Source organism: Perca flavescens, chromosome 4, assembly GCF_004354835.1.
Source record: "Perca flavescens isolate YP-PL-M2 chromosome 4, PFLA_1.0, whole genome shotgun sequence".
NCBI lineage: Eukaryota > Metazoa > Chordata > Actinopteri > Perciformes > Percidae > Perca > Perca flavescens.
In genome coordinates, this window is record NC_041334.1 from 2,629,897 (window position 1) to 2,774,075 (window position 144,179).

Genomic DNA, 144,179 nt, shown 5'->3' on the forward strand with positions numbered 1-144,179 from the left:
GAACTCACATAGCCCTCCATTCACAACGTATTCTCTGAATGTAAAACTGTTTAATATTTAAAAGTGGATATTGTTTTTTGTGCTAACTAGTACAACCGATAAATATTAAATCTGTTAACTAACTTTTTCAACATTTAGCTAACTGTTTTAACCGTTAGCTAAGTATTTCAACAGTTAGCACACTATATTAACCGTTAGCAAAGTATTTCAACAGTTAGCTAAATATTTTAACTGTTTTTCAATAGTTAGCTAACTTTTTCAATAGCTAACTATTTTAACTGTTAGCTAAATATTCTAACTGTTAGCTAACTATTTTAACCAATAGCTAAATATTCTAACTGTTAGCTAACTATTTTAACTGTTAGCTAAATACTTTAACTGGTAGCTAACTATTTAAGCGTTAGCTAACTATTTTACTGTTAACTATTTAAGCCTTAGGTAACTATTTCAACCTCAAAGCAAATTTTAACAGTTTCTCCATTAATTTAGATAATAATTCAAACTGTTTAGCCATTACTTTTGAGTAGTTATTTCTACCATTTATTCGTTACTTTTAGCTAAACTTCTGTGCTCGCTTGCTAACTAGTTTTCACTCACTCTTACAACTGCAACAACTCCTAGATAACTGCAACACGGAATATTCAGGTGTTACAGTTGACTTCATGTTAATCTGGATATATTCTTCCAATTTCTGCGTATCTTGAGTTTTTGAGGAAGGAGAGGCTTGGTCCAATGAAGATTTAACAAAAAGATTCAATAATGAAATGGCGTGGAACAGGATTTTACGCTGCAGCGGACTGAAAAGATGCTTCTCCCTTGTGGATTCACATTTTACAGTCCCTAACAACCCTCCGCTTGTTCCCTATATTCTCCTGGACATGTGGGTGTCAATTATTTTCAAGCTACAGGAATAAAAAAATGTTGTTTTAATCTAGTCTGCACGCCATCAGGGGTTGGCTGCAAGACAGATAGACAAAAGGTTTCTTCCTGCCGTGTGACAAAGAGATTCCGCCTACATGCTAAGTGACAGACATGATCTAATTAGTACTATAAACTGCAGAGTACATTGTGAATACATCAAAACATTAAAGTACATTGATATCAAAGATCAGCATTGTTTTAACTGTTTTAAACTCAACACAATCAAATCAGGACAGTCTCCTGGCAACACAGATGAGCTAACGTTTGTGACCACATTGTTTTAAAACCAAGGATGAGGGGAAACAGAAGAGAGACAAAGACATTAAGAAATGCGTGAAAAGTCTTGCAACCGCTTTATTGAGCTGGCAGATGACGATGAATGCAAAGTGGTAATGAAGTGTTGCGGAGGTGGACAGCAAGAGAAGGAGGAGGTGGAGAGTGCAGGGAAGGAGAGCTGAGCATCAGAGCGGAGAGGATTTATGATTAGTAAGAGCAAGAGATAGATCTGTGGGACTATTGGCTGCCTGCTCTTCTCAGATGGTGTTTATTCACACATTGTGAGTGAGAGTGAGCAGGTAGGATTGTGGGTAAAGACTATGGTTGGCGCAGAGACAGTTTGGAACCGAGACGCCCTAACTTAAGCCCAGTCCATAGCAAAGATCCGTGACGAGACAAACAGTTTTTGAACGTCGCAGGGAAAAGTTGCAGCGGTCTGAACCAGTCCGTCTCAGCTCGACTCAAACCAGCTCATGGTGTCTCAGCTGATCGAGTCTCCAGGGGCTGGTTTTAGAATGTGTTGAATATTAACAATTCAAGTTACAATGTGCTCATTGCATGAGAGCTGTGTGCAGTCTCTGGGCCTTATTTTGGACATTCCCAACAAACGTAAGCGACGTCTCCTGTTTCAGCAGCCAATAGAGAAGTCAGCTGGTGGAGTCTCCAGAGGCTGGTTTTACAACATAAGAGATGTCTCCTGTTTCAACAGCAAAATAAAATTATCCATAATCCACTTTATTTCTACGTTAAAAACTGTCGGTGGAAATGGCATGAAAAATGTATTTTGCTGCTAGAAAAACCAACGTCTGGGAGCATTTTTTTGGGGAGGACAGTCTCCTGGCAACATGGATAAGCAAAGATTTGTGACCGCAGTAAAAAAAAAAAAATATTAGTCTAAATATGTCTTTAAGCTGTTTAAATATCTAAAGTTAGCAAAACTAAATATTCTTATTTTCACTCCTCTGCTCCTCTCCATCTCCTGTCTTATACTCCTCTTTTCTGCTGCATTCATTTTCCTTTTCTACTCTTATCTGCTTCTTTTTGTATCTATCAACATAAGAAATACTATAATGTAAGAGCCTGTCACCAGGTGGAAAGAAAACTGCCTTGGAATGACGCAAACAGCGACTGCTAACTCCTCTGAGACATTTCTGCTTCTACAGTGCTGAAACTCTTGGAAAAAAAGATTTGATTACATTGGTTGAGACTGTCAGAGCGCTAGTCAACAGGCTCTCATTGAATTGATTTCCTGCTTCAGCAGCTATTTTAAAGTAAAAGTGCATGTGGTACATGAATTATGAATTTCTTCTCCCTATATGCCTATTTTTCTCACTTTTTAGGAAGTCTGGATCAGTGTTTCTCAAATGGGGGTATGTGTACCCCTAGGGGTACTTTGGAGGACTGCAGGGGGTACGTGACATTTTTTGCAAAATGTTTTTCAGTTCCAAGGCTGTAGTTACTTAAGTTACTTAAGTTAAGTTTGTTGCTCTTTTGAAGCTTTTGACGCTGTTTTTGTCGTTTGTCTTCTTGCCTTTCTTCCTTACTTTTTTCTACTGTCTTTTTTACTTCAAAGTTTTTGTCACTTTTTTCGAAGTTTGTCGCTTTTTGAAAAAAAATTTCAAAGTTTTTGTTACTATTTTCGATCTATTCTTGCCTTACTTCCTTCTTTCTACTGTCTTTTTCCAAGATTTTGTCTCCTTTTTCCATCAGCATTTAAATGTTTTCCAGGCCCAAGGCTGTTGTTTAGTAAATCTATCGCTGACATCGCTGTATTCTTCCTCTTTATATAGAATTTTTTTTGACCAAAAGTTAGTTGCGCTGGTCAGGGGGTACATGGCTTAAAAAAAAGTGCTCAAAGGGGGAACATTATTCAAAAAGGTTGAGAACCACTGGTCTAGATGGACGGAATTTAATTTTCAAGATAATCGCCGGCACATGTATGTATCTTTATTACTTAAATAAACTATTTGGAATGATTTCTTCTGCCTGAATGAGTTGTGCTTCGAGAAAGGAAACTTTTTTTGTAGCAGATTTTATTTGCTAAGCTCGGGAGAGAAGATAAAATACTTCCATTCCATTTTTTTTCCATTCCATTTTTGTTCTTTCAATTCACTTTGGGAAGGAACGTGTTGAATCTGCCAGTTGGAAACAGGAGGATACTTTTGCCACCTGCCACCTGACCACGCCCACTTCACCTTGTGTTTTTAGGCCTTGTCATGATTTGCTGTCACTTTGCTAACCTGTGCACTGCTGACTGGATTCCTTTGTTTGTGCCATGAGCCATGTGCAAAGATTGTTTGTTCAGATTATCTATTAAAGCCTGTGCAGTTCTCCTTTGTTCATTTGTACAATTTGTTTCATTTATGTGTTGATTGACCACTGTCTAATTGTAATATGTCTTTGTTATCCCTTTATGCAGCACACAAACATGAATGCAATGAATCAAAATCACCTTGAAGGATGAGAACATAACATACCACTGGTGTTGCATCAAACCCTGCCTTCTCCCTAATCTTATTCATCACTCCATATCCCTATAACCCTCACTCCACCCGAACCATTTCACATCACCCTACAGTTCCTTCAACTCGAGTCTTATGAAATTTTGGCATTAGAATCAATACATGTATTATTTTCTTTTCTTTGACTTTTGTAAAAGAAAAATACCACATTGTCCAACATGAATGCAAAAATCTTTATGAAATAAAATAATAATAACAAACTTTAAGGTCAATGATAAATCGGCTCAAGTTTTGCCAGAATTTGTGTGTGTAGACAATGCCAAAAGAGATGGTGTCACTGAAAGTACAGTTTAAAGTCAGAATTCTGAGAAAAAAAAATTTTTTTCCTTCATTTTTTGTTGTTGATTATTTGCACTTAAAAAAAGGTCAGAATTCTGAGAAAAAAAAATTTTTTTCCTTCATTTTTTGTTGTTGATTATTTGCACTTAAAAAAAGGTCAGAATTCTGACTTTTTTTTCAGAATTCTGACTTTAAAGGGGTGATAGAATGCAAAACTGATTTTACTCTGTCATAGTTGAATAACGCCGTGGGTCAATAGGACATACATAGAAGCTCAAAATCCCACGGACTCCCCTTTACTATGAAAATCTCATATTTTGAAACTGCTGCTGAAAACGGGCAAATAATTTTTTTTCTCTTTTTCATCAAATTTTTTGCAAGTTCCCGCAATTTCATTGCATACAATTGCATGAATATCCCGCATATTCCATCGCATTTTTTAAGAAAACGTGCTGCATAATCATGGATTTTTGCCCGCAACAATCACAAAAAAACTCGGCATTTTTCTGGAAGGACTGAGTAGCAGTCCACAACTCCTGATGCTATAGATCAGTGTTTCTCAAATGGAGGTAGGCCTACTCTGGAGTAGTGATGGTCAAATGAAGCTTCGCGAAGCAGTGTCTTTACTTTCTGAGCTCACTAGATGGCGATCTCGGTTCAAAAAAGGGTTTGAAAACCCATTCATTTCACCTTTTTTTTTAAACGAGAGCACCATCTAGTGAGCTCAGAAAGTAAGGACACTGGTTCGCGAAGCTTCATTTGACCATCACTAGCTACTCTGGAGTACTGCAGGGAGTACGTAAGATTTACAAAATGTTAATTTTGTAAATGTAAGTGTTTTTCAGTAACTAGGTTGTTGTTCAGTACATCAGACGCTGATAACAGGCTACCTGTGTATCGGACCCCTTGTAATAGTGATTCTTGTTTCATTCATGTTGCTCACCTGCTTAAAGAAGAAATGCATTGAGACAGATGTCTAACTGCATCTGTAGCGCTCCTGGTGTTGACAAAGCGCTACTGCAACAACATCCATCACATCACATCACTCTCTCTCTCTCTCTCTCTCTCTCTCTCTCTCTCGTAGCCAGGCTTCCCCAGCTGTTCCACTGCACCTTAATGAGCATGCGCAATGGCCACTCGTCAAGTGTAGGAAACCAATAGCGCGTCTGCACAGAGAGAGAGAGAGAGACAGAGAGAAGAGAGGAGACAACACATCTCGGCAGTCACCGAGCAGACGGGATGAAGCGCGAGCGCACGGACCGTTTCCTCCGGTAAACAAAGCGAAGCAGGAGCCTGGAAAACACCGGAGGGAAGCCGAGGAGGAGGGGGGGGATTTCGGGGACACAGCCATGGCGACTAGAGGAGGCGGCGGCAGCGGAGGAGCGAGGCGGAGGAGGAAAGCGGGGCTCCCGGGATTCTGCTGGAAAACCTGCTACTTTCCCATTTTGTTCTGGGTCGTTTCCGTGTGCGGAGAGGAGCAGACGCTGATTGTAAAGGTAGGTCTACCCAACATCTCCCCCCCCCCAAAAAAAACCACTGTTTAGAAGAAAGTGCGGGATGTCAGGGATGAATGTGTGCGTCTATATGTCCAAGCCTCTGTGCTCGCTGGATGTAAAGGAATGGATCTATGAGCATCCATCCCTCCTTCCTTTACGTGCCGTCATGCGCTCCTCTGAATGTTTTCATGCTCGTTATGATGTTTTTTTCTCTCACCTTGCCTCACCGCTCTCCCCTTCCCCTCCCCTCGATATGAAAGTAATACCCATCCTTCCTGTACCCTGTAAGGAGGGACCGGGGAATAAAAGATTCACGAGTTAGTTAGTGAACTGGATCGGCTTAATTGACAATCCTCCCTCGCTGTATACCTGGTTCTTTTGGTTTTCAGACGGACCCAAACTGAATTTGAACGCGTCCAGTTGCCGTCCCCACACACTGTGCATACATGTCCTAATTACCAACTAAAGTGGCGTAATTGTTCCATCAGGTTTAATTGTTTCCGTTTTTTTGTTTTTTTGGTTGAGATAGATAGAGGCTTCTTTGCGTCAGCAGAGCTCCGCTGCGAGGGGCTGAGTTGTGTGTTCCTCCGCTGGTGGGCTCTTTAGGCGGAGGAACGAGTCCGTCCAGGAGGCGGACTAGGGTGTCGGGTCCAACGTCCTCATTAAAAGCGACATTAATGGATGATTTATTGGCTGGTAATTATCAGGGCTGGGACGATATGCTTTTGTCCCGATCCGATTCTTTCACGATATGCGGCTGCCGATTCGATTTGTGTTGCGATTTTTGATTTATTCGATTTAGATAGTAATGAGTATTGGGATTTCCTTTTCCTTCTTTAACAAAAACAAAAGTTGAATAATATATCATGAGACATCATGAGCTTGTTTTCTAAGAAGAATGCATGTCACAAGTCAGTCAGTCAGTCAGTCTGACATTTATTTCATTTTATAAAGAACATGGACATGGATCTTCTGCTTTCGCCGGAAACTGATTAGCTGTAGCTGTGCTTTTCCTTTTTACTTCCTGCCTTGGGATCGTCTGCCCTGCCCTGATGTGTTCCACCTGTTCTTCAGCCCTCGCATCGCCGGTCCCTCGTTTCCCCTGTCGTTACCTCGTGTAATCAGTCTTTACAACTGAGGAAGGGGGGGAGAGGGGCGGGTTATTGTTCAGATAGACGTGCCCCCACTGCTAAAAAAAATCCTAAAGTAAACACTGTAGTTTCTGAGGAGGAATTCTAAGTAATGACAACAACGCTGTCGGTGCGTCCACATGATACAAGCCTTCGGTGAGCGCTTCCCTGTGATTCGGGTATTGCACTAGTCCATATTGAGATTTCAATAACATTGCGATTAATTGTGCAGCCTGCCTTCCTCAGGACGCCTTAAGTCATTTGTTTAATAAATCCTCTACTCTGCATTTTTTGGTCCTAGCTTGGCTTTCCTGACATGGGTATCATTTAAAAATATTTGATACTAACACCGTGACTTCAACACCGGTTTCTAAACGCTACTTTTTTCAATACTAATCTTATAAAACCAGAAGAAATTACAACATTTCATGTAGCAGTCCTTGGATCCAAAAAGCGAGCATCTCGACTGATGCGTAAGATGTCTTTTATTTAGTTTTGCCAGACCAGCATGATGTTCAACATTCGTTTAATCCGTCATTTAGGGTGACAAACATTAATTACACAGCAAAATAGACCATACATACAACATTTTTTGGAATAACTATGAATGAAAACACATCGTACCTTGCTGCGCTCACCAAGGAATGCAAAACGATATACGATAGTCCTATCTTCCATCATGAAAAGGGCGTCAATTTCTCAAAGTTCATAAATGAAACCCAAAATCTCTGATAAAATCTTGTAGGACCAAACACAGCTGCGTACCATTCACACTAGCCAGCTACCTTCTTTTAAAAAAAAGTCATCTTCCCTTGTGGAAAACTACGGTGCCACCAAAGGGACACATTTTAACATTACAGGTGCACAGAATTTCATCACATACAAATAACATGAAAGCACATAAAAATATTTGACCAATAACCCAACTCATTAGCCTGGTTGACACCAGACCCTTCTCAGTTGTACCTGGGTCTGGGAATGGTTTGTTCACAGCCCATTTCCAAAGGGGCGTCACCAACGCCTCAACGGTTGTGATTGATGCCTCGATTTGGAAAAAAATTGGAAATAGTTTGAATGGGCGCTTGGTCAGACGGACTTGCAGAGCAAATCTCAAGTTTGCCGGAAGTTGGTCAGGGTTTTCCCGGGCTACCAACCCATACTTATTTCATTAAATCAGCAGCGTACATTAAAACTCCAAAGTGGTCCTTTACATTCCTTATGTACAGTCTCAGTTATGTACTTACATTAGGGCACGACTCTTTGTATTTCTGTTCCAGCCCCTGCTACATGAGCTCTGTCTCTGCGTAACGTGTACCGTTGGACAGCCAATCACAAACTTACTAGATCTTGGTAGAAGCATGCTGCATGCTGATTGGCTGCCTGATGCTGATTAGATTTACTCCTTTAGGTATTGACAGTTGGGTATTGAATGACGAGGCGTTATTCGATACTCAATACTTTAGAGGCAATTAGGTCAGAGCCTAAAAAGTATGGACTTGGGTGCCCGGCCCTGGCTGTGTGCGTGTTATCTTTTGGCTGGTTAACAAGTCTCTGTAGTGAGCTCTCAACCCCGTGTTGTCAATAAATAGCCACTAGCGTGCACAGAACGTTGAAGTGAACCTGAGTGAGTGTGCTGCTTTCATGTGCGCTGAACAAAGCCTCTCCAGATTCTCCCCCCCTACCCCCCTGCTCTCTTTCTCCCTTCACGGAGTCCAAATATAGCCTTCCCTCCATAATTTATGGAAGTGGCAGGGAGTCGGAGGAGAGAAGAAACGATGGGACGGAGGCAGTCGGATGTTTTTAACAATCGGTTTTTGCACGTGGCTGCTGTCGCACAAAGGCAGACGTCGAGAGCGAGTTCTCCGTCGATACGAGTAGGGCTGCGACCAAACGATTCTATTCATCGTTGATTAATGTGTGGATTATTTTCTGGATCAATGGATGAGTTGTTTGTGCTCTAAAATATTGGAAAATAGTGAAATATGTGGATCAGTGTTTCCCAAAGTCCCAAGATGACAACCTCAAATGTCTCGTTTTGTCCCCAACTCAAAGATATTCAGTTTTCTGTCACAGAGAGAAGAAACTAGAACATATTCACATTTAACAAGCTGACATCACACAAGTTTCACTGTTTTTTTCATAAAAAATGACTCAAAACGATTCATCAAAATTATTGGTTAGTATGTAAGGAGGTAAGGAAAGAAAATAGGAAGTACGTAGGGAAGAAAAGTAGGATGAAAGAAAGGAGGCAAAGATGGAAAGAAAAGGGTAGCAAGGAATATTGGAAGGTGTGTGTGTGTGTGTGTATGTGTGTGTGCATGCGTACTGTGTGTGTGTTTGTGTGTGTGTGTGTGTGTGTGTGTGTGTGTGTGGTTTCTGTATTTATTGTTTGTTTATTTTAGGGCTGTACAATATATGCTTTTTTATCATCATCGCAGTACGTCAAAGAATGTTTGAAACTGATTTCCTTTCATTTGTTTTAAATCCAACAAGCAGTTTGTCGGATTTTAAGCAAAATACTGAAAGCAGCAGAAATGCAGATCTTAGTTCACTCTTAATATCCATTTGTTTATCGCAAGTAATATCGTTATCACGATATTCAGCAACGTTGTCGCACATTTTCCTCATATCGTGCCGCCTTAGTTTATTTCATCTTGTTGTTTTTATGAATGCAGCGTCAGCCAAAGCACATTCTTATTAAGTGCTACTCACCTAGCACTACATCTCTCTGATTGTGATGTTGAGCTCCAGCAGAGTTAAAGCAGAGCCCTTTGTTTGGAATGCTCGATGCATTGTTTGCTGAGCGTGCATCATACCTCGTTCTGAAAATGTGGGTCATGTCTTTTTTGAGGAATCGAACGCTCGCAGAAGTCTCCCTAGCTCCGGGAGACGACGCGATGATTGGCGCTGTTATTTGGTGATGGTTGTGTCGCCCGTGCCACTTTGATTCAGACAAAGGGAGCGCCCGGAGGCTGCTGAGCGGCACCTGCTATCAGCCGCCGCGTGTCACGCTGCTGTACAGAGGAGGAGATGTTTTCACCGAGCCCCGTCTGCTGTTCCCTGAGAAACCATAATCCTCTCAAAGCTATTGTTGTTACACGTCATGCTAATGTGGCCTCACACACATGCACTGTGCAGGATTTTTTCTTTTACAGGATTTATTACAAAATGTTCCAGAAGATCTACTGGGGGGAAAATATGTTATTTATATAGCACTTTACAGCAACCAGCAGGTATCCAAAGTGCTTTACATGAAGTCCCAACAGTAAAATATAACATGCAGTCAAATCAGAGGCAATAAAACATACAGTCAAATCAGAAAATAGAATACATAAAAGCAGAAAAAAACGGAACGCTATGTATTAACTACGGTGGCCCTGAAGTGCAAATCACAACAGCAAATAGATAAACGCAACAGCAAATCATAAAACACAACGGCAAATAGGAAAACAGAACAGCAAATGGGAAAACACGGACTGTTTGTCTTTTAACAGGAAGGAGAGGTGAAAAAACACAGAAAAACGCCTACTTTTAACAGACTGTCTGTTAAAAGACAGACAGTCCTTCTGTCCAATCAGGAGGGTCAGGAGGAGACTTCTTCTAAACGAGGCCGCACTAACTACTTTGCGTGGAATACCTGCAGAACAGGGACATGGAATTAGTTCTATACAATTTATTTTGTAGATGAGGGTGAATTTGTGTGTGTTCTAGCAGTGTTTTAGCGCTAGCATGCTAACGCTTAGCCCCCTAGGCCCCTCGTTTTGGCTAGTGCCGTAGAAAGCCGTGCAGATTTTGACCAGCTCACCAGGAGACTGACGGCAGCACACACTCAGAACACCATGGATGGTAATTTTTCCAAGTTTGTATGTGTGTGGAAGCACCAGAGACACAAAGTAACACCCCAAATCCCAGAATAAGGGATTTTTTATTTTTATTTTTTTTCATAATATGGGCATTTTTAAGTTTCATCCATTAAGGTCTTAAAAAGGTCTTACGTTTGAGTTGGAGGAACCTGCAGAAACCCTATGAAAAGCTCAAACACACTGGCTGTTCCACAGGGAGGGGACACGGCTGTTTTCAGAGATCAGGGATGTTGTAAACATGACTGTGAAGTTGTATTTGATGGTCGACACGCTGTGAGTCTCTGTGTGTCTCTGTGTGTGTCTGTGTGTCTCTGTGTGTGTGTGTTGTAACTCTTGGCTGAAGGGATTGTTAGGCGCCAACGCGCCAAGATGTTTTGTACGACAGCTCTGCGGTTTTCCGACGGCAGGTCGCAGAGGTCTCAATGTTTTTCCGTGAAAACGGCACGGGGAAAAACATGTTTTTGATCATGTCTCGAACCGCCGGATCATTTATTCACCGACTGATTGGCCCCGCTTTGCGGCGCACGTCACGCTAAGGCTTGAAAGGAGCTTTGATGCTGGGATGTAATGAGGCGTGCGCTTTCCGGGAGGGAACTTGTTTTGAAGTTCTTGCGCTGCCTGCAGAGCTGCACACACTGTACCGTGATGTGTGTTACAAACACTTTGTCTGTGTTCTCACATGTAGCGCGTGGCCGGTTAGCTCGGTTGGTAGAGCGGGCGCACGCATGCAGAGGTTTATTCCTCGATGCAGAAGGTCCAGGGTTCGAGTCCAACCTGTGACTGTTTCCTGCATGTCTCCCCCTTTGCAGAAGCACCGTGGCTCCGTCCGGAACTTAGCACCGCCCAAGGTGATTGTGATTGGTTTAAAGAAATGCCAATAAACCAGAGCACATTTATGTGTGTGTGTGTGTGGACTAGCCAGACCTTCCTCCACTCCGCAGCGCTGTGGAAATAGAGTTGGTAATGCCAAAGTATTATTGTTCAGGTTTTTTTTTTACACTCTGTGGTATCGACTTTGGTATCGAGTATGGTGTACTTTTGGAGGTATTGGTAGCGACTACTAGATTTTTGGTACCATGACATCCCTAATGCTAACACGCGTCTTGCTTCCATTGAGGACATGAGCTCAGTAGTGTGTGTCTGTCAGCAGCACCACACTGGACCGGTACATGGTGGACCGACTGCTGCACCTTCAGCTTGTTCCAGAGAGAGGGAGAGAGAGAGAGAGAGAGAGAGAGAGGGAGGGAGAGAGAGAGAGAGAGAGAGAGAGAGAGAGAGAGAGAGAGAGAACAACACCTGTTTTTTTTGCTTTTTTCTTTGTTTTCTTTCTTACATTTGACACTAGCGGTTTTGCTGTGTATTGATATACTGTTGTTGCTTTCCTGTTTTTATTTTTAAATGTATATATTTAAGGTTACTCAATGAATTGTATGTATTTCTTCTCACATTATCCTTGATGCTTTGGCAATATTGTTATTTCTGACATTCATGCCAATAAAGCAATTTGAATTGAAAATTGAATTGACAGAGAGAGAGAGAGAGAGACAAGAGAGAGCGAGGAGAGAGAAATACACAGAGACAGACAAAGAGGAGAGAGAGAGAGACAGGAGAGAGACAAAGAGAGAGACAGGAGAGAGGAGAGAGGAGAGAGAGAGATGGAGAGAGATAGAGACACACACACACACACACAAAGAGAGAGAGACAGACAGAGAGAGAGAGAGGAGAGAGACAGGGAGACAGAGAGAGACAGGAGAGAGAGAGAGGGAAGCGAGAGAGAGACAAAGAGAGGAGAGCGAGACAGAGAGAGAGAGAGAGAGAGAGAGAGGAGTGAGAGAGACAGAGTGAGAGGGGAGGGGGAGACAGAGAGAGAGAGAGAGAGGAGTGAGAGAGCGAGTGAGAGAGACAGAGAGAGACAGGAGAGAGAGAGCGAGAGAGAGAAGGAGGCGTTCAGTTCTTTGTCTGACTCACTGCTCCGTGCTCCTTTGTCTGTTTGCCTGTTTACACAATAGGTCAAATTTGGTGTGTTTTTTGGACCGAGTATTTTTGGCTGGCAGCAGCTATAGACAACTGTAGTGTGGGCTGTAGCTGTCGTAGTGTTGTTGAAAGGCCTTGTTTTTAATATGCAGAACGGTACATCAACCCAATGTTATTGATCGTCCTAATGCTGTTAAACGATCGATTGGGGAATCAATCGATTGATTGCTATCGATCACAGAGAGGTGTTGATGACGTCTGAGGGATCATTAACAACGTTTGTTAAAGACGTTAATGAGAAGATGTATGAACGTCCGGATGCTGTTCTCTGCTTTGTTCTCTGCTTTCTGAGCAGCAGGGCTGGGTAACGTGGCCATCAAAAGGGTTTTATTCCATTATTCCAATTATTTATTGCTTGGGGTGATGAACTATTTTAATAGTTTTTACTGTCGGGTCACACCTGCTGCCTGCTGCTGGTCGCAGGGTTGATGAGAGCGCTGAGCTTTGAACCATATAGTGAATATGTGGGCTCTAAAACAACCAATTAGATAAAGGGCACAAAAACAAGCTCCATTAGGGCTGCAAGATATTGAAAAAAAATTGACATTGCGAAAAAAAAAAAATAATCCTGTGATATATATATATATATATTGCAATATGAAGAAAGACTAATCTAAAATATAAATCCTTCTCGATTACTGGGGTGATTTTGTAGGACGGACACACACACTCACAGATACACACACTCGCATGCACGCACGCACAAACTCACAGACACACACACACGCACACACTCATGCACACACATGCACACACACGCACGCACGTTCACACACTTACACACACTGACACACTCACACACACACACACTCACACACACACACACACGCACACACACTCGCACACACACTGACACACACACTTGCGCATGCATGCACGCACGCTCACACATTCACACACACACAGACACACACAGAAAATAAAAAAGAAAAAGGAAATATTCTTATGTGAACCATTCTTTGTTGAACTCTAATACTTTTCAAACACTCCGGTGTTTGAAAAGTATTATTGAAAATTGTGAAAATGGGCGGGAGACGTCGGGATAACGTTGCATATCAGGTGATTAATTATGTCTTTGCAGCGAACATGAAACACGGCCTGCTGTAGGTTCACTACCCACGGAAAAGCACGCACATCACTGTGTCTTACCGTACCTCTCTACAAACGGGAGCGCCTCACGTCCCATACACACAATGGCCACCTGTCTTAAAGGGGAAGGGTCGGCCGAAGACCAGAAGAAGTCTTCTGAGGATTATGTCTATATTTGATATGATGGGAAATTGAGCTACAGGAGAGAAGGCTGGATTTGGTTAGGATTTGACACAACGTCAGAGTTTAATTTGTTCCACCACACTTTCTCTGTTCTGTTCTGGTTTTTTTGTTGGACACTTTCCTAGTTGACAAGAGACTTTTCCTTAAAATGGCTGCCCGCCCCTGTCAGCAGGCTGACTTTGATTGTAGCGCCGGTACAGATAATATCAGGCAGCGATGTGAGACTTGATACCAGTCCGAACGGAAGTCATCGTGGTGATGAAAATGAATAACGCTGGTGATTAAGAAGCCGTCCAAATTGTGGATTACAGTGATGACTAGTGAGAAGAGGACAGTGCAGGCGGCGCGATTGATGGTTTTTATAAGATGAAAGTGTGTCTCCAAACCTCTCTGGGGTCTGCTTTTTCCTCCTCTCCTCTCGTCCCTGGAGTGTTGTAAACACTACATTACACCCGAGAAATGGGCTAAATGAGCCTGCAACGCTGCACTTGTGTGTGTGTGTGTGTGTGTGTGTGTGTGTGTGTGTGTGTGTGTGTGTGTGTGTGTGTGTGTGTGTGTGTGTGTGTGTGTGTGTGTGTGTGTGTGGGCGGGTGTGACTCCACACGACTGTTACTAGCAGTCTTTGTCCTGCTTTGCCGTCCTCTGTGAGAAGCGCACGCACACACGCAACCATTGACTTCACATTCACGTCTATTTTGGCGATCGGCGCACATTCAGAACTAGAGCTGCAAAGATTAGAGTGTAGAGCAGAAGAGCTGTCAACTATTAAATTAATCGACAACTATTTTTGATAAGCGATTAATTGACAGGTTGGGTGGGGGGGGTGTGGATGGGTCAAACAACACAGCGCAGCGCAAAGCCCGACGCAAGTGTCAGTTTCCCGTCCAGCACCCACGTTGTTTAAATAGCAAACGCACCTGCGCCCATCTGTGCGCTCATGGGCGTGCTGGTCTTACAGGGAGGTGTGTTCAGGTGCATTCTGGGTGTATTGTTATCTTGAGGCAGTGGGAAGTGACCATTGACCAATCAAAACCTGGTCTAAAGTCAGTAATGCAGCATTTCAATGTTATTTTAACAGAGCATTAGTAAAATGCAGCTAGGCTCGTGCACAGCGCACACACTCTGCTTGTTACACACACAGGGACACGCAGCAGCACACACACATGAAAAATATTACGGGGCAAATTGTCCATTATAATAGCAACACGTCAAGGTCCAAACGCGCCTGGCTTTTAAAGGGAATGGGAGATGATCTCTGATTGGTTTATTGCATGTTACGCCCAAAACACACCTCTGATTAATGAAGACAATAAGTACAACCTTGGACCGTGGATTCGGACACACACTAAACAGCGCTTCACGCATTGTTAAAATAAGGCCCTTAGTGCGTAACTTTTTGGTGCGAGATCACAAAAGGCTTGTATCATGTGGACGCGCCAACAGTTTTGTTGTCATTACTTATAATTCCTCATGGGGGCGACAGAAACTACGCACTATAGCTTTAACTTAAACCACAATCTTTTTCTAAACTTAACTAAGGACGTTTGGTGCCTAAATGTAACCAAACTGGGACAGTTTCACATCATTAACGTGTTTTAAAACCATAACCGTTAACGTTCTCTGGTTTAGATATGAGGACATATTTCCTGCCATAACTATAATAATAATTATGATAATACTCTGCGGGTCGTACAAAGGGGAGGAACAAACGTCCGATATAGAGCTGCAAAGATTCATCGATTAGTTGTGAACTACTACATTAATCGTCATTCATTTTGTATAATAAAACCGTCAAACTTGTCTGATGTCAGCGTGTTAAATGTGAATATGTTGTAGTTTCTTCTCTCCTCTGAGACAGTAAACTGAAGATCTTTGAGTTGGGGACAACAACAAGACATGTGAGGACATCATCTTGGGCTTTTTTTGGGAAAACACTGATCCACTTTTTTCACCAAACGACTAATCCATTCATCCCAAAATTAATCCCCGGATTGCCAAACAATGAAAATTATCGTTGGTTGTAGCCCACACACACGTGAAACCTTGACTCCATATTCACGTCTATTTGTTTTTGCGCCCGCCACCCCGCTGCGTGTTCGGAACATTTTGGCTTTTTGATCGCCAGCTTCATTGTTTTACAGTTCTTCCTCCCTCCCCCCTTTTTATTCATCTGCCTCCCACTGTCTCAAGTTCATTTCACGTCCCTGCTCTCCAGCCATTGTCTTTGTCGCCCACACACACACACACACACACACACACACACACACACACACACACACACACACACACACTCACACTCACACACTCTTTACCGCACACTCTGCAAGCCACTGCTGTGAATAGGAGTTGTCATTGTGCATTTGATGAGGGTATTGTTCTGTTTGTATGCAGCGAGCCAGGGACAGACTATGTTTAAAGAACAGTTTGAAGTGCGTAGAAGCACTGATGTGGTTTAGGGCTGCACAGTATTTAGTTTCATCGGCTACACCGCGATGTGCTCATGTGCGATGGTCACATTGCAGGACGTGGGATGTTAACGCCACACCTTTTTTGCTGCTTGATAGAACATGATAGATACATGACTGTTAGCGGCTGACCCTTCCCCTTTAAGACAGGTGGCCATGTGGCGTTGTGTGTATGTGACCTAACGTTGGGCTCTCCCGTTTGTAGAAAAGTACCGTAAGACACAGTGATGTGTGCATGCTTTTCCATCGGTAGTGAACCTACAGTAGTCTGTTTTTTACGTTCGCTGCTCGCCACCTGCTAGGTGCTAAAGCTAATAGCGTTAGACTAAAGAAACAATGGTTATGTCCCAACTAACGTTCCGTTTTGGAGCCGCGAAGCTGTAAACGTAACAATAATCTACAACAGAACGTCTCGCCATATATCTTGTAGGCAGAAAAAAGTATCGCAATGTCAGTTGTTTCCAATATCGTGCAGCCCTAACGTGGTGGATGGTTGGCTCGGCTGAAGTCAATCAACCAACCCTTTTTTTTTTAAATCATTGACATGCTTTCACGTTCAAGTTCTGTCACGCGGCTGTCGCTACTGGAAGTAAACAGACAACGAAGGCAACAAAGGCGACGAAGACGACCGCACGGAGACTCTACGTAAATCTTAAACTGTAGAGACAATGTGAAAATATCGTCTGACAAATCCATGGAACAGCGAGAGACTCGGTTGTTTATCACCAGATTACCAACGGCTCCGTGACGGGGGTGTAATTTGAGTCATGTCCCGTCTCCTGCACGCACCAGAGAGAGAGAGGACTAACATTACACAAATAGTTATGTCTCCTTTCTGTTGGTTTGTAAATTGGACAAAAAAAAAGTGTACTTAGTGCTGTACGTTAATTTATAGGTGTGTTTTGGGCGTAACACGCAATAACCCAATCAGAGGGTCATCTCCCATTCCCTTTAAAAGCCAGGAGCGTTTGGACCTTGGAGCATTGCTGTCATAATGGAGGATTTGCACCTGTAATCTTCTGCATGTGTGTGTGCTGCTGCGCATCCCTGTGTGTATAACAAGCATAGTGTGCGCGCTGTGCATGAGCCTAGGTGCATTTTACTAATTTGCTGTTATAATAACAATGAAATGCTGCGTTATTGACTTTAGACCAGGTTTTTGTTGGTTAGTGGCAGGATCACTTCCCACTGCCTCAAGATAGCAATACGCCCAGAATGCACCTGAACACCCCTCCCTGTAAGACCAGCACGCCCATGGGCGCACAGATGGGCGCAGGTGCGTTTGCTATTTAAACGACGTGGGCAACTGACAACTGCGTTGGTCTTAAACTAGCAAAGACACTTGCGTCAGCTTTGCGCCTCTCTGAGCCGGCTGCAAGATAGGGCCCTCCACGTGTTCCAAAAACAAATCAACAGCATAGAGCATTCTTGCAGCACATCTAGCAGCGAGTTGCAGCTCCGGACGGGAGCCCAGCGGCGCAGCGGAGCCTCATAAAACGAGATAGTGAGCAGGGCGGAAATGCGAGTGCAGTTCTAATTAAAAATAAATATCAGGCAGGGCTCTGTCTGGGAGGAGAAGGAGCATCTCTTTCACTCTGGGTGCAGCGCAGAAGAACGTGGATTACGACGTTGAATCGCTGTGGACGCAGAGGATGAGGAAACAATTTCACACCGAGATGGGAATTTAATTACACTCTGTGCCTGCAGCTCACCCTGCTGGAGCTCCATAACGTCCATTACTGATCATACAGTAATTGAGTTGTTTGTCAGTATTATTTTAGGGATATTTTTGCCTTCAGGACATCACTAATTAAAACATAAAAACGTACAAAAGGGCAGCTCAGTGGTTAGCATGTTGCCTCCCATCAGAAAGGGTTTAGAAATCTATGGGCACATTCAGCCTAGACAAAACAACGTTGATTTTGAGTCATGTTTTTCCCCATCTAGTTACTTTTAAAGGTGACCTATTATGCTTTCCCATATTTTCTGTCATATCTTTAATGTTACAATGTTGGATTTTCATGTTAAACGTGGCCAAAGCTTCAAATAATGAGCTCAACGTATTTCAGAGAAATCACCGTAAGCTAAATATTTAGATTCCCCATTGTTGTGAACGCTCTGCTTTAAATAATTTTTTCTACTCTTGGCTCCATGTGACGGAGCCGGCCTTCTATGATTGGTCATCTGCTCAAGGCAGGCCCTACTCGAGTGTTAACATTGTCGCATGAAGCTACATGCTATCAGCAGGGAAAGATGTAAATTTGGCTGCCAATGTTGTTCATTTCTCCCCATTTCCGGGTCATGTTACTGCTGAAACATTTCTGGTTGTGTAATTTTTGGTTTAAAAGCCTTGATCTGTGAATTTTGACGGTAGAAAGTGCTGCTATATTCCATTAACGTTAAAGTCATTGCTAACCATAGTAGCTGCGTGGTAACAACAGGGAACGATGTAACCTTGGCTGCCAATATTGTTAACTTCTTGCAATTCGCAAATATTCTATTACTGTCCACTGCTAACAATAATAATGTTAGCTCAATGTAGCCTAGAGCTAACTTTACTACAGAAGGAGCAGCCATGGGCAGTATGATTAAAAATAAACATTGAAGCATCTAAACATGTTCTAGTAGAAACAAAATCCAAGTAAGAACCTTAAAACGGTATATATTAGGTCTCCTTTAAGTCCAATATTCTCTTTTTTTCAGCTCCGTCACATGGAGCCAAGAGTAGAAAACATTATTTAAAGCAGAGCGTTCACAACAATGGGGAATCTAAATATTTAGCTTACGGTGATTTCTCTGAAATACGTTGAGCTCATTATTTAACCAAGTTCTGTGGGAAATATTTATTTCTTTAGCTGCCAAATGTTTTTCTTTGTTCACCAGCTAGTCGCTAACTTTAAAGCTGAAGTGCGTAGTTTCTGTCTCCCCCATGAGGAATTCACATGATACAAGCCTTCCGTGATCCCACACCATGTAGCTTGCTGCTTGACAGAGCAAGATGCACTAAACAAACTGAGCCGTATTGGGTTAGGGTTAGCTAACGAGGTACTGCATATGCTTTTTTATGTTGTGATCTTAAATTTCATTCATAATAGATGATGATAGACCTGCAGAAACACTGTTAATATATAATGTATATTTATCAAATTGTCAGAAATAACAGGAAAATGCGTAGATTTCTATCAAATAAGCTCTTTACTGTATGCTTACCGATCATGCTTACTGACGTGCGTAGTCCTTTTTTTATCTTTCTGGTGATAAGGTCTTCAGATCAGTAAATATACAGTACAACAAGTAGATCCGACTAGGTGATCTGATCGGTCAGCTAGACATTTAGAGTGTGCTCACATCAGCATTTGTATTCGTGAAAATAAATCAGGAACCACAGTGGAACACACAGGAACTCTCCGGCATAGTTATATACACTATGTAGGTTGAAACAGTGGTACCCCTCATCCAAGTCAGTGCCCAATATAACCTCATAACCTGTCTCAGGCAGACGAGTAGCCTTTTCTGCATCAAGTTATGGTGCAAATGTCTTTATTTATGTACAGGAAATTATAATAGGTTTTTGGGGGGATTGTACTGGCCATCTAGCCTAGAAATCTAGACGCACCCTAGCGTCTAGAGGGTCAGTCTAGCAACTCTCTGTTTGCTTGCGAGCTGGAAAAACCAAATTCTGGTCAGGCCAATCACATCGTGTATAGAGTTGGTGGGCGGGGCTTAACATAATGATGGCAGAGTTGCGACGGTTCCGCGTGAATTCCCCTGCTACTTGAAAACAAAGAAGATGGCTGCTGCTGCTGGCGAACAGTGGCCTTTGGAATCAGCTTTGGCCGCGACTCTGGAAGACTTTGTGTTCAGTTTTTCTTTGAGAAAAGAACAAAGAACGGCACTGAAGTCATTCTTAAAAAAGGAAGACGTGTTCGAAGTTTTGCCGACCGGATACGGCAAAAGTTTAATCTATCAACTAGCGTTGCTCTGGTGGGCTTTGAGCGCAGAGAGAATTTGTAAGACAACCGTTTATCCCGCCCCTCGGCTTGAGCCCTCCCAATGGTGAGTTCCCAGACCCAACATCTGGATGTGGGTCTGGCTTGTCAGGCTACTGGCCATCCCCTCTGTAAACTACGCCTATGATAACATGTCATGTCTTGTGCTTTAAGTTAGGGCTGCACAATTAATCAAATTTTAATCATGATCACGATTTTGGCTTCCAACGATCAAATTTGCGTGATCAAGCGATATTTAAAATGCGTCATAGAACGCTCCTTATCAAAGTTTTTGCAAAGCCACTCTAGCGCTCCATAAACCACTGTGTGATCACGTGCCTCTCTGAGCCAATCAGAGTTGTTCCCTGCACCGCGCAGTTTAGTTTCTAGATGTAGACAGTCACAGAGGACAGAGTAACGTGAGGAAAATTCCACAACAGGTAGCAGTCGGTCATCGTAAGCCGGTCACAATGTTTACCAGTTCACCATGTATTAACAGGAATGTAACATAATATGGATGTAAAAGCAGTTATAAGTCACATACAATGTTATTGGCCTTTCTCACCAGTCTGTCTTTGTAAATGTGTTCAATGCTCGGTAGTGTTATCCCCAAGTAACTGTTTTTCCGATTGTCTTTTTCTGTGACTCCGTGGCATTTCCGAACCAGCAGATAATACAGCAAGTTAAAACACTTTTAATAAAAGCAGTATAAAAACATTTGGAGCATTTTGTTATTGACATTAAAAAACAAGCAGTTTCTTTAAAAAGTACATTCTTCGCCGGTTCTTAGTGTGCATTTAAGCTTGTTGCCCAGTACAATGCCAAATTATTTGTAGTTTGTAACAAGCTGAATAGGGTGCCATGCCATTTCTCCGACCTCTCAATAACCCGAAAAATTCCCTTTTGGTCCTACAGCCCACTAGTCCGACGTCCACCAGCGATATTACGAATCCCAGTATGGCCACGCCAAGACCCGCCCTTCAGTAGCATTTATTGGCCAGTAGTCCATGCTTACACGAGGTAACGTAACCCCATTTGTTCAGGTTCTATCCCCTGGCCAATCAGCTATCCTAACCTTAACCACTCAAGGTCAAATGCCTAACCCCAACCAATGGAGCTGCTTGATAAGGCTGGTCTTGGCGTGGCCATAGTGGGATTCGTAATTTCGCGACGTCGGACTAGTGGGCTGTAGGACCAAAGGGTATTTTTCGGGTTATTGAGAGGTCGGAACAATGGAGTGTCGGAGAAATGGGCAGTCCCTCCTGAATACCCCCCCCCCGTATTGATAATAAGTGTCAGTGGATTGCTGTGACTTTCTAAAATCTATGGATATTTCTGTGGTCTTGTTGGTTTTTTAAATTTGAGTTACTGTTGTTGCTTGTACCTTCAGATTCTTGACGGAAAAAAAACTCATTTTTGTCTTAAATATGTGTTTGTATCATCATTTCTTTAGCTGCACAGGAGGGAAAACCCCGAGTTCATACCAGCTGTTGAATTTGATCACGTCGGGGATCGTCTCTCTACATCGTCTTTTCCCTGCCGAGTGCAGAAGTTGTGGGTTCAAAATTTCATTACCAAACGTCTACAAATCTGCCTCTTCATTCCCCGTCTTCAGCCGACAAGGGAATCCTCACGGACAAAACCGTGCTGACTCCTTTTCATTTTCCCGTACAAATAATAACCCTGCATCAGCAGACAGCCGCTCCGTGATTTCATTCATTAATCAGTTTCGCCCGCGGACTGTGTTGACTTTTGATTTCTTCAGTGGGTTCTTATTATTGGACGTGATGTTTGCGAGAACATGGAGGCTGTCCGGAGCGATTCACTTCCCTTTTCTGTTGCCTCTTCACAAAACATGCTCCAAGGTTGTGAACAAATAAGACTCTTTTTTTATTTATTTATTTTTTATCCTGCTCAGACAGAAAAGCTGCCGATTAAACCTCAGTACTTTTTCACTGTGGTGGAATACAACTAAGTACAAACTTGAGGCACTTTTTAAAAGAGATTTGCCTCAAATGGCAGATTAAAAGAAGCAAAACAAAAAGTTTTGTTGTTCAAACTAGGGCTGGGCAATATATCGATATTATATCGATATCATGATATGAGACTAGATATCGTCTTAGATTTTGGATATCGTCATATCGTGATATGACATAAGTGTTGTCTTTTCCTGGTTTTAAAGGCTGCATTGCAGTAAAGTGATGTACTTTTCTGAACTTACCAGACTGTTCTAGCTCTTCTATTATTTGCCTTTTCCCCACATTACTGATGGTTATTTATCAAAAATCTAAATGTGAAGATATATAAAGCCTCAATTCTCAACCCTAGAATATCGCCGCAATATCGATATCGAGGTGTTTGGTCAAAAATATCGTGATATCTGATTTTCTCACTATCGCCTATAGGAGTAGGGTTTTTTCCTCGATACCGGTGCCAAAACAATACTTTTTAAAAGTCGGTGAACCAAATTATAAACGCAACACTTTTGTTTTTGCCCCCATTTTTCATGAGCTGAAACTTTTTCTACGTACACAAAAGCCCTATTTCTCTCAAATATTGTTCACAAATGTGTCTAAATCTGCGTTAGTGAGCACTTCTCCTTTGCCGAGAAAATCCATCCACCTCACAGGTGTGGCATATCAAGATGCTGATTAGACAGCAGGATTATTGCACAGGTGTGCCTTAGGCTGGCCACAATAGGGTTTTGGGTTCATCTCTCTCTCTCTCTCTCTCTCTCTCTCTCTCTCTCTCTCTCTCTCTCTCTCTCTCTCTTTCTCGACCTGACTGCAGTTCGTAACCGACTTGAGTGCCATAATGCTCACACAGACTCGTGAAATGGCGAATGTATGACACACCAATTCGTATGCCATTATTGGCGTGTTATCAAGTCGCTTTTTGGGCAGTTTATCAACACCGTTTGGCCTCCGTTGACTTACATTACCTTGCGATTGCGCATAGACACACACGCGGATAGCTCAAAGTGCGTACAGATAACACACCACTTGGCTTAAGAAAGTGGCCGTGTATGTTTACGCAAAGTCATGATGCCATGTTGCACATACGATGGCGTCTGGCACCTTGGAGAGGTGTTCTCTTCACGCATGAACCCTAACCCCACCCCCAACCCTAACACCAGATACTGACTACTCTGACCACCCCCCCCAATACAGTAAAATACAGTCTTTTATTGTGGCCAGCCTAAGGCACACCTGTGCAATAATCATGCTGTCTAATCAACATCTTAATATGCCACACCTGTGAGGTGGGTGGATTATCTCAGCAAAGGAGAAGTGCTCACTAAGAACAGATTTGTGAACAATCTTTGAGAGCCCACAGAGTGAGTGGCCAGTGCCGTAGGGGTATGGTTCCTTGCTCAAGAGCACCTTGGCAGTGCCCAGGAGGTGAACTGGCATCTCTCCATCTACCAGTCCACACTCCGTACTTTGGTCCGTACGAGGACTGAGCTACTGCCCCCCCAAACACTGTTTAACGTTAGCTGTCAGCATTTGAACCGTGTATCATCCAGCTGCTAGCTAACGGTAGGCTAACGTTACCCACTGCCAAGTCTAGTGAGCGCCACGTGCAGCGATGTTTCTGTTGCCCTTAACGTCCGTTTGGGAGCATCAGAGAATTGCATTAAGAGGCACCAGAAAACCGCGTTGCTTATACCGGTCGTTTAGGCACCGGTGCTGTATTAGCGGGTACACTTTTCAGGGTGTCTTTTTTGAAGTTGAAAAAAAATTTCGGAAAGAAATTGCCCTACGCCAAGTGCATCAGTCATTTTTTTTCTTGGAAAATAAAAAGACGCCAAGTGTGAACATAGCCTTAGTGCGTACAGAAAAAGGAGCCGGCAGTCACACCTGAAGCTAGAAAGGCAATAAATCTAAAAATAAAAAGGCATGATGGTGATTACTTGTTGTTGAAGGACGAGGGGCAGAACATTACTCATCACTCAGGAAGCTTTTAGGAGTCCGCTCGCTCCCTCCCTCCCTCGCTCCCCTCCAGGTGCTGCTGTGTTTCTCTGAAGTTGACGTCATGCGGATGCAGAGGAAAGTTGAAACATTGAGTTTGGGAACCCGGGGAGTTTGTGATTGGGTGCACTGTGACCGCGATGCAGGAACACCGTTTGGTACCAACAGACCAAAAATAAAACGCCGACTCACACACAGACACACAGTGGTTCATTCCTTCCTTCTTTCTTCCTTTCCTTCCTTTTCCTTCATCCTTCCTTCCTTTTTTGTCCATTGGTTCTTTCATTCCTTCCTTTTTTCCTTCCTTCCTTCCTTTCTTCCTTCCTTCCAGGCGGGATTAAAAACTCTTAATTTTAAGGGGAGTTTATGATTTCTGGTAGCCTCAGTATACTCAGATTCTAGTCAGAATCTGAGTCTGATACTGCTCCACTGGACTGTGATTATGGGGCGTGTTTCAACCGAACCAGGAAATAAAATGCCTCTGCACTCGATTGGATAGACCTCCAACCAATCAGAGCGACGGAGACAGACGTCACAGAAGCTGCGAGACAAAGGCAGGCTTTACATTACTGTCGGTCATCCGTCCATCATCGTATAAAGCCCGCCATGACAATTTTTGATTGGTCCAAACAGCTCTGGTTGGAGCATAGTTGCTCCACAACGGATCAAAGTCCAGACCTAACTTCCCGACCTCAAATGTTGTGGGCGGGGCTAAGTTCGGCCGACACGCAGGCTATATTTCTGGTGCTGCCCTCAACTTAAGAAATTAGGGGCAGCCCTTGTAATTTTCTTGCATAGTCCTACTCTACTTTGGGGTATTTTGTTGATTATCTACTCCATGAAGCCTAGAAACTAATACAACACCTTGAGGTGGTTTCACAATCTAATATTCAGGACGAGAGCCAGCCCAGTTATCAGGCGGCACACGCGGTTTGGACGGGGGAAGTGCCGGCGGGTTGCACCCGCTGCACCCAGGCTGAGAGGCGGTAAATAGTTTAGCAGGGGGAGATAAGGTCTATTTTTATCAGCAGCAGACGGAGGAGACACACTGGCTTACTGACGCACAGGTTGGAGCATCAGAGAGAGACAGAAAGAGACAGACAGAGACACACACTCACAGACAAACAGAGAGACAGACAGAGACACAGAGACAGACTCACAGAGACAGACAGACTCACAGACAAACAGAGAGACAGACAGAGACAGACAGACAGAGACAGACAGACTCACAAAGACACAGAGACAGACAGAGACACAGTGACAGACAAACTCACAGAGACAGACAGACAGACTCAGAGACACAGAGTCACGGACAGACAGAGACACAGAGACAGAGACACAGACTCACAGAGACACAGACTCACAGACAGACAGCGACACAGAGACAGACAGACTCAGAGACACAGACTCACAGAGACACAGAGAAAGACAGACAGACTCAGAGACACAGACTCACAGAGACACAGAGAAAGACAGACAGACTCAGAGACACAGACTCACAGAGACACAGACTCACAGAGACAGACAGACTCACAGAGACAAAGAATCACAGACAAAGAGAGACACAGAGACAGAGAAACAGACTCACGGAGACACAGACTCACAGACAGACAGACAGAGACGCAGCCAATCAGGTGGACGTAGATGTACAGACCTCTGGGTGGAAAGTTTTCACTGCACGAGAAGAATATCAGTGTTTAGCCCACTAATATATATATTCACAAATAATTTTGGCCCACCTACTTTTTGACGCTTTTTCTGAAGTTGTTGTCCTTTTACTGACGTTTTTGGCATTTTTCTGACATTTTTGACACCTGTTTAGGCGCTTTTTTCCAAATGCTTTAGGCACATTATTTTGTTTGTGATGCTTTTTCCAATGTTTTCGTCACTTTTTCCGACATTAATGATGTGATATGATTTCTATCTTTGTTGTTCGGCCTGGCTCCTTTTGGGAAACATGAACAAATACTACTAGTACTCGCCGATTCCGATACCAGCATTTTAGGCAGCATCGGAGGCTTTCCCAATACTGGTATCACTATCGGCACATCTCTAAGCATAACAGCGACGTCTCTGATTGGTGGAACAGCCAGCGAGCTTACCCCATTGAAGTTTCTGTTCACAGTCTGGTACCTTTTGGCTTTTTGCCATTTAAATTTTTTTCTTTTGAATCAAATGTTTTATGGTCACGATTCATCTGGTATCTGCTTGGCTTGTTTCCAGGCTTAAGACTCTTTATATAAGCAGTAAATGAACTCAAACTAAGACATGAATACAGCTTTCTTTTGAGACATTGGAAACCAGAAGAAGATGAGACCTGTTTCTAAAGCTTTTGTGTGGTTTCCAGTAGCAACAGATACAAAATGCTGCAGCGAGAAGGTTCTGGTTTATAGAAAACAATTTAGACTCAAGGGTGGCGATTGTGTTGGTCGCCGAAGTTTTTATGTAACTGAATAGATGAGTAGTCTAGAGAGAGAGTTTTGAGTTTTTTGTGTATTGTCTGTTTTTGTTAAATGAAATTAAAGCAACCCATCTTTAAAGATGTCTAGAGCTATGTCCCAATTCAGGGGCTGCAGCCTTCGGAGGCTGCGTTCGTAGACCAATTTCGTCACACCGGCACAACGAAAGGCTGTCACATTTAATTTTATTTCCAAGGCTCCTTCAAATGCGGTCCACAAATGTGGCCTCCTTTTACAGAATTCAGAAGACCCAACTGTTGTATCCTCCGCAGCCCCAGGATTCCCAGCATTCATTTTGGCATTCGATCAGAAGCACAGGCAAACACAAACACAACCAATATTTCTTTTCTTTTTTTTGTTGTACAATTTCCGTCTATTTCATCATTAAATTCACTTTGGAGAATGTTTTAGGCAAGAAACTAACTGTGTAGATGTTGAATATAGGCAGTGTTATGAAAATGTATGGCGAATTGAAAATTTGCTCCAAATTTGCTTCGGAATGTAGAAGCCCCTATAAACTGCCGGACGCCAACTAGCTCTGCGGGAGTAGCTAGATATCTGCAGGGCTAACGTTTGTCAGCTCTGTGGGAGTAGCTAGATATCTGCAGGGCTAACGTTTGTCAGCTCTGTGGGAGTAGCTAGATATCTGCAGGGCTAACGTTTGTCAGCTCTGTGGGAGTAGCTAGATATCTGCAGGGCTAACGTTTGTCAGCTCTGTGGGAGTAGCTAGATATCTGCAGGGCTAACGTTTGTCAGCTCTGCAGGAGTAGCTAGATATCTGCAGGGCTAACGTTTGTCAGCTCTGTGGGAGTAGCTAGATATCTGCAGGGCTAACGTTTGTCAGCTTTGCGGGGGTAGCTAGATATCTGCAGGCTAACGTTAGTCAGCTCTGCAGGAGTAGCTAGTTAGCTGCGGGGCTAACGTTTGTCAGCTCTCTGGGAGTAGCTAGATATCTGCAGGGCTAACGTTGGTCAGCTCTGCGGGAGTATCTAGATATCTGGCGGCCAGTCCTGCTCAAAGACCCCGCTGTGAGCTGACTGGAGCTCTGGGTCTCAGAGACAAGAGATGTTCACATGTAGGCTACATGAGGGTTTATTATTTTTTTTCCTCGCTTTGAGACACTTGACCAAACGGTCAAATAAAAAGAACAACTTCTGGCTCTATTTTGGTGCCGTAGTTAACGTTTTGATCACTTATCAGCTACAGCTGTCAAGGTTGCTAAGCGACAGGAGCGGCGCTTCGCTCAAAAAGGAAATGCTCTGCAGACCAGACCATCTCAAGCATTTGTGGGCTTCAAAGGTTGCGGCCCGAGGTAGACTTTGAAGGCTATGGCCTCTGAAGGCTGCAGCACCTGAATTGGGACATAGCTTAGAACTTTTAAAGACAAAATAATGCCTTCACAGTCCCACACATTCTTAAAAGCATCCACCCTCCATCTTTGCATTGTATTTGTATTCAAAACATAGGGGGGCTCTAACCAGACTCTTGAATATTGACAGACAGTCACATGTCTGGCCGCCATCCATCCTTTCCCTCCTGTTTAAATAAATGGCCATCTTGGTTTGACCAAAACCGGAAGTTCTTATTCTTTCTATAATAAAAACCAAATATAAACATCTGCTGAGAGCGGTGCTAACGTTGGATAAAACAAAGTGGTGGAGCGAGCTAAAGAAGGAACAGAGAAAGAGAGCGGTGATAAGTTAGATAAAACAAAGCGGTGGAGCGAGCTAGAGAAATAATAGAGAGAGAGAGCAGTGCTAACGTTAGATAAAATGAAGTGTGATTACCTCTTCTGTCATCAATCTGCACCTGCTTCATATTTTTTTGGCGAGCCAGCCAGGAAGGACTAAAGGAACAGCAGAGCAGCGGTGGAAGAAGTATTCACATCCTTTACTTCTACTACCACTTCTACCACTACTAAAAGCACTCACTGTAAAAATATTCTGTTACAAGGAAAATTCCTGCATGGAAAATGTTACTTCAGTAAAAGTATGTAAATATCATCAGGAAAATATAGTTCAAGTATTAAAAGTAAAGAACAATCCTCCAATTTTAGAAAGTGTAAAGGATCCAACCAGTTGTGTGTTTAACGGTCTAATCATTTCAGCTGGACCTGTAGGCAGTTATATTGTTGGCTAGTTTCATTTATAATAAAACATCAGATTTTATAAACTACATGTGTTTTGTGTGTAGGAATCTTAATGTGTAAAGTAACTAGTAACTAAAGCTGTAACAGATGAATGTAGTGGATTAAAAAGAACAATATTTCTCTCTGAAATGTAGCGGAGTAGAAGTAGAAAGTGGCATGAAAAGAAACGACTCCAGTAAAGTACAAGTACCTCAACATCTGGACTGAAGTACATTACTGGAGTAAATGTACTTAGTTACATTGCACCACTGCAGCAGAGTCTCCCAGTCCGTAGTTATCTTACATTTTGATTGTTGAATCTGTGGACCAGTGTAAGCACGTTAGACTGGAGAGAGCTTCACTCCGCCCACAGTTTGTTCCCAGCAAGGCCAACGTTTCAAAGCAAGCCTTCATCTCTTGTCTTCCTCCCTTCTTTTCTCCGTTTACTGCTCTATAAGCATTTCATTTTGCGGGGTCAGCAAAAGCGAACACAAAGAGCACAAGGTATTTATTGTGCAACGAGATGTTTTCTTGAACAGCGATTCAGAAGCTGAGGTTTTTAAAGTCGCTGTTCAACAAATGCTGCACCCTTGAAGCAGAAATATATAGGGTGGTTGAAGCCAGAAGCATCCAGATTCCCTGCACACTGTGAAGCCTTCATGCAAGTAAAATGTGATTTAGAGTTACAATATTTAAATGAAAATACTTTTGTTATTGTGTTGCACCGCTCTGTGTTTTTTATTTGCTGTGATATTTATGGCTTCGTCATCGGTATTTTATGTGTGTGATTTCAAACTCCATCTCAACTTCGCTATTTGTTTTTCCTTTTTATTTGTACATGTATTCTGTCAGAAGTTTATGCAGAACAGTTGTGGTTCGGATGACTTTTTGGGAAAACCGCAGCGGGAATGTCTCGATGTTCCACTTTTCAGGACGGAAACTGAGCTTTGAAAGCCATAAGTCTCCGCACCTGGCGAAGTAATTATTAATTGGTTTTGGTCATCATTTAGGTCGACGCGCTGAAGACGTAATTTGGTTATTTGTTCCTATAGGGCTGTAAGACTCATCCTTTGAGTGAAGTGTTAGTTGCATTGTAGTCTTGCATGTCCAGCTCTGTCTCCACAGCGCTGTGGAGTAAGGTCCGGCTCCAACACAGATGCATTCTGGGAGAGGAGAAAAACCATTCTGGGTTGTTTGCATTTTTCTAAACCAATCACAATCGTTTGGGCGGCTCTAAGCTCTGGACGGAGTGACGGTGGCTCTGCTAAATAGTCTCAGGGGAAGCGTGCCTCCCACAGCCCTGTGTTGCCACATTTTTCCAAAATTAGGCCCTATGTTCCTACATTTACTTTTTCATAAATTTGTATCAGATTTTATCCCCTTTCTCCCAATTTAGTAGCCAGTTACACCCAACATATTATCCAGTAGCCATGGACTACAGATGGAATGTAGCTTTTAGCTAAATCTGGTAACTAAGCCCAACCCCTAACCCTTACCCTAACCCTGGGAACATAGGGCTGTGGGAACCTAGGGTCTAATTTTAACAAAAATCGTACAAATGTGGGAACATAGGGATGACCTTGTCTCAGGAAGGAACTTGTTTTGGTGGAACATTTGCACCCTGCAAAAGAAAACTCTGCATACAATATTAAATGAAGGTAACTGTTGACACAATACAGTAACGTGAGCTATTTAAATTAGCTGGATACATGGTTAAACCTCATTGGCTCTCACCAGAGTATCTCCGTGTGTACTTTATCCACAGCAATCCCACCAATCGGTCCCAAAACGTCCCAGTTAGAGAGGAAATGCCCTAAACATATTCTTTGTAAATCTTTACAATCATTCCCCGCAACAATCAAGCATACCTGCCGTGTTGCACGATGCAAACTTTTCTCCAAACTTGACATTTTCAGCGTGTAGCTCGCTAGCTTGAAGGTCGTTTCCGATGCAACAGAGTTTTGAGAACACGCACAGAGAGAGCGGAAGGTGATTATCCTGGAAGTGTTCTTCCGTTGATCCAGACTAGTTGCATTGAGGCTGTAATTTTGCAGCAGCTTCTCGATGGGAGCGACCTCGAAAAGCTGCTCTTCTTCTCTTCTCTGGGTAATTGGGTTTTCTGAGGGCTTTTGTTCACGAGGCAGTTCCTGAACTTTGGGGTCTTTGTGTTTCTGAAACTCCCACAACATCCAACGACTCACAGAGAAACCGTTTTATCCAAGTGAGATAAGAATATTAATTAAACATGTTCACATATGGAGGTGTGTGTGTGTTCAGAGCTTTGCTGGCAGTGTAGTAATTGTTGTATAATAGCAGCTGGTGAATTATTTAATTCAAACTGCTTCCTCTGAGCGCACACACACACACACACACACACACACTATGACTAATCGAAGTTCTTGGAGACTTCATTGCAGTGTGTGTGTGTGTGTGTGTGTGTGTGTGTGTGTGTGTGTGTGTGTGTGTCATGCAGGGCACAATAACAATACTGTAAATAGATCTTCAGGCTCCATTTTTCTGTCAAAACCTTTTAGGCAACTTCTCTGTTGCCTGTATCAGTCAGCTGTTGTTTACCCAAATTTGCAAAGAAACTCCAGCACACTGCCCAACAAACAAACAAAGATATATAATAGCTGGCAACCTTTTCAGCACTAGACCTTCACTAGAAAGTTTGCCCTCTCACAAACGGTTGCGTATGATATCGCATGAAAATGAAGGCACACCAATTTGCATGATATGTAAGGGATAATGTAGAGCGAGGCGGTCGCTATAGCGAACACAACCCTGACACGGTGATCAGGGCATTTGAAGTGAGACATTTGAAGTGAGACAAGGTGAATGGGACTTCTTCAGGAATATTTGTGTTGAGGTTTCCGTCCTCAAAAAAAAGAAACTGACTCAACTTGCGGAGAACCGCGACCCTTTGTCATGCTGCGGTGGCCAGTCGTGTAACTAGAGTACTGACTTTTCGGTGTGTTTTGAGGTGGTGTGAGAGTCCGTACAGGAAACAGGAAACCTCACTGCCTCTATCTCTGCCACAAGAGAGAGTTTAAAACCCAAAACACAAGCTCTGAACTGCATGGGAGTTTGTGTAACAGCTGACTGTTTCCCGCACTCGCCATGTCTCGCTCCTCTCTTTTCTTTCTTTCTCTCTCTCTCCTGTGAAATGAAGCTGCCTTCAAGTGCGGTAGGAAACGTTGAGATCTATAAACGATATGACAAATAGGGCTTTTCACACGGGGAGCTTTTCACACGCTCCTCATGTGAAGGAAAACGCTCCCCTAGTAATCGCCAGGCAATCAATTTGTGGTAACCATGGAGATGCTGTGTGCTACTGTATCCCTGCCATACAACTGAATGAGATAAGCAGACTGTGGTACCATATATGCATAATTCCAGGTCGATTCATAACAGAAAGTCTTTTCTAACTACGGACTGTTATTGTTGATAGCTTATGTCATAATTACGGACGTTACCCGATAAATCCAGTCTCGTGCCGATGCAGAAGCCGCGCTGTCTACGTTCTGATAACTGTTTAGAAAACTGTTTTATATTTTATTGAACTACCAAACGGCAACAATCCGTCTCTCCCCCCCCCTGCCCGCTCACTAGGGCTGCACAATTAATCGCAATTTTAGCCGGAGAAACGTCCTGGGCCTACAAATCCTGTCCTACAGACTACAGAAATAAATCTTTGTGGGGCGACCTCTATTTCGCCCAGTGGGGCACGCGCCCCATGTAGGCTGAGTTCTTTGCAGCGGCCCAGGTTCGAATCTGACCTGTGGCCCATTGCTGCGTGTCATCCCATCTCTCTCTCTCCCACCTTTCCTGTCTATCCACTGTCACTATCGAATAAATGGAAAAGCCCCGAAAATATTATCCTAAAAAACAAATCTTAGTTTGGTACAGATTCTCGCAAAAATCACACTATAATCGTTTTCATTTGAATATTTTTCAATGAAAATGAGAACAATGAGACAAAACCGATCGTGCCCTCCCATATCGTGAATCAAATCTCAATCACAGTATCAGTTAAAATAATTGCAATTACATATTTTCCTCATATCGTGCAGCCCTACTGTTTGCCTCTTATTGAAAATGAATTACGAGGCGTGACAGCTGCTCCCCGTGTGATAAGCCCTTGATAACTAAAACCATTGCTTGACAGCAACGCATGTCCAAGACTTCCATTTTGTTCGTATAGATTAAACGGCGTTATCATTCTGATTGTCTTACTCCAAATGGAGATCTTTTTATCCATCCTGGCAGTCGACAGTGAAACAGTTCTGTTGATTCTGGCCCGCAGCTCCGTTTCTGTTCTTCATCACGGTCTGGTTTCCGCAGAATTCAATTTACAGGATCCAGACGGAGATGTTTTGTGAGAGAACAGTAGTTGCGTTGTCATCACCGCAGGTTTTTAATTGGATCGTAAGCAGTTTCCGTTTCCTCTCGGCTCACGGGCCATGTGTGTTCACGTTTGCTCTTGGATTAAAGGCCGATTAGGATCACAGTCTGAATAAACTGGCTAAACTATGAATGAAGTTCCCGCCCCTCAATGATTTATCAAGTTTAAATAAAGGCATGGTTTCTGCATGGACAAATTTTTGCCCCCACTCTCCCCACCCCAAAGAGGTTTTGTCCAGCCCCGAAAGAAAATCACCAGCGCCAAAATGATAAGAATTGAGAATAAAAATAGCAATTCAAATCCTCCCTAAATGTGTTTTTAAGACCAATTTACCAAAACAACGTTGAACAAGCAGAACATAAACATGAATATGAGCGCTAATCTTAGATTAATTTCCAGAGTCCAGTGGTGTAGTCTACGTGATATGCAGCATACCCACTAAGAAATGTCCATATATCCACCTAAAAATGCCCAATGACACGCAACAACATACTTTCCATTATAATTTTGACATATTTAGAATTGTCATCTGTGTTTTTCTTCTTTGCATAGGCTAAATAAAGGTTTTTCCACCGCAAATTGGTGCATAAAAGTGTATCAGAATGCAGGAAATGAAGTCGTTGCTCAAAACTTCCCTCGGGAGGACAGGCAGACCACCCCACTATGATATGGTCCCCCCTCCCCCAAAGGCAGATTCTGGCTAATATATACTGTATATTCAGTACAGTATACCCACTACAATACATTAGACTACACCACTGCCAGAGTCTGTATAATCTCTCCCGTGATTGATTTAAATATTAATATTTTTTTTAACCAGTTTTGTTAATTTGGGTTTCATTTACTCAAAGCATAATATAATTTTTTTGTTTTTCAAATTGTCAGAAATAACAGAAAAATGCATATAGATTTCTGTCAAATAAGGCAACACAGACTTATTGCCTTTACTGTACGTGGACCGATTATCCAACAACGTTATCGCATACCGTTTCCTCATACCGTGCAGCACCGTGTGAAAGTGTGAATAATGTTGTGCGTGTGTCGGCTGTGAAGGGACGGGGGGACAGACTGATTCCCTCAGCGCTGATGACCTCGCTGCGTCCGTCATGGCAGTTAGGCAGGCGCTGATGGTTGCTGCCGGGCCCGGGCCGGCTGGGAGCGGCTGGCACACTCTGTGAAATATTAATGACCTACTGTAGAGAAGGGCTCAACCTCCGCCTTCGTTATCTCCCCCACCCACCCTCCTTTCCCTTCTCTCATCTTTCTCCCTGCTGCTCTTTCTCCCTTTCAACTCCCCCCCTTTTTCAGTTTCTCTATCCTTCTTTCCTCCCTCCCCAGATGGGAAAATGGAGCTGCAGTCAGGAGCGCAAGATAAAAAACACATATAAAGACATAAAGTCAGGGCTGTAGACGAGTCCATCTTTGAACCTGACATTACATCATGCAGTGGAAAAGGGTGAGCAATACTAAAGTTTATACCACGGTCTGGGTGAATACTTGATTCTGATTGGCTGCAGGGTGTCCATAAAAACGTGTTATAGGACATCCACTAGGAGTTCGGGTGAAACTGACTGAACAGAACGGAAATGTGAATCTGTTATTTCCAACACTTTTTTTAGAGGAATTACTTTAGAAAAAGTATACATATCGCTGGACTCGGCCGAGACAAACTAGAATATTTGGCGAGGCCGAGACAAATCCGAGTCCAAGACAAGTCCGAGACGATAGAAAAACATTTCTAAAGTACTCAAGTACTACAGCCCTGTATAAAGTACTAAAATGTTTCCTCTACATACACTATACACAACACAAAAATACCGGCGCAAACTCTAACAATGTCTACACTACATGTGCAAATTAAGCCGAGTTATTGCGAATAGAAGAAAGGAATTTTACTCCTATTGCACTCAGCCGGGGTATGTTTACCTCTCTCTTCCCCCTTCCCTTCTCTCTCAGGAGGCTTGTGCAGATCTTGTTATGTCATATTAAAGAGACAGACACGCTAAGTGAAAAATACGACGTAATAAGAATCGGCCGAGGAAACTTGTGGATTCGGCATAGATTTTTGGATCGTTGTGAATCAAATTCTCTGCAAAGGGGGAAAAGCTCTTTCCTCATCCTTCTTGATCTCTTTCTCTCCAGTTTCTCTCTGACGTATTCCATCAATCTCTCAGTGTCTTCTCTCTTTTCCACAGCCTGATTGAGTGTTTGGTTATCCTCTTTCAGTTTGTCAGCCCACCCTTTTGTTCACCTCCGTTCTCTTGTTCCGCTCGGCCACATCGGAGGACAACTTTAATGGGAAGAGCTCCATCCGTTGAAGTGTGAAGACTTACTTTCACTGCTTTTGAATTTTTACATTTTTCACATCAGCCAACATGGTTTTCAAAGTTACCAGCCAATCAGGCTGGTAACTTGCGATATGTTTTTTTTTTTTTTTCCCTAACTTTACTTTAATTTCTAATGTCTTCTGCGTTTTCATTGTAGCTTGTGATCGATACCGCACATGCTACACACATAGCCAACGGTTGTACGACATGTCACGACACAGTGTTTATGGGAAATGTAGGATGAGGCAAGGTTTATGGTAGCTGCGGTGCGTGCGTCATAAAATTATGTCCCCACAGCTGGGAAGAGCAGGTTTCGCCTCTACAAACATCTGTTTCTCCATGTACAGACTACAGGGACTCAAACAGCCTTAAAGGCACACTATGCAAGATTTATACCTTAATATAACCGCTTCAAAGTTGCCACTTGCCTCCCTTCCTCATCGGAGGAGAGAGGCAGCGAGCAAATGTGTTTTAGAGGGATGAGACGTCCTTTCCTCTGAAGCGTCGCGTGAATCTGTCAGCTGTTTGGGCGGAGTTAGCAACTCCTTTAGCTGCACGGCTTCCAGGAAGGCTGCTCTCTGGATCCTCGCCTATAGCTCCTCCACGATCTCTCCTTGCAACATGACATCATGACTTCGCTTAAACATACCCACCCATTTTCTTAGGCCAAGTGGCGTGTTATCTGTACGCATTTTGAGCTATCCGCGTGTATGTCTACGCCATATACAACGTAAACATACACTCCACTATCTAAAGCCAAGTGGCGTTCTTAAAAGAAGAACCGGTTGGGTTTAGTAAAAGAAAAACGCGGCGGTTGAGTTTAGGAAACGTGACATGTGGGACATGATCCCCGGTCTCCTGGGTGAGAGTCCTGTGTTGTTTGACCCATCCACCCCCCAACCAACCTCCCTACGTAGATTTTGCCCTTTCCTTCTACTCGCTACGGCATCAATTCACACGCAATCGCAAGGTAATGTAAGTCAATGGAGGCCAAACAGCGTTGATAAACACGCTAAAAAGCGAGTATGTGTCTTGATGACACGCCAATTATGGCATACCAATTGGCATGTCATAAATACTCATGAGATCAGTCTGCTCCTTGATGCTCCCTCCTCGCTCCTCTGGGCAGAAATAAGAGAGAGACTTGTCTTCGCCGAGGAGAGACTGAACAAGATGGACCGAGGAGTCGAGGAGCTATCAGATGAGGGGCATGAGCTGCAGCAAACGAGTCAAACCGCCGATTCAAGCAGACGCAGAGTTTTTTGATTGATGACTATGTTACCTGTTAATTTTCACCCGCATTTGGCAAGTTGGGAGTGTGTCAATTTTATTGCCCTGCTTACTTTGCATTTCACGTTGCTGTTGATGGACCGGTGTGTTTGTATGATCATAACTAACCTGTATTCCTGTTGTTTTCACCTCTTCCCTCCCTCTCTGTCTCTCAGACGTGGCTGAAGAACTACGGCTACCTGCTGCCTCACGACGTGCGCACGTCGGACCTGCGGCAGGAGAAAGCCATGCAGTCGGCCGTGGCCGCCATGCAGCGCTTCTACGGCATTCCTGTGACGGGAATACTGGACGAGACGACTATAGAGTGAGTCACCGGCCCATTTTGACATTATGTCATGGTTGTTATGCAGGGTTCATACGTATTGAAAAAACCTGGAAAAGTTATGGAATTTGAAAAATGCAAATTCCAGGCCTGGAAAGGGTTTGGAAACAAAGACCCAGAATGTTTTGGAAAAGTCATGGAATTGTTTTTTAACACAGTATAATAATATGTGATTATTAAATGTATTTTCACGTTGTCCTAACGTCAACATTCTATTCGGGTGTGATATTACGAATCCCACTACCACATAAATTGACATTCATTTTATTGTTAAACCTCTGAGGGTAAACTTTAACACAGATTTTTATTCTTATTGTATAATGTTGACTGACATTTTCAGGAATACATAGTCATGGAAATTTGCCAAAAAGTCATGGAAAAGTATTGGTTAAAATGCATATGAACCCTGGTTATGGAACCTTTTCGAGACCACAGTTCAGATTAAAGGCCACACAGATTAATTATTACTGATATAAATGGACTCTAATTGGCCTGACATTTTTAGCCTCAGTGTGCGGCCGCTCCCTGGCTGATCTTGCTGAACTCCAGTTAGTGTTGCCGATGCTGAGACACTAGTGTGTTTGTGTTTGTAATATACAAACCAAAGATTGGCCTTTAACTTATTTTAGGCCTTATTATTTTTAGTACATATAGCTACGAAAAGAAATGCACTGTAACTCGTATGTTTTCCACGTATTTATTACTGTCAGCAGCACATTGACTGCTGCTGTATAAGAGCGTGAAGATCCTCGTAGGGAGGAGGTTGGGGGGGATGTTTGACTCCTAAAACACAGGGCTTTCAAGCCGGGGAGCAGAGTTCATGTCCCGGAAGAAGTAAAGGAGAAAACACAAGATTTTCACCCAGGAAACAGGTGTTCATGTCCTGAAGAAGTTAAGGAGAAAACACAAGACTTTCACCCAGGAAACAGGTGTCCATGTCCTGAAGAAGTTAAGGAGAAAACACAAGACTTTCACCTAGGAAAGAGGTGTTCATGTCCTGAAGAAGTTAAGGACAAAACAGCTGATGGCCGAGCACCCAGCCAATGGCCGAGCACACAGCCGATGCCAATTCTCCCACCTCCCTCGTCAAAGCCAGGCGACAAAAGCACATAGCAAGCCAATCCACTTTCCCATGTTGATAAGAGCATTAAAATGAGGAAAAAATAATGGGATAAAAAGAAATCAAGGGACATTAAGATTAGATAAAAATTAGAAAAAAGATTAATTGCGAGTTAACTATGACATTAATGCGATTAATCGCGATTAAATATTTTAATCGTTTGACAGCACTAATTCTTTCATTTAAATGCCCCGAAGAGCTCCGTCATTCAAATTCACAAAATCGTATTTAGTTTCTTTTTTGAGTTAATATAAATGTAACTGTGATAAATTGGCATATAATATCGTATCGATAGCGGGTTCCTTGAATCGAAATCGTGCCGTTAATAATATGGTATCGTTGTCCAAAGAATCGATATAGTATCGTACCGTGATAAAACTTGTGGTTTACACCCCTTCCTGTGTACCAAACAGTGAGTTGTTGTTGTTGTTGTTGTTGTCCAGGTGGATGAGGAGACCTCGCTGTGGCGTCCCAGATCATCCTCACACCAGCCGCCGGCAGAGGAACAAACGCTACGCCCTGACGGGACAGAAATGGAGAGACAAAAAGATCTCCTACAGGTATGTATCTATCTATCTATCTATCTATCTATCTATCTATCTATCTATCTATCTATCTATCTATCATTCATCCCTTTGCTGCGTGCGTGCGTCAATAATTCATTTGTTTTAGGGTCAATAAAGAAACAACAGCATATTAATATACTGTATATCGTTAAGTGTCAAATGTAAGATAGAAAAAATACTTCTTATGCAACCTCTAGAGTGTGTGTGTGTGTGTGTGTGTGTGTGTGTGTGTGTGTCAGTCATTCACTGTCCCTCAGGTTGTGGCAAGTTTGTACATATTGGGCAGCAAGATAAGCTCGGTCTCCTTCCCCAGGAGAATGTTTAAAGCCGCCTACACATGATAGGCGTTCCACTGCATCATCCGTTCCGTCCAACAACGCGCTGCGCTACCCCTGGCGTTGGCACAATTCTCAGATTTGCTGCTTTGCGCTGCACTCAAAGCTCAAATTACTTCAACTTTGACCCAGTTGCCGCTGACCTTTCAAAAGCGCAACCGATGAAGTAATGTCGTTACCTAGATAAGGAAAATGGCTTTGTTGCCACCCTTGATGACGTTTACCTGCGCTACGCTACGACCTTGCGGCGGGCAGAGAGTTATCTACTCGCTTATCACGTGTAGGTAGCTTTACTTTGACAGGATAGTCAGCTCTTTGAAATCTGGGATTACAGAGTTACGTTTGTTGTAATAAATGTTCCTTGTGTCATTGAATGCTTTACATTGTATGAGAAAGTGCATCTCTGTCTCAACCTCACCTGTCCAACAGCGACCACGTCTCTGTTTTTCTGGTTGCCAGACTCTCTCTCTCTCTCTCTCTCTCTCTCTTTCTCTCCCTCTCTCTCTCTCAGTCTGAACTCGGGTAGGCCTAATGTAAATTTGCTCCGTCCCGCGAGGCCTTGAATGCATCTCTTATCCTTGCATTACATCCACCCACTCATCTCTCCGTCCTCTCTTTCCACGTCTTTATTCTCTTGTCTTCTACTGTCTGTCTCCATACCGAACAGTAAAACATTTCCCTGTAGGATGTGACCATCCAACCGGCGGCTCAGCCATGTAATAAAGCTCTAATGCAGGTTAAAGCCGTCCCGCGAGATACTGAACACCTCCCAGCTCCCGTTGTTGCTTCTGTCTTTTATCCTCTGTGGCTCTCTCTCTCTCTCTCTCTCTCTCTCACTCTCTTCCTCTTTTATCTTCCACTTCTCAAATTCAGAAGTTTCAAAGCTTTTGTGTCAAACAAACAATACAACGTACGTATTTGGACAATTCCTCCATAAAAGTAACTACAATCTCTAAAAAAGCATAGTGCCGCCCTCGTTTCTATCTTTTCTATCTCTCTGCCATCAGTTATTAATCCAGCTGCAGTTTCAAATACCGGTGCTAAAACTATACTTTTTAACCACCAAACAGTGCCTAAACCAAAATAAAAGGAGCACAAAAGTAAAGTTGGCGACATTAAAGGTGCCGTAGCTAGGATTGTGAAGATCCAGGACTTAGCTAAAAAATGTGAACATCGACAACTTCTCAGTCACTCCCCCCCTCTTTCCGCTAAAACCCAAAACAGTCTCCTAAGCCCCTCCCCCCACAAGGGAGAATGAGCAGTGCATGAGCAGTTATTGACACGCAGTAAGACACCGCCCCCCTGGTCCTGATTGGTGCATCTGAACAGGGAGCGTTGGATTTTTTCCAAATCACACTACAGGCTGTAGGTGGAGCCAGAGGAGCTGGATTTTTTTTTTTTTATTACCTGCTTCATGTATTTCTACTGGAACATAGGGTCAGTTTCAGCAAATATGACAAACCTACTGCACCTTTAAATAATGGCTTGTTTATTGCTAAGGCCATATGGTCAAAATTAAGTGATTTGTTTAAATGTAATAACAACTTATTTCACCAGTCAAATGCTGTTAAACAACAAAAAGAACCACTAGATGGCAGAGGTGAACTTTACAACAACCTTGAATGCACCATGAGTTTACGAGGTGCACTTGAATGCGCCATTGAGTCCCGTCTGTGTTATTTCTCCGGCAGTGTCCACGATGCCTCCTCTGTGTCTTTAGCTGCAGACTGTTGGAATCCTTTCCAGTGAAATACAGCAACACGTTAGACCTTTTTACCTGTCAGCATCCTAACCGTGTTTAATCTAGCTACTAGCTAACGGTCGGCTAACGTTACCTGTTGCCAAATGTAGTGTTAGCCATAGCGTCACACGCAACAATGTTTCTGTTGCCTGTTGCATCGTTTCTGAGCATCAAAGAGCAGGCATTTAAGTGGAATCGTATTGAGGCACTGAACGCTGCATTGCCATAAGCTCTGGAAGTGGAAGAAGCACTCTGATTCTTTACTTCATTATTTCCTTCCCCAAAATCTCTAAGAAAAAGAGACGATAAATGAGAACATCTCGCCTAGAATCCAAGCAAGGTATTGTGGAGGTAGGAATAGTGTGGATAAAAGATGAATGCAGGAAAAAAAAGAACCGAGTGAGAGGAGAAGGAATGACCAAATATTTCTCTCGTCGGACTTGGCCACGACGGAAATTTAAAGATCTAATTAAATTCATTATAGTATCAAATCTTACCGAGAGTTATCTCGAGACACTTTACAGACAGAGTAGGCCTAGACCACACTCTATAATTTACAAAGACCCAACAATTCCAGTAATTCCTACAAGAGCAAGCAAGAGCATTTCATCTGTAACTGAAGAGTACTTCCAGGTACTCTCAGGAGGAAAAGAATTTCAAAAAGCTAATTTGCAACGCGGCAAACACAACTATAAATTAATCTGGGTTTTCCAACTTCCTCTCTCTTCCTCTCACTTCTCCTTTCATGCCTCTCACTTCTCCTTTTTTTCCTCCACACTACCCTGCTCACAGCTTTACAGGCCTGATGTGAATTACAGCGCTCCCACGAGACACTGAAGGCATCCCAGCCCACTCTACAGCGTTACATAAAACCCACACTTTGAGATCTGGTTACCTCTTCCTGTATCTGAGTCTCCTCGGCCCTCCTCTTTGTGTTTCACCCTGCTATCGCCTGTCCCATTCCCGCCGCACGGCTCCGTGTCGTCTTCAGTTCCCTGCCACCGTTAAAGCTGCATAACTGTAATCGTTTTTAACTTAATTGTTCCTCTTCCAAGGCGCCAAAACTATCTCCAGAGCCAGCCCCGTCTCCTGTGAATTATACACCTGTGTGTATCTCATTTACATTACTGCCTGGATTACATTATTTCTGATTCAAATTTATGTTGGTTATTTATACTCGCAACGTTTTGTTCCAGTGGAGGAAGTAGGAACCCATATTTTATAAAACTGTCGCTTATTTTGACATTTTTCTTTCTTTTCTTCTTTTTTTTACGTTTCAACTTAAAATCGTGAATCGTGAGTTGAGTATATTGTTACACATCCGTTTCCACAAGATTAGATAATTATTTTGAGCTTCGACGAGTAAAAAAACAATTGAAGTAATTTTTCATGCCAAAATAACGGAAAATGCTGTATTCAGCCTCTCAAATATGAAGATGTTCTCCTCTTTTCTGTTTTTATATCATACTAAACTGAGTATCTTTTCACATTTAAGAAGCTGGAATCAGAAGTTTTAAACTAAAACCGATTATTCGATTATCAATATAGTTGGCGATGGATTTAATAGTTGACAACTAATCGATTCAGCTTTGCAGCTCTACTAATTAGCACTAAAAAACAAAACCTGGCTGAGGCTGATGGAAATGTCTTGCTCTGAATACTGGTTTTTGGATCATCTGGAGCAATGCAGAGACATACATTTAGAGGAATTTCAGGGCTGCTGGCAACTGTAAATGATCACCCGCTGCGTTGCGGTTGAGCTGCAGGATTATGTAACTGTGTATCTCTCTACTGATGCCTCAGGACAAGGAGGTGAATCTTTTAAAAACCAGTCCAGGAAGAGATGAGGGAGGAAACGAAGTGGAGGTGAATAAAGAAGAATCAGAAAGACAGAAACAGAATCGCAAAATTACAAATTGGGATGCAACCATAATGTGTATTGTTATAACATAAGAGTGTATCAACAAGCTGTATAACCGGTCTGGAAGTAGTAGTACCGAGAATCTCCCCCTTGCCGAAATTGTTCCATCGCTTCTGTTCAGCAGTCGTAGCCGACAGACAGTGACTGTGTCCTGGGTAGAGACGACTGTGAGGTTGCGGTCTTTTTGGCGGCTGTTGCAGTGACGTTAAGCCCAGAAAAGGTGGCTATCAGTCGGGCACAAAGCTCTGCTAGGTTGCGGTCTTTCTAGTGTCTGTTGCAGTGACGTTAAGCCCAGAAAAGGTGGCTGTCAGTCTGGCACAAAGCTCCGCAAGGTTTCGGTCTTTCTAGCGGCTGTTGCAGTGACCTTAAGGCCAGAAAAGGCGGCCGTCAGTCGGGCACAAAGCTCTGCAAGGTCGTGGTCTTTTTGGCGGCTGTTGCAGTGACGTTAAGCTCAGAAAAGGTGGTTGTCAGTCGGGCACAAAGCTCCGTAAGGTAGTGTTCTTTTTAGCGGCGGTTGCAGTGACGTTAAGCCCAGAAAAGGTGGCTGTCAGTCGGCACAAAGCTCTGCAAGGTTGCGGTCTTTTTGGCGGTTGTTGCAGCGACATTTAGCCCAGAAAAGGTGGCTCTCAGTCGGGCACAAAGCTCTGCATGTTCTCTGTCTTTTCAGGGGCTGTTGCAGTGACGTTAAACCCAGAAAAGGTGGCTGTCAGTCAGGCACAGAGCTCCGAAAGGTTGCGGGCTATTTGGCGGTTGTTGCAGTGACATTAAGCCCAGAAAAGGTGGCTGTCAATCGGGCACAAAGTTCCGCAAGGTAGTGTTCTTTTTAGCGGCTGTTGCAGTGACGTTAAGTCCAGAAAAGGTGGCTATCAGTCGGGCACAAAGCTCTGCAAGGTCGCGGTCTTTCTAGTGGCTGTTGCAGTGACGTTAAGCCCAGAAAAGGTGGCTGTCAGTTGGGCAAAGAGCTCCGCAAGGTTTCGGTCTTTCTAGCGGCTGTTGCAGTGACCTTAAGCCCAGAAAAGGTGGCTGTCAGTTGGGCACAAAGCTCTGCAAGGTTGCGGTCTTTTTGGCGGTTGTTGCAGCGACGTTAAGCCCAGAAAAGGTGGCTATCAGTCGGGCACAAAGCTCTGCAAGGTCGCGGTCTTTCTAGTGGCTGTTGCAGTGACGTTAAGCCCAGAAAAGGTGGCTGTCAGTTGGGCAAAAAGCTCCGCAAGGTTTCGGTCTTTCTAGCGGCTGTTGCAGTGACCTTAAGCCCAGAAAAGGTGGCTGTCAGTTGGGCACAAAGCTCTGCAAGGTTGCGGTCTTTTTGGCGGTTGTTGCAGCGACGTTAAGCCCAGAAAAGGTGGCTGTCAGTCGGGCACAAAGCTCTGCATGGTCTCTGTCTTTTTAGTGGCTGTTGCAGTGAAGTTAAACCCAGAAAAGGTGGCTGTCAGTCGGGCACAGAGCTCCAAAAGGTTACGGGCTATTTGGCGGTTGTTGCAGCAATGTTAAACCCAGAAAATGTGGCTGTCAGTCGGGCACAAAGCTCCGAAAGGTTGTGGTCTTTTTAGTGTTCATTGTTGTTGCGGTTAGTCAATAAAAGGGGACTGTCAGCCACTTATATAACCGTCAACATAGCAGCATGTAGCAACACCGCCGCGCTGTGCAGTAATGTCTGGCAACGCGAGACTAGCATCAAGCTAACATTGACATGTATGATGTTGGGTAAGCGTTCTCAACCTGGCAACTCCCGTGAACTTCAAGTCTGGGGAGGAGGGGGCGGGGGAGATGACTCTCTCCAGTATTTTGAATTTGGACTGCAGTAACCAACATGTAATACTGACACTATCTGTCAATATTACATATTGGACCGTTAATTTTTCCTGCCAACAAAGCACATTCGATTGAAACCGAGTTGAAAGAAAGCTGGGAAGAAGAAACGGAGAGAGAGAAAACATATGCATCTTGAAGCTGCTCGGCCTGTTCTCTCTGCAGGTAGTCTGTAAATGATGTTTGTGTGTTTTTGAACTGATGTAAATTAAAGAATGTCTAAGATTCGTTTCATCTATTTTAAGCCACACTAGCGGCACGCTGCCTGCCTGCCTGTCTGTCTGTCTGTCTGTCTGCCATTTAACCATTAAAGGTCCCATGGCATGAAAATTTCACTTTATGAGGTTTTTTAAAATGAATATGTGTTCCCCCAGCCTGCCTATGGTCCCCCAGTGGCTAGAAATGGTGATAGGTGTAAACCGAGCCCTGGGTATCCTGCTCTGCCTTTGAGAAAATTAAAGCTAGATGGGCCAATCTGGAGTCTTCCCTTTATGACGTCATAAGGGGAAAGGTTACCTTCCCTTTCTCTGCTTTGCCCGCCCAGAGAATTTAGCCCACACATGAGAGAGACATCATGGCTTTCAAACGAGCAAAGTGGCAGTTGGTCAAGGCCACACCCCCTCCCTCCGCCTTAGAGCCAGCTCTAGTGGCTGTAATTCTGCACCAAGGCTGAATTTCGGGAAAGAGACTTCAGATACAGTATTAGGGGACCACTAAGGCCTATATAAAAGAGACTTCAGATACAGTATTAGGGGACCACTAAGGTCTATATAAAAGAGACTTTAGATACAGTATTAGGGGACCACTAAGGTCTATATAAAAGAGACTTCAGATACAGTATTAGGGGACCACTAAGGTCTATATAAAAGAGACTTCAGATACAGTATTAGGGGACCACTAAGGTCTATATAAAAGAGACTTCAGATACAGTATTAGGGGACCACACTAAGGTCTATATAAAAGAGACTTCAGATACAGTATTAGGGGACCACTAAGGTCTATATAAAAGAGACTTCAGATACAGTATTAGGGGACCACTAAGGTCTATATAAAAGAGACTTCAGATACAGTATTAGGGGACCACACTAAGGTCTATATAAAAGAGACTTCAGATACAGTATTAGGGGACCACTAAGGTCTATATAAAAGCATCCAAAGAGCACCATGTCATGGGACCTTTTAACCAAATCATTTTCCTCTCCTAGACATAAAAGGGACATAACACAATTAAAAACAATATTATTCAAACAAAACAAAATCATTTTTGCATGATAAAAGAAAATTTGGCTGCACAATTTATTTATTAACGGGTGAACTAGGACTCCGTCGCCTGCCTGACGGGTAATGATCGGCTAACGGCGGTCGGCTATTGGTCCGAAATTTACATCCCTATTTGGATGGATTGCCACAAAGTTTCATACATCCTGTTCCCCCGAGGATGAACCCCTCTGTCTTTGGAGATACTCTTGTCGACATTTTTTGGCTTTGACTGAAATATATTCACAACTATCGGATGGGTTGCCATCATGTTAGTTTCAGACGTTCATGTTCCCTTTCGGGATGAACTGTAACAACTTCAGGGCTCCTCTGACTTTAATCTGTGTCCCAAACTAAAGACATTCCCATCAGCCTCAGCTGTGTTTTGTTTTTTAGTGCCAATTAGTAGAGCTGCAGAGATTAATTAGTTGTCGCCTATTAAATAAATTGATAATTGGTTTGAATAATTTGTATGGGAAAAAAAGTAAATCTTCTTTGATGTCAGCTTGTTAAATGTGAAAATTGTTCTAGTGTCTTCTCTACTCTGTGACAGGAAACTGAATATCTTTGAGTTGGGGACAACACAAGACATCTGAGAACGTCATCTTGGGACTTTGGAAAACACGTTTTCACATTTTTGGAAAGCTTTGATGAAGCGTAATTTAAATTTTAAGACAGACTCATTCACATGTAGTTGCTTGTTACCTTCGTCGTACATTTTGTGCGTGTGTGTCTGTGCGTGTGTGTGCGTCTGTGCGTCTGTGCGTCTGTGCGTGTGTGTGTGTGTGTGTGTGTGTGTGTGTGTGTGTGTGTGTGTGTGTGTGTGTGTGTGTGGTGCTAGGTAGCAGTTGTCTGATATGAGTAAATGGTGTGGAACATTACGGCAGTAAAGCCAAAAATGACCTGTGGCCAAAACACACAGATGGTGTACCGCCACACACACACACACACACATGCGCACACATGCACACACACGCACTCACTAGTATTCTGGGTGGAAAGTTGGATTTATAAATACACTTTATAAAGGGATTTGCATGCAGGCGGTTCTGAAATGAAGTAAAAAAAAATCTTGAACTTGTGTCCGCTGTCAGCAAACAGACACATGCACAGACAAGACAGGGTGTGAAATATGATTGAACATCCATAAAAAAAAAAAATGCAAAAACAGACACTTTCTTTCATTCCCAGTTGGCTACAGAAGATTTCTTAATTATCTTCCACGAAGAAGAATACAATAAAGAATGTCAAAACAAGACTGAATTCATTTATTTCTCACAGTTGAGGCGTTTTATGAGACTGACAAAGAGTTGTTTTCGGAGCCATTCACACTGCACGATGTTGCAGCAAACATCCTGTCAGAAAAGTTGAATAAAAAGGGCTTAAACTCGCTGAACTCAGATTAGCTGAGACGGCACAGTTTTTTTTCCCAAAACGCACAGCTGCGGTCCTTTAAAGTATATTCCCTCTGACTCTACAACAAGTCAAGTCCATTTATTTATAGAGCACTTTTAAAACCAACATAAGCTGAACCAAGTTATATTATGTTATAAAATCACAAGGAAGACAGTATAAATATAGACACAATGAACATCATACAAACAGCACACTACACAAATGTCCCTAGACTCAGTCATACGCCAAAGAATGAAAATGTGTTTTAAGACGAGACTTGAAGAGCTCGGCAGCAGAGGAGGACCTAATACGAATAGGAAGTCTGTTCCAGAGTCTCGGGGGCCGCAACGGAGACAGTGTCTTTTATATTTCTATTTCAAGTCACGTTTTATTATTCACACGGCCTTTTCAAAGCAATCTTCAAACAACAATCTACCCATGAAGGGAAAAAAAAGGTGCAATCTAAAGGTCCAGATGCACTTAAAGGGATAATTGACGCGTCTCATTTGACATGGCTCATTTGATGCTCCTGTGGAGCTCTGCAGGCGTCACATTTGAAGAGTCAAAACACCACAGACGCGGCAGTATTTTAGAAAAGGCCACTATTTAGGCAAATGTTCTGTGTATTATAGATCCTCTAGTCCAGGGTTCGGCAACCTTAGGCACGCGTGCCCTTAACCAATGGCACGCTGGCAATATGTGTGCAAGAGAGTTATTGATGTGTTGAAATCATGGTTGAAATGCTGAAGCACTCTCTCATCCGCATGCTAAATTACAACGTTCACAGTTGCCGACCTCATAGGTGCCGATACCGTGGGTGCTCCGGAGTTTGAGCACCCACGAAAAATACTGAGCACCCACATGTGCCAGACTGCCAGTTCATTTTTATATTAATTTCATATTAAACATAGCAGGTGGTGCTAAGTGGAGCGTCTGTCATAGTGTGATTGGTCATGTCGGTGGCATTGATTTATAATTTCCCCCGAAGCTGATTAAACTTCTCATCTCCAGTCCTATCTGTGAGAAGTGGCGCTGTCCTGAGTTGAAAGCTAGCTTACTTTACGGCGTGTGTGTTCGTGTCGGCCGCTGTCCATTTCCTAAGATTCTGAAATGCAAACATTTTTGACTACTTTTTTTTTTTAAACTGTGTGCGCGTGTGAGCACCCACGGAGGAAAACATAAATCGGCGCCTGTGCGCGACCGGTTATTTACGGTAGTTTGATTGACTCATATCTCTGACTGGGAACAATACAAAGAGGATTACCAATGGCCGCTGGGGCAGATGAACTAACGCTGGTCTCGTTACTGTAAGGAGGCTACATTAAACCTTCGGGAGTTAAAAGTCAATACTTATCAGTGCACTCAGCTGTGTAGACCGGCATCAACATGTAGAAAGCGATATTTCAATCTGCTCTGTCTGCTCAGTCCACTCTAGTCCACCGCGCTGTTTTACGCAAACACAGCTCTACTCTGCAAATAGCTAATTTTTACAAAACAAGCTAAAAGAAAAGCTGTCGGTTTGTAGTCTGTTTATCTTAGTTTGCAGGGAATCTTGAAATTTGGACAAATTCTTATAAACTTAAGCTGTCTGAAGAAACCATCCTCTCCGCTGGAGCGGTAAATATGGATGCATTATTAGACCAAAACAAATACATGTGCCTACTTAATATGCACGTGAATGACACAATTGTTATGTTCGTGTTCTTCATTCTTGATAATGATGCTGGTTGTGTTATTATTATTTTGCCACAGCATCATTTCATTGAAAATGAGGCATACAGGACCTTCTTATCAGTCCATTCATCATTAAAGCTGGGCTTTTCCACAACTTTTCGCTTCAGGCTCTTTGACAGTGATATTTTTGTCAGCCCATTTTCCACCAATCAGGACTGCATACTAAAACCATGTTTCCATAATAATAATATACAATAATAATAATAATTACAAGGTCCTGATTATTACAGATTCCCTGGATATTACATTTTGATGTGATGTCATAAAAAAAATTAACATGGCACACTAATAAACAAGAAATTTTGAAAAGGGCACTTCATATCAAAAAGGTTGCCGACCCCTGCTCTAGTCTATATCCACGACGTTCTACTTCCAGAATTGCTCCGGTGCCACCGGATATTCTGCCGGATTTCCCTCTTTTCCTTCCTCTGTCTCTGTGTTGGCGTTCTAACCTCCGGTGGATTTGTGAGGACTATGGTTAACTGGTCCTCAGATCTCTGCAGGGTAAATCCAGACAGCTAGCTAAGACTACAGGCACACACATACACACAGATACACACACATACACACACACACACACACACACACACACACACACACACACACACACACACACACACATACACACACACATCCATACACATACACACACACACACACACACACACACACACACACACACACACACACACACACACACACACACACACACACACACACACACACACACACACATACACACACACAGACACACATACACACAGACAGACACATACACATAGACACACACAGAGACACAGACATACACACACACACACACACAGACACAGACAGACACACACACAATCTGACAGCTTTAGTTACTAGTTACTTTGCACATTAAGGTTTCTGCACACAAAACTCATGTAGTTTATAAAATCAGATTCTTTTATAAACTACAGTTTCCATGCAGGACTTTTACTGTTTTACTGAGTATTTTTACAGTGTGATATTAGTACTTTTACTAAAGTAAAGGATCGGAATACTTCTTCCACAACCAGAGTATATCTGTTTCTCTCTGTCTCTCTCTCTCTCTCTCTGTCTCTCTCTCCCCCCCCTCTCTATCTCTGTCTCTCTGTCTCTCTCTCCCCCCTCTCTCTATCCCTGCCTCTCTCTGTCTCTCTCTCTCTCTGTCTCTCTCTCTCTGTCTCTCTCTCCCCCCCCTCTCTATCCCTGCCTCTCTCTGTCTCTCTCTCCCCCCTCTCTCTGTCTCTCTCTCTGTCTCTCTCTCTGTCTCTCTCTCCCCCCCCCTCTCTATCTCTGTCTCTCTGTCTCTCTCTCCCCCCTCTCTCTATCCCTGCCTCTCTCTGTCTCTCTCTCTCTCTGTCTCTCTCTCCCCCCCCTCTCTATCCCTGCCTCTCTCTGTCTCTCTCTCCCCCCTCTCTCTGTCCCTGCCTCTCTCTGTCTCTCTCTCTCTCTCTCTCTCTGTCTCTCTCTCCCCCCCTCTCTATCCCTGCCTCTCTCTGTCTCTCTCTCCCCCCTCTCTCTGTCCCTGCCTCTCTCTGTATCTCTCTCTGTCTCTCTCTCTCTCTCTCTCTCTCTCTCTCTCTCCCCCCCCTCTCTATCCCTGCCTCTCTCTCTCTCTCTCCCCCCTCTCTGTCCCTGCCTCTCTCTGTCTGTCTCTCTCTCTGTCTCTCTCTCCCCCCTCTCTCTATCCCTGTCTCTGTTAGCTCTGTTATATCTGCCAAAGAGGGCTACTTTGATGAGTCAAAAATGTTCTTTTTCTTTTTGGTTTATAAATTGATTCCATGATTTCTTTTTTAACTTAAATTGTTCATTTGTTCTATTCTTTCATTTTAGAGTACAATAAGACATTGAACTGCATGAATTTCAATTAAAAACCTGGAAAAATTGGGGTGTTCTAAAACTTTTGACCAGTAGTGTGTGTGTGTATGTATGTGTGTATATATATATATATATATATATATATATATATATATATATATATATATATATATATATATATGAAACTTTCCTCATATCATGCAGCCCTGTAACTAATCCTTAATGCTCTGTTTTTGGTCTCCCCCGCAGCATATCGAACTTCACCCCCAAAGTGGGCGAGAAGGACACGCAGAGAGCGATCCGACAAGCCTTCAACGTGTGGCAGACGGTCACTCCGCTCTCCTTCCAGGTCAGACACGTTTCAGCTTTACACATCTGCCCCGACGTCTCTGACGTGTCGCCATCGGGTGTTGGTATGACTGTTCAGGATCAAATTAGTCTCGCATTGGCCAGACCGTCCTCCACAGCGCTGCGGAGGAAGGTCTTGCTAGTCCACACAGCATTCCGGGATGGGAGGAAAACGTGCTCTAGGGTTGTTTGCATTTCTTCAAACCAATCACAAGCCAAGCCTGCCTTGTTGCACCATCCACATCTTCTTCTAAACATCTTCTTCTCTTGAGAACGGCAACAGACGTAGAGCGGAAGGCGCGTCCGGCCCCGTGAGCCACACCAATTATCCTAGAAATGTACTTTTGTTGATCCAGACTAATAGAAGGATGGATCAAGCAGGCCTGCCTTGTTGATCCATCCAAATTCTCCTCAAAACGTGATATTTTCAGCAGTAGCTTGCTAGCTCGAAGGTTGTTTTAGAACGGCTAACACTTAGAGAGCAGAAGGTGAAGATGTTGGAAATGTTCTTCCGTTGATCCAGATTAAAACCAAAGTGATATTAAACAGTCCTTCAAGAAAAATGCAGAGTTTTTTTGTGATTGTTGCGGGCAAAAATCCTTGATTATGCGGCACGTTTTCTTAAAAAATGTGATGGAATATGCGGGATATTTATGCAATTTTATGCAATGAAATCGCGCAAACTTGCAAAAACTGCGGTTTGATGAAAAAGAAAAAAAAATGTGATTCCCCCCCAACAACCTGCTTTTCAATGATATACACGTCGCGTAATTACGTCACTTCATAACATTCCCATGGCAACAGGGGAAAATGGCTGCTCTTGTGTGAAGTAAACACAACATTTTTCAACTTTCTGCTAAGATATATGTGACTTTTTTGCAACGAAAGTGCGGGGATTATGAAATCATGCAAGCCCCGCATATTTTGTATAAGTGCGCCGTATTTGAAAAAATGCGGCCCCCCTCATAAATATGCGGACTTTGGCTGATTATGCATTGAATTATGCGATCGCATAATTGCGTTTTTCTGGAGGGACTGATTAAAGACGGTTACTTTCGTTCCTCGCTGTAGATAGTAATTAATATGAAACCTCCTGCTATGATTCACAGTATGATCCTGTGTTTCCGTATACATCGTTTCTCTCTTTCGTCACTCCACTCCGCGCCTCTCGTTTCCTGTTCAGGAGGTGCCGTACTCGGAGATCAAGAACGAGGGCAAGGAGGCCGACATCATGATCTTCTTTGCCTCCGGTTTCCACGGCGACAGCTCTCCGTTCGACGGAGAGGGGGGTTTCCTGGCCCACGCCTACTTCCCCGGCGCCGGCATCGGAGGAGACACGCACTTTGACTCTGACGAGCCCTGGACGCTGGGCAACGCCAACCACGACGGTGAGACACTCGTTCCTTTACAGGGCTGGGTATCGCCAATTAGTTTATTTTTATTTTTTATTTATTCACACGTCATCATAAGATAAGATATACTTTATTGTCCCCGTAGGGAAATTTGTTTTGGACTCTGTCCATTCCGCAGCTTTACAAAGACAACACAAAAAACAGAAAATAAGCATCTCTCAGAACATACTCTCATGCAACACAAACCATACTCTCATATACATTAGATACATCAGATATACATACCTATGGAGTAAGCACATTAACTCCTCCTTTCAGTGGCACTTTTTAATCGAACAACCCCGTACATATTGCCCAAATAGCCTACGTACTGCACCACTAACATATTGCATAACCCCAATAACCTACTTATTGCACAATGACATAGTACACAACCCAGCCAGCCTACATGTTAGTGTTGATAAGCTTAATGGACATAGGCACAAATGAGTGTTTATATCGGTTTAGCCTTTATCATTAATACACAGTTTCAGAAGGTACTATGATTATATGTAGGCCGTGTGACACGGGGAACCCCAAATAAGCTACTTTAAGCTTTTCGGAGGGGGTCCAATAACAATAAACATACAACAGAGAATATACAGACACTTAAAACTCAATTTACAATGAGTAATGCAGACAAATGCCACAGTATACAGACAATCCCAGTACAAATATATACTTGAAGAATATTCAACAATCATATATTGGAAGCAATATTTCCTTCAGACGTTTCCTGAAGATGGAGACAGAATGCGACAATTTCAAGGTCCCGATTCTAGAATGCACCCGCGCCCATCTGAGCGCCCATGGGCGTGCTGGTCCTACAGGGAGGTGTGTTCAGGTGCATTCTGGGCGTATTGCTATCTTGAGGCAGTGGGAAGTGATCGCGCCATTGACCAACGCTTTGACTATGACCTTGAGAAAGTTGCTATTTACAAGGATATTTCTTGCATTTTGACTCGAGCTCATGTTGAAATATTGCAGCCAGCGTGAACATAGTGAATGACAGCAGTGAAATACCAACTGATTAAATTGTTTGTCATTTCAATATGTTCCAATATATAGCATTAGTAAATGAGATGCTGGATGTGGAGATGTCCTTCTCCCCTATCTTTGAGCACCACACCATTCAGTCATTAGATGGAAAATAGACGGGAAAAAAACACTTCACTTTGTAGTTTTTTTTCCCCCCTTCCTCTTCTATCTCCGTTTGACAAATGACTCATGCCAGATTGCCTCCGCTTCAGTAACCAACGTGTTGATGGAGAGAGCGAGGGAGACGCAGAGAGAGGGAGGCGACGGAGGGGAGGAGAGGAATCTGGTCTGAGAGATTAGCAGAAAAGAGAATTAGCTTTGACAGGGAAGCTCTAAATGTGTGTGTGTGTGTGTGTGTGTGTGTGTGTGTGTGTGTGTGTGTGTGTGTGTGTGTGTGTGTGTGTGTGTGTGTGTGTGTGTGTGTGTGTGTGTGTGCGTGTGTGCGTGTGTGCGCGCGCGTCTTGTGTCGGTACCAACCGTCCCGGGGAACATTCCCTCCGGATGCATCCAGGCAGTTTGACTTTAATGTAACAGAGTTTAGAGCAGTGGTTTCCAAACGTTTTCACGTCCAGGACCCCCTAAACCGACACGAAAGATTTTGTCCATATCTAATAGGATTTTTGCTTTTTAGATAAGTGTAAGAAACCCATGAACACAACAGTTGTAGAGCTGTGAAGATTAACCGATTACTTGTCAACAATTCAATTTGTTACGAAAAAAAAGGTCAAACTTCTCTGATGTCAGTGTTTTAAATGTGAATATTGTTCTAGTGTCTTCTCTCCTCTGGGACAGGAAACTGAATATCTTTGAGTTGGGGACAAAATGAAACATTTGAGGACGTCATCTTGGGCGTTTTTTGGAAACACTGATCCACATTTTCTGACATTTTATCAATCAAACAACTTATCCATTAATTGAAAAAAATAATCCACGATGAAATGTCATTGTGTTCGGTTTCCCCTTTTTAATAAAGTGCTGATTTTGTCAATACACTGTACATTAATAATATTGTGTGTGTGTGTGTGTGTGTGTGTGTGTGTGTGTGTGTCTGTGTGTGTGTGTGTGTGTGTGTGTGTGTGTGTGTGTGTGTGTGTGTGTGTGTGTGTGTGTGTGTGTGTGTGTGTGTGTGTGTGTGTGTGTGTGTGTGTGTGTGTGTGTGTGTGTGTGTGTGTGTGTGTGTGTGTGTGTGTTTGCGGTCACCCAGGTGCTGTCGTACACACACCCTCACACACGCCTCTTTATCTTTAAAATCTCTCCGCACACACACACAGACACGCACGCACGCACACACACACACACACACACACACACACACACACACACACACACACACACACGCACAGAGTGAGTAATTGAAAGATTAGAAGGTAGATAGTGAGACAGCAAAGTTCTCAGACGCTCCGAAAACTAATTCACGCTATCAGCTTCAGAAGGACGTCGCGAGGACGAACCACCTTCATCTTCACCTCGGCTCCCAGCCCGTTGTTGTTGTTTTCTTCCCGCCGCCGCTGAGGGACGGCGCCTGTGATGAACCTGTTAACCCCGGGAGGGGCGAGCTGATAAACCCATCACAGACACGACCACGTGTCTCCATTCCATATCGGACGAATCTGCAGCTCGGATTTTCCGTCCATCGCAACGCAGGAAGTCGTGTCTTTTACGTCGTGAAGCAAAAAGTACGTGTGGTCTGGGAGGTTGTCTCCTCCTCACCCTAACCGAAATATTTCAGTGGTTTAATTTTAACAATACCTTAAAGTGCTCATATTATGCTCATTTTAAGGTTCATAATTGTATTTAGAGGTTGTACCAGAATAGGTTTACATGGTTTAATTTTCAGAAAACACCATATGTTTGTTGTACTGCACATTGCTGCAGCTCCTCTTTTCACCCTGTGTGTTGAGCTCTCTGTTTTAGCTACAGAGTGAGACATCTCACTGCTGTAACATCTTTTGTTGGGAGTCGCACATGCTCAGTACCTAGGTAAGGACTACTAGCCAGTCAGAAGCAGAGTATGAGGGCGTGCCCTGACAGTACCTAGGTAAGGACTACTAGCCAGTCAGAAGCAGAGTATGAGGGCGTGCCCTGACAGTACCTAGGTAAGGACTACTAGCCAGTCAGAAGCAGAGTATGAGGGCGTGCCCTGACAGTACCTAGGTAAGGACTACTAGCCAGTCAGAAGCAGAATATGAGGGCGTGCCCTGACAGTACCTAGGTAAGGACTACTAGCCAGTCAGAAGCACATGGCGTGCCACGCTAGCAGCTAGGCGAGCATTATATCGTGTGTTCCAAAGTGACCACGTTTGTCTCTGAAGTAAAGGCTGGACTGAGCTAGAGCTGTTTGGAGCAGTTTGTGAACAGTGTTTTCTGTTGGAGATGGTAAGTCTCTTTGGGGAGGACTTTGGGCTTTTTCAATTTGTAAACCTGTTACATGCTCAAAAAAGATATATAACACAATACAGGCATTGGCATTGGATGCAATGCATATTTGCAGGATGTTCCAATACCATTTTTCTTTTCTGGTGATAGGGTTGTGCTTTCACTACAGTTGTAGTGCCTCCGCAGAAGCATAAACCCCGCTTTATTGGCACCAAACACAAAGTACAGCTGAAGTGGATGGGAATGTCATTTGGCTGGAGAGGGAAACACATTCTTGGCAGGTAATTTGTTTTGTGCTTTACCAGAACTTGGCAATTGAGCCAAAAAGTTAATTTCAGACGCCGCTTGTACGAAATTATCTCTGGTATGCAACGTCCAAAAGAAATTAAATGAACATTTAGGCGGGGGGAACTGCTGGAGCCAAACAAAGCAAACAAAGACTCTGTGGACACGTCAAACTGGGATTACTTGAGAGACAGTCTTCATCACAGCGATATCAAACGTCATCTTTATCGCAGGCGGGCAGGCGACTGGCGGGGGCAGACATGATAGAAGGAGCCGTTATCATCAGTGCACGGCGTCGAAGCAGACTATAGACTGACAACGAGAGAGGGAGGGAGAGGGAGGGAGAGGGAGAGGGAGAGAGAGACCGCCCAGTGGGAATTTCCTCAAGCCGGGGAACATGGAGTTTACGTCTTGTGCTGTAAAATCATCTTTATCTTTGCCTGCGACGTGGAAGAAAGAGAGTTGTAGGGAGCGAAGATATAAAGGCTAGAGGAGGAAGAGAAAAAAGGGATGTGTAGGAACAGAAGTGTGTGTTTGGGTGTGAACTGGTGGGAGAAAGGGAAGAATTTAATAAAAAAAAAAAAAAAAAAAAAAAACCATTTCAGGCTGTTCTCATGTCACATGAGTTCATGTCCTGAAGAAGTTAAGGAGAAAACACAAGACTTTCACCCAGGAAACAGGTGTTCATGTCCTGGAAGAAGTTAAGGAGAAAACACAAGACTTTCACCCAGGAAACAGGTGTTCATGTCCTGGAAGAAGTTAAGGAGAAAACACAAGACTTTCACCCAGGAAACAGGTGTTCATGTCCTGGAAGAAATTAAGGAGAAAACACAATACTTTCACCCAGGAAACAGGTGTTCATGTCCTGAAGAAATTAAGGAGAAAACAATACAAGGAAACAGGTGTTCATGTCCTGAAGAAGTTAAGGAGAAAACACAAGACTTTCACCCAGGAAACAGGTGTTCATGTCCTGGAAGAAGTTAAGGAGAAAACACAAGACTTTCACCCAGGAAACAGGTGTTCATGTCCTGGAAGAAATTAAGGAGAAAACACAATACTTTCACCCAGGAAACAGGTGTTCATGTCCTGAAGAAGTTAAGGAGAAAACACAAGACTTTCACCCAGGAAACAGGTGTTCATGTCCTGGAAGAAATTAAGGAGAAAACACAAGACTTTCACCCAGGAAACAGGTGTTCATGTCCTGAAGAAGTTAAGGAGAAAACACAAGACTTTCACCCAGGAAACAGGTGTTCATGTCCTGGAAGAAATTAAGGAGAAAACACAAGACTTTCACCCAGGAAACAGGTGTTCATGTCCTGAAGAAGTTAAGGAGAAAACACAAGACTTTCACCCAGGAAACAGGTGTTTGTGTCCCTGGAAGTCTAGTTGAGAGGACCGCTGTTTTAACTAAAACCACAATCTTTTTTTCTAATCTTAAACCTACATTGTGTAATGTCTTGAGTTGATTCTTAGCAAAAACCTCTTTGTTCTTTCACAAATATGTGGGCATTCATGTGTAATTACTTCCACCAACTAATCAAGGTATTCTCGTAGAATCTGCCATTCAGAATTATTCAGAATACATAAGAGCGAGTCACTCGAATGACGGCCGCCATGTTGCGCCTCCATCTTTAAAATGCATTAGCCAAAGAGGGACAGGCTGAAGTATTTCAGCATCTCCTGAAAGCATAGAAAACAGACAGAAAGAATTGGCCGTACATTTGCAAGAGAAACAAAACATCAGCGTCTGAGCATCTGTGTAGTTTCACAGAGTCTGTGCGTGGAATGCTGGCTGTAATCTTGGAACAGACCTGCTGGAGTAAAGAGAAAAAGATAATTAGGTTCTGAAATTAGGTTCAAACAGAGTCAAACCAATTACCGAGCCAATGTATTACTTTGAGCTCTGTGTACGGAGCGTAAGAAGTCATTGAGCGTCTGACAGCAGCTCTTAAGATTATGACAGAGAGCCTGATGCTTTTAATAAACCTCACAGGAATACATGACTTTCGGGATAACGGCCTTCTATCCTCTTTCTTGCTGTTTTGATCAGTTGTAATAACAAGTGTGAATGGTTGGAGTAGTTGCAGTTTTTCCCCTACCATTAATTTGATTGAAGATGATCAATCACCCCAAAAACTGATCATTAGCATACCCAAAACAGAATATGTAGATTTTTTTTTTAAATTGTTATTATTATTATTTTTTTACAATTTTCAGCAATGTTTCAGAATGAACATCTGCAGTCTTAGCAGACTGTTTTTCTGCTTGAAGAAGAGTGAACATTCTGAGTTTTCAGAAATAGTTGGGGATAATTCTGCGTCTTAAAAAATGAATATCTTCTGCTACGTTTCCCCCTCTCATTCCCCTTGCTCTGGTGTTTCCCCCTTTCATTCCCCCTTCTCTGGTGTTTCCCCCTCTCATTCCCCCTACTCTGGAATTTCCGAGCCCCTAAAATGGAGATATTTGGAAACACTTCTGACCCGTTTTGGTTTGGAATCTGCAGGGTTGATTAGGTCCTATCGGTCACAACGTCTCATTCTCTGAGACTAAAGCTACTAACGTTACAATGGCAACTACCAGCAGTGGGCGGAGTCCCCACGCTGTCTCCTGTTTATGCCCAGTATACCAGAATGTTGATGAGATATTTTGGTTTGGGCGTGTTAGTTTAAGCGGAGATTAGTTGTTCAACTGGAGCTAAAAACACTTGGTGTATCAAGATCACTTTTGGCTCAAAACTCCGCTTAGAAACCAAAACATAGGAATGTAAATGTAGCCTGACAAAAAGTAATTTAGTTAGTTCAATGCTCAAATTTATTTTACATTTATTTGGCGTAGGTGGTGCCCAAAAACGGCTACCCTAAGCCTCCAAACGTTTGGGAAAAACCCTGTGCTTGTTCACTGGCATGTTTTAAAACCTTCAAGCAGCAGCACATTACTTATGCATTCACAGATTATATACTTTAAAATCTCATTTTGTGTAAGTGTGAACTTGACGTGGCACTAAACAGTTTGCCGCACTCTGAAGTAATCCCCGTCGGAGAAGCTCAGAGCTCAGGCCGGACTCTAAAAAGTGACAGGAGCTTCAGATCCAAAAGCTGACAGTCGGTTCCACTTCCCACAAACTCTCCTTTTGATGTGAGATTCGTATTAACGCTGCTCACGAGTCAACAGCATCACAGACTAACTTTTTCTCACTTTTCCCACTGCGTTTGATGCTGCATCTTTGGTCTTTTCCATTGTGTCCTCACTGGGGAGCCTTTCTTCCACTTCAGATGTTGAGGTTTTTTTTTTGTTTTTTTTCAACAAAAAAATAGTGGAAAGGCCTGTCAGCAGAACAACGCAGCACTTGTTTTCTGTTTCCTGCCTGATTTCTGCTGTGAACATTTTTTTTTTAAATATTTTTTTAAAGACTGTCAGTGATGTTAAAAGTGATGTTTCTCTTCCTGTCTTTCTTGTACCTCCTCCTTTTTGTCCTGGTTTGCATTTAGCTCACACCTTTACAGTACATTCCCAGAATGTTCCTGAGGAACTTAATTATATTTCATCCTCTACATTCAACCAACATTCAACCTGTGGAACATGATACTTAATTATATTTGAACTTAAGTTTAACCTGTTAAACATAAAACATAGTTGTTGCATCAGCCTGCTGCACGCTATCAGTCGACATGTCAGCAATGAATCGGACCTCTGGAAGGAAAGGCACTTTTGTATACATGTGGAGCAACAACACTTAGCAGAGGAGGCGTGACAGAGCTCCCCCTCTCCACCCCCATCTGACTCACCCAAGGCAAGCCAGGAAGTTTGTCCTTCCTCACTACAGAGAGACACACAGACAGTAAAACAGAGGATCAGATTCAGCTTCAGACCAAACTAACAATTACCTCTGAGTGAGTTCAGCTACAGGAGAGAAAAGTGGAAAACTTCAACCCTGCTGCTCCAACCTGCTGACACTCCACACACTGACGGCGAGTTGGACTATAAACACAACTCAAAGTGAAAATAAATTTCAGTGGAGTTAGTAGAGGAGGGAGGGGAGCCATGACTGACTGTACTTTCTGTCTGCTGTGTTTTCAGCTTTCCCCAGAGATAAAATGTCTTCCAGATGAGAGGAGGATCTCTGCTGATCTGACTTTGTTTTTTTGATGTCGTGACATAGGTCTTCATTTCTTGTACCTGTTCCTTTTGTCTTGGTTTTACAATACGGGATTCGGGAGTCTTTCTCTCGGGATTTTACAGGACAGGATTTGGGGGGGCAGTCACGAGATCGGGATGTGACGGGAATATTTTCGTGGGCTCCGGATGGGATGGAAGAGACGATTGATTCCCGTGTCACCCTCTTACTATCAGTCAATATATCCAGCAATGAATCAGAACTAAGGAATGAGACACACCCCGTGTTTCATGTGAAGCAACAACACTTAGCAGAGGAGGCGTGACAGAGCTCCACCCTTCACCTGAGGCAAACCTGGAAACAGTTTGTTTTTGGTCCTCGCTACAGAGAGACATAGACGGAAAATTAGAGGATCAGATTTACCTTCAGACCAAACTAACAACTTCCTCTGAGTGAGTTCAGCTACAGGAGAGAAAAGTGGAAAACTACAACACTGCTGAAGGTGAGTTTGACTAAAAAAACAAAGTGAAAAGAAATTTTAGTGGAGTTAGTAGAGGAGGGAGGGGAGCCATGACTGACTGTACTTTCTGTCTGCTGTGTTTTCAGATTCACTCCAGAGACCAAATGGCTTCCAGATCAGAGGAGGATCTCTGCTGTCCGGTCTGTCATGAAGTCTTTAGAAATCCTGTTGTTCTGACATGTAGCCACAGCTTCTGTAAAGGCTGTCTGCAGAGATGGTGGAGACAGAAACAAGCTCGAGAGTGTCCAGTCTGTAAGACAACATCCTCAAATGCAAAACCACCTTGTAACCTGGTGTTGAAGAACCTGTGTGAGGCCTTCTTACTGGAGAGAGATCAGAGAGCTTCAGAGGCTCTCTGCATTCTGCACTCTGAGAAACTCAAACTCTTCTGTCTGGACCATCAGCAGCCAGTGTGTCTCGTCTGCAGAGATTCAGAAAAACACTCCAACCACACAATCAGACCCATTGATGAAGCTGCACGACAACACAAGGAGGAGCTTCAGGAAACTCTGGAGCCCTTAAAGGAGAAGTTAAAGAGTTTTAAACAAGTTAAAAAGGAGTTTGATCAAACAGCAAAACACATGAAAGTCCAGGCCCGACGCACAGAGACTCAGATTAAGGATCAGTTTAAGAAGCTTCACCAGTTTCTAGAAGAGGAAGAGGAGGCCAGGTTGGCTGCACTGAGGGAAGAAGAGGAGCAGAAGAGTCGGAGGATGAAGGAGAAGATGGAGGCTATGAACAGAGAGATAGCAGCTCTTTCAGACACAGTCAGAGCCACAGAGGAGCAGCTGAGAGCTGAAGACGTCTCATTCCTGATCAACTACAAGGCTGCAGTGGAAAGAGTCCAGCAGCGCCCCCTGCTGGATGATCCACAGCTGCTCTCAGGAGCTCTGATAGACGAGGCCAAACACCTGGGCAACCTGAGCTTCAACATCTGGAACAAGATGAAGGACATGGTCTCCTACACTCCTGTGATTCTGGATCCAAACATTGCTGGTCCATATCTCATCCTGTCTGAAGATCTGACCAGTATGAGAGTAGGAGAGGAACAGCAGCTTCCTGATAATCCAGAGAGGTTTAATTATCACCACTCTGTCCTGGGCTCTGAGGGCTTTAACTCAGGGACTCACAGCTGGGATGTCGAGGTTGGAGACAGTACACACTGGTCACTCGGCGTGTTAGCAGAGTCTGCCCAGAGGAAGGGAACCATAGAGTCTGGAATATGGAGAATAAAGTTCGATGAAGGTATATACTTTGCAGAGTCAACATCAAGTCCATTCCCCTATATCTTAAAGCAGAAGCAGCTCCAGAGGATCAGAGTGACTCTGGACTGGAACAGAGGAGAGCTGTCGTTCTCTGATGTTGATACTGACACACACATACACACCTTCACACACACTTTCACTGAGAAGATGTTTCCATTCATTAACACTTGGAGTAAATTGAATATATTACCAGTGAAGGTGTGTGTGACAGTGGAGCAGAGCAGGTAGAGTTAAAGAGGATGATTATATTCATGATGTTTATTTATTGAAGGGCCTTTTAATCTGAACCTGTCATCCTAATGTCTCATTAATACAAAATATGCTTAGTTTTTGTTTCACTTATTGTTTGATGATTAGTTTGACAATCTGCATGAACATTATCTGCATCAACTATGTTACAGTGCTTCATGTGTTGCAGTCTAAAGCAAGTTTAGTTTTTTTTCATATGTAAAATGATTTTTCGTTTTTCTTTTTATCGGTACTCTTTCATTTTAAATTGTTGTCCAAGTTTTATTAGTTTGACTTGTGTGTGTGTGGAGCCATGAAGACAGAAAACACTTTGTAGAAGTTTATTTGATCCCAAAAAAAGTACAAGGAAGCAATATAACAATAACTGCATGTTTGAGCAGCCAACCATTGTTCAGATCCAACAAACTTTATTTTTAATGATAGTCCAGATTATAATTACAATAAATTTATGTTTTATTACTTTAAATGTATACATGAAAAAGTTTCTATCTGATTTAATAAAGAAAAGATGACCCTGTCTGTAAAAGTGTTTCATTAAGTGTCATTTAATCAGAGGAGGAGTCCTATTTAAGGTGGACATGTCAGTTTTAAAGGTACAATATGTAACATTTCTGCTTTAAAATGTCTAAACACAACCATACCCATCTTATATATTTTTATGAGTTGTGTTCTTACACTATCCCAAATGTTTTCACCAAATGTCAAACCCAAAGAAATCTGTTATTTTATTTTCAGACACAGCACGTTTCCTTTAGTCGCCCGTCAATGGCGTCATATAACCTTTCACCCTCCAGTTACTCTAACTTCCGTCAGAACACTGGTACCAAGATGAAACCTTCAGGAGTAATTGTAAATCATACAATGTCACAGAAAAAAAATACTTGTAACTGTAATACTGCTTTTTTTTTTGCCATACAGCATCATTTTGTGATTAATTACATCCCACTTTTTATCACAGTAATACAACAGAAACCTTATCTATTTTGAAAGTTCAATATCGATACTAGCTTAACGTTACTACAATGTGCTAACGTTGATGCTAATGCTTTGTGGGTAACATTATGAGGTTACAACATCGTTCAACACACTAATAAAGTTATTTTTAGTATGACTGTTTCGACCACAGCTAACAGGACTGAGCTAACCTACGAATAACTTCACTAGTAACGTTAACGTTAGCTGTATAGATAGACGATTAATCTAATGCTAATTTAGCCAAAGTAGCACACCCCGGTCTGTCTGCCTCACTCCTCCGGCGCAGAAAGACTCAGTCGGGATGACAGCTGACAACAGCCCCGGGACATATAGCTAGCTAGTAACCGTTAGCCCCCAGTCAGCTGTCAGCCAGCTACTTTCATTACAGCAACCCCCGGCCAGAACTTATCTCCAGTGCCTGGCACTTACGACGCTAACGGCAGTTTAATTAAACGTTGGGAAACAGACTATATCAGACCCAGCACCGAGTCACAACAGCGGCCATCCATAGCGGTAGCTACATCTCCGTAGTGCTACCGGTGTATGTACCGAAAATCTCCTCCCTGCCAAATTTCTCCCCCCTTCGCGTTTAGCTGTCTTTACGGTTAGCTAAATTAACCCGACAAAAGGTGGGTTAAGCATCAAAACGAAAAGTTAAGATTACTGAAAAGTGAAGGGGAGATAATTCCGGGCAGCTGGGAGATGTTCGGCTGCTGCACAACAGACATCGAACGTCCTGGCTCGCTGTCGCGGAGATTTCCCCGACAATCCCCACCCACACCCGTCTCTCAGCCTCGTTTAGTAGCTAGCTAGCGTTACAACAAACCCCGTCCGCCCCGGTGTTGAAACCATCCAAAAGGTGACATTGATATGTGAAATATTTTGTGTTTTAGCTGCTGGCTACTGTTAGCTTGCTGGCAAAATAGCTAACTGGTCAGCTACAAATAAAAATCTAATCAAGAAAAACATAATTATGTTGGGGAAACTGCAGCTATTTTATTACAATAACATGAATAAACGTAACGTGAATAAACATGAATGGGTAAACTCGTCCGTGAACTGATGCATTCTAACCGGCAGCAAAGGTGTTTAACACTAAAAACTCACATAATTCCATGCAACTTCCCAACGTCATCAAAAGTCCAGTTTTACCGTCCATTGTTTTGGTTGAGAGACCCCTAGCGGCAGAAAGTTACATATTGTACGTTTAAGGTGGACATCTAAGTTTTGGTCCAGACTTGAGTTATTGTTGGTCTTTTATGAACTTGAATAACATTATTGCTGATTGTACATCAAGGGCGTAACTTTGGGTTCAACTTTGGAGGGGTATGTATGTTTCTCCACTTTTAAGCAAAATTGATATTTTGAATGTCAACACTTAATTTCCTGCATTCTGGTGAATGTTTCTGCAAGAATTTGTCCCTTTTCTGCATCAAGTTATGGTGCAAATGTCTTTATTTATGTAAAGCAGGGGTTTTCAATAGGTGAGGCACGCCTCCCCTGGGGGGCGCCAAAGAGCCACAGGGGAAGCGACACTCCAAGAAAAAATAACTCTGTATGCAGCTCTATTGATATCGGTAATTGTTCGTGCGTGTATTAGCTTTAAAATTTATCGTTTCCTTGTCCCAAGTCAACAGAAGTCAGCATTAAGGTTGGAGACAGGACACAGCAAAAAACGTAGGAAATATGATCATGAGTTAAAGTTAGGTTTCACCTGGTCGTGGTCTGAGGCTGCACAAAAACAAATGCAGATCAAGGCTGCGGGTGGAGGACGACTTGCGTTTATTTCTCTCTGCAGTGCATCCCCGCATTAACACCTCTGCGCATCAAAGCGCGGCCTCACTGTTCCCACTGACAGACGCGGTGTCAGCTGATTTTGCCGGGGCTTCAGCCCTGAATGTATTTTGAAAAGTTGACTGACAAATATAAAACCGGACAATGTTTAGTGTCCACTCTCGCTGTAAAAAGCTGTGCAGCTTCAGGTTTATAAAGGACACGGTCTGCTGTCGACATGCTGTGGCAGATGTGTTGCGTTTGAGATCCGTGTATTCTGTAGTTTCAGTTTTCCATCTCTGATGTAGAGCAGTGTACAGCCACTTCCCTAAACTTTGTCTCATTCAGAGACCACCGAACGGGGCTCTGAGTCTGTCAGAAGGTCTGAGATCTACCGTATCAGCAGAGCAATCACGTAATGCACAGCAGACTATGGTGCAGGTAGATTATTTTATTAAATATAGTGACTTTATTCTTGTAATAGCCTATTATAACTTTATTTTTCACAAAATATCCCGACTCCTCCAAATCTCAGAGAACACAGATGGAATGAGTTATATTTTGAATGTGCACAAAGTTTTGGACACAGAAATCTTGCTCAAACATCTGAAGTATTACAGTCCAGGGGTTTATTAATAAATTAAAATGAATAATGTATAATTGAGGTTACTTCCTCAACAAAAGATGCAAAAGAGAAGGTAAGAGTAAATTATGCCTAAGCTACATGTGTGCTGACTCAGATATAATTAGAGAAGCAGATCTAAAGGAGAATAACACAATATAGAAGGCCGGAGAGCCTTACTGCAATATTCCATTATGTTTTTATATTTGGATTGTAATATATGTTTCACTTCCGATAAAGATATTTCCAGCATATTGATTCAGAAAAAGGAAGAAATAAGTGCATACAAATAGAAAGCATGAAATGAAGTGTTTTAATGGTCAACATTTTCAGGTGGTGGACCCCCAGACCCCCGACATCATAACACATGTTAAGCATGTTTTGTTGACTTGTGGATAGGCCTACTGATTTTGTGATGAATGATTTTAATAGTACCAATTAGGCCTGCATGAAGTTGGAAATGATTTGCTGTTGCAAAGAATCGTTTATGAATGCACTTTTAAAAAAGTTGTGGAAATAAAATGTCTTCAAATACAATATAAAAAATATTTACATGTTAGCAGTTATTGAAACTCAAACACACAAAAGATGGTATTTACTGCAGAGGCGTGTGTGGGTAAGGGCAGACGGACGGGATACTTATGTTTAACTTGTTAAATATAAAACATAGCTGTTGCATCAGCCTGCTGCACACTATCAGTCTACATATCGGCAATAAACCTGACCTTTGGAAGGAAACACACCTTTGTGTACATGTGAAACAACAACACTTAGCAGAGGAGGTGTGACAGAGCTCCACCCTTCATCTGACTCACCCAAGGCAAGCCAGGAAACAGTTTGTCCTTTGAGGCAGAGTAGGGCGGGTCATGCATTCACTGTCCTAGGAAACCTGAGACAAGCCAGGAAACAGTTTTGGTTTTGGTCCTCACTACAGAGAGACACAGACGGACAAACCGACGATCAGATTCAGCTTCAGAACTAACAACTTCCTCTGAGTTCAGCTACAGGAGAGAAAAGTGGAAAACTACAACACTGCTGCTTCAACCTGCTGACACGCCACACACTGAAGGTGAGTTTGACTTGAAAACACGACTCAAAGTGAAAATAAATTTCAGTAAAGTTAGTAGAGAAGGGAGGGGAGCCATGACTGACTGTACTTTCTGTCTGTTGTGTTTTCAGCCTCGCTCAGAGACCAAATGGCTTTCAGATCACAGGAGGACCTCTGCTGTCCGGTCTGTCATGATGTCTTTAGAAATCCTGATCTTCTATCATGTAGCCACAGCTTCTGTAAAGACTGTCTGCAGAGCTGGTGGACAGAGAAACCAACACAGGAGTGTCCAATTTGTAACCGAAGATCTTCAAGGGATGAACCACCTTGTAACCTGGTGTTGAAGAACCTGTGTGAGGCCTTCTTACTGGAGAGAGATCAGAGAGCTTCAGAGGCTCTCTGCAGTCTGCACTCTGAGAAACTCAAACTCTTCTGTCTGGACCATCAGCAGCCAGTGTGTCTCGTCTGCAGAGATTCAGAAAAACACTCCAACCACAGAATCAGACCCATTGATGAAGCTGCACGACAACACAAGGAGGAGCTTCAGGAAACTCTGGAGCCCTTAAAGGAGAAGTTAAATGTTTTTGAACAAGTAAAAGTGAAGTTTAATCAGACAGCAGAACACATGAAGGTCCAGGCCCGACGCACAGAGACGCAGATTAAGGATCAGTTTAAGAAGCTTCACCAGTTTCTAGAAGAGGAAGAGGAGGCCAGGATGGCTGCACTGAGGGAGGAAGAGGAGCAGAAGAGTCAGAGGATGAAGGAGAAGATGGAGGCTCTGAGCAGAGAGATAGCAGCTATTTCAGACACAGTCAGAGCCACAGAGGAGCAGCTGAGAGCTGAAGACGTCTCATTCCTGATCAACTACAAGGCTGCAGTGGAAAGAGTCCAGCAGAGCCCCCTGCTGGATGATCCACAGCTGCTCTCAGGAGCTCTGATAGATGAGGCCAAACACCTGGGCAACCTGAGCTTCAACATCTGGAACAAGATGAAGGACATGGTCTCCTACACTCCTGTGATTCTGGACCCAAACACTGCTAAACCCAACCTCATCATGTCTGAAGATCTGACCAGTGTGAGACGAGTAAAGAGACAGCAGCTTCCTGATAATCCAGAGAGGTTTGATAGATACCGCTCTCTCCTGGGCTCTGAGGGCTTTAACTCAGGAACTCAATGCTGGGATGTCGAGGTTGGAGACAGTTCATTCTGGTCACTGGGTGTGTTAGCAGAGTCTGTCCAGAGGAAGGGAGAAATAGAGTCTGGATTATGGAGAATAAGGTTGTTTCAAGGTAAATACTCAGCACAGTCACCACCAGCTCCAGAAACCGATCTCATAGTGCAGAAGCAGCTCCAGAGGATCAGAGTGACTCTGGACTGGAACAGAGGAAAGCTGTCGTTCTCTGATGTTGATACTAACACACACATACACACCTTCACACACACTTTCACTGAGAAGATGTTTCCATTCATTAACACTTGGACTAAACTGAAGATATTACCAGTGAAAGTGTGTGTGACAGTGGAGCAGAGCAGTTAGAGATAAAGAGGATGATTATATTCATGTTGTTTATTTCTTGAAGGGCCTTTTAATCTGAACCTGTCATCCTAATGTCTCATTAATACAACAATATGCTTTAGTTTTTGTTTCACTTCTTGTTTGATGATTAGTTTGACAATCTGCATCAAATACGTTACACTGCTTCATGTGCTGCATCTAAAAGCAAGATTAGTTTTTTTCACATGTAAAATGATTTTGTTAAGTTTCTATCGTTTTGGTTCATTTAGCCCTTTTCTTTTTTATCGGTACTGTTTCATTTAAAATTGTTGTTCAAGTTTTATTAGTTTGACTAGTGTGTGTGTCAGTGGAGCCATGAAGACAGAAAACACTTTGTAGAAGCTGATTTGATCCCAAAAAAGAACAATGAAGCAATGTATCAATAACTGCATGTTTGAGCAGCCAACCATTGTTCAGATCCAACAAACTTTATTTTTAATTCTAGTCCAGATAATAGATACATTAGATTAATGTTTTATTACTTTAAATGTATACATGAACAAGTTTCTATCTGATGTAATAAAGAAAAGATGACCGTGTCTGTAAAAGTGTTTTATTAAGTGTTTATGAGGTTGAATTCTGCTGTTAATCATTTAATCAGAGGAGGAGTCCTTCTATTTAAGGTGGACATGACAGTATTAAGGTGGACGTCTCAGTTAGGGTCGAGACTTTAGTTATTGTTGGTCTTTTATGAACAACAATTTGTGCCTTTTCTGCATCAAGTAATGGTGCACAAGTCTTTATTTATGTAAAGGAAATTATAATAAAATAAAATCAAAATTTAGGCCTTAAAACGTCAAATTTGCTGAAGTATTGTGTTCTAGGTCTTAAATCATTTTCAACAGGTCTTAATTTTTCCACGTCCATGTAACGCTACCTGTAATTCTCGTTGAAATGTTCCCGCAGCACTGGAATTTTTTATTTTTTTATTCTGTGGTGTTGTAGTTCTTTCTTTCACTAGTCCAAATATAATTGGCTGTATTAAAACTACAAATGAGACCAACATGCTACCAATTTTCGCAGCCAATCTAGACATCAGTCCTATAATGCTAATGAGGAAATCGGGGAATTGTTTCAGACAATGTTTCCGGACTCTGACATCTGATTTGTTTTTGTTGATGTCGTGATATAGATCTTAATTCATTCATAATGGTCTAAAAAAGGTCTTAAAAAGTTTTAAAATTGACTTGATGAAACCTGCAGAAACCCTGCTCTTCCTGGCTTTCTTGTACCTCTTCCTTTTGTCTTGCTTTTAGAATACATACCCATATACCCATAATATTCCTGAGATACTAAATTATATTTGAACTAAACCGCTATATTAAACCTACGTTTAACCTGTTAAAGATGAAACATAGCTGTTGCATCAGGCTACTGCACACTATCAGTCAACATATCAGCAATGAATCGGAAAGGAAGGAATGAGACATACCCTGTGTACAGGTGAAACAACTACACTAGCAGATGAGGCGTGACAGAGCTCCACCCTTCAACTGACTCACCTGAGTCAAACCAGGAAACGGTTTCTTTTTTGTCCTCGCTACAGAGAGACACAGACGGAAAAACAGAGGATCAGATTCAGCTTCAGATCAAACTAACAACTTCCTCTGAGTGAGTTGAGCTACAGGAGAGAAAAGTGGAAAACTACAACACTGCTGCTTCAACCTGCTGACACTCCACACACTGAAGGTGAGTTTGACTATAAACAGTAAAGATAGTAGAGAAAGGAGGGGAGCCATGACTGACTGTTCTTTCTGTCTGCTGTGTTTTCAGCTTCACTCAGAGACAAAATGGCTTCCAGATCAGAGGAGGATCTCTGCTGTCCGGTCTGTCATGAGGTCTTTAGAAATCCTGTTCTTTTGTCATGTAGCCACAGCTTCTGTAAAGACTGTCTGCAGAGATGGTGGATGGAGAAACCAACACTGGAGTGTCCACTTTGTAACAGAAGATCTTCAAGGGATGAACCACCTTGTAACCTGGTGTTAAAGAACCTTTGTGATCCATTCTTACTGGAGAGAGATCAGAGGGCTTCAGAGGCTCTCTGCAGTCTGCACTCTGAGAAACTCAAACTATTCTGTCTGGATCATCAGCAGCCAGTGTGTGTTGTCTGTCTACATTCAGAAACACACTCCAACCACAGAATCAGACCCATCGATGAAGCTGCACGACAACACAAGAAGGAACTTCAGGAAACTCTGGAGCCCTTAAAGGAGAAGTTAAAGGGTTTTGATCAAGTTAAAGTGAAGTTTGATCAGACAGCAGAACACATGAAGCTCCAGGCCCAACACACAGAGACGGAGATTAAGGAGCAGTTTAAGAAGCTTCACCAGTTTCTAGAAGAGGAAGAGGTGGCCAGGTTGGCTGCACTGTGGGATGAAGAGGAGCAGAAGAGTCAGAGGATGAAGGAGAAGATGGAGGCTCTGAGCAGAGAGATAGCAGCTCTTTCAGACGCAGTCAGAGCCACAGAGGAGCAGCTGAGAGCTGAAGACGTCTCATTCCTGATCAACTACAAGGCTGCAGTGGAAAGAGTCCAGCAGCGCCCCCTGCTGGATGATCCACAGCTGCTCTCAGGAGCTCTGATAGACGAGGCCAAACACCTGGGCAACCTGAGCTTCAACATCTGGAACAAGATGAAGGACATGGTCTCCTACACTCCTGTGATTCTGGACCCAAACACTGCTAAACCCAACCTCATCCTGTCTGAAGATCTGACCAGTGTGAGACGAGTAAAGAGACAGCAACTTCCTGATAATCCAGAGAGGTTTGATAAATACTGCTCTGTCCTGGGCTCTGAGGGCTTTAACTCAGGAACTCAATGCTGGGATGTTGAGGTTGGAGACAATGCAGCCTGGGTACTGGGTGTGTTAGCAGAGTCTTTCCAGAGGAAGGGAGAAATAGAGTCTGGATTATGGAGAATAATGTTGCATCAAGGTAAATACTCAGCATGGTCAGCACCAGCTCCAGCCACTGATCTCGTAGTGCAGAAGAAGCTCCAGAGGATCAGAGTGACTCTGGACTGGAACAGAGGAAAGCTGTCGTTCTCTGATGCTGATACTAACACACACATACACACCTTCACACACACTTTCACTGAGAAGATGTTTCCATACATAAACACTGGGGATGAAGTCCCACTGAAGATATTACCAGTGAAGGTGTGTGTGACAGTGGAGCAGAGCAGTTAGAGATAAAGAGGATGATTATATTCATGATGATTTTTATTTCGTAAAGGGAAAGGTTTTCTGAATTTAACCTCTTAATCTGAACCAGTCCTTCTAATGTCTCATTAATACAAAAATGCGCTTACATTTTGTTTCACTTATTGTTTGATGTTTAGTTTGACAATCTGCTTTTTGTTTTAGCTTACCTTTTTGTTTCCTTTACAGTCGTCTAGCTGACACTTTCATCCAAGCGATTTACAATACAATCCAAAAAATTGCAAGAAGTGCTGCAGTTGAAAGCATGTTTTGTTTTTTTCACGTGTAAAATTATTTTGTTTAGTTTCTGATCTTTTGGTTCATTTAGCCTTTTTCTTTTTGTTATCGAGACTGTTTTTATTTTAAATTGTTGTTCATGTTTTATTATTTTGACCTGTGTCAAACCATGAAGACATAAAACCATGAAGACAGAAAACACTTTGTAGAAGCTCATTTGATCCCCAAAAAACAATGAAGCAATCACTGAATGTTAGAATTTGTACGTGAGTGGAAACCGTAGACCAACCCTAGACCAAGCCGTAGCCAATCTCCTCCAACCTCAGGTACTAGCACCTCTCTATATGTGAAAGGTTCTCTACTGTGCGCAAAGTGCATGAACCAAGAAGACAAGGGTGGATTTGAAAATACAGGCAGGGACAGATTAAGGGCCCTATTTTAACGAACTAAGCGCACAGCGTGTGCTGCGCCAGGTGCAAGATAGGACCCTAAAGGCATGTCTCTACCCTAGTTGTGGTAGTGTATCCTATTTTAAGGGGACCAGATTTCTGAGACAAAATCCGGGGACATTTTCAGCTCACAAGCGTAAATACCTCCAAAAAAGGTAATTTTTAATCTTTGTAAAACTTAAAAGACACTGCCCCAGGGGCGTCACTAGACCTAGAACTGCACTGGGGCACGAGCCCCCCTAGGGGGATCCATGGGCATTCTCCCCTGTAAGAAAATATTGTCTATTTTAACATTTCAATGCATTAATCTGGTGCACTTTGAAAAGAAATTCAGAGGTTAGACTTGATTATTCTTATCTATGGATGGAAATATTTGTGCTGTAGCCTGAACTATTTTGCACTTCAGAATTTTAACCATGCATACACAGGTAGAATAGTTTTTTTCTTTTTTTGTATTAATGTCACTAGGAAGCATACCAGTAGAAACATATATTCATATTTGTAAGTGAGATATATATATATATATATATATATATATATAATGTTAACTCGCTACATTAAACTGCTACTAAACCGCTACTGACAGCTTTTGCTTTATTGCTTCACGCTGGGCTTGTTTCTGCACCAGCGCATTGAGTATCGGATACAATTAAAACTATTGAGGAAATATTTTCCTTTGACGTTGGTCCAGTTTTGAACAAAATTGCTGCAGTCGGCAACGGTGAAACAAGCTACAATGTAAGTTAATTGGACGTCAATTGCCCAGCTTATTTACATTCATAAAAGTGCTTGTTTTTCCACTGACAGGCTCAGATTAATATTAGTGTCTCACAACATTATGGAAAGGATTTCTAAGGAGGTCGACCTTTCTGTTAAAGAGTAAGATCCTTTTTTAAAACATAAAAAGTCAGTGATATTGCATTCACTAAACCCACCAGGCTCCATGTAAATAAACAGTAATTGTAGCATCGTAAAATATGGGCATTCTAGAACATCTCTGAGCTTTGTGGCTTGCTCTGGCTGTCTTCAGCCTGTGCGTGTAGGGTGCACGACTATTTCATTCCAATTTCGGGTCTGTCACAGTGAAAACTGTGGACATTTCTGGGGACAGGTCACCGAAACCGGGGACTGTCCCCGGAACCCGGGGACGTCTATCCTATTTCCTTCTTAACCCTTGTGTTGTCCTTCGGGTCACCGGGACCCAAAGGACAACACAAGGGTTATGTACTTCCGTTTATTTTGTTGAGAATTGCTCTCTAAACCCTGTCTCTTGTAAAGTAAGTAAGAAAGTTTGTTTCTAGAGCACATTTAAACACAGTTTAAGCTGACCATAATGTTGTACAAACAAGCACTAAGGTGCTGTATTAACCCTTGTTTTGTCCTTTGGGTCACAAGGACCCGAAGGACCACACAATTAAGTGGGTGACAAGAGTCACCCAAGGGGGTAAATGTGGTAGGAAAAAGTACACTCTTATTTTAAATAATTTATTAGATATAGTTTTGTATTGTAATGTCTGTCATATAATCAATTATAATCAAACACATGTACTCTCAATATGTAATTATACTTTGGGATCCAGATATTTTACAGGTCCTTAATATATATTTACTTTTCTTTCTAAGTAACATAAGTATAGAAATGTTCACTATCTATCAATCATGTATCAGTATGGGTGTTTATTCAATACACATTGGGTTCATGTTTTAATCCTCATGTTGTCCTTGGTTCAAATTTGACCCGTTTTCAAAAAAAAAATTATATTAGAAAATATGGGATTCGAAATAAGCACAGAAAATGTAAAAAAAAACAAAAAATAGTTGGGAAAAGCAACAAAAAAGCCTGTGGTCAGTTGATTTATCCGATTTGTTAAAATGTAACAAATAAATGTGCATGGAGTGATTATCAACAGTCTCGGGTGTCTTCATGGAGTCCTCGTGTGACAATTTGTTCTCTACTGAGAGCGCTGTGGGGCTCACACAGTCAGCAAGTCAAGAACTGACTTCTAATTTCATAGATAGGCCCTAGTAGTTTAAATAACTAGTAAAGTAAAAAAAAACACCACACAGCCAATCATTGTTCAGAACCAATTAACTTTATTTTTAATTCTGGGAACAGATTGAAAATGGTTCATTACTTTAAATGTATATATGAACCCTCTGACTGCTTTTCTTCATCCCACTCTCTAATCTATTTTATTCTTGTCTCATCTCTCTCTCCCTCTCTCTTTCCTCCTCCCTCTTTCTCTCTCTCCCTCTCTCTCCCTCTCTTTCCCCCTCCCTCTTTCTCTCTCTGTCCCCCCTCTCTCTCCCCCTCCCCTCTCCCTCTCTCTCCCTCCCCCCTTTCTTCTCTCGCTTCCCTCCCCCCTCTCTCTCTCTTGTTGATAGACATTTGGTTTTTACTGGATGACGTATTTTTTAAACAAAAACTAAGATTTCTATGCATTAGCACTACAAATTATAAATATGTAAATAAAAATGGTGTTGTAAAAGTCTTTCTCCCTCTACACCTCCCTCCCTCTCTCTCTCCAGGTAATGATCTGTTCCTGGTGGCGGTCCACGAGTTGGGCCACGCGTTGGGTTTGGAGCACTCCAACGACCCCAGCGCCATCATGGCTCCGTTCTATCAGTACATGGACACGCACAACTTCAAACTGCCTCTGGACGACCTGCAGGGCATCCAGAAAATCTACGGTAAGACGTTATTTATTTCATTGTTCCGTCATGTTGATGACCTATTCCACAGCTGTGTTTCCAGCATGTTGAAGATAAGCCTTTAAGAGGACAATGTGTTGTTCTTTTGTTGGTTTATTAGACCGGTATATTAGACCGGTACAGACAACATCAGTGCATAAGTGCATGCATAAATAAAAGAACTAGAACCATCAGTAAAGCTGTTTGAATGTGTAGAGGGGGGCTTAAAGAGTACTCTGAGCATCCAAAAAGGGCCAAGTCTCTGTCAGGAGAGAGACTCTTAAGATACTTAAGGCTCTTTCAATTTGTGCATTTTAATGAGTGGAAATGCCAGAAAAGAAGAAAATGCTTTTTTCCACTTTGAATGAAGTGTGTTTTACAATGCTAAAACGGTTACACTTTACTTGAAGGTATCTACGTAAGAGTGACATGACACTGTCATGAACGTGTCATAAACATTATAAACAAGGCATAAACGTTTATGACATAACGCTTCTGTCATTCGGTTTTTGTCATGACAAGTTAGGGTTAGGGTTAGGGTTCATGTGTCATGACAGTGTCATGTGTTCATGACAGTGTCATGTCACTCTTATGTAGAAACTTTCAAGTAAAGTGTTACAGATAAAAGCACTGATTATTTACATGGAGTCTGGTGATGGTGATTTCGGGGCAGTTTCATGTTAAACAAAAAGGATCTTACTCCTTACAAAAAGGTCTATCTCTGTAGGGATCCTTTCCATAATGTTGTCAGACACTTAGAATAATAATCTGAGTCTGTCAGCAGCAAAAACAGAACTTTAAGTGGACGGTAGTTGAAGCTTAATTGCCCGTTAACGTTACATTGTAGCTTGATTCGCCGCTTTAAAAACAGTCAATGTGGTCATGTACTGTTTAGTTTTTTTTGTCAATGTTCTACTGTCTGTTTTATATGTTTTCATGTTTTGTGTGTTGCATGTTATGTGGTGGTCTACAAAGTTTTAAGGATGTCCGGCCTCTTAGACTGTAAACCTAGTTTACCTACAGGTACCAATAAAGTGACCTGAACCTGAACCTTATACAGGGCCAATGTTAAAGATAGCTGTTTCCATCGCTCACTTACACACAAACACATGGGAAAATAGGGTCCAGGTTGAACACAAAAACAAAGTTAGCCTTTAGAGTGAAGGAACACTTGACTTCACTTGGAAGACCTGAAAGCAAAAACTTGCACAGGCAAAAAGCAGCACACCTTGAATATGAATTATTAATCTTAAAACCCAGTGTGCGGCTGAGTTATGAAGACGTGTTGTCCGGCAGAGCGCTGTGCTGGCTGAAATATGTATGAATGTAAAGCAGCATCAGGCTGAAAACAACACATTCTCATGATCCACTAGTCTCTAAATCTCTAATATATAGACTTTTATTCTCTTATTTATAGACTTTTTAGTCTCTTTATAGACGTTTTAGTGTCTAATATATAGACTTTTTATTCTCTTATTTATAGATGATTTAGTGTCTAATATATAGACTTTTATTCTCTTATTTATAGACTTTTTATTCTCTTATTTATAGACGTTTTAGTGTCCAAGATATAGACTTTTATTCTATTATTAATAGACTTTTTAGTCACTAATCTATAAACTTTTTAGGTCACAAGAACAGGTGACTGGGAGCGGGCTGCACAGGACAGTCAGCTGACGGTCCTTTCAGCGGCCGACAAAAGCTGACAAAAAGTGGGCGTCCTGCTGCACCGACAGTTCAAGTTTAGGCACAGTAACAACTAATTAAGATTAGAAAAAAACTGCAACGGTGCCTCTGCAAAATATACCTCGGGAAGGAACTTGTTTTGGTGGAAAAGTTGTTTTAGGGTGCCCGGATGGCTCAGTTGGTAGAGCGTGCGCCCATATAAAGAGGTTTACTCCTTGACGCAGCGCGCCCGGGTTTGACTCCGACCTGCAGCCCTTTGCTGCATGTCATTCCCCCCCTTCTCTCCCATTTCGGGCCCTATCTTGCACCAGGCGGAGCGCAAAGCCCAACACAAGTGTCTTTGCTAGTTTAAGACCGACCCAGTTGTCAGTTTCCCGTCCAGTGCACGCGTTGTTTAAACAGCAAATGCCCCTGCGCCCATCTTTGGGAGGTGTGTTCAGGTGCATTCAGGTGCATTCTGGGTGTATTCCTATCTTGAGGCAGCGGGAAGTGATCACACCATTGACCAACAAAAACCTGGTCTAAAGTCAATAACGCAGCATTTCATTGTTATTTTAACAGCAAATTAGTAAAATGCTCCTAGGCTTATGCACAGCACGCACACTATGCTTGTTACACACACAGGGATGCACAGCAGCACACACACATGCAAACGATTATATATAATAAAAATATCAATGTCAATATTACGGTGCAAATCCTTCATCATAACAGCAATGCTCCAAGGTCCAAACGCGCCTGGCTTTTAAAGGGAATGGGAGATGATTTCTGATTGGTTTATTGTATGTTACACCCAAAACACACCTCTGATTAATGAAGACACTAAGTACAACCCTTTAGGACCATGCACCCGGCGCACAGACCTGTTTTACTGCCGTCAAACTAGCAAAAGTAGATTTGGACACGCCCTAAACACACCTGCGCCAGGCGCTTCACGCTGTGTGCTTAGATCGTTTAAATAGGGCCCGAAATGTCTTCAGCTGGCCTGTCAAATAAAGGCCTAAAATGCCCAAAAGTAAAGTTTTAGTCGTGCAACAGAAAACTCCGATTGGACAGATAGTCTAGCTAGCTGTCTGGATTTCCCCTGCAGAGAAGTGGAACGATACAGACTAATGTGGCGCTAACGTGGAATAAATACAAATTACAGTGCTTTCCTTTTCGTAGCTAAATGTACGAACGGTTCATGAGAGCAGCCTGCCGAAAATCATTATACAGTTCGGATCATTCTTTGCCTGGAAAGAGACAGATGTAAAAGAAGACAAAAAAGTGTGACTTTGTGTCTTTTTTTCTTTTGTGTTTACACCAGAGACTCTTTGTTCCATTTCAGAGAAGATGCCTTACATGATCTTTCTTTTAAGTGAAGAGAGAACAAACATGCTGTCTTTCTGTCTGTCCCGAAAACAACCACGGCAGCTTTCTGTTGTAATGTAGTGCAACATAACATAACACAAAGAAGGAATGGAAAGTCAAAGTGTCTGCTGGCCCCGAAAATATGTGTTAGTGAAGAACATCTCCATCAGATCCATATCTCATTTAATATTTAATACAAATAGCCAGATGACATACAGACTAACAATTATTTTCATCGTCGATTAATCTGTCAAATTATTTCCTGGATGAACGGATGAGTTGTTTGGTCTCTAAAATGTCAGAAAATGGTGAAAAATGTGGATCAGTGTTTCTCAAAGTCACCCACACACACACACAGACACACCCACACACACAGACACACACACACAAAAACACACACACACACACACACAGAGACACAGACACACACACGCACAGACACACGCAGACAGACACATACACACACACACACACACACACACACACACACAGACACAGATGCACGCACACAGACACACACACACACACACACACAGACACACACATACACACACAGATACACACAGACACACACGCAGAGACACACACAAAATGTACGAGATTGAAAACGAAGGTAACAAGCAGTGTCTGTCTTAAAATTTAAATTACGCTTCATCAAAGCTTTCCGAAAATAGTGAAAAATTATATTATTATTATTATAACAGTTTACTGTCACATAGGAGAGAAGAGACTGGAACATATTCACATTAGACATGCTGAAAGCAGAGACGTTTTGGAAGTTTTTTTTATAAAAAATGACAAAACGGATTCTCGAAATAGTTGGCGATTAATTTAATTTAATAGTTGACATTTAACAGAATCGATTCATCTTTGGAGCTCTAACTGTTTTCGTTTTTCAGTTACATGGGTCGGGTTTCCTTTAATCTTCAAAGCAGGAATCCTTTTTCAAAAAGCGATCTTTACGTTAAAGGTCACGATACGCAGGTGACATTTCCAGTCCGTGTTGAAGGGAAACTCTTGTGTTCGGTGTGCATAACAAAGCCTGTTATTGTGTCTGGCTGCTGAGAGGTGATCTGATTGGCCTCGCTGCTCCGGCTCTCCAGCAGAAAGACCTGGATACGGTGTTCGAGGCGTATGGAATGCCCTTTAATTCAATATTAAATAAATGAATAAAAATATAAATAAATGAATAAATACATGAAAGAATAAATATATAATTATGCCTTTGAGAAACATAATGAATTCAATAAATGATCCAATAAATACATAAATAATTAAATAAATTATCCAATAAATACATAAATAATTAAATGTAATGTAAATATTCATATAACAATGAATCAATTAGTTAAATATATTAAAAGGTTTTACTTTTAGTTATTTCATGGTACTTTTTTTCATAAATCCACATTTATGTATTTCCGTGGACTTTTATTTCCTAATGCCACATTTATTTATTTCCCTCCCTATTTATTTCCAGTTCTTATATGCAAATCAGGGGGCGTGGCTATCTCTCACATTCAACAGAGCCGTGGGAACTACGACCGAGTGCACTACGACCGCGGCAGCGGTGCTCTCTACCCAGCCACCTATTCTGGGGGGGGTAACTGAACCACCAACTGGCGCTGAGACGTGCGTGACACGCAGGCAGTGTGCAAGCTCTAACCTGTTAACATGGGAGACGAAATATAAACGGACACGCCACGCAGCTGACATGCTCACGCCACGCAGCCAGTGTGTGGCCGGCCTAACCCTTAAAAATGTTGTGGGAGGATAGGGCTTAAACTGAAGGGACATATAGGAACACAAGACCTAATTTTGAAAATGTCCTGTCTTGTCTGTGGGAACATAGGGCCTAATTTTAAGAAAGAATTTAGAAATGTGGGACCATAGGGCTGTGGGACCATTGGGCTGTGGGAACATAGGGCTGTGGGAACATATGGCTGTGGGAACATATGGCTGTGGGACCATAGGGCTGTGGGACCATTGGGCTGTGGGAACATAGGGCTGTGGGAACATATGGCTGTGGGAACATAGGGCTGTGGGACCATTGGGCTGTGGGAACATATGGCTGTGGGACCATAGGGCTGTGGGACCATTGGGCTGTGGGAACATAGGGCTGTGGGAACATAGGGCTGTGGGAACATATGGCTGTGGGAACATAGGGCTGTGGGACCATTGGGCTGTGGGAACATAGGGCTGTGGGACCATTGGGCTGTGGGACCATTGGGCTGTGGGACCATAGGGCTGACCCCGTTTCATAGACCCGCACACAGAACTCAATCTTGTTGTCATGGATGTTTTTCCGTCTCCAGGCATCCCCACGGCCATGCTGGAGCCCACCAGGCCGTTACCCACCTTACCCTCCCGACGGACACACTCCACCTCCGAGCGGAAGCACGACCGCCACTCCCGCCCGGCGCGCCCGCCCGGTGACCGGCCCGCGCTGCCTGGCAACGGCAAACCCAACATCTGCGACGGCAACTTCAACACGGTGGCCTTCTTCAGACGGGAGATGTTCGTCTTCAAGGTGAGCAACAGGAAACCCGGTGAACACTCGCCAGGTCAGAGACAAAAAAAGACACGTTCACACAGTGGTGTAGTCTACGTGATACACAGGTACCCACTAAGAAAGCTCCAGGATTTCCATATACCCACTTAAAAATGCCCAATGACACGCAATAACATACTTTGCATTGTAATTTTGATATATTTTGAATTGTCATCTGTGTTTTTCTTCTTCTCATAAGCTAAATAAAGGGATTTTCACCGCAAATTGGTGCATACACGTGTGTCAGAATGCAGGGAATTAAGTTGTTGATGCTCAAAACTTCCCTGGGGGAGGACACCCAGACCCCCCACTATGAAATGCTCCCCCTCCCCCAACAGGCCCATTCTGGCCCATGTATACAGTATAGGCCCAAACATATACAGTACAGTATACCCACTACAATACATTAGACTACACCACTGCGTTCACACTCTAATATCTCTAAAATCAGCACAGATGTTTGGTGCACTTCTGCTGCTCCTCTGAAGATGTTATTTCAGATTAAAAATGATCGTCTTCAGTCATCACAAGGTGCAAAGCTTTGTTGGAAAAAATGAACATCCGTGTTTCTTTTAATTCTATGAAAAGCTGCCTGTTGTAAATTTGCATTGTTGATATACACTCTTTTTGATGAGTTGTGTTCTGTTCACCCACCAAAACTTGTTGCCATTTTACGTCTTGTTTTTGGGTCCATTGTTTTGTCTAGTGCTGGGATTAGTTGTTTGGTCTCTAAAATGTCAGAAAATGGGGAAAAATGTGGATCAGTGTTTCCCAAAGTCCCAAGATGACGTCCTCAAATGTCTCGTTTTGTCCCCAACTCAAAGATATTCAGTTTGCTGTCACAGAGGAGAGAAGAAACTAGAACAATATTCACATTTCACACGCTGACATCAGAGAAGTTTTGCATTTTTTCAGAAAACAAAATGAATCAAACTGATTAATCAATTATCAAAATAGTTGCCGATTTGTTTAAAATAGTTGACAACTAATCGATTCATCTTTTGCAGCTCTAAAGTGTTTAAATCACAAAAATAAATACACTTAGCTATCAAACATCTCAGAAATCTGACAGTGTAAAAGGATCCAGGGTGCATGTTCCCACACACAAACACACACACACACACACACAGAGACAAACCGACAGGCACACAGACACACACACACAGACACACACACACACACACAAACACACACACACAGAGACACAGAGACAAACAGACACACACAGAGAGACAAACAGACAGACACACACACACACACCCCCACACACACACATTATCTCGTCTTTTGAGAACAGGATTCTGTCCTTTATGTAATTAACTGCTGCAGAGGCTGAGTCATCCTGCCCTGAGTGTCTCTATAAAACAGGCTGACACGTCTTGGGGATTTAGATGAAGCTTAATTGAACATTAAGTGAGGAGGATGCAGGACGTGAGCGGCTGTGAGCGAGGCGCGGTTGCTCTGCAGCTCAGGAAGTAACGATCGCTCCGACGCTGGCTCATTACGGGGTCAATTCCCACCGGAGAAGCCCCATCTTACTGCGACGCCCCCCTCGGATGGAAGCAGCGGTGCAAGACGTATTCAGAGCCTTTTACTGCTGTTAAAATAGATAGTTAGAAGTTAAAGTCCTGCATTAAAAATGTGACTTCAGTAAAAGTCTGTAAGTATCATCAGGAAAATGTAGTTAAAGTTATGTGTGTGTGTGTGTGTGTGTGTGTGTGTGGGTGTGGGTGTGTCAGTCTGTCTTTCTTTCTATTAACTAAGCAGATCATTAGAAGCGAATGAAGTCGAACTGGGAGCAGCTGCTCCATGAGTTATTTTAGGCTCAGGTGTGTTTATAATATATGCTGCATATACATTTTCCTTTATGTGGAACAGCTCCTTCAAACTGGGTCGTTATCTGCTAATTCCTACCGTACACTAAACAACTCATGACTCCATCTCACACCTAACGTTAAAGACGGTCAGAACATGTAAAGACTGGGGATTTTGCAGGGTCACACGTTGCAAGACTACAACTAGATTCGTTTTGAAAAATTTAACCAAGCTAGCTAGCTACCGCTAGCGTTAGCTGTAAGCTTGAGGGAAAGTTTGTCGATTGTGGCGGCAGCACCCAGAGCTCTGTGTTTATCTGCCGGTAAAACTGTCCCGTTGGATGGCGCGCTTCATAAGGCTATGTTCACATGCTCACCCGTTTTCAAAGTTTTTAATATCAGAAATATGGGTTTCTTTGAACCAAATTGCCCAAAAATAGCATGGATGTACGTTGTATGGAACCCATACAACATTTAAACAAAAATAATGATTCTTTTTGGGTGTTTAATTCAATTTTATAGCATTTAAACATTTTTTTAAATGGTTTCAAAACCGTATCCTGACTCAACTTTGACAGTCTGTGATCCACCACAACATCCTCTGATCTTAACTCATAGCAGTGGTGTAGTCTATGTGATACGCAGGTATACGCAGTATACCCACTAAGAAAGCTCCAGGATTTCCATATACCCACTTAAAATGCCCAATGACACGCAACAACATACTTTCCATTATATTTTCAATATATTTTGAATCGCCATCTGTGTTTTTCTTCTTCATATAGGCTAAATAAAGATATTTCCACCGTAAATTGGTGCATTAAAGTTATCTGAATGCAGGAAATTAAGTCTTTGATGCTCAAAATAACCCTGGGGCAGGACAACCAGACGCCCCCACTGGGCTATATATATATATAGGCCAATATATTTACATACAGTACAGTATACCCACTACAATACATTAGACTACATCACTGACTCATAGTAAAAATAATTCATAATTTCTGCTTTTTTTAAGTAAAAAATGTTGTATAATATTATGTAGTTAGGTTTATTGACCATACATTTAAAAAAAAAAAGTGTTGAAAAAAGTGACAGAAATTTTTAAAAAAGCAGCAAAAGCATAGAAAAAAAGTGACAAAAATGTCGGAAAAGGCACCAAAAAGAGTTAATTTTCAATCCACAAGGAACACACGTTCATGGTCGACGGGAAGACAGCACAAGGGTTAACCTGCCAGCGTCTGTTTTACATTATATTCCTCTACAGAGTAAACCATGTGTTCAAAGAAGTCCTGAGCGCTTTTTCAAAAGCCACCGCCGACTTGTTTTTCTGCAGCTCAGGGCGTCTTTTTGAAGTTGAAAAAAACAACCTACGTCAAGCGCTTTTTTGACAGCCGACCAATGACAAGCGGACTAGCCAGACCTGCCGTTTCCATAACAACACAAAATGGAGTCGGAACACAGCGAGTTACATGATGCTCCCTGATCAGGGAACTCACTTTATGTGACGTTAGCAGCAGCACTCTCTCTCTCTCTCTCTCTCTCTCTCTCTCTCTCTCTCTCTCTCTCTATTCTTTCTCTAGCGCCCTAGTCAACTTTTTATTGTCAAAAAAGACTCTAAGTCTAAGCTTACGGTTAAAAATCGACCATAAACAACCAAGGGGGTTAGCTTCGCTTCAGAACTCGAACCTCCCGTTAGCATTCCATTGATTCCCATTCATTTTGACGTCACTTTGACAGCGAATAACTTTACATCTGAAGCGTTTAAAGACTCTATTTGTCCATTGTTTATTTCTAAAGAAACACAACAATGTATAAAAGACTCCATTACCTTGTACCTCACGTTATGGCTCAGTAGCAGACGGTTTTGTAAAAATAGGCTAACGATTGTGTCACATAGCAGAGGAATTACCGTATAGTACAGGAGAAGCTCGCAGGCAGTTTCGACTTACATGAGCTGTTTAAGTTTAATTACTGATGTTAACTAACTTTTAGTGATCAATAATTAGCCTGTGCCTATGTTATCTCTTTACATATACATACGCTCTCCGTCTCTGTAAGATTGGGAATGATTGAGATTTCTCTTGGCACAGCTACCAGAAGACTTACAACTTTCAGACAGGTTGCTCACGTCACATTTACGTTGTCTCTGTCAGTTGGAGGCTGTGCAGTAATGCTAGCGCTCACCGGAAAAGTGACTTCTAATATCCGTCACTGGTCTCCGTCCAGAGCGATCTGAACGGGATCTGTTGGTCCATTTTATGTACTGTCTATGTAAACAACACTGGCTTTAGCCGTTTGTTGCTTCCTGTTTGGTGCTGGAGGGAGCGCACCCATTGGTTGTGGATTTAACTTCACTACCGTGACTTCAAACTTTCGATAATATCAAACACGTTTATAGAAAATTATGTGTCTACTTTTTTTTTTGCGTGCAGTAAGTCAGAAATGTATCTTCGCAACATTGCCTTAGCATGTAGAAATATGTTGCACTCTGGTATCGTGTACCGAGGCAGTTAAACACAAAAGCCTTTCGATGACTTCAAAAATGCATCATCATCATCATCATCGACCAGAAACGCGCGGCCAAGTTTCTCTTCCCTTTAACTCTGGGACACAAAGAGCGCTAAGAGGCAGTGGGCGTTTGAAAGGAGACACTCATTATGGGATGTCTCCACGGCGAGAAACACTCATGGCTTCTTTTGCTAGATGTGAGAAGCATTGATTTTCCTTTTTCTCTCTCTTTGGGTTCACACAGAAAAACATTAGCGGCCAGCAGATGATGTCGGATCATTTGAGACGGGGTGTGTGTGTGTGTGTGTGTGTGTGTGTGTGTGTGTGCGTGTGTGTGTGTGCTCGGCGCTCAGTGGGGACTGTGCTTGGCTGTGTCCTACATTCGCCGAAGCCAAATGATAATGAGCTCAGATTGATGCTCGCCTTCTTCTTCCTGCCTTCTCTGTTCTTTGCTTTGTCTCCTCTCGTCTTTTGGCTTCCTGCGCCTTTCCTCTTCCTTTCCTTCCACCACATACCTTGCATCACCTCACTTTTCTTATCCGTGTCTTCTGTTTGTCTTCTTTTCTCACAGCTTCATCTTTTATCCACCCCACCAGAATCATAATACTTTAGTAATCCCATCAGGGGAATTGATCAGTGAAATTTAAAGCTAAAATAAGAGCCAACAAGTGTATAATGTAACATAGCTACAACAAGTGCAGAAAAGTTAAGTAAACATAGGTTAAAAAGAAACGTGCATTTGACAAAACCAACTAGGGATGGATGTTGAATACCCAGTGCCTCGTTTCGGTGCAACTCAAATGCCTGCGCTGCTCTAAGGTGCTCTAAAACTGATATTACGGGAAACCGAAGCATCAGTTTAGTTCAATTTTATAAATATAGCACGTTCAAAAACATTTAAAATCTTAAAATCACTCCCGAAATGGACAGGATGCCTGTGGCGAGAGGCTAAAACTGGGGTTATATGTTACAATAGTCGAGACGTCATGAATGCATGTATATCTCGATGTCTTTGCCGCTAGTTAACCTCACACTTGACAGCAGGTAGAGTTAGCCTACCGTTAGCTAGTAGCTGGTTTAAACACGGTTAAAAAAGCTGACAGCTAAACGGTCTAACGTGTTGCTGTATTTCACTGGAAAGGATTTCAACAGCGGGACGTCCAACAGTCTGCAGCTGAAGACACAGAGGAGTCTAGCTGAGCTTTGAGACACGGCGGACACTGCCGTAGTTGTCGGTTGTCGGAGAAACGACACAGACCGGACTAAATTATGTGTTCAAGTGCACCTCGTAGGCTCACGGTGCATTTCAACGTTGATGCCTCTCATGACTTTAAATCTCAAACGTGTGACCCGCTGTGTTGCAGGACCGGTGGTTTTGGCGTCTGAGGAACAACAAGGTGCAGGAGGGTTATCCCATGCAGATCGATCAGTTCTGGAAGGGCCTGCCGCCTCGCATCGACGCTGCCTACGAGAGATCTGATGGCAAATTTGTCTTCTTCAAAGGTATGTCAGGAAGAATACTCACTTTTTGTTTCTCTCATATTCAACATCTATGTATCAGTTCTGCCTTCAGTCTCATGGGTCCAGAAGGCCGGTAAAGACACCAATTTATTAGTTTTTTTTGTCATTTGAGTGGCATCATTTTCAAAACCCTACAAATGACTAGATGTGGATCAGTGTTTCCCAAAGTCCCAGGATGATGTCCTCAAATGTCTTGTGTTGTCCACAATTCAAAGATATTCAGTTAGCTGTCACAGAGAGAAGAAACTAAAAGATATTCACATGTAACAAGCTGATACCAGAGAAGATTTACTTTTCGTTTATAAAAACCTGTTTAATTGATTGTCAATATAGTTGCTGATTAATTTATTGGTTGACAACTTATCGATTAACCTTTGCAGCTCTATTATTCTTACAGTCCTTGGTCAGATGGGTTCTTCTTGCTTTAAAGCAATCATCATGTTTTGTGTGGAGTGGACAGCTCGATGTGACGGGCTAACGGAAAGAGCGTGCAATCCATCAAAATCAGCAGTCATAAATCAGAATAATCTTCATGAATATTGTAAGGAATTATTTTAAATAACGCCCTAAGGCCTGTCAAATCTGACTCCAATGTATTCATTTCCGTGCCTTCTTTCATCGGACTTAAGTTTACCAGAACACAAGGATCAATCTGAGACAAAGAGTTCAGTTAAGCAAGTCCAGCATAAGAGTTACAACACAATTGTGGGTTCACAAAACAGAGACTAAGTTTCCTTAGCGACATTAAGTCGAAGCTCAGTCCACCAAGATCTCCTCCGAAATGAACTCCGATCTAAGCTTTCCCTGTGTCTTTATTCTCTCCTCACAGGGGGGTGTCTTCTAGTTTCTAGACAGTAACAAAAACGAAAAATGAAGAGTTATCTTCATAAATCCAAACATCAAGGTTGGGGCCTCTGTGTGATGCAACTTCCTCTCCTAATCTCTTAACTTTTTTTTTTAAATGTTCCTGTTCTTCTGCTTATCTATCTGGTACACAATGCATTCGTATGCCATAAAATGCTTAAACAACAGTTAAAGGCTTAATGTGTCAGAGACATTTCCTTGAACCAGTTCATCAATGACTGCACACAGCTAATATTCTACAATATCTAGACCAAAGTTCAGGACAGTTCAGTTGATTCTGGCTTTAACGCGCCCATATTATGCTCATTTTCAGGTTCATAATTGTATTTTGAGGTTGTACAAGAAGAGGTTTACATGGTTTAATTTTCAAAGAACACCATATTTTTGTTGTACTGCACATTGCTGCAGCTTCTCTTTTCACCCTGTGTTCAGGTCTCTGTTTTAGCTACAGTAGCTAGGTAAGGATCACATCATCTAGCTAGCAGTTTCTCCAACTTCAGTTAGTACAAGGCAGGATTAGCCGGGAGACTTTTTGGAAACAAGGGCGCACTTCCAACTTTGCGTGGAATACCTTCAGAACAGGGACATGGAAGTAGTTCTTTAGTAGATTATGGTGAACTTGTGTGTGTTGTAGCAGTGTTTTGCCATTGAGAATGATGGGTCTAACCGGTAGCATGCTAGCGCTAGAATGCTAGTGGTTAGCACCCTCGTTTCAGCCAGTGACGTAGAAAGCCCTGCAGATTTTGAACAGCTCCCCCAGAGACTGAAGGCAGGACACATTCAGAAACCGTATCTCACTCGAAACAGCATGGATGGTTTTTTTTCCAAGTTTGTATGCGTATGGAAGCACCAGAGACACAAAATAACACCCCAAATCTCAGAAAAAAATTATTTCTTTTTCATAATATGGGCACTTTAAAATGAAGTGATGGATTTATGGACAAAATGACCAACAATGTCCTTGGAAAATCTTTTATTTCTGTTGACACTGAAAAGGTTAAAGACTATTGTGTCATCATCTAGAAACTTGGTAGCAACAAATGGCACTTTGTGTGACATTTAAAATGAGAACAATTGTTTGCCTGAATACATCTGATATCTGTGATTACTCACAACGGTGACACACCGAAATATTAACAGGTTTCACTGCAGCTACTTCAGCTTTTCTTCTCTCCCTCTTCGTCTCTTTGCTCTCTTTGCAGCTCTAAAAATGACTGTATATTCTGCCAGTGCAGCTAAGAGACAGAGGAAGGTGTTAAGAGAGAGAAACAAACTTTAGTCTATGACTACGGGAACCCATCGAGTCTCGCGGATATCTCTCCAGATGTTCAGTCCGACTCCGCTTTAGCTCGTTAACTTGCAGTTCCAATTAGCTATTAATGTTGTTATAAAATGTATTATGTTTCCGTCAACTGCTCTTGCAAGCTCGCTGGGGGGGTTAATGAGTCATAAATGATTTAATATACTATTAGAAAATTGGCATCGTTGCAAATTTGATCTATTAAGTTTTGATTACGTGCGCAAGTCTTTCTCACGCAGCTGCTCTGAAGAAATTGAGCCGATTTTTGCTCTTCGTCTTCAGTGGACACAAAAACCTTTCTGAAACGATTCTCTGCCGCCATCTGACATCTGCTCCAGCGTGATTAGACGCTGTCCTGCTCTCTGCATGCCCTCCTCGTCCTGCTGAAAATATCTTTAATAAAGTGTGAAAAAGAGAATGGAAACGCAGCCGGCCTAAAGTAATAGATTTTTAGTCTATGTATGAAACCGCCATCATCCTTTGCCGGCTCTCTCTCTCTCTTTCTGCTTCCATCTCTATCTCACTCTTTCTTACTTTCTTTGTATCACACACACACACACACACCGACATCTTCTGATGGAGTGTCCTGCTATCGCGGTCGGCCAGGAGCAGATATTAATAGCTTCACTCTCTCAGCTGCTGACTTTCTCTCTCTCTCTCACACACACACACACACACACACAGACACGCACACACAGACACACATACACACACAGACACACACACACAGAGACACACACAGAGACAGACACACACACACACACACACAGACACACATACACACACAGAGACACACACACACACACACACACACACAGACACATACACACACAGAGACACACACAGAGACACACACAGAGACACCCACACACACACACACACACACACACACACACAGACACACACAGAGACACCCACACACACACACACACACACACAGAGACAGACATACACACACAGAAACACACACACACACACACAGACATACATACACACAGAGACACACACAGAGAGACACATACACAGAGACACCCACACACACAGACACACACACACACACACAGAGACACACACTCACACACAGACACATAGACACACACACAGACACACACATAGAGACACACGCACACAGAGACACACACACACACACAGTGATGTGTCTTGCACACACTGTGGACAGAGAACACACACAGAGAGAATTAGCAGGGTTTGTAGTGAGTGAGTAGGTTTCTGTTTTTGGTTTGCAGGTAAAATGTCTTCTCGGTGAGCTGGCCTGGGGAGGCATAAAACATTTACTTTCAGTGGGTTTACCGCTTCATGGCACTTCTGTCCTGTGTTTCTATTTTTACCGCGTGGATGACGTAGGACAGAAAACAGCACTACCCAAAAATCCAGAGGCAGCTGACAGGTCACTTATACCGGTTGGAAAATAGCTCAATCATTGTCCTTCAGTACAATTTTGTGTCGCTTTTTTTGAGGTAGGCTACTTACAATTTTACTCCAGCACAGTAAATAGAGCACTTGGAAATGAACTGAGACCCCCCACCCCCCCCCCCACCACCACCTCACACACACACACACACACACACACACACACACACACACCTATAGTTTGTTTGCTGTCTTTTGGGGTTTGGCGCACAACTAGGCGGGCCAAAATTTAATATGAGCCTAAATTAACTTGCGGGCCAGATCCAAATCTGCGAACGGCCCAGTTTGGCCCGCGAGCCTTGAGTTTGACACGTGGTTTAGACATTATGGCTGGAAGTCTAAATCCTTATGGAGAAAATGACGAGACTTTTTACTTCCCGGAACCAGACATGAGGTAATAAGGTAATAAAGGGGAAGAGGTGTGTGTAAGAATCCAACCGATCTTTCCCCTCCCCCTGCAGGCGATAAGTTCTGGGTGTTTAAGGAAGTGATGGCCGAGCCCGGTTACCCCCACAGCCTGGTGGAGCTGGGCAGCTGCCTCCCCAAAGACGGCATCGACACAGCGCTGCGCTGGGAGCCCGTCGGGAAAACCTACTTCTTCAAAGGAGACCAGTACTGGCGCTACAACGAGGAGAAGCACACGGCGGATCCAGGGTACCCCAAACCCATCACCGTGTGGAAGGGAGTACCGGACGCACCGCAGGGGGCCTTCATCAGCAGGGAGGGATGTGAGTACCCGCTATTCATACACTTAGACATCCAGACTTCTTTTTTTCATACGGTACGTTAGGATAAAAATGTCGTTCGTTGTGATCTCAATCGTTCAGACTTGATGTTTGAGGGGGCTTTCACACCTACTTCGCTTGGCGCGGACTTTTGGACATTTTCAGTTCAAATCTGCAGGTTGCTGATTTCCCAAACTACGGAGCAACTTGTGGTCCAAATCACTGAACACACGTGCGTTAATTGCACGTTGATATTGTCTTTATGTAGTCGGTCGCTTTCATAAAATACTATTAGCTGACGAGTACTTGCAGTTTTTTGGGGGCTTTTCATCACATCTGCCTGTATGTGGGAGACTGTGTGTTGTTGGTGAATCACTTCATGTTTTCTCTCTCTCCCTCTCTACCGTCCCGTTTGTCTCCCAGCTACAGTGTGTGTGTGTGTGTGTGTGTGTGTGTGTGTGTGTGTGTGTGTGTGTGTCTCACAGGCATTACATAATATTGCCCTTCAATAAAAGCAACCAACTGCTGGGACTGAAATACTGTAGCTGCCTGTAACTGCCGTGTCACAATCAAAATCTTATTGCCTGTGACGAGATTCTGCGTCACAGCTGAGAGAAGGGAGCTGAGGACACTGTCGGATGTTTTTCACTTGAAGAAGAAGCTTTTGTTAAAGAGGGAAGGACTGTTTGTCTCCTGAGAGGGAGCTTTTTCAGGAACTGAGGAAAACATGGAGTTACCTAGTCGTAGCGTCGTCGTTGAATGCTCAATAAACTTTTGTATTAATGGAGTTATTTTAACATTTACTCTTTACGTTTCCTCACAAAACTCAACCCACTAATCTCCATTTCCTGTTCTCTTTCCTTTACCTTCTTCCCTCCCTCCTTTCTTCCTCCATTCCTCCCTCTCTCCCTTCCTTCCTTCCCTATTTCATTCCCTCCCCTCCTTCCTTCCTTCCTTCCTTCCACCTAACTTCCTCCCTCCCTCCCTCTGTCCCTCCCTCCTTCCCTACTTTCTTCCTCCCTACCTTCCTCCCTCTCTCCCTTCCTTCCTTTCTGCATCCCTGCCTCCCTTCCTTTCTTTCTCCCTCCCTGCCCCTCCCTCCCTTCCTCCCATCTTCAGACTACACGTACTTCTACAAGGGGAAGGATTACTGGAAGTTCGACAACCAGAAGCTGACAGTGGAACCCGGGTATCCAAAGTCGATCCTGCGCGACTGGATGGGCTGCGACCAGTCCGACATGGAGCGCTCCGGCAGCAAGGGTAACCGCGGAGACCGCCAGTTGCCCCTCGACGACGTGGACATCATGGTGACCATCAACGACGTGCCGACGACGGTCAACGCCATCGCCGTGGTGATCCCCTGCATCCTGTCGCTGTGCATCCTGGTGCTGGTGTACACCATATTCCAGTTTAAAAACAAAGGAGTGCAGCAGAACACCATGACTCAGCACTATTACAAATACCCGGTTCAGGAGTGGGTATGACAGGCAACTTTCCTTTTTAAAGGAGGTCAAAGTTCGTGGATTTAAGGGGGTCAAGCATCTCCATACTGTTAGCTAGCTTATGTTGGCTAATGGCCAGGAACGCTAGCGAAAAAAACAATGGAAAGTCAACACTGAAAGATGCTAATTGTGCAAGCTACTGATAAAAGTGCGGACACTGAAGATGCTCCGCGAGAAAAGATTCAGAAATTGGCTCACAGTGTGTGTGTGTGTGTGTGTTTGTGTGTGGGTGCGTGTGTGCGTGCGTGTGTGTGCACTTGAGTGTTAAACAGCTACTGATTTTGGCTTTTTCCCATTCCTCACCGGGTGAGAATGCGTAAAACGAACATGGCTGATCACAGCGAGAACAAGTCCGCAAAGACTGATTAGTCAACAACCTCTCTGGTTAAGTAAAACGGGGTCTTACGAGCGACGCCAAACTTTGTTTGACTATTTCTTCTTGGACCTGCAACATGACTCTTCTTCTCAGTAACAATTAAAAAAAAAAGAAAGAGGATTTGGAGCAAAAATGATATGCTCCTCAAAGCCAGACAACACCATAAAACAACTTGTACAACTACTTACTATTGAAATTTTGAAGAAGAAAAAAGAGAAAAGAAATGGTTTAAAAATATCAAACTTGAAAATAAAAATGTAGGTAGAAAAGGCCCTAACAAAAAGAAAACCAAGGATCTTTCCGTGGATCTGTGAATTTTAATTAATTAATTTATAGTTGTATAGTTGTAGTGTGCTGTAAAACTGTCAAAGAGGACCTTTTTCTCTCTTTCTTTCACCACCCACAACAACAAACATCTTCATCACCATTAACTCAGACCTTTGTCAACTTAAAACTCCCCTGCTTTGATTCACACAGCTTGGAGCAACAGGTTTTTGGAAATGTAGAATAGCTAGTCATCGGCGTATAATGATACAATGCATGGTTGACAGTTCAACAGGGTTATCTCTGCTTAATTTTAAACACATTGGCTCATATTTAACAAGCTGCACACAACCAGGGCTCGTATTTATCAAACTTTTACTTGTCTCAAGACCGAGTCAAGACAAAGACCAGACCAGCGCGAGTCCCACACTGCATGACACGATAAAATGTGAAAAATATTAAAGCTTTAGTGCGTAACTTTTTGATATTAATGACGTCTGTTACATTGAAGCCATTGCCATATTGAATTCCTCATGGGGGCGACAGAAACTACGCACTATAGCTTAAACCATAGGCACTCCTGAAATTGATCTGAAAGATTTACATTCCCATTAGACACCTACAGAAAACAAGAATCGTTTTCAGTCACGACTAGTATTGCTTACTTACATAGCTACTATGTATAGCTAAAACTCGTTTTTTTTTTAGATGGTTTAGGTAACCCGATTTTATTACCAAGTATTTGGCTGACCTCTCCGGGACAGCCAGAGCTTCTTCTCCTGTCTCCCGGATATTATACCACTTTTCTATTTTATGGCATGTAGCAGATGTGCAAAACAAGAACATTTAGTATTCATTAAGTTTATAATCATATTCAAGTTCTTTGACCTACCTTTTCTACCAGCAGCAGACTTTCTTGCAGTAGAATTTTATTTCCATTTCTGCCTGTTTCTTAATAATTCATCCATATTTATATATTGTAAATATGTTAAAATATAATATAAAATCATGTTTTTACATGTTTTTTTACATTTAATAATTGCTACTTAAGATATTAAGGATTTCGCACTAATACTATGAGCCTTTTTTGAAAAATGTACGTGTGTTTTTTGCACCTTTTTAGGAATAAACATATGACAGATGTAGGGTAAATCCTTGCGTCTGATTGGCTCTTCCTGCTCTGAACATGCATGTAATTATTCACACACAACTGCTCTCAAATATTACTCTTACACTTTGCTGTTAAGTCGGAGCAAGTTGCTTGGTAACTGTGTCCGAACGCTTCACAAAGAACTTTTTTTTAATCCTTGGTCTTGAGCGTAATTCTTAGAGGTTTGATAAATTCGGGCCCTGAGCTAAACTAGTTATAGTTTGTTTCTCGAGTCTTCATCCTCGTCTTTGTCCGTGTCCCAATTCAGGGGCTGAACCGAGCGTCCTCCGAAATGTGACTGTCCGTTATGCGCCGCTCCTGTTGCCTAGTGACGGCTGCAGCTGATAAGTGATCAAAACTGTAACTACAGCACCGAAATGGAGCCAGAAGTTGTTCTTTTTATTTGGTTATAAATGTCTCAAAAAGAGGCCAATAACTAATAAACACTCTTTTCTGTGAACATCTCTTGTCTCCGAGATGGGCTCTTTGAGCAGGACTGGTTGGCTAGTTGACGTAAGCACAGTTTTTGTAGCTTCTATGCTCAAAAAGTTCATTGTTTTGCCTAAAACATTCTCAGAAGAGAATTTAATGATGAAATAGCAGACGAAAATTGTAAAAGAAAAATAAATCTTGGTTGTTAGCGTTTGGAAGCCAGACAACAGCATAAAACAATTTGTACACTTGAACTACTTACTATTGAAATTTTGAAGAAGAAAAAAAGAGAAAAGAAATGGTTTAAAAATATCAAACTTGAAGATAACAATGTAGGTAGAAAAGACTATAACAAAAAGAAAACCAAGCATCTTTCCGTGGATCTGTGAATTTTGGGTTGTTAGCGTTTGTGTTTTGCCTGTGCTTCTGATTGAATGCCGAAATGAAAGCTGGGTATCCTGGGGCTGCGAAGGATACACAGTTATGATACACAGTTACAGTTAGGTCCTCCAAATTCTGTAAAAGGAGGCCGCATTTGTGGACCTTTTGAAGGATCCTTGGAAATGAAATGAAATGGGACAGCCTTTGTTGTGCCGGTGTGACACAATCGGTCTACGACCGCAGCCTCTGAAGGCTGCAGCCCCTGAATTGGGACATAGCTAAAGATGCAAAACGTGTGGACGTAGAAAGAGACGGTAAAGGGACAGGGAGGGTTAGTATTAGTATGGTGACATCGGCCGAGCTTTATGAAGTACTTAATCCTACTGTCCGCCCTCTGTCATTTCTCTCTGTCCTCTTGTAATTCTCTCTGTCCGTCTGGCCTCTCCTCTCCTAGTCGCTTCATCCTCTGCGTCTATTTAATCTTCATCCCTTTTTACCTTCTCCGTGCTGCCCTGCCTCTTTACTAACTCACCATCTCTTTTTTTACGTCTTTTGATGTTCAGCATCTCACGCTGTCTCTATAAATACACCTTCTGTATCCAGTTTACTAAACACTACAGGTTGCGTTTCAGGCTGGCTGCTTTCAGTATGGTTTAATAAGTTTGTTTTTATTGTCGGTTAAAACTAAGGCGCTTGTAATTCGTCCCCAGTTTTTTCAAAAGTGCCAACATTTCTTGTTATCTTTTTGGCTCTAAAGTGTCGACACATGTCAAACACGCACTACTTTTTGAGTACTTAGAAACAATAGCCGTGTTGTGACACGTTTCTCTTTTGACAAGTTGTGTTGGAAAATGAGCTAAAACGTGATTTGTAATTCAAAGTGATCCATAATTTCTCTACTTCGCCTCCAGGCTTTACAGGAATGATCATTTATAGGTTTTATGTGTTTGTGGGACACAAAAGGAAAAACTTTTGTACAAAACACATTAGATAAGACCATCTCATTTTGACTGTATTGACTGAGGCATGCTCACTTTTCCAATATCCGAAAGACAAAGACAGATTTGCTAGAACAGATCGAACACACTAATCTTTCCTCTCTCATTACGTCTACATTCGTTTGGTAAATTAAACCAGCGAGCTGCGTGCAGTTTACTGTCGGTATGTCACACAATTTCAGACTGTTTCTGAGAAGTTTGTGTTCCACTTTGATAAAAAAAAAAAAAGATTTATTTATGGCCGATGCAGGAAGATTTGCATCACGTTATGTAACACGCCAAATCTTCTACATCTTCTTCAGCAGCAGCACTGCAGGAATAACTTTGCATGCTTTTATTTGAATACAAAAGCTGTTCATTTAAATGTAATTAACTCCAGTATGACTCATAATGGTTCACTCGGAGGCAAGTCGGCTCCCCAGAGGGGGTTTTGGGTGGTTTGGAGTCCCCCATCCGTGACCTCCCACTCCGGGCTAGAAAATCACTTTCGGAGGGCAAATTGGGACATCCTCGCTGAGTCACTGTTTTTCCAGACTTGGCTGAATAACTCGCTTTGCGTTGGGAAGAAGACATAACTATTCATATATACATCAGTACACTAATAATGCAGCGGGCTGCAGCGTGTCTTTCCACATCATTCTGCGGGCTACTTTACATATAAAAGAATACATAAAGTCCTCCTCGGTACATCTCTCTTTCTCTCTCTCTGTCTCCCTGCTCTTGTCCTTGTTCTCAGTCGCTCAGCTTTGTACCTTTCTCAGCGAGCTCTCAGTAATTGAATGTGTTCTCGCCGCATATTGGTGCAATTTCTCGCCGCTGTCGAGAGCAATTCAGCACACGCAGCACTCAGCACAAATCGATGTCGTTCAATATCCCTACAGAGCTATGATGAAAACAAAATGCATATTTGTTCCAGGAGGGTGTACAATAAACAGAACAAGACATTCTGCTGTCTTTGTACCTTTAAACCTGTATTCAGCATTCACTCTGTGTCTGCTGTGAGGGCTGTGTGAGTTTGTGGAAACATCTTTTAGGAAAACTGCCTATTGGACCAAACTAGTCTTTCTCTTTGTGTTTTCTCAGCCGTAGCGTGGAGGTCTGGATAGATCTCTGGGATACAAGGTATAGGCTATGCATTTGATCAAAATTGAACCGAGTTAAATTCCAAACAAGTCCTCCAAACTGTGTGACCATATAAGAGCGTTTCATAAATTAGCTGCCAGCCCCGAGAGGTGTCCAAGTTTAAGAAGTAGCTGTGTTTCTCCTTCTTTTCTTTTGGAAAATCGCAGCCCTGCAAACTGTCGGCTGGTTGGTTTGTGTCCAGTCTGTATCCACGACCTTCCACTTTCGGGATTTTCTCTCGCACGACTTAACTACTTTTGAACGTACACATGTTCCACCAAAACAAGTTCCTTCCCGAGGCTATTTAGCAGAGGCACCGTGGCTTAGCGCCGCCCAAGACGATTGTGATTCGTTTAAAGAAATGCCAATAAACCAGAGCACGTTTTTCTCCCATCCCGGAATGCTGTGTGGACTAGCCAAAACTTCCTCCGCAGCACTGTGGAGGAAGTTCTGGCTATGCGAGACTAGTTTGTGTCCAACACCCAAAGCAACGCGCAGAGCTGACCGTACACCGTAAACAGGCAAGAGGTCGTAAACTGTCACAAACTGCAGTAAAAACCCTGATTGAGACGCAGATTCTGAATGCGCTGTATATTAAGAATAAAGAATGTTTCTAAAACCTGAATAACACCGACTGTTTACATGACCTGTATCAAATTAAGAATGTTGTCATATTCAGAGTAATAGTGGAATATAAGTGTGCATGTAAAGGTTTTAATTTATGGATTGTCCTTAGTTAGAGGGAAACACTCGACAGACCAGGCTTATTAATTTATGTCTTACTTTATATCTCAGCTGAAACTTATTGATGAAAAACTTTTCTGCTTTTCGTGCACTTCCTAGACGAGAAAGGCGGAGAGCGAGGCAGATGGAACGCGACCCTCGTACTTGTTAAGGCGGTTCTCGGCTGTGCGGCGTCTCGGCTGGATGTAGTAGGATGTAAACACGGCAGAGCTCCAGGCTGTTTGGGAAGCATCGCAGGTTTGTTGCTGTGTGGTTTAACACGAGAGATGATGAGACAGGAGAGTTGTAGCTTTCCCTCGGTGTCTTCTCCCTCATGGAGCTAACGCAGCGGGGTTTCCATCCTACTTCCACACATGTAATAATAACATCTCCTTCTTCATTTCACTCACTCGCCATCGTGATTGTTCTTAATGAATGACAGGTCAGTTCAGTCACTTTATGGGAAACTTAATTTGCAGTAAGGAGTGCAAGATTAAAAAAACACATACAGGCAACATACAAATAAATAAAATGACAATGCAAAGACACAGGGATGTGCGCAGACATTTTCGGAGGCCGCTCAAGTGAAAAAAAAGGGCACTTCTTATAATTATATATTTTAAAAAAAACTTATTTTTTAACTAACGTAAATATATGAACGCAACTCTGACTTCCTTACCAATTTATTTTAATCGGAACACAACAAAGGCTAATCTCCCGACAAGTCTCCCCAGAAAAAGTGGCAGGTGCTCAAGCCCCCTTTGGTGTCTATGTGTGCACGTGCCTGCAAAGACATACACAATGCAGAATGTTTCCTGTACCTACAATACATACAACACAATTTTACACAACACCGCAGGAGCAATCTGTAAAAGTTGTACAAATGGAAGAAGGGTAGAAAATAACTTGAGTACAGGATTACGACTACTATCAGGTACTTACCGTCGGTTTTACAGGCAGATTAAACCACCGTTCATCTCCTCATACGTTGCAAAGCCACTGAGTCGTTGCACTGATGCAATCAGGGATTAAGTGCCTTGCTCCAATGCACTTCAGCGGTGGATGTTGAGGGAGAGAAGAGCACTTCTAATGCTGATTTCTACAGCGCTTCTCTGGGTAGGATTGGGCATCGAGGAACCGATTCCTACTTGGAATCGTTTCCAAAAATGTACGATTCCAGTGGAATCGTTTCTTCATTGCAATCGTTTGGGAATTTGGTTTCAGATCCGATCATCGGTTCCAAATTTAATACGCGCAAGCTAGGCACTTGTTGTGTTGCAGCCATGGAGAACAGTTAGCGGCGCTCTAAGGCCCCCTGTACACTGGCTGCTCGGCGTGAGCGTGTCAGCTTACGTGGCGTGTCCATTTTTATTTTGGCTCCCATGTCAACTGGTCAGATCTTGCACACTGCCTGCGTGACACGCACGGCTCAGGCTCCGCTCGCCAAAAATGCGTGCATGCTAGAAATAGGAGCGACGCCTATTCTTCACGCGACACGCAAGAGTGGTGAAAGCCTTTCCAGGCAACATAGAATACGAAAATATGTTTATATGTCATTTTGACATTTTGATGTTTGAAAGTCTCTAGGTTTTGACATAAATGCAGATATAAATGTTATTTGAAAAAATAATAATAAATCATTATCAATTTTCAAATATGTCACCTGTCAATACAGAACAAAATATTCTGTAGCCTATTTTGCCGTCAATACTGCCGACGTTGTCTTTGCTGTAATCAAATTGGTATATATTTATGTTTAACATGCACACGCTATTATTTCATTTTATCAATTGGAAACACACACGTGTACAGACAAGGCTAGCAGCAGCAGCGTCAGGCGTGTTTCTGGTGTGTAGACATAGAAAACACCACGCAGCTGACACGCAACAGAAACGCCACGCTCACGCCACGCAGCCAGTGTGTGGCCGGCCTGAGGTGTGTCTTTATTTTACATTGAAAAAGAATTGATAAGAACCGGAATCGAAAGGAAGAGTCAGAATTGTTAAGATCCAAACGATGCCCAACCCTATTCTTGGGGCGTTAAAGCCGGCAACTTTTCCGGTTTGTTGCTTGATTTATTCTCTTCTTCTTTTTATCATTTTACACTCGCAATGTTGCTTTGACGACGAATGGCTGCTGTTCTCACATCATCCTCATCAGGTTACAGCGCTTCTTTTTAAATTAGGGCTGGGTTAAAAGAATCGATTTTCCCAATTGAAATCGATCTATGTTCGAGGGATCTGATATCGATTAATAAAATCCCAAATGGATCTTTTAATATGTGCCTTTTCACCATGGGTATATGAGTAAAAAGTACTTTAAACTAACTTTTTGGAAACCATTACCTGTTGCATTCTAACATATATCGAGGGCTTATTTTTCCTTGTTCAATTTATAAGTTCTCTTATTCTTTTATATATCGATCATAATTGTAACTGAAATGTCCCTAACCTAATTGATGATCGAATTTATAGGCGTAACAACCCCCACCCAATAATCCATTCTGGGCTTTTTCAGAAGTTTTTGTTGCATTTTTCAAAGTTTTTTTTTTTTTTTTTTTTTTTTTCTACGTTTTTGTTGCTTCTGTCTGTGTTTTTGTCGCAATTTTTGAGTTTTTTTTGATGTTTTAGTCTCTTTTCTCAATCCATGCAGACATGTCCCGGGATCTTCCTAGATAGTTAGTTGATAAATCCAAAGCTACGCCCTTGGGTTCAGGTCTGAGCCGAACTTATCTTACCTAATAACGCAGTAGTACAAAACTGTATGCATTCGAAAATATATCGAGGGCTTATTCTTTCTTGTGTAAGTTCTCTCAGAATCCAATTGGAATTGTAACGGAAATTTACTGAAAGCCCAACAATAATCCATTCTGGGCTTTTTGGGGGCTTTTTTAATAATTGTTTGTGTTGCTTTTTTCGAGGTTTGTTTTTAGACTTGTTTTTTGACGTTTTTGTCGCCTTTTTTGATTTTTTTCCCAAATTTTTCTGTGTTTTTTTCAAATTTTTTGTCTCTTTTTGATTTTTTTTTCTCCAGTTTTCCACGCTTTTTTCGCATTTTTTTTCTACAATTCTTTGGGATGTTTTTGTCGCTTTTCTCAATCCATGCACACATGTCGTGGGACCTCACTACATACGTTGGAGATATCAACCCCCCCCCAATGATGAACCTAAAGTTATGCCCTTGACCGAATTGGAAATGTAATCGAATCAGGTCCTTGAAAATCGGAGTGATATCAATTTGGGAAATCATTGGCGATGTCCAGCCCTATTTTAAAGACTTTGTGGAGGTTTTAGCTTGGCTTGCAGAACTTAACGAGAGAGGTAAATGTGTTGACTTTTAACGGGGGGGGTGAACAGGTGGATAATTTTTTCCATCATGTGTTACCTGAAAAAAATAATTTACTAATACACATTTAAATCATGTTTTTCTGTAAGGAGACACCACCCGCCTTTAACCCTCTGGGAGAGAAGTCTGAAACTGTATATATTTAGTGAGATTTACAGAAGAAAAGCTGTTTACAAGAGTCCAGTGTATTACAGCAGATGTCTGTTTGTGGAAATGGAAGAAGGGTACTTGGAGAAAAACATACCGTAGTGATGTAGTATCGCTTATTCATGTTACTTATCGAACACACGTGAAGACAAACTATATGTACATTGAGATTTTTTAAGTCATGTGGTGGACGCTGTCTGTCCAAGTGTCTTCTGTTTGGAACATATTTATTCTGTACTTGTGAGAAGAGGGCGAAGGATCCTCTGAACATTTGCCTCTTGTGCGGTTATTGAACGCAGACCTGGGACAAAACTGACACTGAAACCCATTCTTTATTTACGCTGGTGTCGTTGGATTTGTCCGCGTTGGCGTCCACACCTGCCGCCGCTCAATCCTCGTCTTCTCTCGATGTCACGTTCCTCCTCTCTTCTTTCACGCCGCTGCCTGTGCGTGCTTTATGGAAGCATTACTGTCAGGTCAGAAGACATAACGAAGGAGCTCGGTTTCCACCGTGGCAGGCAGATAAGAAAAAACTACTTTAAGAAATGCAGAGATGTTACAGTTTAGCTTTTTAGTTTCCTAGAAAAGTGAAGCTGAGAAGCTGATCTTGGTTCTCTGTTCCTCTTGTTGATGCACAGACTGTTAAAGTGAAGCTAAAAACATCTTGACCGTATAGGTGATAAGCCCCGCCCCTTCCATGTTAGCAGATGGGTAGTCTATACAAGGTACTAGTCTATATCCACGACGTTCCACTTCTGGGATTGCTCCGGTGCCTCCGGAAATTCCTGCTTTTCGACCGGATGTCTGTTACCTTCCTCTTTCTTTGTGTTGGTGTTCTAACCTCCGGTGGATTAGTGAGGACTATGGTTAACTGCTCCTCAGATCTCTGTAGGGTAAATCCAGACAGCTAGCTAGACTATCTGTCTGATCTGAGTTTTCTGTTGCACGACTATAACTACTTTTAAACTTACACATGTTCCACCAAAACAAGTTCCTTTCAGAGGCTATTTTGCAGAGGCATCGTGGCTCCGTCCAGTGCTTAGCGCGGCCCAAGATGATTGTGATTGGTTTAAAGAAATGCCAATAAGCCGGAGAACGTTTTTCTGCCATCCAGGAATGGTGTGTGGAATAGCCAGACCTTCCTCTGCAGCGCTGTGGAGGAAGGTCTGGCAATGTGAAGACTAACGGATGTGACGTTGGCCAAAACTAAAAAGTCAAAGCAAACATTAAATACATTTTTCCTAAAGATGGTTTCTGTCATTGTAGGTAGCTCTGGTCACGCTGATGTTTGTTCTAGTGTTTTCTGATCAGTTTGTTTTGTATTAGTTATTGATGCTATAAAAATGGACTGAAATATCATGATTGACAGCTGGGATTGACTCGTGACGGGTCGGGGCGGGTGTGTGGGCGGGACTTTTATACGCGGCTCCACCACCCCGATCAGTACTGCGCAGACTCTGGCTCGAAAGTTACACGAAGGCGGTCGGTTACAGATTTTGGCTTCACTTTTGTACAGCGGGAGGAAGTGGAGACGCGTCGTCCATCTTTATATACAGTCTGTTGTTTACACGATTTATGGTGCGTGCTTCAAGGGCAGGAAAAACAACTATAAGAAAGAGAAGTTAGAGTTTCACTCGAGTTTAGCTTCACAGTTTTCCTCAGAAGAGAAGCTCATTTTGTCCCGGGTCTGGTGATGTTCTGGTGGCTTTTGACAACAGTGAGTTGCCTTTAAAGGTAGACTTAGTTACCTGATATCGCCACTTCAAAACTGGGGTAACACTTGCCAAAGATGGTACCTTGCATGGGGTCAGCCATATGTTCCCACAGCCCAATGGTCCCACAGCCCTATGTTCCCACATTTCTCAGATTTTTCTTAAAATTAGGCCCAATGGTCCCACAGCCCTATGTTCCCACATTTCTAGGATTTTTCTTAAAATTAGACCCTATGTTCCCACAGTCTTATGTTCACACATTTCTAAGATTTTTTTCTTAAAATTAGGCCCTATGTTCCCACATTTCTAGGACATTTTCAAAATGAGGTCTTGTGTTCCTACATTTCCTTTCAATTTAAGCCCTATCCTCTCACAACATTTTTTAGGGTTAGGGGGATAAAAGCTGATACAAATTTATAAAAAAGTAATTGTTGGAACATAATTTTGAAAAAAATCTTAGAAATCTGGGAACATAGGGCTGTGGGAACATAGCCCTGTGTTCCCCCTCGGCATTACCATAAATCCAAAAAAGTATTCCATTTAATCCATCACTTCAATCCCAGCACAATGACGCAGATTTGTCCTTCAGTTATAGAAACATTTGTGGAAAAGTCGCTGCGGACATCTGGGTAACACTTTTTTTATTTAGTTTCCTAAAAGAAATGAACAGATATATAAGTGTGAAAAGATTATAATTATTATTATATTCTAGTGAAAATGGACAGTAAATAGTCCCATTTAGCGCTCACTCAGATGAAACTGCTTCTTCGGGTCCATCCACTGAGTTTAAACTCATATTCTTCCAGAAATGGTTTTATAACTTTTAGTGAATCGGCACAAATCCCAGAAGAAATCATCTCTGGCAAACGTTGCTGCGAGTTTGGATTGTGACTTCACGTTGCTAAGTCTTCCTTTAACTTGCCTGTTGTTGCCTTTCTAACGGCCTCTTTTCTTTAACGTAGGTGAATAAAAAACATATCAAAGGTAGTCTGAGCAGACTTTTTGAAGGTACAAGATGTATCACAACTATTACTTCTAGGGAGATTTTATCAGATATAGCTTTAAAAGAGATTCAGTTCATTTTTTCTTATTAAGAAAAAGCAACGTTGTCTGTAAATACCTTTGGATTTCTGTTCGGTTTTGGGTTTTTTGACTAAATGGGTTGATTATAAAATCAAAATGGAAAAAAATTGGACCTTGACTCACTTCTTTACTGATGCATAATTTTGTTTGAGGATTTTTTTATAGAGTTGTTCTATAACGTAGTTCTCTCCGGTCAGACAAAGAATATCAGCTCATGTAAATATGAAGATGAACAAAAGGTTTTTGAAAAGTTTTGTATTTTTATTTCTCTTATTTAAGATGATCATCATTTGCACATAATGTTCAACCATTTTTATGATAATGCTTATGTTGCATAAGCATGTTTACGTTTATGACTTGAGAAGATTATTCCAGATTTATTTCTATTGAGAGAAAGTTTATTTAAAATGCTAACATAACTGGAGCACATTTGGGATTTTTTTTTTGCTATGTTTGGTTTGGTTTTACTATCCCACGCCAATTATATACCAACAACACCATGTTCTGTTATCAATGAAATGTCAATAAAAGTGAAAACTTGATTGTCTTGCTTAATTTTTTTTGTTTATGGAGTGATATAACCAAGGCCTAGACGAAAGACTCACCGGCGCATCCAAGCGATGTTTGACAAAACTGATTTAACCTTACTGAGTGTGTGTGTGTGTGTGTGTGTGTGTGTCAAAAAGCGATATATATCAATATTTCATTTCAGACATTTATCTACTGTTTTTATCATATATTAACACTACTTTGTGAACCTAAAGACTTTGCTAAACTCATTTCAAGCACCAAAACAATTCATACTATACATAATAAATTAAGGTTTGTCTTAAAAAGAGACTTGGGGAACATCGTTTCAGCTTTAGCGCCAAATTATCTCTTTACACATTGCTCTAGAAAACATTTAGGCGTCACTATACGGAAAGCTGAGTTTGTTCTGAACATTTTGATATGAAACACACAAGGATCAGTTATGCAAATACCTTAAGAAGATATGTGAAAATGCCCTTAGACCTCAGAGGGTTAAATTTACTTTTTTTAATCACCAGCCAACATGGCTAGTAGATTTTAAAGGTGCAGTAGGTAAGCCTTATAAAACTAAATTTCTGTCATATTTGCTGAAACTGACTCTATGTTCAAGTAGAACTACATGAAGCAGGTCATTTAAAAAAAATATCTGGCTCCTCTGGCACCACCTACAGCCTAAATCCACCGCTCCCTGTTCAGATGCACCAATCAGGGCTAACTGCGTGTCAATCACTGCTCATGCACACGCATTCATTCTCCCTTGTGGGGGGAGGGGCTTAGGAGACCGTTTTGGGCTTTAGCGGAAAGGGGGGGAAGAAGGACAGAGAAGTTGTTCATGTTCAAATTTTTTGGTTAAGTCCTGGATCTTTGCAATCCTACCTACGGCACTGTTAAGTTACCAGTCAATCACATTTTCCACTAGCTACATGTTTGGTTTTGTTCCCTAGCTAATTTTACTACTTAATTTCAGCTGCTCTGGTTTGTTTCGCACCGTTCCATAATTGATACCACACGCGTCAGGCACTTAGCCAACGGTTGTACGACACGTCACCACACAGTATTCAGTGTTCAAATGTAGGATTAGTTCTACAAGCCAAGTTGCCAGATGAAGATTACGTTTCCAAGCAAAACACACACAAAACTGTCCAGTAGTTTTAGCGGAAAAAACAGAACAAACACCAACTTGTCACATCATTTCTGCAGCCGGACAATTCAAACAGCCAAATTGGTAAGTCACTTTACAATGTTACCTGCCAAAATGATGTTTTACTGGCATTTGGCAGGTTGGCTGTGTCAATTTAAAGCACTGGATCTCTTTTCTCTGAATTCAGTCTTGAATCTTTATGCAGTTGTACTTCCAATAAGGGCTCTTACTACCACAGAACTTTTCAACCAATGGATAAAGTACAAACAAATATTCATATAAGTTTTCTCCATGGACGCAATCTAAAGCATCGCAGACAACGGCCACAATTCGCATCAACATTTCTACTCTCTCTTGACTTCTCCGAGTCATAACTCAAGTCTAATGTGAAGGTGTGATCATCTGAATAAACATCCATGAATCCGCTTAGATATCATACCATGTAAAACGACCCATAGAAGTGTCTTCCATATTCATATCTAAACGTAACGGACACAGTTAACACATTAACATTGTGAAACGGTCGCAGTCTGGTAACGTTTAGTAACAGAACTTACCTACGTTACATCATGTTACGCACGTGGCAGAACGTGAAGTAGCTCTGTTTGTTCCGTAAAGTTGAAAGAAACTCCTGACTGAGAAGTCCTGTGTTTTTTAATCCACCCACTACTCCAACCTGCCTTGTTATGCAGAGTTTGACGCACTATCCCAGTAAGCACACATACGTCGCCACGACGTACGCTTCATCTGCAATTGATCGCGGGTCATTCTTAAGCGTCGTTTAATGAGCGTCTGGATGTCTTATTATGATGGAAATCTATACATCGCAGCAACGTATAAACTATGTCGGTTAGATGTATTACAAGTTCCTCAGTTGTTCGCGGGTCATTTGGAAGCATCGTTTAATGAGCGTCTGGGCGTCTTATTATTTTAACCGAGCGTTTCTTATATTGTCTACTCTAGACTCACTGTTTGCCTCAAAAATAAAGACACGGGCTTCCAGAACCAAGACGGCACTGCACGTTTCACTTTATTTTTCCCCAACAGTCAACGGTCAGAAAATACAACGCTTTTTCCACTTCCCTTTTTCCCCGTCAAAATAAAAAGTTGTTTACTATAACTTCCTCTTAAGCTTCAACTGATAGATTATACAATAAAATCCCTTACATTATGATAAAAAAATATACATCGCAGCAACGTATTAGCTAACTATGTCTGTTATATGCATTACAAGTTCCTCAGTTGTTCGCGGGTCATTTGGAAGCGTTGTTTAATGAGCGTCTGGATGTCTTATTATGATGGAAATCTATACATCGCAGCAACGTATTAACTATGTATGTTAGATGTATTACAAGTTCCTCAGTTGTTCGCGGGTCATTTGGAAGCGTTGTTTATTGAGCGTCTGGATGTCTTTACTGTACACACACACTGTTGATATGATGGACAGTGAATCTCAATTCTGCCCAGCAACATATTCGCGCCACAGTGGACAAAGGAAGGAAAAAAAGTTGCCACAGTCTACCAAGGGTTAGGATGGAGACTGCTTCGTTGCTGCTGTCAAACCCTATGGTAAGCATTATTTCATCTTAACATAACGTTAATACAAATATTTTGACGTTTTTTCATGTGGAAGTTGATGTTCATCTGACAAATAACAAGATGTGTTAGCTAGCTAGCTAGTAGCTAAGTTATGCCATGTCATGGTTTAAAGTAACTTTAGAGCCGTTAGATAAAAAATAAAAAAGAGCCGTTAGATCAGGCTAACATTGCACTAGCCGCCCTTTTTCACATTAATTTAAAATTAAAATATCCGTGCTCTACCTAGTTAAATGTACTAATCTGACTGAATCTGAATGTAAAGTTAACGTTACCTAGCTAGCTATGTCAGTTGCAGTACAGGCCAGTAACGTTAGCTAACGTTAGGCTGCTAGATAGCTAGCTAATTGAACGTTACCCGATATCCCTTAACGTTATGAGTGCCACACCATACTTTGCTCATATTGGTTAATTAGATTTTTTTTGGGGAGCTTAAATGGAACTGAACCTCAACTGGGAACATCTGGAGCTGAAGAGTCGTTATAGAATCAAAATGTAAAGCTAAATTCGGCATGTAGCGTTAGCTAGCTGGTTAGCTAATCTGCCAACTAACGTTAAATCATATTTAAAAAAGGTGAAGAGGTTCAGCGGCTATCTAATGGCAGGCTAACATTCGTACTTATTACATTGTGAATATAATGTTTTATTTTTACCCTGCTTATTACCAAAATAACACTATGTGAAATTAATTTTAGGATTAGGATAATTTTAGGATAATTAGTTGATTAATTAACATAAAAACAATTTACTTTTTGGTTTGAACTGTAGTTACTGCCCAGTCACTTAACTTTATGTTTTACTTTTTGTTGAAGCTAAATTGACCATAAGCCTAACTAACGTTACATAAAATTGACATTAGCGGTTTATAATTGGCTTTAACAGGGACTAAACACGTTTGATGGACATATTGAATCACATTTGACTTTGAGATCAATACAATTATCAATATCACAATAATTTGATTGGTACTTTTCCATTTTTCCGTTAGAACTATGTATATGAGTGCATCTGTAAGATGTATGAAATACGTTGGAACGATATATATATATACTCGTCGCAGAGAGAGCGGCTACATGTCGTTGAAACGTACAGCAGCGACGTCCCGGGGACGTCGTGCCAGTGAGCAAACGAGCAATCTACTACGTATCCCTGCCGCATTCTGATTACATCGCCAATACATTGTGGCGACCTATATACTGTCTATGGTGGCAACATATGTGTGCTATAATGTTTATAGCAAGGGTAACTTTGGTAAACTGTTAGTTGATGTTTGCTTGCTTGTTTCACTAGTTATCCCTCATTAAAAAGGGGGTTCTTGCTAAGAATATCACCATCTTCTACAAAATGTCAGGAATACATCGTATTCATTGCAAAACAGTAGTTGCAATACTAAAAATACTGCATCCTCACAAAAGAGCAGTATTTTTTGATAGTAGCTTTCACATAGTGTGTCTGTTTTTATGTTGGTATGATGTATAGTGGAAGATCAGAAAACGTGGGCAGGAGGTGGGAGAGAAGGCAATGCAGAGATGAAGGACATCATACCAAAATAATAGTTGTGTATGTATAAGCCTGATCAACAAGTGAAAAGAGTATGTTACTGTCATATTAGTTTGTTGCATGATGCAAATTATACACCTGTAATCCCAATCTATCTAGCCACTCATGATTCCTATGCTCTATTTTTCAACCCCCTGTGTGGTCAAGGGTTCCTAGACTTTCTCTATCTATTACATTGTACTTGAATTATTACCTCTGTATATTAATCTCTTTCACATAAGAGGAAAAGGAGTTTGAAAACTGATTTGACGACCACTGCTGAATTGGCCTGCTCAGAGGAAGAGGCACTAATGATTCTAGAAGAGGAAGCCAAAGAAGAAGACCTACACAGACTTTGAAATGGGTAGGTAATAAACTATTATTAAAGCATATCCATCTATTAACAGTAAATATTAACCCTTTGGAAGTTGTACTTAGGTTACATTTTGTATTCAAATGTAACCCTAACGTGCAGTGAAGGAGAGATACCACACGTCCTTCCTGCTGCTGTCAGACTTTATAATCAACACTGCTCCAAGTAGACCACACGCACCCTATCTGACAATTTACTCATGTGCAACATCAATGTACACCTTATTATGCAATATCAATAACTACTCTGTGCAATACTGTGAATACCGTGTTATTAAACTTTCTGTCTGTATACTTAACTGTTTTAACTGCTTTATTCTTGCAATTTTTACTGATGCTTTTGTCATTGCTCTTTCTTTTTGGTGCCATATCACTGAAAATGTCCTCCACTGTGGGATTAATTAAGGATCTTATCTTTTTTAAATTTTTTATGTGTGTATTTTTCAGATCTCTCAATTGCCATGATGACCAAGATATTCAACGGGGAAATGTGGAAAGTTGCCATATTCCCAGACATTACTTTGCCAAATCATCTGTGGTAAGTTTACAAAAATTGATTGATGGGATACAGCTACGGTGACAACAGTTAAGTTTATGCACCAATACGACTTCAGTTCAGGAAACAGATCGTGGTTTGAATTAAAACTCTAGAGGAACAAAACACGTTTTCCAGGGTGAAAGTATAACAAATACTGTATATTATTATATTAGTCTAGATTTAGCAGGATTTTTGTATAACTTTTGGCCGTAGCTGTATCCCTTCTACCGTAAACAGCCCACCTGTTGTGGATCTTGAACTTCTTCCAAAATTAAACTGCACAGACTGCAGCCCCGCCCCTGCTGACCAAATGGCCTTACTGTTCAATTCTATTGAAAGGCTGAATTGGAGCTTCTGAGGAAAATTTAGCGGAGAATTTAACTACGTTAACGACATTTGGCTTGCCATATTCTGCTTAATGAAACCGGTCTTCTATTCACATCTGCAAAAAAATAAAATAAAAAAAAACTCAACCATTAAAAGAGACTTCTTCAAATAACGCACAAAACCCAAATCTTCTGTTCTTGACACAGCAGCAGCAGCACCACCACCACCACCGAGGAATCCTACTTTCCTGAGTACGAAGCCGGCCATCAAGGACTTCCCCGACTGGCAACAGACTGGAGCAGAGGTTGTAGCAGGGACAGCATTTTTTTTTTTTTTTTGGGGCTACTGAAATAATTGACATTATGATAGACAGTGAACAATACAGTGTGACAATTAGTTTTTGTTCTCAAACATGTACACATATACAGCTCACGAGTTTGTAGGGAGTTTGTAGGGAAGTTTGGGGTCCCCTGCTGGAGCTGCTCCCCCCGCGACCCGACACCGGATAAGCGGATGAAGATGGATGGATGGATGGAGTTTGTAGTCAAAAGAGAGAAATACTGTATATTTCAGCAACTCCTACAGATTAAGAAAAATTATTAATTTTTTTAATAAATACATGTTATTCTTGGCTCAATTGTTCAGTGTCTTTGGGTTCAAATAACATTACCATGATCCCATAGGTATCACAAAATTTAGAAAGTGACGTTTTTTAAAACATCCTGTTGTGTACGCAAGCGCCTTTTTGTTACCACGGGTTTACAGACACGTCTCTAATAATTGGGTATCACCTGGAACACAGCCAATAATCGAGAGGCACATCCACCAAAGAGAGAAAACATAACTTAAGCCGCTGCACACCGTTCTCAGGAAACGTGCGTGCCCCAGCTCTTTGCCTGAAAACACAGGTTTAAGCTTTTAATAGTGTTTTGTACATTAGCCCTTAGTATAGATCACAGTAGGATGATTATTCCAAAATCTAGCTACATACAAGAATAGCTTTTAATGTGTTACAGTGTTTATTTTCTATAATAATTTGTAAATTGTCTTTGAGTACCCTGAAAAGCGCTTTATAAATAAAATGTATAATTATAAGTAATTGTGTATGATTTATCTATCTTACTTTAGGAATTCAATTTAGTAAAGATATTTAAAGTAATTGTGTGTGACCTATACTGACCAGTTTTGTTAAATGGATTAATGCAGGATCAATTGATTGGCACATCTTCCTGACGTCTTTACTACGTATAACAGATGTCAGGAAGATGTGCGTGAGACTGCATCTGTAAGATGTATAGGAGATGTTGGCACGATGTATATGAGCCCGCATCTGTACGATGTATGACATACGTAAGAACGATGTATATGAGTGCATCTTTACGACGTATAGCATACGTAAGAACGATGTATATGAGTGCATCTGTACAATGTATGACATACGTAAGAACGATGTATATTTGTGCATCTGTAAGATGTATGAAATACGTTGGAACGATGTATATATATATACACGTCGCGGAGAGAGCGGCTACATGTGGTTTAAACGTAAGCAGCGACGTCCCGGGACGTCGTGCCAGTGAGCAAACGAGCAATCTACTACGTATCCCTGCCGCATTCTGATTACATCGCCAATACATTGTGGCGACGTATGTGTGCTTACTGGGATGTAATGTAAAGAATCTTTAACAAAGTTTTTAAAAGATGCCGAACTCAAAAATGGACCATTTATGAAGACAAAAGTAGAAACGGAATGAGGAATCAGCAGGAAGAATGGGAAGACAGTAAGCTAACGTTAGGTCTGACGTTACATTTTGCAGCAAGTATTTTGTTAGTCAAATATCCAAAGGTCAGTTTAAGGCTAACTATATTTCTGTAAGTTAAGCTAAAGCATTTTGTTACCAATGTGGATACATTTAGAAAGCTAGTATTGTGTTTGCAAGTGCCTTAGTTTGCTAACACATGGCAAAAGTTAGCTTCAGAACAGCTAACTTGTCCTCTCTGGTAGACAAAGGTTGCTAAAATAATCCTTTAACATGCTTAAATCTCATGTTTTAGCTAGCTACAGGCATTTTGTTAGCATTTGTGCCTTTAGTTGCATACTGTAGTGCCAATTGTTTGTCTCTATACCTGCTTTTAAAAATTTAACAAATACTAAAATGTGGAATATAAGCCCATATCGCATAACAGAGCCTTTCAACAACCAAACTATTATCTCAGTCATACATTTAATGTATGCAGTTTTCTGCCAAATGCTATATTCTTTTTAAACACTTTGTTTGTTTGCACAGCCCTCACGAAGCTTATGAAGAATGTTTTTCTTACTTTTTACCTTTTATGCCTTTGTTCGTCTTGCAGTCTTTGTGCTATTTTAATCTCTGTCCTCGCTGCGTGGGACAGCAGGAAACCTAAACTGAGTCACACTCGCAACTGGTAATGTTTAATTGCTCTGCTTTTTACTGCTACAATAATTTTTTTTTTTAAAGGAATAAAAACTGTATTTTTACTTCATACATAGATTCCAATAGCCCTAATACTAAATTAATTTCTGCAAGTCCATAAACAGTTTTAGGGCATCTGTGAGATTATGTGCAGTATAAATCTACCAGATGTGCATAATAAATCTCCCTTGTGGTATTTTGCTGAAATACCCCTTTAGGGATCTATATGCAATATGTTCAACCACCTGCTCAGAAACGGGACTGGACAGACTGGCTCTGCACATTCTGATGCCTTCCAACAACATTTCACTTTCATGGCAATGCAATGTGTCATTTGGAGTTTTTCTCATAAACCTTTATTCCCTCTATTTTGGCAAAATGGATCGTCACGCCAACTATAACACTTTTTCAGACTTTACGCTAGGCGGTGTTGTGTTGAATGCATCACCATTCACCAAAGGTACAGGAACCCCGTGGAGGTGTTTGACCGCAAAGGACCAAACGCACTGAAAGCAATAATTGACGTTCCTTCATTTGACGCGCCTTAAAGCGTATTTCAATCTTTCGTTTAAAAGCATAATTACTTGTTTTTCGGTCAAATGGCCTTTTGAATGGGAGTGCTAGGGGCACTACTATGGTCGCATCAAAATCACTATTTTTAAAACACTAAGAAGGCTCGACACAACATGAGACTTTGCTCCAAGTATCACCAGGGGCTCTACACATGAACTCAGCATTGAGAACATTGTTTGTGTACACAGAGTTTATTAAAAAGAAAGGTTTAAACAACTCACTATAGCTGTTGGTTTTTCCTGTTCTCAATGCTGAGAAAGAATCATCTTTTCTTTATTACATCATATAGAAAATTGTTCATATATTTTGGAGAATTTAAAAGGCATTTAATGTAGTTAAACATGATTTAAATCTATAAACTGAAGAATTATTGACTAGTCGAACATGCAGTTTTTGATAAAAGATTTTGTGGCTCAAATGAGCTTCTACAAAGTGTTTTCTGTCTTCATGGCTCCACACACACAGGTCAAACTAATTAAACATGAAAAACAATTTCAAATAAAAAACAGTATCAATAAAAAAGAAAAAAGCTGAAAAAAAAACAAACGAGAAGATTAGAAACTTATGGCCCTATTTTAATGATCTGAAACGCAAGTATCAAACGCCAAACGCAAGTAGCTTTCTGGGCGGATCTCGGGCGCTGTTGCTATTATACCGGCGGGATAAATGACTCTTGCGCCCGACGCAAATCTAAAATGGGTTGGTCTGAAGTAGCTACATAACTCATAGGTGTGCTTTGGGTGTAACGTGCAATAAACCAATTAGAGCGTTATCTCACATTCCCTTTAAAAGCAGGTGCGCTTGTTCCATGGCGGATTGCTATTATAATGGCGGATTAATACATCCATGGGCGCACGCCAGGAGCGGTTCACAGCCAAGGAGATCAACGTTTGCTATTGATTTTTCTTTTTGACAAAATGTAAATAAAGAAATGTCACACAAACATACTTTCCGATGTTTTGGGCTCACCCTCACTGAATCACGAAGTTATGAATGCATGGTTGGTATTTTCGCAATGTAGTCTAACATTAGACAGAGATTACCTCACTATAGATGATGCAGCTCTTCTGTCTCTCCTCTCCCGTGCTGCTGCTGGGGCATTTGGGTTAAGTAGCATCAGCATATGCAGTTCTACATCACATTTCCTTAAGTCCTCTAATATTTCCTCATTTATGTCATCAACACATCAATGATTCATGGAAATGTTGTGTAAAACAAGGTCATATTTTTCCATGAATTTATGTGTGGTTTGCAAAAATGGGAACTGCTGGGTCCGTGTAGATGAGAGAAGCAAAGTGTATGCTCTACATTACAGCCAAGCATGCACACTTAAAATAGCATCTGAATAATGCGCCACTGACTTTAGACCAGCTTTTTCCTGGTCTGTGGGGGAATTGTTTTTGGAAACTGCAAAATAGCACCAGGGAACGTTTGCGCCGGAACACACAGCTCCTCTTTTTGCTGAACTGCCCCCGGGAGCGCAAGTTCATCCCCTAATTTACCGACCTGAGTCTGTGGAGGGAAAAGTCTGCTGTGCGTCAGGTGCAAAATAGAAATGATACATGCTCTACAAAGTCAATTGCACTGGGTGCAAGATAGGGCCCTAAGTGAAATAATTTGACATATGAAAACAAAAATCTGTTTATCTCTTATTGCCTTTGACTGCAGAACTTGAAGCAGCAAATTTGATGCAGATGTTTAAGCAGGATTCCTGCAACATTTGAGTTGTATTGTAAATTAATTTACAATACATTATTTGATTAAAGTGTCAGCTAGATGAATGTAATGTAAAATTATAGCTACTCCGCAGTGATGGTCCAAGCCGAGCATTTTAAGGAGTAAAAGGAAAACACGGTCAATGAAGAAGAGGAAGAGGAGAAAAATGGCAAATACATGAGAGTTCTGTCAGCAGAAGTGCCAAACATTCCTGCTAATCACATTGATTATGCCCAAGGAACAGGCCTCCTGTTTAAGTGAGGGTTGATGCGTAGGGGATCGAAACATTGAACCTCTTGCTCTAAAGACCAGTATCAACCTTGTTGAACTACAGCTACTCTAAGAAACGTATGTCTCTAAACAGCAATGCACAATGTAGAGTACACAGTGGCATGTTAAGCTAGGACACAAACTCATGAACTGATCATTTCAGACAGATGTGTTGATGCTGAGCCACATCTAAAACATGGGAAGGGGTCCAAAGCACAATGCCTGATTAGATATAGTTTGAACATCTTGCAACACCAGAGGCTCAAACTCTGAACCTTTGATGCCTTAGGCAGGTGCTGATCTCAGAGAGTTATTATATGGGTGATGACAAAACTGACTTCAGGGCATTTATTAGACAAGAGGTAGTACTGCATGAAACTGCAGAATTTTGAACTATTTTGCACTGACTGCATGCGTAGATGAGGACAGAATTCAAACATTAAAAAAAAGATAAAATGAGCTAAAAGACCTCAGAATTTTGTGATTTTTTCCATGAACATCAAATATTTATATTCAAAGAAATTTCAGTATTTGTTTACAATACTGTATGCAGTTAAATGTTTGCATGCAATGTAAGCTCCATTTTTAATATATATAAAAAATCTGAATTGTAAACCTGTGGAAGACAGTCTGGAGATAAAGTTTGGTGTCAGTGGAGGCAAAAATGTGGGAGGAGATAGGTTTAAGAAGTTTTGCAGTTTTTGAAAAAAGTAGACATGGACTGGGGCTACAGTTTCATTGAATTTTAGATGGCTGCTTTAGCGCCACCATCTGGACTATTAGCACACAAATAAGACTGATTTGGTATGTGACCGGACTTTTGTGCAAAGTTTGGTGAGTTTTCGGGCATGGGAACATGAATTTCTTAGGAAAAAGAAGAAATATACTGGCAAAAACAATAGGGTCTACGCAACGTTGCTGTCCTAATCGTCCACTTTATCTTTTAACTGCTCTGCTACACTGTCACACACACATTCAGTGGTAATATCTTCATTTTATAAGGACTGCCAATATATGGCAACATCCTCTCAGTGAAAGTGTGTGTGAAGGTGTGTATGTGTGTGTCAGTAGCAGCATCAGAGAACGACAGCTTTCCTCTTTTCCAATCCAGAGTCAATCTGATCCTCTGGACCTTCTTCTGCACTACGAGAACAGTGGGTGGAGCTGGTAGTGAGGATGCTAAGTATTTACCTTCATAGAACTTTATTCTCCATATTCCAGACTCTATGTCTCCCTTCCTCTGGAAAGACTCTGCTAACACTCCCAGTGACCAGCGTTCACTGTCTCCAACCTCGACATCCCAGCTGTGAGTCCCTGAGTTAAACCCCTCAGAGCCCAGGACAAACCAGCATTTATCAAACCTCTCTGGATTATCAGGAAGCTCCTTTCTCTCTCCCCGTCTCACACTGGTCAGATCTTCAGACAGGATGAGGTTGGGTTTAGCAGTGTTTGGGTCCAGAATCACAGGAGTGTAGGAGACCATGTCCTTCATCTTGTTCCAGATGTTGAAGCTCAGGTTGCCCAGGTGTTTGGCCTCATCTATCAGAGCTCCTGAGAGCAGCTGTGGATCATCCAGCAGGGGGCGCTGCTGGACTCTTTCCACTGCAGCCTTGTAGTTGATCAGGAATGAGACATCTCCAGCTCTCAGCTGCTCCTCTGTGGCTCTGACTGTGTCTGAAAGAGCTGCTATCTCTCTGCTCAGAGCCTCCATCTTCTCCTTCAGTCTCCGACTCTTCTGCTCCTCTTCCTCCCTCAGTGCAGCCAACCTGGCCTCCTCTTCCTCTTCTAGAAACCGGTGAAGCTTCTTAAACTGCTCCTTAATCTGCGTCTCTGTGCATTGGGCTTGGACCTTCATGTGTTTTGCTGTCTGATCAAACTTCACTTGAACTTGTTCAAAAACCTTTAACTTCTCCTTTAAGGGCGCCAGCGTTTCCTGAAGCTCCTTCCTGTGTTGTCGTGCAGCTTCATCGATGGGTCTGATTCTGTGGTTGGAGTGTGTTTCTGAATGCAGACAGACGAGACACACTGGCTGCTGATGGTCCAGACAGAAGAGTTTGAGTTTCTCAGAGTGCAGACTGCAGAGAGCCTGTGAAGCTCTCTGGTCTCTCTCCAGTAAGAAGGCCTCACACAGGTTCTTCAACACCAGACTAACAGGTGGTTCATCCCTTGAAGATCTTCTCTTACAAACTGGACACTCCTGTGTTGGTTTCTGTCTCCACCAGCTCTGCAGACAGTCTTTACAGAAGCTGTGGCTACATGATAGAAGAACAGGATTTCTAAAGACATCATGACAGACCGGACAGCAGAGATCCTCCTTCCTCTGAAAGCCATTTCATCTCTGAGTGAAGCTGAAAACACAGAAGACAGAAAGTACAGTGAGGCATGACTCCCCTTCCTCCTCTACTAACTTCACTGAAATTTACTTTCACTTTGAGTCATGTTTTTAGTCAAACTCACCTTCAGTGTGTGGAGTGTCAGCAGGTTGAAGCAGCAGTGTTGTATTTTCCACTTTTCTCTCCTGTAGCTGAACTCACTCAGAGGAAGTTGTTAGTTTGATCTGAAGCTGAATCTGATGGTCTGTTTTCAGTTTGTGCATCTCTCTGTAGTGAGGACCAAAAACGAACTGTTTCCTGGTTTGTCTCAGGTTTCCTAGGATAGTGAAGGCATGACCCGCCCTACTCTTCCTCTGATTGTCTATTATTTGTTGCCTTAATTGGTTGGATTGGTTAGGTTTTAACATGAAGCCAGTCAAAGGCAGAGTAGGGCGGGACATGCCTTAGCCATCCTAGGAAACGCAAATTTGTGTCAGGTGAGGGGTGGAGCTCTGTCACATATTTTCTGCGAAATGCTGTTGCTTGACCTCTAACACAGAGGTGTGTCTCATTCCAAAGATCTGTTTCATTGCTGGATATGAAGACTGATAGTGTGCAGCGTGCTTATGCAACAGTTGTGTTCAGGTTCAACAGTAGTTTGAATGTTGTGAGGCAGTTAGTCTCAGGATTCTCAAGGCTCACATGAGTGAGACACACGCAAGCAGTTCACATGCTCACACGCCAGACCTTGTATTTCTCACGCTGAGAAGGCAAAGTTGTCCCGCTACGTTGTCTTGCTAATGTTGTACATTATGGACGAGTTACAGACAAAAGGAGTGAAGTTTCCTGCCACCAGCACGTATCGTTTGCCCCTGTGTTAAACAGTCTCGGCCACCGTAAGTTCGTTACTAGGCAACATAGGCAACATTCACACGGAACATTCTCGGCCACCGTACGTCCGTTACTAAGTAAGCAGCATAGACGCGTGAACACACTGAGAAGGTAAGATGGAAGAAAGCTTGTCTAACATTTAATAATATTTACTCCAGAGAGGCCCGAACATTTGGTAATATAGCCAATTTGTGGCTAAATTATCTGCTTTGCAACCACAAGATTGGGCTCCGTTTGGAAGGCTTACGTTATCTGAAACTTAGGGAAATGTTGGAGGGTATGGTAAGGAGTGAAGATGTATTTCTTTGTTTTATTTTAAATTATACTGTATTAATAGTCTTTCTACTTACATTAAGACTACATTTATTCAAGCCGAGTGCTCTGGATATTTCAATAATGTTTAATACGTCAAAACATAGGCCTACATTATTCATTGCATTTGTCTAGGAATATTTTTTTGTTCTGGGCACCAAAGAGTAAGCCCCCTAAAAAGGTTTCCAGATCAGAGGAGGAGACAGTGGAAGAGATGGTGGCAGAGACGGTGGAGAAGACATCAAGGGAGACAGTAGGCGGGGTGGTGGAAGAGAGCATACAGGAGACAGTGGACGAGAGCACACGGGAGACAGTTGAATAGAGCATACGGGAGACAGTGGAAGAGAGCATACGGGAGACAGTGGAAGAGAGCATACGGGAGACAGTGGAAGAGAGCATACGGGAGACAGTGGAAGAGAGCATACGGGAGACAGTGGAAGAGAGCACACGGGAGACAGTGGAAGAGAGCATACGGGAGACAGTGGAAGAGAGCACACGGGAGACAGTGGACGAGAGCACACGGGAGACAGTTGCAGAGAGCATACGGGAGACAGTGGAAGAGAGCAGACAGAGAGCATACAGGAGACAGTGGACAAGAGCATACGGGAGACAGTGGACGAGAGCACACGGGAGACAGTGGAAGAGAGCATACGGGAGACAGTGGAAGAGAGCACACGGGAGACAGTGAAAGAGAGCATACGGGAGACAGTGGAAGAGAGCAGACAGAGAGCATACAGGAGACAGTGGACAAGAGCATACGGGAGACAGTGGAAGAGAGCATACGGGAGACAGTGGAAGAGACCATACAGGAGACAGTGGAAGACTCAGTGGACAGGACAGGGAAGAGGAAAGGTTTAACTGGAGCAGCCACTTATAGTTGTACTTTCAAAAATGAGTGGTCAACCAAATGGCCATTTATCACCAAAGGCAGTACCAGCTCCTACTACTGGTGCTCTGTTTGCAGACACAAGAATTCATGTGCCCATCAATATGTGACTGATGTCAACAGGCATGTTAAAAGCAAAGGGCATCAGGCCAAAGAACAGGCACTTAAGTCAGCAAGTGGGATTGCAAAGTTTTATGCTTCAGCTTTGGTTAGTGGCATAATAGAACAAGAGACCAAGGTACATGGTTCATATGAAAACCAAAAGACTGGTGGTAATGTTGCTGTCATTTATCAGATTCACCAATTGTCATAGTTTCTATTTGTGCTGGTTAATTATGAGCAATGGGTAAAATTGAAGTCCTAGCAAAAAGGTGGTGGGGTTGGGGTGTAAATAGAGGGGCCACTGCGGCAAAAATTGGGATGGCTCCTCCCCTGACGCATGTAATCTCACTCCAAAAATTTGATAAAACTTGAGAACCCTGGTTTAATGTAGTAAAATCCCAGGGATATTCTGGAAATGGAAGACCATGAGACATCAAGGAAAAAAGTTTAACATGGAATATTGTTGGAGAGAGGAAGTTTGTACTTAAGGTGTGCCATTGGGATGCAAGCACCCTCCCTTCCCCTGCGCCACTGCCTACTAACTTCAACCATGCATGTTGCAACATGTCCTTGTGTTGCTTCATTTATGTCTGCTCTTCCTTTGATGGAGGCCACATCAGCCTTGCACGCCTTCATAACCCCAATTTGCAATGGTAGTTCCACATCAAGTGGTTTATAGAATGATTCCTCCCTGGAATCTCTGCACAACTATCCATCTCTTTTAAATACAAGTCTTTAGTTAGCCATAAACAAGCCAGAATCCGTTGACCACTTGCTCACTAGGGAAGGCAAAGATGGTTCATGATTGGCCCACCTATAAATGCCATGTGGACAGTTCAAGGCGTGCCAAACTCATCCAGACCGCAACAACCTCTACCAATGTATGTTGTTCCAGACTACAATGTGTGCAATTTGTGTGCAATTTTTTTTGGTGAGGTTTATTTATCGGATCATAAGGAGGTGAATATTAACCTGACTCCGCCAGATGGATTGCTTCGCATTTGCTTGGCATATCCATCTGGAACTTACCGTTGTAGAACTTTTGGGAAGGGGCGAAAATACTGGTTAGCTGATTGGATAAACCATCTGTATATCACCACCTATGTTGGTGATAGACGGGCCAAATCAACCAATCAGATCAACAAAGCGTATGAAAATACAATCACGAGCCGGGCTACCCTTACTGCTGCAGGCAAAGCATAGCTCGTTAGCTCAGCAAGCAAGCAACATGTCGGTAAAGGATATTTGCCGTTTGTGTAACAAGAATTTACGAATAAAAGGCACCATTTCAGATTCCCCGTTCATATTCCAAAAGAAGGATCCAAGAAAAAAAAGCATTAGCGAGCGGCTAACAGAATTAGGGCTACTGCTGTCTTTAAATACTGGTTAGCTGATTGGATAAACCATCTGTCTATCACCACCTATGTTGGTGATAGACGCTTCTCGTTGCGTCACACCTAATCCCACCTCAAAACCAACACATCCAAATTTTCTCTATCTCAAGATGCCAGACTGATCTGCGAATGGAAAACTGGAGCGTGCAAGATCAGGACGGTCTCACGAGGCTAGGTGAATATGGCTTCTTTAAAACGACGCCCACCATTCCCCATACTGCAACCCAACATATTATTATAGGAACCTGGGTGTTAAAAATACCACAGTTTATGTTTTTCATTCCCAATCCCAATATACAGTATGTTCCCAGATTGATATATTATTTTGCTAAATGCTCATCTTTTTTCCTCGTACCTACATCTATGTATCAGTACGCACTGTACCGTAATTAGACTTTTGGAAGCAAACTAACATTAACTAAAAAACAAGTTAACCCTAACATTAACTAACAAGCTTCTGTGTCACATTACGTCCAAATGTAGCACAGCTAATGTTAACTCAGCTAGTGCTAGCGTTCACATTATTCATATGGATCAACTTGTGGTAACCTACGTCACTGCTTTTTGCTGGAGGCTAAAGGTTAAGTGGGCGTTTCCATTTTTAAACCCAGAACTCAGATGGAGTCAGACTTTTAGTACAGTACTTTCCACCAAAGAGTATGTAGTGTTTACCTTCAACAGCAGCAGTAATTATACTGTGAATAAGGAAGAATTACACTGCAGGCCGTCAACTAAAGCATTAGCAGACATTCAGCCATTCTGTTCCACACTTTTGAGTAATATAGGATCAAATCTGGTTTAATATTTACCATTATGTACAATATTACCAGCTCCATTGGTTCAGTCAGATGTGAGCAACACATCAAAAAAGTAGTCATTAGCACATACCTGTCAAGTATCCCGTTTTGGCCGGGAAAGTCCCGTATTTTACCCTTCTTTCCCACCGTCCTCACGTATTAGTATTTTCCTGTAAATCTCCCGTATTTTCACCTGCGTTATTAAAAAATAATAATACCCCGGGCCCGGGCGGAGTAAAAAAACAAAAAAACATTCCCAATCTGAGCTCTGTCACTAGCCTCGCAGGGAAAAAAAAGAAAAAATTATGATGGACGATACGACGGAAAGCACTCCTGCCAAAAAACCAAAACCTTCATGTAAATACCGCAATCAATGGGACAGCGAATTTACTTTTCTGAAGAGGAGCAGGGTGGGGGACAGTCACGCGTTTTGTACGTTTTGTAACTGCGACTTTAGCATCTCACACGGGGGAAAGAATGATGTATGTCAGCACGAGAAATCCGCCAAGCCCAAGCGCAAAAGGCACAAAAACATGCCCAGGCGATGTCAACATTTGTGACGAGAAATGCCACCGAGGCAGACCAGGTCACACGTGCAGAGGTAAAAATGGCAATGCTGTGTGCCAAAAACAACATTCCTTTCTCCTTCCACGACGACCAGTGGCGGTTTTTGGCACGGGCGAACCGGGCAGCCGCCCGGGGCGGCATTTTTTCATGTCACATGGGGGGCGGCACGAGAACTTAAAAAAAAAAAAAAAGAGGGTCAACACTAGTCCGTACCAGTGCGCCGCAGCGCGAAAGATAAACACACGGTGACAGGAGAAATGGCTACACAGAGACGGAGCAAGACGAGTCCAAACCTTTCTTTTATGTCAATGGTCTAAACGCCAAAATGAAACAAAGTTACCCAAGCGGCTCAAATAAAAGAAAAAAGCGAAAAGACATGTTTTCAGCAGTAGCAGGACCTTCATCAGCTCCCGTGGCCGATGATAGTGGTGCTGGTGTCGGCTACAGTGACATGCACAGTGAGGAGGAGACTCAGGAGGAGAGGGACAGAGATGAGGGAGTGAGGGTACAACCTGCGGTAAACACAACTCCCCTTAAAACACTTAACCCCTTGATAAAACTGAGTGGTGGACAAACTGTTGATGATAACACTACAACAATAAAAAAGTGGGAATGCTTTACTGTATGATGGCATTAGTAACCTATATAAACGTTGCACATCATACAAACGTTCTTAACGAGAATTGATGCTTTTCTATCTGCATTGACAGACAAAAACTCATGATAGACCTCTTCAAATTATATAGCATAGGGCCTCTCGAAATGATATATATATATATATATATATATATATATATATAGCTTGTTTTATGATTTATTAGGAGTATACAGTTTTTGTGTATTAATAAATGGCACTTTGTTGAAGTATTTAATATGTCAACTCTCACTGATTCTTGCTTACTCATTACATGGCGTTAGTAGTTTTAGGAGTAGGAGTTGGTTTACATATTCAGGGGAGCGCAAGGACAGGTACAGCTTTATCAATACTAGTTAAACAGTTGTACAGTTTTATTCCCAACGTGTATATATTTTAAATTATTTGTTCTTATACAGTATTCTGTCCTATTATTATTTCATGTATATTGTATCCTATTATTTCATTTATATTATGTGTGTGCAGCGTGTCTGATATTGTGCTGCTGCAACACTGGTATTTCTCATTTTTTTGGGATCAATAAAAATCTATCTATCTATCTATCTATCTATCTATTTATGTATTTATTTATTTGTGATCTTATGTGGTGGGCCGGTCTGGGCCAAAATGCCAGGGCTAATTTTTGGTCCCAGTCAGTCACTGTGGCTCAAGCAGAGAGGAGCTTTACCAAACTAAAGTTGATCAAGTCATATCTGAGGTCACCATGTCCCAGGAACCGATCACTGGCCTTGCCGTCATCAATATCTATCACTCAATAGGGGAGCAGATTTCATACGATGACATCATTGATGATTTTGCATCAAGGAAGGCAAGAAAGGTCAGGTTTTAGTTGTAGTTTGGGTTTTCTGTTCTTAGTGCTATAGTGTAATAATTACCTTCTCTTTAGTGTGTTTTCACATTTGTGTGAAGGATTTGCTATTTCGAATATTTTTTCTTTTGGCAATGTTGGAGGTAGAGATTGTGCACCTTAAAAAGAAAAACAATTGTGTGTGTGTGTGTGGGGGGGGTTAATGGGTTAATTTGAGCATTAACTCATGGCATGCATGTTGTAGGCTAACTTACTAGCTAATTACTAGACACTCAACAGGTGCCATATCAGCAGAACTAGAGGACGAGTTGGCCAAAACATGCCGATCTCAGCCCTTTTCACTGATGTGCGACGAATCGAACAACCTGGAGATGCCTACATGCAATGTAGGAAATGCAGAAAATCGTAAAAACGTAAGGGGAACTGCACTGTGTTGTTGACATGTTTAGTAGATTGCATTTAATTACAACCTTACATTTTGTCTGAGATGTTTTTTTCCTGATTCCAATAGAAAAAGAGGCATCCTATGGGATAACCTGATTGCCTTTAACTCTGATAATGCAAGTGTTATGAAAGGCCGCCATAACTCTGTCATCAGCAGACTGAAGACCAGCCAGCCCCACGTCCAGGACCTTGGCTGCATCTGCCACCTGGTACAGCTGGCCACTGGCTGTGGCATCAGAGCAGCCCAGGTACCAGTGGAAGACATCCTGGTGGGGATACACACCCACTTTGATAAAAGGTAAACGCATACATATAGGCCTGCTATTTATATAATGTTGTGTGTGTTACAATGTAACAACATTGCATGTGGCTAACTCATGAACAAGGTAGCCTAGTAGGCCTGCAGTTCATATTCTTTACACACACACTCACTCACACACACACACACACACACACACACACACACACACACACACACACACACACACACACACACACACACACACACACACACTCACTCACAATTCCAACCACTAACATAGTAATTTTCTATCTCTCAGTGCAAAAAGATTCAGACCACCTGAAGCTCCTCAGGTACTGCAGCACCAGATGGCTGAGTCTGTTAACCTGCATCCAGAGGGTGCCGAACCAGTGGGATGCACTACAGGTAGGATGGTAACTCCACTCAGCAGATATCTACACATTTACTATTTACTATGCTATATTTCCATTTTAACCATGTTTTGCCACCCTGTATCTCTATGTACTGTAGGCCTACTTTAACAGTTATTAAGAGGTGGAGAGGAGTGTTAAAGTGCGTGATCTGGCAAGCCATCTGCGTGATCCAATCGTGAAGACCTACTTCCTGTTCTGAATTTAACATTGCCTTCCAGGTGGGTGTCAATGATATTGAATGAATGAGTGAGTAATAGTATATAATTAAATGTTTGTGCTTATTGTAGCATTCTTATTTCACTGTTATTTTTTTGTGACCATTGATATTATCTGCAGTCAGAGGGAGTACAAATTCAGACTTGAAGAGGAGATGTGCAGGCTGATGATGAGGATCCTGGGCTACCTCATTCCAGCCAGGGCAATCGTGGGTGTACCTCTCAGGGAGGTGGAGTACGGAGATGGACATTAGTTGGCTGATGAAGATCTCTTTATCGGAGCAGACACAAAAGCATTCATGAGAAGCGCTGAGCTCCCTGTGTCAGTCGAAAAGAAAATCTTTCAGTGAGTATATTACCCAGTAGTTATATTATGATATATCATCTTTTGACAGTATGAGAGTATAGGCTGTAGTGTGCCTAAAAATATTACCACTAATGCATTTTTTTCACTCTTATGCTGTTGTAGAACTGTGAGAAGCTTCTATGAGGCAGTGCTTAAAGGTGCAATATGTAATATTGTGTGTAATACTGGCAGCTAGCGGTTAAAATAGTTACTGCACTACCAATTCAAAATACTGGAGAGTTGTCTCCCCCCCCCTCCTGCCCAGACTCGAAGTTCACGGAGGTTGCCAGGCTGAGACCGCAGCATTCACAACAATGTTGCTAGACGCTTTTCTAACATAGCCAGACATTACTCCACAGCACAGCGGAGTAGCTAACGGTAGATGCTAGTCTCACATAGCCAAACATTACTCCACAGCACAGCAGATTAGCTAACATTAGATGCTGGCTATATTGACAGTCATAAAAGCCCGTGCTCACGTGGAGCTCTGTAACCAACTGACAGACACACTTTTTCGGCTTAAAATTACAGTATGAACCGCTAAAAACACAACAACCTCACTGTCCTCTCCACACGCCAGTCAGGCACACTTCCTCAGCTTAGAATTACAATACGAAACGCTAAAAATACCACTACCTTGCCGACGGAACACACTTCATTGGCTTAGAATTACGGCAACAATTGCTAAACACACTGCAAACTCATAGTCCTCTCTTTCCGATTTACAGCCCCCCTCTCGTGGCTTAAAATAACTCACCGTTATCGGCTCCAGCCGCTGAAGAGGCTACACGCTGTAAACAGCCATGGGCTGCCCGGTAACGTTAACAGTTAGCAGGGTTAGCATGGCGGCGTTAGCCAGGACCAGTTGGGATCACTTTACTGGCTATGTCTCAATTGTTTTTGCGAGTAACCAACTCGGTTACTCTAGCTATATAATTCAATGTGAGTACACAAATGTTGAAATGACAAAAAATGCCCATCCCTAGTAGCTGTGATAAATTAGCCTGAAGCTAATGCTTACCTGTTCAGGAGGAAATAAGCTAACTCTGCGTCCTTTTGGGCTCTAAGCTGTCTCCATCTTTCAAATACATCTCCAATATTTACGAGGGGGTTGTTACGTCTCTGGTCACGCAACTGTTAGAAACATGCTGTTTTCTTTTTTTTTTTATGTGAGGTAGAATCTATCTCCGTTGATCCTGTTCGTTTGTTTGCTGCTTTCATGGCTGTACTACCGTTACAGCTGTAGCGCGCTGGGTTTACGTTTTTACAGGTATATCTGGCAACCCGGCCTGCCTGTCAAACTGGGCCGTTGATAACAACACACAGATCAAAACATAAACATAAATTCCGTCACGGAATGTAAATTTCAAAAAGAAAAAATACTGAAATTAGCATTGTTGTCAGAAAAGATAGTATTTCAATTTAACATGTTTCCTTAATATCTGATGAGGCATTGGTGTCATTTTTGGATTTATTACAGTACAAATATTACATATTGGACCTTTAAGAAGATGTTCTCCTCTTTTCCCCTCGACCATCCACTCCTGAGGGACCTGAAAGTGCTGGACCCTGCAGCTCGTCTTAACATAACACCAGGGACAGGTAGATAATAGAAACAGTTTCCAATAGGCTTTATGCCCAGCTCCACTACTTACCCTAGCAACCACCCTAGCAATGGTCAGACACACCTAGATTAATCAGTTTGTCCAATAATGTAAGACAGGAAATAAAGGAGCTGGCTTAAGTTCAGGAAGTAGTGCATCTGTGCATAAAGCCTATTGATGTTAGGCAAGGTATAACCCATTTTTACAAACAATTTGTCTCAAAGGGCTTTACATCGCATCATAACATCCTGTGGGGACAGTTCCCCATTGATATCCAAACAAATAATTGGCACAGTATACTTGATACTTTTTTAGATCTGCAATGTTCAGTCAAACACTTGCTTTACTTTACAGTGGAAAGGCTAGGGGCCCTGTTCCCTCGGTTGAGGCTGAAAGAGGACAAGATGAGAGAGGAATTCACAGACTATCAGGTGACAGATAGTAAGCAACTCCCCCAAGAAGACAGAATCGACAGATTCTGGGGCCTGGTAGGAAAGGACATGAGGTTCAGTGAGCTGCCAAAACTTATGAAGGCTTTACTATGTATTCCCCATAGCAATGCAAGTTCAGAAAGGGTGTTTAGCATGGTACGAAAGATTGTTACAGAGAATAGGATGACGTTAGACAACAGAACTGTCCGCGCTCTACTCTCATGTAAAATTAACCACTCTGGCCCAGCCCACAAATACACTCCTTCCAAAACAGTCTTAAAGAATGCAAAGTCTGCAACAAATTTGTACAATAACTCACTAAAGAGAAAAGAAAAGTTATGTGAAATGAAAAGAAAAACTGTAAAAGAAAAGCAATATGAAATGAAAATAAAATGTAAAAAGACAAGCAATGTTGTAAATTGTAAATGTTTTCAGCATTCTGCATCAAGTGGTGATTATAGCTTTCTTGTACACTGGTCTTAAAATGTAAGGGATACCGGAGCTTGGTTGGGGTGGTGGGACTGCTCGCGGTGGGCGCCGGAAAATTTCCCTTATTTTCCAAAACTTCACAGGTATGCTTTAGCAGTCATTACCATGGCATGGTACTGTTGGATGATAAACTGGAGGCTGTTGCCACCTTTTAGCAATATTGTATTTTGTCAGTATTTTTCACAGAAGCAGTCAGACTAAGCATTAAACTGAAAAGAAAGAAAAAATATGACAAACAAGAAAAGGCAATGTTTTATTATGTTGTTGAAAAACAGGAATGAATGTACATTCAACATTAATGTTATTTAAATCACCAACATTAGCAGAATTGAACTGATGGAAACTGAATGAAACACTTTTACAGACATAATCATCTTCTTTATTACATCAAATTCAAAAAGAATTTAAACATTGATTTTAACGTAACTTCAGTCTCGACTAGAGTTTAACATTTCTTGATCTCAACATTGATTTGCTGCTTCAACATGCAGTTTTTGAATTACTTTTCTTTATCAAATCAGCTTCAAGTGTTTGCTGGTCTACATGGCTCAACATACACAAGTCAAAATAATTAAAACATGAACAATATCGATAAAAAAAAGAGCAGATTTTAAAACTAAACAATCAGGTGAAATAGAAATTAAAGGAACAGTAGCAGTGCTTCGCCTTCTGTGGAGAATAGTTCCCAGTATGTATATGGTTAGAAGATGGCTGTGTCTCATGTGACTTTGTTATTTGTACCCGCTGTGACTATACAAATCACAACATGTAAATAGGAAAATATTGGCATTATTTTGTCACTCATGGGAGCAGTAGACTAGATGGAGCCGGTTACCTCCGGGATCTGTGCTAAGCTAGGCTAGTGGGTGCATCAGACAGAGTTATGACAGGGACAGAGATGAGAAGGGTATGTATGGACTTCTCTAATTCTGGGGGATACGGTGAATAAGATAAAGTCCCAATAAGTCGGCATGTTCCTTTAACATTTCTTTATAATCATGAAGAAATTCCCCATAAGAAATAAACAGCAATGGATGTTGAAGCTCAGGTTGCCCAGGTGTTTGGCCTCGTCTATCAGAGCTCCTGAGAGACTCTTTCCACTGCAGCCTTGTAGTTGATCAGGAATGAGACATCTTCAGCTCTCAGCTCCACATTTCCCTTTAACCCTTGTGTTGTCTTCCCGTCAACCATGAACTTGTCCTACACGATCAAAACTGAAAAGTTTTTTTGACTTATTTCAAAGATTTTTTTTATTTTATTTATGGTCAATAAACCTAATTTATGACATTATACCTAATTTTTTAGTTAGAAAAAGCAGAAATTATAAATTATTTTAATTAATCGTTCAGATCAGAGGATGGTGAATGGATAATCAAAGACTGGTTAATGTCAACATTTAGTCTGGATACTGTTTTAAAACTGTGTAAAGATTCTTTTTCAAATGCTATGAAATTGTAGTCTGGCTATCACCAAGCTCAATCTTGTAAGATTGAACATTAGTCTGGGTGAGTCTGCTCTGTATTTAGAGGCGTGATCAACGGGCATATTCAAATGACTCTGTACGCAATTGGATAGTCCTTCAACCAATCAGACCAATGATACCGGGTGACGTAGCAGCGACAAATTCAATGTAAGTAATCATTAATTTTACCTGCGAAGAACGTTGTATCCATACAACGTACATCCATGCATCCAAGTTATTTTTGGGCAATTCGGTTGAACAAAACCAATATTTCTGATATAAAGGACTGTAAAAACGGGTCAAATTTGATCTGAGGATAACACAAGGGTTAAGAATGAAACATTATGAATATAATCATCCTCTTTATCTCTAAGTGCTCTGCTCCACTGTCACTCACACCTTCACTGGTAATATCTTCAGTGGGACGTTATACCAGGGACTAATGTATGGAAACATCTTCTCAGTGAAAGTGTGTGTGAAGGTGTGTATGTGTGTGTTAGTATCAGCATCAGAGAACGACAGCTTTCCTCTGTTCCAGTCCAGAGTCACTCTGATCCTCTGGAACTGCTTCTGCACTACAAGACCAGTGGCTGGATCTGATGGTGACCCTGCTGAGTAATAACCTTGTAAGAACCCTATTCTCCATAACCCAGACTGTACGAATCCCTTTCTCTGGACAGACTCTGCTAACACACCCAGTGACCAGCCTGTACTGTCTCCAACCTCAACATCCCAGCTGTGAGTCCCCGAGTTAAAGCCCTCAGAGCCCAGGACAGAGGGGTATTTATCAATCCTCTCTGGATTATCAGGAAGCAGCTTTCTCTGTCCCCATTTCCCCCAGGTCAGATCTTCAGACAGGAAGACTTTTTGTTGAGCAGTGTTTGGGTCCAGAACCACAGGAGTGTAGGAGACCATGTCCTTCATCTTGTTCCAGATGTAGAAGCTCAGGTTGCCCAGGTGTCCGGCCTCATCTATCAGAGCTCCTGGGAGCAGCTGTGGATCATCCAGCAGGGGGCGCTGCTGGACTCTTTCCACTGCAGCCTTGTAGTTGATCAGGAATGAGACGTCTTCAGCTCTCAGCTGCTCCTCTGTGGCTCTGACTGTGTCTGAAAGTGCTGCTATCTCTCTGTTCAGAGCCTCCATCTTCTCCTTCAGTCTCCGACTCTTCTGCTCCTCTTCCTCCCACAGTGCAGCCATCCTGGCCTCCTCTTCTTCTTCTAGAAACTGGTGAAACTTCTTATACTGATCCTTAATCTGCGTCTCTGTGCGTCGCGCCTGGAGCTTTATGTGTTTTGCTGTCTGATCAAACTTCACTTTAATTTGTTCAAAACCCTTTAACTTCTTCTTTAAGGGCTCCAGAGTTTCCTGAAGCTCCTTCCTGTGTTTTTGTGTTACTTCATCAATGGGTCTGAATTTGTGGTCTGTGTGTTTTTCTGAATCTCTGCAAATGAGACACACTGGCTGCTGATGGTCCAGACAGAAGAGTTTGAGTTTTTCAGAGTGCAGACTGCAGAGAGCCTCTGAAGCTCTCTCCAGTAAGAAGGCCTCACACAGGTTCTTCAACACCAGGTTACAAGGTGGTTTGGCATTTGAGGATGTTGTCTTACAGACTGGACACTCTCGACCTTGTTTCTGTCTCCACCATCTCTGCAGACAGTCTTTACAGAAGCTGTGGCTACATGACAGAAAAACAGGATTTCTAAAGACTTCCCGACAGACCGGACAGCAGAGATCCTCCTCTGATCTGGAAGCCATTTTTTTCTTCAAGTGAAGCTGAAAACACAACAGACAGAAAGTACAATCAGTGATGGCTCCCCTACCTTTTCCACAAACTTCACCAGAGATATATACGTAGATATCGCCTTCGGCGCACATGAGATGCGTCTGGTCGCCAATATCTTGGGATGTACTTCTGGCTCAGTCTGACCATAAATAAAGACTTGATAGATGCCAAAGATATGCCAAACTAAGCTATATGGAATATCCTTTCACATATGAAAGAGGTAGTTTTTCTCTATCTATGCACAGTTAAAATAATTTCTCGCTATATTTCCAACCAGATTTAAGTGGTTTCCTTTGCTAAAAAAGGTCAGACATGTATTTATCATCCAGGATACTTGGTTAAATTAGAATGCGGGTTTTCATATCAAAATATCTTATCTTGTGTAGATAGTTAGAATATGCGGCTTTCAGCCTTGATGTCATTTAAATGGTTGAGTTACAAAAAACATTTGCCCCCGTACAGGGGCAAGTTAGCTTAAAGCCTTAAACATGCTTGTGAAAGTCACCTTCTCTCCCAGTAATCCTCCATGTCAGAGGCTCAGTCATGTTTAAAGGAACACGCCGACTTATTGGGACTTTAGCTTATTCGCCGTAACTCCCAGAGTTAGACAAGTCCATACATACCCTTCTCATCTCTGTGCGTGTTGTAACTCTGTCTGACGGCCCCACTGCTAGCTTAGCCTAGCACAGATCCTGGAGGTAACCGGCTCCATCTAGCCTACTGCTCCTAATAAGTGACAAAATAACGGCAACATGTTCCTATTTACATGTTGTGATTTGTATAGTCACAAGGTGTACAAATAACAAGGTCACATGAGACACAGCCATCTTCTAACCGTACACAAACTGGGAACTATATTCTCAGAAAGGCAAAGCACTGCTACTCTTTGCTCCGCCCAAGTAGCAGAAGTAGTAAAAGAGAAAAAGTAAAAGACGTCCCAAAGAAGGGTGATTCGCCAGTGACTGCCGCCACAACGCCTCACTTCTGACTGAGTTCAAATCTTTCTTTCAAACCAAACTTGAGGCAAGATTAGATAGTGTCCAGACTAGGGTTTAATCCAGGGAAACAGGATTCCCGGGAAATCTGATCAAGACTATTTCCCAATTCCCGGGAAAGGTTATGACGGGAAACGGGAAATAAAATAAAATAAAAAAGGCAAGGAGTGCTGTCTATTGTTGTCGTACGGTAACGTTGATGCAGGCGATGGTCCCGTACCGTAGCTATGGAAATACAGGCTCACTAAATTCATTAAGCAGGCTCAATACATTCATTAAAGAAGAAGAAAATGTATTCATTAATTTAGTTGAACTTGTATGTGTTTAAACAAGAAATATGCCTGCCCTAATAAAAGAAATAGTTGGTTAACTTCGAGTGATTATTCCCGTTTGCAGCCGCTTACAAATCTCAACAGCCACAGAATGGATTTTGATAACAGAATGGTTTAGGAATCATTCAATTCATAGATCATTGCCAACTGTGTTGATCATGGACATAAACTGTGTTCTTTTACCCTACAAATGATACAAATAATATAAAAAAATGTCAGTTTGGGATTTGGGAACACACATTTGAATGATATCAATACATTACTTGGGCTAAAAACAAACTGGTCTGAGGCTAAGCTAGCTGCGGTGACTGAGGTGAACACTAAGCTACAAGCTAAACTCATCGATCTTGAACACAGACACCAACGTTATAACATAAGAATAGTCGGCCTCCCTGAGAACATCAAAGGTGTGCAACCAACGTTTTTTTTTTCTCAATGCCTAGCTGAAGTCCTTGGTGAACGAATACTGGACTCTGCTCCGGAACTGGAAAGAGCTAACTGAACGCCAGCTCCGAGGCCTGGCTCCGTTGAAAGACCTTGAGTTGTTGTGGTGCGGTTCCACAGATTCCAAACTAGGGAGTTCGTTGTGCGCAAGGATCGTAGGCTTTGTGGCAAGCTGACATACAAGGGCTCTGCGATCCACATCTTTGAGGACTATTGGCTAGTTTTGCCTTTTTTTGTGTGCTGTGCCTTGGGCATGCGATGCTGCCATGCCGTTTGCCTGTTTGTGTTGTTGTTGCTCAGATGTTGGACTGATCTGCTGTTCTGGGAGTCGGGGAAACTGGGAGTCCCTGTTGGTTACTGGGGATTTCAGGCCATAGGCCATTTGTTTGGGGGGGCATTTTCAGCCTTTATTTTGATAGGACAGCTGAAGACATGAAAGACAAGCAGTTAATGGTTAACGTGTGCAATAAACATTACACTGATATCATCGTGACATCAATTCTAAGATAAAAAAAAATCTTGATTCATATTTTCCCTCAAATCGTGCAGGACTATTTGGGTTGTCCCTGTCCGCTTTTGACCTGAACTGGGTGGGTGGGAAATTGGAGGGAGGGGGCACTCTGTTTTTCTCTTTTTTGTACAATGTCTGTTCCGCATGTCACGGTACTGTTAAATTAAAAAAACAAGTTAAAAAAAGTTGGGAGGAAAAAAGAAAGGCAAGAATAGGTCAAAACAAGCAACAAAACCTTTAAAAACAGCGACAAAAACTTAGAAAAAAACTAAAAGTAACAGACAGTAGAAGCCTTGTAAATGAAAAACATATTGCAAAAAATGTCACGTACCTCCTACAGTTCTCCAAAGTACCCCTTGGTACCCAGTGTTCGAACTATACCATGGCCTTTGGGGTGCCCACTTTTTTTTCACGTGGGGGGTCGTGCGCTTGCGACTTACAATGACTTACAAAGATACATAACAGCTACAAGTGTATGCACTATACAGGATTTACCCTATTATACTTTATCGACAGGAATAGATGGGTCAAACTGCAAACAGCCACAACTATAAACAAAGCATCGGGCTGTCTTTGAGATTTCACATGAACAATGGTTAAAGTTACTCAGTCTACCGAAGAATACCATAATTCATCCGTTCAATTAGACCTTAGCGACGCACCCCAGCTTCCATTCCTTAACAAACAGCCATGTATATGGGCTCTTCCAGTCTCTCCACTGCTGGCTGTTCCAATTTAACGGGACAGAGGCGCAAGAGAGGATCATCTTCAGCCAGAGAGGACATTATTTCTTCAGCTTCTCCTTGCGTTGTCACCCCGGGGGGAGGTGTGCTAACTAATGGCGTTTTTCCATTACATGGTACCTGCTTGACTCGCCTTGACTCGCTGTGCGTCCGTTTTCCATTGCAGATTATAGTATCTCCTCAGCGTGGCTGGTCGTCATAGCGACTGCCGTGGGCGTGGCTTAGTAGCTTGCTTTTCCCATTGACATATCCCCGACGCATTTCCTGGTTCTCCGTCTCCGTAAACAACATGATATCAAAGAGATAGTTAACGTTTACTGCTCCAGATTTCCCACCGTGGTCACATATATATGACTCTAGAGTCACTACTCGCTTTGTTTCTCTCACATATATATGACTAGAGTCGCTACTCGCTGCGGAGATAATCGCAGTCACTCTCTCACTTCTCCCTCGCTCACTAGCTCCCCACACACACACATACGGCGACTCGACACACACACATCACACATGCACACACCAGCGCACCAGTATAACCATCAGGCCACTTGTATGCCACGGAGAAAGCTCTGCGTGGAGCCTCCGGCAGCAAAAAAACACCGCTGGCTAAACTATTTAAAAATGCCGTCTCTCGCTAGCAATGCAGTGATCAGTGACGCTTCTTTCCGACCAATCAGCAGCCTGCAGGGTTTCACGTCACCTTCTCGGCTCGCCTCAGCTCGCGTGGAACCTCGACTGAGCAGGTACTAAAAAAAGTACCTGTTCGCAGGTACCAGGTACTTTTTTTTGTAATGGAAAACCAAAAAATGCGAGTAGAGGCGAGGCGAGTAGGTACCATGTAATGGAAAAGCGCCATAACAGGGCTTGCAACAGGTGAATTAGTTATGCTATTAATGTCATTGCTACACAATTTCTTAGTAAAACCAAAATGAATTATCTGCCTTGTTTTCTTTTTGCCATGGCTATGTGATGCTTACTGCAGAATGGATTTCAAGGACTTTGCCCGCCGATTAATGGCCTCCAACGTTTATATTTTTTCTATGAATCTTTGAGTTAACATGTAGCCTACTAAACATGAGTTGAATTTGCACCACAGCGCCACCACGCCTTGCTCATAACAAGAATAGCATGTATAGTATAATATATAGTATGTATACTATAGTAGCCTATAATAATTATAATTAATCCACGATGATCACATTACACAAAACTGAAATTGCACGTCAAAATGACACATTGTCAATATTTTTGGAGACCCCCCAAAATTTCACAAATCACGTTTTCAGGGGAGCCCATGTCTTATTAAGGGGAGCCGAGCTCCCCTTAGCTCCCCTGTAGTTTGCACCCTGCACGTACCCCCATTTGAGAAACACTTGCTTACATTATCAGGAGAATCACTTAAATGTGTTAGCTTATAAGAAGGATTAACGTTACTTCTTGTAATAATACATTCGACACGTTTAGCACAGTAAATATTGTTCTATCTGTGAAATGTTATTACATGTTGCTCAGTTTCGGTAATTGAACACGAACATCCAAAAGCACCACAAAAGTCGGTTATTTTCTGAGTCTGTATGGTCGGATGACCGTCCAAAGATGGCGGCGGCAGACGCATTTCACAAGCCAGAGGCAGTATCTACATCTATCGCTCCAATGCAACAACAACAGCGGCCAATGCGGTATTTACGATTAATATGTCTATGTGACTTCACATTGTTTAGTCAAACTCACCTTCAGTGTTTGGAGTGTGAGCAGGTTGTTCAGTTTTCCACTTTTCTGTCCTGTAGCTGAACTCACTCAGGGGAAGTTTTGTCCGCCCGGCCGGCGACCATCGCGGATTCCTCCAGGTGAAAGTGTGTGAGCACCACATCCACGGTTGTCCGCCAGAAATAATAAGCTCTCCAAGTTGTTGGTGGCTGTTTTGCAGTAAAAGAATAAAAAGGAAAGATTACGGCGTTTACGCCTGTTTACACGACAGACTGTTCCACGCGTGTTTTACGTTCTTCTAGGTTCATCAACAACTTTAGCCCGTGTAGCAAACAGTAAAGTTACAGAAGATCCCTTCCCCTGGTTTCCCATCAGCCCGTATCTTGCGCTCTGATTGGCTGTTGTTTCGCAGCAGAGTACGCGTGCTGCCCATGGTGCTGCCACATTGGGACAAGACTGCAGCCCGGAGCGGGAGCGTCCAGTCATGCCGTCCCGCCTGATGCCATCCCCGACCTTCTACTTTTCAAAATAAAAGCTCGCGTCTCCGTCTCATGCCATCCCGCCTGGTGCCGTCCGGAATAAAGTACTTTAAAAAATATCTCTTACTTTTCTAAGTAAAAGCTTCCCCGAGCTTCTACATTTCAAAGTAAAAGCTCGTGAATAAAATACTAGAAAATATATTTGGTGTTTTTTAACCAAACAGTAAGATAAATGCAGACTATCATGCTAATGAATAAAATACTTCATATATATATATATATATTTTTTTTTTTAACTAAACAGTAGGCAATCATACAAATGACTAAAATACTTAAAAATATATGTCAGTCTATAAAATAAATGCAGATTATAGTCAAACAAAGAAATTAATTGATTAATTAATCATGCCCTCTCGCCTTGCTGATAAGCAATTGTATTTGCAGCAATGTCCCAGTGAAGTGTGAAAACAATATAGAATATAAAAATAAAAAGCAGTCTTGGAAAGAGTGTAACATGTTTATTTTTGTATTCTTGAGTGTGCAGATCCTTGTTATCCCTCCTCAGGAAATCCTGCCGTCAGTTGGCAGAAATGGCTGCAGAACCCAGGGTGGGGATCTTCAGAATATATCCCCCGCAGCTCACCCCGCCTTCCTCTTCCAACGTAATCTGTCTTCTATCTATAGAATCAACACCACACCTGTGTAGGTCAAGGGAAAGAATAGATACAGTAAATTTGGGTTGACAATGTGTTATATTATCCCCACTAACATTTAGGCCTATTGTTGTGACTTCAATCTATTCAACTGCATCAAAAAGCCCCTTTGCTTCCATACAACTCCTGCAGTTTGTAGGCCTATATCAGACAAAGATTCCATGAGAGTCCTTTGTGAAAAGAACAAAATAAAGGGTGATACAAACTATGTGAAGGATACCTTCAAATTCATAAATTCACTTTACTCTTCAGTAATATTGATGCCATCTGCCTCTGCTGAGTTTCTTGGACCTTGAGCTTTTAAAAACTCCGTGTTTAACAGTGTTGGACCTTCGTGTGCCTCGCCCAATCCAAGGTGCCCAAAAATGATAGCTGGGATGGACAGTAAAAGGATTCTTCCCGTTACCTGTTAATCAGAATGAAATGTTGGAAAAAGTGTTTAGCAAGTTCATTAGTTTGGACAAATGTAGTTTACATAGCTGTTAAAGATATGTTGCTGAAAAAAAAAGGACATTTGGCAACTTTGCACGGCTTACTTTGCAGGAAGGGTTGTCCAGGTTAGGACTGAATGGCAAGAAGGATTCTGGCAGTGGGTCTTGGGGTCTCTCTGCTGGGTCTCTTTGTCCTTGTATTTCACTATCATGTACCTGATATACACACACACACACACACACACACTTAATATGCACGTTTGAAAAACATTCACACACAGATAGTTTTCTTTACAAACAGACAGACATATACTCACCGGTACAGGCAGTTTGTCAGTGCTGAGATGAGGTAGGTTCACAGATCTTGCTGCAGAGAATTGACAATCAAACTGACAATCAACTAACAGCATTAAAGGGGTGATAGAATGATTATATAGGGTATTTCACACTGTTCCTTATGGTCTCCTAATGGGGTATGTAACATTGGTTGGGCTGAAAATGGCTTGGTTTATATTTGATTGGCCCTTATGCATCCCTGTGTTTTGGCCCTATTTTTAACAAGAGCTTTTCTTCCAGATATGGTATGCTCATGAATATTTAGATGAGCTGTGCGCTGATTGGTTGAGCAAATTGCCATACGTACACAGAGACACGCGCTGATTGGTTGAGCGAATCGCCATACACACATTAGAGACGCGCGCTGATTGGTTGAGTGAATCCCCAATACACACACAGAGACGCGACAGAATCTCATATTCCAGACACTGCAATGTTTCCTTACCAAATTCACTTCTGAGACCTTTTTATGCGAGAAATCAACTATATAAAGCTCAAATAAGGGCCGTTTTACGAAAATTGATGGCTAATTGCAAATTTGGTAAGAGGTGTCGGACTTTAGGAGCTCCACAGTCTGACGAGAAAGCGGCAGCCTGCTGGGCTCCATACCCAGCGCAAAGTCACCCTTTGTGGATACTGCACTACCGGGGCTCCGCGGCCAGCTGCCAGCATAACTATAATATATTTACGGTTTGAATTTTGTCACGCCACTTATATAACATCATTCCCCAATGTCTTATAAAGCTAACCGTTGTGTCCGATTTGATTTTAAGGCATTTTTATGAACGCGAGGCGTCTTTGTAGGACGAGCAGCTGCTAGCTATATGTCCCATTCAATACAATGGGGAAATATCACAGCTAGCTAGCTACACTTTCGGCATAACTATAGTATATTTACAGTTTGAATTTCATCACGCCACTTATATAACATCATTCCCCAATGTCTTATAAAGCTAAGCTTTGTCATTGCTGTATTTTTCACAGAAGCAGTCAGCCTATAAGCATTAAACCGAAAAACAAAATATGCCGAACAAGACAATGTTTTATGTTGTTGAAAAACAGGAACGGATGTACATTCAGCATTGTTATTTAAATCACCAACATTAGCAGAATTGAACTGATGGAAACTGAATGAAACACTTTTAGAGACATAGTCATCTTCTGTATTACATCAAATACAAAAAGAATTTAAACATTGATTTTAACGTAACTTAAATCTCGACTAGAGTTTAATATTTCTTGATCTCAACACTGATTGGCTGCTTAAACATGCAGTTTTTGAATAACTTTTCTTTATATAACTTTTCTTCAAAATAATTAAAACATTAACAATATTTATTAAAAAAAGAAATTAACATGTCTTTGTAATCATGAAGAAATTCCACTGAAGAAATAAACATCAAATGAATCATCCTGTTTATCTCTAAATGTTGTCATCCACTATCACATGCACATTTACTGGTAATATCTTCACTGGGACGTTATCCCCAGTGAAAATGACTGGAAACGTCCTCTCAGTGAAAGGGTGGTAAGTGTGTGTTGGTATCAGCATCAGAGAACACAGCTCTTGTGCGTTCCAGTCCAGAGTCACTCTGATCCTCTGGAGCTTCTCCTGCACTATGAGAGGAACAGATGGATCTACTGGCGACTGTGCTGCGTATCGACCTAAATAGTACCTTATTCTCCATAAGCCGGACTGTACAAATCCCTCCCTCAGGACAGACCGCTCTAACACACCCAGTGACCAGACCTCGACATCCCAGCTGTGAGTCCCAAAGTTAAAGAAACACGCCGACTTATTGGGACTTTATCTTATTCACCGTAACCCCCAGAGTTAGACAAGTTGATGCATACCCTTCTCATCTCCGTGTGTGCTGTAATGCTGTCTAACGGCTCCAGCGGCATCAGGCCAGCACAGAACATGCAGGTAATGGTTCCAGTAATCCTACTGCTCTGAATAAGTGACAAAATAAAGCCAACATGTTCCTATTTACATGAAAAAGCCCTCAGAGCCCAGGACAGAGCGGTATATGTCAAACCTCTCTGGATTAGCAGGCATCCATGCATCCAAGTTATTTTTGGGCAATTTGGTTGAACAAAACCAATATTTCTGATGTAAAAAAAAATAAATAAATCAAGGATAACACAAAGGTTAAGAAATAAACATCATTAATATAATTATCCTCTTTATCTCTAACTGCTCTGCTCCACTGTCACACACACCTTCACTGGTAATATCTTCAGTGGGACTTTATCCCAACTGGTAAATAATGGAAACATCTTCTCAGTGAAAGTGTGTGTGATGGTGTGAATGTGTGTGTTAGTATCAGCATCAGAGAACGACAGCTTTCCTCTGTTCCAGTCCAGAGTCACTCTGATCCTCTGGACCTTTGGCTGCACTACGGGAACAGTGGCAGGATCTGACCATGAGTATTTACCTTGATAGAACCCTATTCTGCATAATCCAGACTCTATGCTTCCCTTCCTCTGGACAGACTCTGCTAACACACCCAGTGACCAGCCTGTACTGTCTCCAACATTGACATCCCAGCTGTGAGTCCCTGAGTTAAAGCCCTCAGAGCCCAGGACAGAGGGATATACATCAAACCTCTCTGGATTATCAAGATCAAGCTGTTCCTCTCCTACTCTCACACTGGTCAGATCTTCAGACAGGCCGCTTAATGGACCAGCAGTGTTTGGGTCCAGAATCACAGGAGTGTAGGAGACCATGTCCTTCATCTTGTTCCAGATGTTGAAGCTCAGGTTGCCCAGGTGTTTGGCCTCGTCTATCAGAGCTCCTGAGAGCAGCTGTGGATCATCCAGCAGGGGGCGCTGCTGGACTCTTTCCACTGCAGCCTTGTAGTTGATCAGGAATGAGACGTCTTCAGCTCTCAGCTGCTCCTCTGTGGCTCCGACTGTGTCTGAAAGAGCTGCTATCTCTCTGTTCAGAGCCTCCATCTTCTCCTTCATCGTCTGACTCTTGTGCTCCTCTTCCTCCCTCAGTGCAGCCAACCTGGCCTCCTCTTCCTCTTCTAGAAACTGGTGAAGCTTCTTAAACTGATCCTTAATCCGTGACTCTGTGCATCGCGCCTGGAGCATTATGTGTTTTGCCATTTGATCACACTCCTCTTTAACTTCTTCAAAACCCTTTAACTTCTCCTTTAAGGGCTCCAGAGTTTCCTGAAGCTCCTTCCTGTGTTGTCGTGCAGCTTCATCGATGGGTCTGATTCTGTGGTTGGAGTGTGTTTCTGAATGCAGACAGACGAGACACACTGGCTGCTGATGGTCCAGACAGAAGAGTTTGAGTTTCTCAGAGTGCAGACTGCAGAGAGCCTGTGAAGCTCTCTGGTCTCTCTCCAGTAAGAAGACCTCACACAGGTTCTTTAACACCAGGTTACAAGGTGGATTTGCATTTGAGGATGTTGTCTTACAGACTGGACACTCCTGTGTTGGGTTCTCTCTCCACCATCTCTGCAGACCGTCTTCACAGAAGCTGTGGCTACATGATAGAAAAACAGGGTTTCTGAAGACATCACGACAGACCGGACAGCAAAGATCCACCTCTAATCTGGAATCCATTTTTTCTTCGAGTGAAGCTGAAAACACAACATACAGAAAGTACAGTCAGTAATGGCTCCCCTCCCTTTTCCACAAACTTCACCAGAGATATATACTATACAATACAAATTGCTCAACATTTTGGACAATGACTGTCATCCACTCCACTGCACTTTCACAAAGCAGAAGAGCATGATCAGCTCAAGACTACGCACACTGCCATGCACAACTGACAGACTGAGAAAGTCATTTGTCCCCAGGGCCATACAACTCTACAATGTTTCACAAAAGGGAAGAGGAGAGAGGGACTTCTCTGCCTAATCTGTCTGCCTCTCCTCCCTCTCCACCACTTCCACTACCTTCTACAACAACAGTTATGTACTGACTGTCCAGTGGCCCACTGTTTACGGCTTAGTGTTTATACTGTTACACTGTTTACTTGCTATATTAGCCCATATGCACAACCCCTCCCTCCCTCCTTCCCCCAGCATGGACTGAGGTCTAACTTAATACTTGAACAATTGCTGTAACTAGAGATTCACAGATTACAACTTTCTAGGCCGATTCCGATAGGGCTGCCACCTCTTAGTCGATTAGTTGACTAATCGGCCGTTTTGGTCTTAGTTGACTAAGATTTCTTTAATCGATTAGTCATTTTTTTATGCTTATTCATGCTTAATTACTTATTTCCAAGAAACTTCTGAGCACATTTATGGTAAACACAAGATTTAAAGTGGTGCTTTTGCAGGATTAATTGTGGAGAAACTCAGTTTTACAGATGGTTAACTAACTACATTTATATTGTGCTTTTCTAGTCTTAACCACCTCTCAAAGCGCACAGCTCTGTCAATTATCAACTAATCGATTAGTCGACAAAATCCTATAAGTGTTAGTCGACTAAGAATTTCTTTAGTTGAGGACAGCCCTAGATTCCGATTTCCATTGAGTTAGGCCAGCCGATACAGATTTTAGCCAATTCCGATTTCATTTTTTCTAACCACTTTACAGCACACACAAATATTTATTTTCTATCTTTTCTTTAATAGAACATTTTGCACAGAACATTTTTTGAACAGTGAATGAATCACTATAAAGTAGAACTATATAAATTACTCCTGGTGTTGGAAATTCACGTGCAATGTTAGAACTATTTCCTTCTTTTAACATCCAATATCCAACTAAAAAAATGTGATTCTGGTTTTTGATGTCGTCTCTCCACGCCCTACTTATTCCTTGCAGGTGTTGCATATTGCAAACTTGTTATCTTCTGCACACACGCTGAAGAATTTCCAAACAGCTGACATGTTGCAAATTAATTCACAATGTTCCCTATATGTACGAGATTAGCACCGACACACTGCGAGCAGGTACGCGCGACACATGGCGGAAAAGTTGAGAGAAAGGGAAAAAGAGACTGCTGTAGCGTCCGTGTGTGCATGCTAGGGATGGGCATGATTACTCAACGATCGATAATTGATTATTAAGAATATCGTCGATCACGTTAATTTTTTTATCGATTAAACTAACTAACTGAGTCTTGAAGCAATGAAATTAATTTCACAGTGTGGCAGCAATTAAACCTTTTACCACCGGGCAATATTTGACTCCATACTCAGTTACCTAGCTGCGAGTTTCCCTTTTGATTTCAAAAGTAATCATGAACAGGACATGGCTAAGTGTGGCGTGGGACCATTTTGATTTAAAATAAACGACTTGGTTCACTGCAAACACTGAGATGCAGTGTACCTGTGCATCCCGGCAACGTAGGTGTTTTCGGCGGCTGGACTGGCGGTCACCAGGTAGCGGTCGCGTCTGACCCCAGATCATGTCAAAATACTTTCTCAAAAATCAGTAGACTGGTGCAGAAGTTGTATCTGAGTTAGCCTACTGGTTATTTTGTTATTAGGCTTTGTCCGTGCCTTATATAGTTTTGAGTTACATTTTGACAAAACCTGTCAGATCTAGTATTATTATGTTTTTGGTTAAGTTATTATTTAACATGATTCTTTTTATTTATTATTTTGGAACAAACGAGGGTCTCTGTTTAAGAACGCCAGCTCACAGCTTCAGGTTCTGCTGCTTCAGAGCACCGCAGCGCATTTATCTATAATCTATATCTATAACCTCTAGTTTAACTGCCACAAATTGTTCTTCTTGTATTTAAGATCTCATCGAGGAAAAGCACGCTGTATTTATTGTATTTCCATTGCATTTTTAACTTATAAAACGTTAAATAAATAATGAATTTTAACATAAAAATATTAATGATGAATCGACAGTCAATCGTTAATTCTCCGGACGATCGACTAAGAAAATGTAATTGAATGCCCATCCCTAGTACATGCGTACGTTAGAACTGTAACTTGTATAACTTATGTTGTCAAGTAAGTGTAGCACTGACCGGCATGAAAGCGGCATATGTCAGAGCACGTGAAAATCGGCCAATTCCGGTCACCGGCCGGTCTATCAGTGCATCTCTAGCTGTAACCCTATTACTTCAAAACTCTAACATTGACTGTTGACTTGTGTCCATCCTACTGTCTACTTTATTCCCTTATAATGCCCATATTTAAGGCTTAATGCTTATAATGCCCATATTTAATGCTGTCTTTTTTAAACTTGATCCTTGCACTGCTATAGTTTTTATATTACCATGTTTACATTATTCTCTTATATTGTCCATATTTTATTTTATTTAATGCTGGTGTCTACACTTTATCCTTGCACTATTGGACCTAGTTGTACTACCA

General features: G+C 42.1%; 5 protein-coding genes and 1 long non-coding RNA gene across 7 annotated transcripts; 4 read left to right on the top strand and 2 right to left on the bottom strand.

Annotated features, from left to right (window-relative positions):
* The first annotated feature begins 5,140 nt into the window (after positions 1-5,140).
* mmp24 (matrix metallopeptidase 24) lies at positions 5,141-93,599 on the top strand. The gene is made up of 10 exons (XM_028575801.1): positions 5,141-5,494; positions 36,983-37,131; positions 38,713-38,829; positions 51,098-51,197; positions 52,380-52,584; positions 74,820-74,981; positions 80,333-80,547; positions 86,258-86,396; positions 90,471-90,737; positions 91,854-93,599. Exons 1-10 carry the CDS (start codon positions 5,348-5,350, stop codon positions 92,216-92,218), a joined length of 1,866 nt encoding a protein of 621 aa, XP_028431602.1. The 5' UTR covers positions 5,141-5,347; the 3' UTR covers positions 92,219-93,599.
* LOC114554149 (nuclear factor 7, brain-like) lies at positions 59,702-62,684 on the top strand. The gene is made up of 2 exons (XM_028575802.1): positions 59,702-60,902; positions 61,007-62,684. Exon 2 carries the CDS (start codon positions 61,025-61,027, stop codon positions 62,411-62,413), a length of 1,389 nt encoding a protein of 462 aa, XP_028431603.1. The 5' UTR covers positions 59,702-60,902; positions 61,007-61,024; the 3' UTR covers positions 62,414-62,684.
* Positions 70,019-71,592, top strand: LOC114554862 (nuclear factor 7, ovary-like). The gene is made up of 2 exons (XM_028576931.1): positions 70,019-70,096; positions 70,181-71,592. The coding sequence occupies exon 2, from the start codon at positions 70,198-70,200 to the stop codon at positions 71,590-71,592; it is 1,395 nt and encodes a 464-aa protein (XP_028432732.1). The 5' UTR covers positions 70,019-70,096; positions 70,181-70,197.
* A 22,139-nt stretch (positions 93,600-115,738) lies between the features above and the next one.
* Positions 115,739-119,068, bottom strand: LOC114554949 (tripartite motif-containing protein 35-like). The gene is made up of 2 exons (XM_028577058.1): positions 118,730-119,068; positions 115,739-117,330 (listed from the first exon to the last, which is right to left on the bottom strand). The coding sequence occupies exons 1-2, from the start codon at positions 119,066-119,068 to the stop codon at positions 115,966-115,968; spliced, it is 1,704 nt and encodes a 567-aa protein (XP_028432859.1). The 3' UTR covers positions 115,739-115,965.
* A 5,273-nt stretch (positions 119,069-124,341) lies between these two features.
* LOC114554169 (uncharacterized) lies at positions 124,342-125,305 on the top strand. The gene is made up of 4 exons (XR_003692392.1): positions 124,342-124,476; positions 124,739-124,845; positions 124,951-125,071; positions 125,190-125,305. It is a non-coding gene; the product is annotated as an uncharacterized LOC114554169 (long non-coding RNA).
* A 4,357-nt stretch (positions 125,306-129,662) lies between these two features.
* Positions 129,663-136,454, bottom strand: LOC114554168 (nuclear factor 7, brain-like). Of its 2 annotated transcripts, none has more exons than XM_028575823.1 (2): positions 135,937-136,454; positions 129,663-131,173 (listed from the first exon to the last, which is right to left on the bottom strand). In XM_028575823.1, exon 2 carries the CDS (start codon positions 131,153-131,155, stop codon positions 129,794-129,796), a length of 1,362 nt encoding a protein of 453 aa, XP_028431624.1. In that variant the 5' UTR covers positions 131,156-131,173; positions 135,937-136,454; the 3' UTR covers positions 129,663-129,793. The 2 variants fall into 2 exon arrangements, with proteins under 2 accessions (XP_028431624.1, XP_028431623.1); XM_028575822.1 differs by lacking the exon at positions 135,937-136,454 and adding an exon at positions 131,807-131,838.
* Between the last annotated feature and the right edge of the window lie 7,725 nt (positions 136,455-144,179).

Excerpts from the sequence above, each read along its gene's own strand:
- LOC114554949 (XM_028577058.1), bottom strand. The coding sequence starts at position 119,068 with ATGCTCTCTGCAACTGTCTCCCGTGTGCTCTCGTCCACTGTCTCCCGT. Across the intron at positions 117,331-118,729 it reads CTGCCACCATCTCTTCCACT|AGGAAGGAGGATCTCTGCTG; the intron begins GTCTCCTCCTCT and ends AATGGCTTTCAG.
- LOC114554862 (XM_028576931.1), top strand. The coding sequence starts at position 70,198 with ATGGCTTCCAGATCAGAGGAGGATCTCTGCTGTCCGGTCTGTCATGAG.
- mmp24 (XM_028575801.1), top strand. The coding sequence starts at position 5,348 with ATGGCGACTAGAGGAGGCGGCGGCAGCGGAGGAGCGAGGCGGAGGAGG. Across the intron at positions 52,585-74,819 it reads GGGCAACGCCAACCACGACG|GTAATGATCTGTTCCTGGTG; the intron begins GTGAGACACTCG and ends CTCTCTCTCCAG. Across the intron at positions 74,982-80,332 it reads GGGCATCCAGAAAATCTACG|GCATCCCCACGGCCATGCTG; the intron begins GTAAGACGTTAT and ends TTCCGTCTCCAG.
- LOC114554149 (XM_028575802.1), top strand. The coding sequence starts at position 61,025 with ATGGCTTCCAGATCAGAGGAGGATCTCTGCTGTCCGGTCTGTCATGAA.